We start from the raw sequence: 144179 nt of genomic DNA on the forward strand, positions 1-144179 counted from the left end.
TGCTCAAGCTGTGGAGTCCATCAAGGAACGAGAGTGAAGGGAGAGACTTGGATGACTATTGTATTCCATTTGAGTAATGACTCTCCATGGTGTGACAGCTTCTAATCCACTTGCCCAAATACCTCCAATCTTCTGTGCGGAGTTGGCAGGTTCTCCTGTCATTGTGCGGGCTTCCTCTAGGCACCCTGGTTTCCCCCATATCACAGACATGTGAGGGTTGGGGAGTTAATTGAGCACAATAAGTTGCCCCAAGTCTACGGGTGAGTGGAACAATCTGAGGAGAATTGATGAGAGTGAGGGAGAACTAACATTGATCTTTCAAAGGGCCAGCTTCTGTTAATGGTAGCGGTCCATGGCATAAAAACCCCTGCTCTATGAGGGACACAAGAGGCACGGCAGGTGTTGGAAATCTAGAGCAACATAGACAATACACTGAAGGAACTCAGCAGGTCAGGCAGCATCTATGGATGGGAGTGAATTGTCGACACGTTTTGGATGAAACTCTTCACTGGGACTGGAATGGCGCGGGGAGCAGTCAGAATAAGGTGGGAGGGAGGGGAGGAAGAAGTACAAGGTAGCAGGTGATTGGTGAAACCAGGAGGGGAGGGTGAAGTAAAGAGCTGGGAAGTTGGTGGGTGGAAGAGGTAAAAGGCTGGAGAAGGGGGAATCTGGTAGGAGAGGACAGAAGACCATGGAAGAAATGGAATGGGGAGGAGCACCAGAGGGAGGTGATGGGCAGGTAAGGAGAGAAGGTGTGTGAAGGAAACAAGAATGGGATATGTAGAAGGAGAGGAGGGGGGACCAATTACTAGAAGTTCAAGAAACCGATGTTAATGCCATCACGTTGGAGGCTACCCAGATGGAATATAAGGTGTTGCTCCTCTAACCTGAGTGTGGCCTCATCGTGATGGTGGAAGAGGCCGTGGCCTGTCGTATCGGAATGGGAATAGGAAGTAAAATTGAAATGGGTGGCCACTGGGAAATCTCACTTTTTGTGGTGGATGGAGTGAATATGCTTGATGAAGCGGTCTCCCCCCCCCCACAAAATGTTCCTGAGTGTGTTATCTCTTTAGATGCTGAGAAAGCTTTTGATAGAGTAGAATGGCCTTATTTATTTAAGGTGCTTGAAATGTTTAATTTTAGCTCGAAATTTATATCCTGGATTAAATTGTTATATCATTCTCCTGTGGCCTCGGTCTGTACTAGCTCTTTAAGCTCACCTTTTTTCCCTCTTTTTCGAGGTACTCGACAAGGGTGTCCTCTTAGTCCTTTATTATTTGATATTGCCTTAGAACCTCTTGCAATTGCCATTCGAGAATCTCCAAATATTACTGGGATAACTTGGGGTTTAAAGTCCCATAAAATATCACTCTATGCTGATGACTTACTTTTATATATTTCTAATCCCCAAAAATCCATCCCTGCTGTTTTAGAGCTATTAGCACAATTTGGTCTTTTTTCAGGTTATAAATTAAATCTTAGTAAGAGTGAACTTTTCCCGATTAATAAACAATTTCCCTTATATCATAACTTTCCTTTTAAATTGATTAATAATTATTTTTCATATCTTGGGATTAAAATTACTTGTAAATACAAAGATTTATTTAAGATTAACTTTTTACCCTTAATTGATCATATTATTCAACTTTCATCTAAATGGTTTCCTTTATATTTAACTTTGATTGGTCGTATTAATGCAGTTAAGATGTTTTTTTTGCCAAAATTTTTATATATATTTCAGGCATTACCAATTTTTGTTCCAAAATCTTTTTTTGATAAAGTTGACTCCAAAATTTCTTCATTTATTTGGCAAAATAAAAACCCGAGACTGAGTAAAATACATTTACAGAAAGCTAAGAGAGATGGAGGCTTAGCATTACCTAATTTTAGATTTTATTATTGGGCAATTAATATTCGACATATGAAATTTTGGTTACTTGACCAGGATATACTATCCATTCCTAAATGGGTAGCATTAGAATTACAATCTGTTCAGGGCTATACACTTGGCTCTATTTTAGGTTCCTTTCTTCCTTTTGATTTGAAACGCCTTAAACAGGTGTCTAACCCGATAGTTAAATATACCTTACGTATTTGGTTTCAATTCAGAAAATTTTTTGATCTTAACCAGTTTGGGCTAGCGATTCCTATTTTAGGTAACATATTTTTTCCTCCCTCTTTTACGGATCGTGCTTTTCAAATTTGGAAGACTAAGGGTATTTCACGATTTTTGGATTTATTTTTAGATGGTTCCCTTATGTCTTTTGAACAATTATCTAATAAATATAATTTATCAAGAATACATTTTTTTAGATACCTACAAGTTAGAAATTTCCTAAGTATCATACTTTCTTCCTTTCCAATGCTTCCCCCTACATATATTTTAGATATTATAATTAACCTTAATCCATGTCAGAAAGGTGCATCGGCTATTATTTATAATATTATTATGAAACTTAGGAAAGCTCCATTTGATAAGATTAGGTCAGATTGGGAACAAGAATTGGGATGTATTATTTCCGTGGATGACTGGGGGCAGATTTTACAATTAGTCAATACTTCCTCTATCTGTGCTAAACATTCCCTAATTCAATTTAAAGTTGTTCATAGAGCACATATGTCCAAAGATAAATTAGCTCGCTTTTATTCTCATATTAATCCTTTTTATGATAGATGTCCGGGGCAGATAGCTTCTTTAACTCATATGATTTGGTCTTGTCCTACTCTGGAAACTTTTTGGAGAGACATTTTAAATATTATTTCCAAGGTATTGAATATAGATATCTCTCCCCACCCTATTACTGCTATCTTTGGACTACCTAAAATTTCCAGTAATCTCTCTCCTTCAGCCCGTAGAATGATTGCATTTCTTACTTTAATGGCGAAAAGATGTATTTTACAACATTGGAAAGAGCTTAATGCTCCAACCACCTTTTTTTGGTTTTCTCAGACGATATTATGCTTGAATTTGGAGAAAATTAGAAGCAATCTTTATGACTCTTCATTTAAATTTGAACAGACCTGAGATCTTTTATTCAATATTTTCATTTAATGTAATATATACCCTTCTTGGTTTTTTTTACTGTTTTTAATGGAGGTCGGGATTGAGGACGTGATTTTAAGTTTTTTAACTTGGTTTGGTTTCAAGTTAGCCCATTGCTTTGCTTTACTTTTAGTTAGTTGCACGGTGGGTTTTTTTGGGGTTTTTTTTTCCTTTTCTCTATTGATATATATATATAAAAATTAGTATACTATTATGTTACCTTGGTATGTTATGTTTAAATTACATTGTTTGTATTTTTTTTTGTATTAATATCTCCTGTAATTTTATTATATTCTAACAGTGTATTAGTGCCTATATGGCTTACCTTTTTGTATACTTATTCAATAAAAAGATTTAAAAAGAAAAGAAGCGGTCTCCCGATCTACGTTGGGTCTCACTGATATAGAGGAGGCTCACACTTCCTCTCCTTACCTGCCAGTCACCTCCCCCGGTGCTCCTCCTTCTTCCCTTTCTTCCATGGTCTTCTGTCCTCTCCTGTCATGTTTCTCCTTCTCCAGTCCTTTATCTCTTCCACCAATTAACTCCTCGGCTTTTTACTTCACCCTTCCCCTCTCCCAGTTTCACCCATCACCTACTATTTTGTACTTCTTCCTCCCCTCCCTCCACCTTGTCATTCTGACTTCATCCCCCATCCTTTCCAGTCCTGATGAAGGGTCTCAACCTGAAATATCAGCTGTTTACTCCCGTCCATAGAATCAGAATTGGGTTTAATATGTTGTGAAATTTGTTAACTTTGTGGCAGCAGTACAATGCAATAGGTACAATATAGAGAAAAAAAATTAAAAAGTAAATCAATTACAGTAAGTTCAAAATTCAAGGTTCAAAGGTTCATTTATTATCAAAGCATGTATCCATATACAACTGTGAAACTTGTCTTCTCCAGATAGCCATGAAACAAGGAAAGAACATGAAAGTCGTTCAGAGAGAAACATCAAACCCAGCCCCCTCCCCATACAAAAAAGAATGGCATCCCGATCATCAACACCTAAAACACCCCTCCCCCCGCACCAAAATGGAACAGGAATTTGGACCCCCCTCCACCAAAAAAAAACAACCCCTCCCCCACACAAAAAAACTGAAAGAACATCAACCCCCAAACACCCTCCCCTTGCACAATAAAACAGAAAATGAATGTGCAATAAAATAACACAGAATATAAAAACCATAAGACTGAAAAAGTCTACAGTCCATAAACACAGATCCACGATACCATCCTCCGATATCACCAACATTCATTGAGAGGGACACCACTCGAGGCAGAGAGGCCTACCCGCCTGCCACAGTGAGCCACACAGTGATAGGCCACTCACAGACAGTGATCAAAAGGAAGGCAGTCAGTGCTGAAACACTCGTTCACCTTCCGCATGTATCAGTGTTCCTCGACACTTTAATTGGCGATTAATAGACACTTTAAACTATGAAATGGAGTCGAACAGCGGATCACACCCTGTCTCTAAGTTTCTTCACATCGAGGCTATCGGATACGGACTTGCTTCCAGGAATCTTCTCGGAGCCAGCAAGGTACTGGATCACACAAACGATCTCCAACTGTAAATCGCTGGCTCCAACAGTCCCAAAAACACAGTTAAACTGAAAAAGAGACATTAAAGAAGTCAAAAAGTCATTCTCATTTGCTATCTGGAAGATGTCAACCGAGGGAGTGTTGCAGGCTGGCACCATCTTGATAGTTATTATTATTAATAGGCATCCATTAGTCTTGTGGGACCATGGATTTGCGCCTTGGAAGGCTTCCAGGGCGCAGGCCTGGGCAAGGTTGTAAGGAAGACCAGCAGTTGCCCATGCCGCAACTCTCCCTTCTCCACACCACCGAGGTTGTCTAAGGGAAGGGCATTAGGACTCATACAGCTTGGCACCGGTGTCCTCGCAGAGCAATGTGTGGTTAAGTGCCTTGCTCAAGGACACACACGCGGCCCCAGCCAAGGCTCGAACTAGCGACTTTCAAATCACTAGATGAACACCTTAACCACTTGGCCACGTGCCAACTTGATAGTTTTATATATATGTGTATTATTAAAGAGTTAAATTAAAAATCGTGCAAAACCAAAAATAATTTTTAAAAGTGAGGTAGTGTTCATGGGTTCAATGTCCATTTAGGAATCGGATGGCAGAGGGGAAGAAGCTGTTCCTGAATCATTGAGTGTGTGCCTTTAGGCTTCTGTACCTCCTCCCTGATGGTAGCAGTGGGAAGAGGGCAAGCCCTGGGTTCTGGGGTCCTTTATGATGGATGCTGCCTGGCCTACTGAGCTACTCCAGCTCTGAGATCCTTGACTGCCATTCATTCATTTCTAATTTAATTAGTCTCAAACAATGCGCAGCAACGATGAGAACAAAGAGTTGTTCTGCGTCTGTCTATTTTTCATTACTTGCGGGCCACACTCGGGGCTGGTTAATGCAAAGGTGATAAGAGATTCTGTTTCAATATTGTGTCAGTATTGTTTGTGAAACCTCGTGGAGCGAGTGAGTAAACATTGGTAGAAAGTGTGGCAGCTGGTGGTGAGTTTTTATTTTTATAGCCATCTGTGCATCCTTGCATGTCTTGCTTTTTACAGGTCATCACCCTCAGCGAGCTTTTGACACTTGTGTGCTCAGAGGAATGAATGGATCAACTTTCCACATGAGAAACAGTATGATTTACATCTCATACCTGTAAAAAATATCTGTAATCACATTGTTCAAAAGATAGGAGAAAAGTTAGAAATAAGTATCAGTTAGGAATTGCCCTCTGCATAAGACTTTTCACGTGGGGGTGGGTTTGATGTTAGACCATAAGGTATAGGAGCAGAATTAGGCCATTTGGCCCATCAAGTCTGCTCTGTCATTTCATCATGGCTGATCCATTTTCTTCTCAACCCAGTCTCTTGCTTTCTCCTCGTATCCCTTTGCTCCCAGACTAATCAAGAATCTATCAACCTCTGCCTTAAATATATATGCAGACATGGCCTCCGCAGCTGCCCGTGGCAACGAATTCCACAGATTCACCACTCTCTGGCTAAAGAAATTCCTCCTCACCTCCGTTGATGTTCATATCGCTGTCTGCATGATTTGTGGGTTTTTTTGCGCTTGGGGATGGTTGCTGTTTTTCTGTGAATGGGTTCTATGGTTTTCTTTGTTTTGTGGTTGTCCGGAGAAGTTGAATCTCAGAGTTGTATACTGCATACATAACTTTGATAATAAATGGACTTGAATCTTAACAAAATGGATAAATATAAGGATCATTGAAGTAAACGTACATAAATAGGCTGCCTTCGAAGGGACCCTGGAATATGGTTACAGGGGTTAAGCATTTCACCCACACTAGACTATTGCTGATAGGCTGATGCCCACACTCATGATGTACCAATATAATTTTGTTCCACTTCTGCAACCAAATTATTAAATCTGTTGAAATAAAGAGAAATATTCTTGAAACATTCAGCAGAAATTAGGAAGAGACAGAATTTTTGGGTGGAACTGTGGATCTGATCAAGTACCTCTACTTGCTCTCTCCACAGATGCTTCCTGTCTGTCTGACTAATTGGGTCATAATTGGCATTACATCAAGGCAAATATTTTTCAATAAGGGAACTTTGGCAAACCTCCCCCCCCCCCACCTACACCTGCACTGTTTCATTTTGTAGCTGCTAATAGAACACAGAGAGCAGTCAGAGATTCAAACAGAGGCTCATGCCACTTAATAAGTATCATCTGCTGTGTTTTGTAACTTCAAAACATTAAACTAATACAAAGGAAAACACGAGAGTCCGGGAATGCGGGTCTGGCTTTGCGAGGGGTGCATGTATCACGTGGTAGCGTGATGACATATGCATTTAACATATTTTATATACAACCCGTAATTAATAATTTAAACAAACAAGAATAGTTAATTTAACAAATATAAACACAAGATTACTCAAATATAACTAAAATGTTAAATACACAACATCACCAGGTCATTTCACTTCCTTCTTTGACCCGTTGTGGGGCCACACCATTGATCCTGCAGCTCTTTCTACCTCGCGTTTCAACAGCTCAAACCAGTGACATGGTAATCCATGGGGAAACACATTCAATCCTGAAAACATTCTGCAAATTTGTCACTCTTTAGGCTTTCAATCCTTTACATTATCATGGAGTAATATAGCATGAAAATGGGCCTTTCTGCCCATTATATTTGTGCTGACCCTAAGCACCCATTTAGATTAATCCTACAATCATCCCATCATGTTCCCGCCTACCTGCCTCCTTCTACTTCCTCCACTTCCTACACAATGAAGCAACTCATAGTAGATAATTAACCTACCATGTATTTGGGATGTGGGAGGAAGCTTAAGTGCCCAGGAGACACCCACGTGGTCACAGGCAGAATATTCCGACTCCATACAGACAGTGCGTGTGAACGCGGATGCATGCCAGGATGCTGTTCATCGACTTCAGGCAGCTTTATCCCTCGGAGGATGGTGGGTAAACTGTCCTCATTGGGACTCAATACCCCACTCTGTAACTGGATCTTGACGGAAAGACCCCTGTCAGTCCAAGCTGGCAGCAACATCTCATGCTCCACCACACTGAGCACTGGTGTGCCACAGGGCTGTGTGCTCAGTCCACTGCAGACCCATGGCTGCACTGCCAGATCCAGCCCAAACCTCATCATCAGGTTCACTGAAAGATACAACAGTGGTTGGCCTTATCACCAACAATGATGAGTCAGCATACAGAGAGGCTTGTCAAATGGTGCGAGAACAACAAGTTGAGTCTCAATGTGGACAAGACAAAAGAGATCACTGTGGACTTCAGGAAGGCACAGGTTGACCTCTCACTATTAGGTTAATGGCTCTGCTGGGAGAGAGTAAATGGCACAAAGTTCCTTGGTGTGCACATAACGGACTACCTAACCTGAACCCACAACACCTCACTAGATCAAGAAGGCCCAGCAGCATCTACACTTTCAGGAAAACAACTTTCTACAGGAGCACAATCAAGAGTGTCCTTTCTGGCTACATCATTGAGTGGCACTGAAGGTGCAAGGCATCGGACCACAAGACCCTACAGAGGACAGTGAAAACCACCAGGAGGATCACCAGGGTCTCCCTTCTGTGCATTTGTGACATTTACCAGGAATGTTGCAGACAAAGGACCTGGAGTATTGTTGAGGATCCCTACCACCCATCCCACAATCTCTCTGACCCATTACCGTCAGGAAAGAGGTAGAGGAGCATCATGACTAGGGCTACCTGACTGGGTAACAGCTTCTTCCCTCAGGCTGTGAGACTAACAAACACCTTGTCACCACCGAGGTCTCATCACTAGGAAAGCAAACTGTTTGTTTTTTACTGTTTACCTGTATTGCACTTAACTACATTAATTTTGAATTATATTTTGTTAACTTATTTGTAGTATAAGATTTTGGTTTACTGTATGCGCTGTGTGTGATTTATGTTTTGTAGGTGCACCATGGCCTGGAGGAATGTTGTTTCGTTTGGTTGTATATTTGTACAGTCAGATGACAATAAACTTGAATTTGAAACTCCTGCATAATCCTCAATTGTTCTATTATCTATGTCCCTATTTAAGACTTTCTTAAATACCCATAATGTTTCTGCCTCTACCACACTCCTGGACAGGGCATTCCACACACCCACCAGGCTCTGATATCCCGCCTATACACTCCTCCAATCTCCTTAAAATTATGCCCCGGTATTAGACATTTCTGCCCTGGGGAAAAGCCTCTGGCAATGCCCTACTGAGTGTGGAGTGTAAAAGTGGCCCATTTTCTATTCAATGCAATTTATTTCCCCTTCCATTTGTAGCTGGCAACCTGTAATCTGATTAGCAGTTAACAACAAACAAATCCTGCAATCTGGTTCCCTAGGACATGTGCCATTCCCCGGAAACCCACCCTGTTTATGGTTCCATTCACTTCTTATTTGGTCAGCTGTCGATAGATCAATCTGTTAGTTAAAAATTACAGATGGAACTGTGGGGAGAATAAAAAAAGGGATGAATGTAGGATTGGTGTAAATGTGATAGTGTAAAGTAGTGTAATAGTGTAATGAGGACTCTGGGCTGAAAGGCCTGGGTTTATTTTGTGACCCTTTGTTGCGAGAGTTGCTGCGTTCCATGTTCTGTGTTTCACAGAGACACACAGGATTTGGCAATCACATCCAAGGGCTTCTTGTTTCACAGGATGGACTGGAATGATCTCCGGAAAGCCATCTCACATGTGAAGTTGCAATTCCAGCCCAAACTAGAATTACTGATGGATGTTCGACAGCCGCAGCTGGGCTTGAATGCTATTTATGTCCTAATGCAGTGGAACCAATCAGCGTGGGTAAGAATGCTTCACTGCCAGATCAGCTCAACACCTTTTCTGTTTGCTTTGACCATCAAAACATGGGGGCATCTTCACAGACTCGCACAGCTCCCAATGACCCTGTGATTTCAGTCTCTAAGGCCATGTGAGAGCATCCTTCAGGAGGGTGAACTCACGGAAAGCATTTGGCTCAGATGGGGTACCTGGCCGAGTACTAAAGATCTGTGCTGATCAACTGGCTGGGAGTGTTAGCCAATACCTTTAACCCCTTTCAGCAGTCTGAGATTCCCACCTGCTTCAAGAAGGCTTCGGTTATACCGGTGCCTAAGAAGAACACGGTAACCTGCCTCAATGACTATCATCCCGTGGCACTTGGATCAACTGTGATGAAGTGCTTTGAGAAGTAAAACTTCTGGACAGTGAAGATGCATATCTCAGAATGCTCTTTATCGACTATGGCTTGGCATCCAAAGCTATCATCCCCTCAAAACTAATCAATAAGCTTCAGGACTTCAGCCTCAATACCTCCTTGTGCAACTGGATTTTTGATTTCCTCTCATGCAGACCACAGGCAGATCGGATTAGCAACAACATCCCCTCCACTATCTTCATCAGCACAGGTACACCACAAGGCTGTCTGCATAGCCCCCTGCTATACACGCTTTATAATTTTGACTGTGTGGCTAAGCACAGCTCCAATGCCTTGTCTAAGTTTATTGATGACACCATTGTCAATGGCCAAATCGAAGGTGGTGATGACTCAGCATAAACGAGGGAGATTGAAAATCAGGCTGGGTGGTGCCACAACAACAGTCTCCCACTCAATGTCAGCAAGACCAAAGAGCTTCAGGAGGAGGAAACCAGAGGCCCATGAGCCAGTCCTCATTGGGGTATCAGAGATGGAGAAGGTCAGCGACGTTCAATTCCTCAATATTATCATTTCAGAGGACCTGTCCTGGGCCCAGAACATACGTACAAATTACAAAGAAGGCATGGTAGCACCTCTGCTTCCTTAAAAGCTTGACAAACTTCTATAGATGTGCGACAGAGTGTATATTGACTGGCTGCATCACAGCCTGGAAGGGAAACACCAATGCCCTTGAATGGAAAATCCTACAAAAACAGTGGTCATGGCCCAATCCATCACGGGTAAAGCCCACCCCACCATTGAGCACATCTACATGGAGCACTGTCACAGGAAAGCAGCGTCCATCATCAAAGACCCCCACCATCTCGACCATGCTCTCTCCTCACTGCTGCCATCAGGACTCACACCACCACATCCAGGAGCATTTATTACCCCTCACCCATCAGGCTCTTGAAACAGAGGGGGTAGCTTCACTCAACTTCACTTGCCCCATCACTGAAATGTTCCGACAACCTATGGACTCACTTTCAAGGATTCTTCATCTCATGTTCTCGATATTTATTTATTATTATTATTATTAATATTATTTCTTTATTTTCTTTCTTTTGGTATTTGCACAGTTTGTTGTCTTTTGCACATTGGTTGTTTGTCCATCCTGTTGGGTGCAGTCTTTCATTGAATCTATTATGTTCTATGTATTTACTGTGAATGCCTGCAATAAAATGAATCTCAGGGTTGTATATTGTGACATATATAGTGACATATATTAATTTGATAATAAAATTACTTTGAACTTTATGGGTCCTTCACTTTGAAAAATATTACTGAGCACTAATCTAATGTATCCCTTTCATAATGTTTTCATTGGATTCTCAAGAATGCATACTTTATAAAAGTCATTATTCATTAATATATCATGAAGTTATTGTAAATTAACTGTATTGCCACATTTATATTTTATGAAGGCATTGTACGATTGAAAACGTACATTACACAGCAGTTGTCAGAATTAGTGACCCCCTTTCAAGACTTTAATTTCGGCAGTCTGCTCCGTGCCTGGTTTGCCAGTCACTGGATAGGAGGACCTTCAGTCCTTTCAATCTGTGCTAGCTCCCTGCGAAAGTTGTGCTGCTAGTACCATTTCTAGCTTCTTCCCTGAGGACTCTGTTGCTATTCACATTTGTATGGTGTGACGGAACCAACCCAACCATCGCCATCCCATCAAGTGACACATACTTGGTGTGAACTCCATCCTCTGCGTGGAGGGAAGATAGTTTCTGCTACCTTTGATCCTTTTGCAAACCATCCTGATCAATGTTGTCTTGCCCTTGAACTTTCCTCCAGTGAGAAGTTTCTCTCATCCCTGTCTGACACCATCAGTATTTTGAGCCTCTCCAACAAGTCTCCTGCAGGAGCCATGCACCTGTTCTCTATTTGCATTGTGTTCTATGTTGTGAGTTTAGTCACATGAGTGGGGGCATAATAAAATTGAAGGGAATAAGTCACATATCTGTATTTTGTTTGTAGTAGCTGGTGACTGGCAGATGTCATATCATTAGCTGACCACTCAATTACACGTAGCTTGTACTTGGGCACACTTAAGTTTCATCGCTTCAAGATTACTAATAAAGGACGGAATACATATCCTTGACTTTTGAAGTCATCATTATTGGAGTTAGGGCAGGTCATGCAAGTATAACAAGTCCATAGGGTTGCTGGCAGCAGCAATTATTTTCGTTTGGTTTGGCCACTACATCTTCTTTCAACTTGTTCTGCTTCATGGGGAACAACTCCAGCTTCTCAAGTCTTTTCTTGTAACATCTCATTGGCATCTGTCCATATCAAGGCTGTCACGTTATTATTAAGTGTGGTGATATGAGCTGAATATCTTACTTCCAGCACCATAACTTCCCTGTGGATTTTAGCCATAGAGTCGTGGGAGATGAAGCGCAGGATCAGGCCCCTTGTTCCATCAAGTCCGTTCTCCCATTACCTACACATTTACACTAATCTTACATTCATCAGTTTTTATTCCACCCACATTCCCATCACTTCTTCCCAGATTTTATCACTCAGTTCCATACGGGGGGCAATCTACAGTGGACTAACAATCTACAATTTACTAAGCCATGGAAACAAAGGACTGCTGATGACAGGATCAGGAGCAAAGAAAAACTGCCTGCTGGACCAACTGCCCATTGACCATGATTTTGTGAGACGGCTGGAAGCTACAGGTCTGTCCTGAGATTGGAGGCTTGTTTGTGTGAGTGAGTGGGAGGGAGGGAGAAAAGGGGCTTGTAGTTTTGTGTGTTATGTTCTGGGTTCTTCTGCCGAGCATCGTGTGCACACACAGTTTTATTTATTTATTGGGACACAGCGTGCAATAGGCCCTTCTGGCCCTTCGAGCCGCAGCACCCAGCAGTCCCCTGGCTTAATCTGAGCCTGATCACCGGACAATTTACCACGACCAATCGACCTTACTACTGGAATGCTTTTGGACTGTGGAAGGAAGTTGGAGCCCTGTGTTCATTGGGAGAAGGTACAAACTCTTTACAGACAGCGTTGGGAATTGAACCTCCGTCGACTGAATTGTAAAGTGTTGTGCTATCCACCACATTACCATGCTGCCCCAATCCAAGTAAACAAAGTTATTTGGCACGGGAATGTGTGGCAATACTTGTGGGCTGCCCCCTGCACATGCCTCAGTGGGTTAGTTGTTACTGCAAAAAAGACATGCCACTGTATGCTTCAATGTACATGTGATAAATAAACAAACCTGAATCTGAGCTCAGCATCCGTGAAGGCAAAGAGGTAGCTAATGTTTCAGGTTGATATCCTGCCTCAGGACGGGGTTGAAATGGGACATACTCAGTATAAAAGGGAGGAGGATAAGGCAGGAGCTGGTAAACGGTAGGTGGATCCAAGTGAGGAATCTGCCAACCTGCATGTCTTTAAAATGTGTTAAGAAACCGGAGCACCTGGGAAAACCCACATGGGAACGGGAGAACTTGCAAACTCCACATAGACAGCAACTGATGTTATAATTGAACCATCGTCTCCAGTGCCATGAGGCAACAGCTCTGCTGGCTGTTCTGCCAATAGCAAATTTTGCACTCCTTGGTTCTATTTCTGAAGCTTCTATATAAATATATTTTAAAATTGCATTGCTCAGACACTGCTCTGTGTTAAGTTTCATCTGCCACACATATTCCCATGCCAGCAGTCTATCTGTCTTGGTGTCATACAGCATGGGAAAAGGCCCTTTGGCCCATTGGGTCAATGCTGATACTCAGACATCTACTTACACTAATCTAATTGTATTCCGCTCACACTCCCATCAATTCCCCCAGTCAATCAGACCACTAGATGAAAACTCACAATGGGTAATTAACCTGCTAGTCAACACGCCTTTGCATATGGAGTGAAACCGGAGCACCGAGAGGAAACCCACATGATCACAGTGAGAACATATAGACTCCACCAAGATATTGCCAGGGGTCAGGATTGAACCCAGGCCACTGGAACCGTGACACTCTCTTTCTGGAGAAGACTGCATGCTGGTAATTCTCCTGTCCTTGGTATTGGTTGGTTAAATAATGACATTAAGGAAATTTATGTTTTATACTCCTAGTAACTCCTAGTTAAAAGCCTTGCAAGATAACCTCACTGTCTTGAGTTTTGCAAAAACCTATTGAGTACTGACCAGCCTGGACAGGGTGAACATGGAGACGATATTTCCATTAGTAGGAGAGTCTAGGAGCTGAGGGGCACATCCTCGGGCAAAGGGATGTCCCTTTAGAACTGAGATGAGGAGGAATTTCTTCATTAGTACAGTGGTGAGTCTGTGGAATTCTTTGTCACAAAGAGTGGTGGATGTCAAGCCATTGGGTGTATTTAAGGCCAAGCTTGATAAATCCTTGTTTGGTAAGAAAGGGTTAAGAGTTACAGGGAAAATATGGGAGAATGGTTAAAAAAAATCATCCATTATTGAATGACAGAGCAGATTTGATGGGCTGAATGGCCTAATCCAGCTTCTATGTCTTATGGTATTATTATTATGGACCAAAGGAGAAAATATTAAGCAATTCCAAAGGTACCCGTTTACACTATGTGATGCCACTTCGAGGTTCAGTTGTGATTTATTTCTTCTGCAGGTAAGCATTTAACATTAACAATGAGATACTGATTCATTTAAATACATTTCTCATCTATTTTTAAAGGTGGCTCTTACCTGAAGTTTGCTAGGCACAGGACACCCTCTGTTGAGTGAGCTTGTGCAATGTCAACATGATGTTCAACAGTGGAAATAATCACAGTTGCACTTCCCATGGGATCTACGTAGACACCAGAAAACCAAACACTGTCCAGCAGGACATTCCTTATCTAAATAGCCCACCGTGTAAGTTGCTTGATTTTGTCTTCCAGTTTGCCATGAAGTTTGATTTAGTTTTAAAAATGAATAACTGCCAGTGTTCATTCGTAAAGAAGACAACATTGAAAAGCAGTCAACCCATCAACATACAGGAGATTGGGGCTGAGAGGGAAACGGATTAGCCATGATGAAATGGTGGAGCAATTTAATAGCCAAATGGCCTAATTCTGCTCTTCTATCTTATAACGTAGGTGTCCTTCTCAGCTTCAACATGGACTAGTCAATGTCTCCTGTATAAGATGTGCTGTCTTCTGAACTGGATGAATGGGGAGTCTGGAGGTCACAGCCCCATCAGAGGAGGCAGGTGAAACACAAAGAGGAGGAACTCTTTGTTAGTAAGGAATCCCTCATTATTGTAAGGCTCCATTGGTGTGCCCCAGCTGTTAATGACAAGCCAAAGCCATGTTTTCCACTCCTTCCCAAGCTCCTGCAAGACAAGCAGGCATCACCATCATGGTGCTGCCATTACTCAGTGTCATTTCATCCCTCCTTATATCAGACAAGTGAACAAGTCACTTGCTTGGCAACAAGCAGCAATGGTCAAGGTACGTAAAACAATCTCGAGCAACTCTGCTCCATCTGCCACAGGCTGGACTTTCCAGTGGCCGACATCTTAATTCTGACGTGTGGGTCCATGGCCTCCTCTTGTGCCAAGATGAGGCCATCATCATGGTGCAGAAGCAGCACCTTATATTCCATCTGGGTACCCTCCAACCTGATGACATGAACATCGATTTCTCCTTCCCCCCCTCTTCCTCAATTCTCCACTCTGACCCTTTACCTCTTCTCACCTGCCTATTAATTCCCCCTGAGTCCCCTCCTCCTTCCCTTTCTCCTGTGGTCCACTCTCCTCTCCTATCAGATTCCTTCTCCTCCAGCCCTTGAACCTTTCCCACCCACCTGGCTTCACCAGTCACCTTACAGCTACCCTCCTTCCCCTCCCCACCTTTTTATTCTGGGGGCATGTTCCCCCTTCTCAGTCTTGAAGAAGAGTCTTGGCCTGAAATGTTTACTCTCTATTCCACTCCACAGATACTGTCTGACCTGCAGAGTTCCTTCAGCATTTAGATTACATTAGATTAGATTATGAGAACACCCAGTCCTCTTTTATTGTCATTTAGAAATGCATACATGCATTTTGTTTGTAAATCAATAAATTCTATGTGTCTCAGTATTCCTGTTGGTTGAGTAACTCACACACATACACACCACTGAGCAACCAGAAACCTTCACTGCCTTTTACTTCTATTTCTTTGATCCCTGCCCAGCAGATGAGATATCATAGAGTGAACTCCTTTGACTGTTGGAAGCTCTAAGGTTCCTCCACGAAGACCTTTCCGCAGCCTGGGACATTGGGACATGTGTAGTGTTCATTTCCACATCCCCCCAAGAAGCCAGTTGGACTTCACTGGATTGGAAATACATAGGCAGCCACTGTAATCCTGATATAACATGGAGAGCTAAAGCAATGTTGCTTGAGTTGTCACCTAGAATACATGGTGTGACCAGGACACTGTCAACACATCAGGCAGCCTCTGCTACTGAACTCTCCTTCTCTATGGTCTCCAGGGTATAGCTATCATATCCAGATGTGAACTTTGTAAAGCAATACCCTCAATAATACTTCCACTCTTTAGTGAGTCACCATGGTAACGTGTGATAATGGCTTTTGGAAAAAGTAACAATAGCGCAGACTATTATCTAAATGGGGAGAAGGTCCAAAAATTAGAGGTGCAGAGGGACAGGAGTCCTCACGTAAGACTCCCAGAAGGTTAATTTACAGGTTGAGTCTGTGGTAAAGAAGGTAAATGCAATACTGGCATTATAAAAGCAAGAAGATGGTGCTGAGGCTTTATAAGACATTGGTCAGGCTGCACTTGGAGTATTGTCAACAGTTTTGTGCCCCATACTTCAGAAAGGATGCGTTGTATTTGGAGAGAGTCCAGAGGAGGTTCACAAGGATGATTCTGAGCATGAAGGGATTAACATATGAGGAGTGTCTGGCAGCTTTGGACCTGTCCTCACTGGAGTTTTGATGAATGCATGGGGATCTCATTGAAACCTACTGAATGTTGAAAGGACTAGATAGGGTGGATGTTAAGAGGATGTTTCCTATGGTGTGGGTATCCAGAATTAGAGGGCACAGCCTCAAAATTGAGGGGTGAACTTTTAGAACAGAGGTAGGGGGGAATTTTTTTAGCCAGAGAATAGTGAATCTGTGGAATGCTCTGCCATAGACTGTAGTGGAGGCCAAGCCCATGGGTATATTTAAGGCGGAAGTTGATCGTTTTCTGATTGGTCAGGGCATCAAAGGATATGGCGAGAAGGCAGGTGTATGGGGTTGAATGGGATCCGGGATCAGCCATGATAGAGTAGCGGAGCAGACTCGATGGGCTGAATGGCCTAATTCTGCTCCTTTGTCTTATGGTCTTATGTGAAAACTCGGTCATCTCTTTGCTCTCACTAAATTGTGCATCCCATGGTTTTATCTCAGAGGCAGTGATCTCCAGCTCTGAAGAAGTGTGGTTGTCTTCCTGCTGGACCCCATCCTTGAAGTTCTCTAACTTGGTAAATCAGCATTCCAGGGCCAACTTCCCTTTCTTCCTTAAAGTCTTTGAATGTGCCATCACCTTTCAAATCCTTGCCCGACTTCCCACCAATTCCATATTTATTCATGTTGGTGGCCCTGCCATATTACTAAAACAATAGCGGAGGTATAACTGATATTCTCTGGAATCACGACCGTGATACCTGGTGACACCTGGTCCATCTAGGTGACATCTGGGACGGCACGATAGCATAACAGTTGGCACGATGCTCTACAGTACAGGTGACCTGGGTTCAATTCCCACCACTGTCTGTAAGGAGTTTGTACGCTCTCCCCGTGACTGCATGGGTTTCCTCCGAGTGCTCTGGTCTCCTCCCACAGCCCAAAGGCATATCAGTTGATAGGTTAATTGGTCATTGTCAATTGTCCTCTGATCAGGCTGGTTTTAAATTGGGGGATTGCTAGCCGGCTCGGCTTGAAGGGATGAAAGAGCCTATTCCACACTGTATCTCAATAAATAAATAAATATATAAGCTTTTACCCTTTCTGAATTGTACCTTTGATATGGTTGACATGACATGGCAGGGCATCATCCTCCAACCCTCTCTGCCGGCTAGCTGCCTGGAATTCCATTACCTGGTTCCATGGTTGATGATAAAGAAATTCATTCAATCGTTCAGTGATAAATCCTCCATAATTCAATCCAATCCCTCATAATTACATCATGAATTCCCAGAATTTGTTTCTGTCTGCTTCTCTTACACATGCTAACCCTTGCTGATCTCATCCAAAATCACGTCCAAGTAGGAGAGAAACATTCCAGAGAATTTGACATTGGAAGGAATTAATTGGTTAGTTGATGTACAGTTAAAAATTATGGAGCAGCTTTTCAGATTGATGTTGTTTGCAAGGCATGATGATGAATCTTGCCTGTGGGCCTTGTGACAATTCTGACAATAATGGAACTTTCATAACTTTAGGCATCCAGAAGGAATGGTAACCATAACTCTTCCCCTAACATGTGTGCCCAGCAGATTTACTTCTTAACCCCTTCACTCTCAGATTGTGGACACGTTGGCAACTGTCATCCAACAAGTACATCCGGCTCCTGTTGTGTGAGTGAGGGTTTCTTCATTTATGTTACTGCTAAGGGGAATAAAATGGCTTCCCTGTACTGTTAACTGCTGAGACAGTGGTTCTCTATAGCAGTTAGTGATAACGGGACTTGTATTCATTTGCTAACCAATTGGGATAGATGTTATTCTCCCTGTCTGTGTGAAAGCTGTTTGTTTGTGTGGGCTTGGGGAAGAAGGCGGGAGGAGGATGAAGAGAGATGACATGGCTTGAGGAGATGGTTGCTGGACCCGCTGAGCTTGGGCTCGGGGCGGGAGCCCAGGGGTCGACGACGAGCGGAGGATCAGCGAAAGGGAAATCCGTGAGCTCCAACGTTGTGCACTGGACATGTTGATGAGATTATTGGCGCCTTTTATTTGTTTTCCTTTTCTTTTGTTTTTCTACTAACCCCATACTTAAATATAAAATCTTAATCATTTAACCACACATTGCAGCTGAATGTTATTTCGGGGTACTGATGTTACACGGGGGACACAACACGCAGCATCCACCCAAACCAGAGTGCTAAGGTTTGGCAGGGCAGGGGGTTCTCACCCCGAGATCATGCCAATTGGCAAAGCGAGTGTTACATGTGCATTGTGTTGCATCATAACTAGTCAGTGCACTTCATGAACATGAAGGAAAATCGGAATGGAAAAGTGGCTCTTCACCTTCCCATCTCCATCATATCTACTACTCGCCTAAAGCCTGCCTACAGCTGATTCAGCCTTACCCCCCACAGCCCATGCACAATCCACAGTACCCACCTGTGTTGTCTTGTGGGATTCCTCATAATTTGTTCATTGGTTTTTGACATAAATTCACAGAGTTTGTGAACTAAGGATAAAAAAGGGGAATAGAAACCTTCAATTTCTGATGATATCTTTCTGTGCACAGTCTGCAATCAATGTCAGCTCTGTGCTTCAGTGTCTGTCTAGCTAACATTGTGTCCCATGCATATGTGTGTACACATGTACACACGCCTGGCTCTGGACCAGCCTGTACTCAAGTAGGATGTGTGTAAACAGCCCTGTGACACTGCAATGGTGCCTACGTGTCAGCATGCCATGGAATGCATTACTGTCACTGAGCCTGAAATAGGCTTTAATTAACCCAGTGGCAATACATTATGCTGGGATTAGCTAATGAACCAGTAATAGAAACCAATAATTTCTGATGATCTCAGAGCTCGTAAAGGCAGTCACGTGAGAAAGTCAGTGTTCACTCGGTGGATTAACTGTGGAGATTTCAGTTCAGGTACGTAGACTACTGTGTCTTATTTCTGTCTCATACAGATTAACCCCCATCCTTATCAATGCACTGCCTGGCGTGATCAGACCTCAAATGTCCCAACAATTCAAGTATCCAGGAGACGTGGTAATAAATATAAGCACAACAAAGTAACTTAATCCTAATTTATTAAAGAAACATAGAAAACCTACAGCACAATACAGGCCCTTCGGCCCACAAAGCTGTGCCGAACATGTCCCTACCTTAGAACTACCTAGGCTTTACCCATAGCCCTCTATTTTTCTAAGTTCCATGTAGCCATCCAGGAGTCTCTTAAAAGACCCTATCGTTTCTGCCGCCAGCAGCCCGTTCCACACACTCACCACTCTCTGCGTAAAAAACTTACCCCTGACATCTCCTCTGTACCTACTTCCAAGCACCTTAAAACTATGCCCTCTAGTGCTAGCCATTTCAGCCCTGGGGAAAAGCCTCTGACTATCCACATGATCAATGCCTCTCATTATCTTGTACACCTTTATCAGGTCACCTCTCATCCTCCGTCACTCCAAGGAGAAAAGGCCGAGTTCACGCAACCTATTCTCATAAGGCATGCTTATGCTTATTATCATAAAACGGAAAGCACAAATATCCACACAAAAGATTACGTAGTAAGTTACAAAGGTTTCCATAAAGACTTCACGGCTCATGATTCTTAGTCTCCACTTGATTGTTGCAATAGTCAAGAGACTTGATTGTCACAGTTGTCAGGGGACTTGCTTGGCGCTGTTGTTGGGGGACTTGGTTTTCATTGTTGTCGAAGGATCTCTTACTTGCAAAATCACCCTGGGTCTGGGCCCTAGGCACCAATTAATCATGATTCCTCAATCAAGGTGAAGTCCCAAGAACTGAGGGAAAGGTCCCCACAATAAATAGAGGTTGCACAAAACACATAGAGACTGACAAGTTCTTTGATCTTTTGTTCTGGTGCCACTAACTCAGTATGGTTTCTTTCATTCAAACAACCCATGTGTTCACCAACAGCCACCCTCACCGACTGGTGCCTGATGCCAAACGAGCATCCAGTCCCAACGGTCTGTTCTCATGTTATTGGTGCCTAATGCCAGGCAGGAATCGAGCCACCATCAGCAAACATCAGATGTTAACAAACCTACAGTGTTTAACTTGTTCAGACACCTTACACGTTGTAAACTCACAAAGAGTTAAAGTGTCACTTACAAATGTTCAGACTTTCATCCAATATATTTTAAAATGTAATACACCACAAAACACTACCCCACATCAACTTCCACAGGAACAATAAGGTGGTAGCACCACCTCCCACCTGCATTGACAGAAGGGCAGTTAAATAAATTAGAGCCAACTGCTGTCAATTTTTATGTGGGGTTTTCAGGTCCAACAATCCAACTGACCTTTCAGTGTTGGCAAGCTCTAAAGTATAGAGGGCACATTCTGAAGACATCACAGATGATAAACCATGATTTTCACTCTGACCGCGTAAGGGCACAGTGTGGCCGAGACTAATCTGAGCTTCTCTTTACCTTCTCCTTTAGGGAGACCTGCCCAGTAACCACGGTCTCTGGGAGACTCTGCTCCAACCTCCTTTGTGGGGGGAGGGTGTTTTCGACCTGGAATGATATGATAACCCCGTGTATCTCTCTGCAGATGCTGCTTCACCTGTTGAGTGTTTCCAGCATCTTCTGCTTTCGAGCCTGATATTCAGGAGGTGCCCAGTCACTGTGTGTGTACGACAAGGTCGTTCCATGTGTAGGCACGTGCCACTCACCATCTCAGAGAATGCAAGGGTGCCAGCTCCTGTCCGTCTCTCTCAATCACCTCACTCACCTCAGCTCCCCTTGCTCCCTCACCTCGCTCACTCACTCGCTCAATCCTAACTCTGAAATCTACAGGACATCTAGAAGATGATAACAAGAGCAGGAAGAGAAAACATGATTTTGTGAAAGAAGGATTATGTTTAGCTTTTGAGTGTGTACTCAGCAGGTAAATAACACCTGGATTTTTGAAGGGGATTTACCATGATGCTGCACAAGTAGTTGCCACAGAGTAAGGGCTGAAGGATTTGAGAAGGAGTATTATTAGAGACATATTACTGTACAGAAATTAGCAGGTAAGAGTTAAAAGGGTAACTTACATTTTATGGGTGGCTTCTCGTGGGGTACCACCAAGATCAATGTTGGGGGCTCATTAGTTAATCAAGGCCAGATGGGAAAGTGATCTGAAGTGATCAGCTAATACTACACTCTGTAATCTTCTGGTTCTAACTTTTTCTTCTGCTCACCTACAAGTAGCACCTTCTCCCTTGGCATAGCAGGTGGCACCTTCCTTCAACTGCTGGGAAGAATGGGAGGGGATTTTACAGAAACATATAAAATTATGAAAGGGATAGATAAGACAGAGGCAGGAAAGCTGTTTCCACTGGTAGGAGAGACTAGAAGTAAGGGATACAGCCTCAAGATGAGGAGGAACTGTTTTTCCCAGAGAGTAGTGAATCTGCGGATTCTTTGCCCAGGGAAACAGTAGGGACTATCTCATTAAGTATATTTTCATTTATTTTAATTGATCTGTTTAGAGATACAGGGTGGAACAGACCATTCCTGCCCAATGAGTCACACTGGCCAGCAACCCACCGATTTAACCACAGGACAATTAGCAATGACCAATTCACCTACCAACCAGTTTGTCTTTAGACTGTGCAAGGAAACCGGAGCACCCGGTGGAAACCCATGCACTCATGGGAAGGATGTACAAACTTCTTACAGAGGACAGTGGAATTGAACTCCAAACTCTGCCTCCCAGAGCTGTAATAGAGCCACGCCAACTTCTATGCTACTGTGGCACGCTATTTATGTCACCCGTACAAAGATATTTGCATAGCAGGGTAATTAAGAATTATGAGAGTAAACGCGTTGTAAGGTTTCACTGCTAATGTAATGGTTTCTCTGTCGCAGCAATGGTTGGGTTATGACGAGAGGTAACGGGGCTTTGAAATGTGGGCTATCGAATCAGAGGGATTTCTTGTGGGTCTGGGGGCAGGGATTTTGCGGTCTTTTGCCGAGGAAAGAAGACGCGAATGGAGAGAGTTGGTAGACCCTCGGACGGAGTGAACTTGGAGTGAGGGTCCGAGGTCGGCTACACTTGGAGGAGGTTGATGGGGAACCAGTGGACTGAATAGTGATCTCCAACGTGGCACATTAGAGTGTTTCATGAGAATGGTCCCTTTTCTTTATCTGTTTCTTTACCAACCATACAGTCAAATTAAGAATAATAATGCTCAATTGTTTAATCACCTATTGTGTACTGTTTGTTATTTCGTGGTACTGATTTGAAACAGGGGACACATGGCGCAGCATCCACCCAAACAAGATTTCTAAAGTTTGGCCGGGCCAAGGGCTGTCTTCCCCTAGACTAAGCCGCTAGCCGAACCGAGAGTTACGTGGGGAAAAGGCAGATTGGTGTATCTGACCCATGATCTTATTGAATGTTAGAGCAGGTTTTAAATCATCTCTGAATGCACAACATGTCAAACCTTGAAGTGGAGGAGCTACAACAGCAAACATCCACCCAGCAGCCATTTTATAGGAGGTACCTAATAAAGTGGCCACTGAGTGTAAGTGGGCAATTACTGTGCCAGAGAGCCTCATATACAATTAGTAACTCAGCTTAGAGACAAGGATGTCACTAAGCTAATGATAAGGCTGGTTCAGTCTGATCTAGTGGCTGAATGGGGAATAAATCAGTGAGAAAGGCAGAAGCTGAAGATATTGTTTTAGTCTTCCCAATATATAACAACAGCAAGTAATGATTGGCAAACTTTGGATGTTTGACAAGCTTTTTAGCATGACAAAGCAGTTGATGGACTAAATTAAGTGATGGAGTAGTTGTGTTGGGTTTCAGAACAAAAAGCATTCTGCTTACCAGTCTGCTCTGCTGTGCGCTTTCTTTCCTTGCTTCTAGAGGGCAGCTTTGCCTGTGTCAAAACCATCTGCTCAGATGAGGCCAATGCAGGAAAATCAATAAGCTGTGAAGAAAACATGATCTTGCCTGCCACCGACCTGCTCCAATGTGAGAAGTTAGGGCCCAGATACAGCACATCCATCTTCCTGCATCGTTCCCAGCCTCGCTCTGAGGCAGGCGAGGACGGCTGGCCAGGGTCAGGTAAGTCATCTCCTTGGCCAGGGGAAGCAATACTCCACAGAATAATCTTCAATCGATGAGCCCGGGCCATCATGGAAGTTACAACGCCACTGTATAATCACTCCTTTCAGAGAAAAGACCTATGTGCTCAGAGTAAGAACATTGCACCACTACCGTGCCCAATACCAAGTTGATTTATCCCCACTGCCTCTGAAATAAAGTCCCTTTAATCTGTGTATTGTGTGACTGCTGTAATGTTATAGTGTCTGAAAATGAATGAGACTGTGTATAATAAACACGAAGGTTCTGAATACAATACCATGAATGCCGTACTCAATACGTGTTACCCTCCGCGTGCAGGACGACTGCTGGAATCACAGAGAATATACAACATGGATTCACAATGATATACAGAGCTTCGAGGAGTATCTTGGTGACCGCAGGCTGCTTTCACTGTAAAGCAGGGAGACTGATTTGAAGAAAACATACTACACTACGAAAGGGGAACGACTGAATCAGGAGGTAAACTATACATTGGTACTATCACCAAAGCAAGAATGTTTCCTATACTTATCAGTAGATTGTAGAATGCATATTGAAGGGGTGGAGAGAATTAGATGCAAAAAGACCAGGAGTATAGGTGTTATTCTCCCAGAGCCTGTAAGGCATTATAGACATATACCCATCCATTACCCTTACCCCTGGATACCAACGTTAAGGAGCACAAGGAACAAATGAGTACTGGAGCGGAAGAGGCGCTTTAATAAGATATGGATGTGCCATTGGTAGGACAGGTTGAGATAGCCCCTTTATGTGTAGAAATACTGATCATAAAATAGATTGCACATTGTGCAAAATGAGCCGAGATAATAGAAAGTTATTAGCATGCTTGTAATGAAAAGAGCTTGTGAGACCTTTTAAAATGAACCTATTACAGTAGAAGTTGGCATGGTTTCAACATTTGTGATTTCTGCTTCCAGGCAAAGGTCCTTGCAGTGACTTTCACTGTGGCAGCTAACATGAAAACCCCCCTGTAAGTATTCCGTAAGCTGACTTGTGAGATTCCTTGAATATGAGATCAATGATGAAATTGCACATCCCCCTAGTGTGCCCGTGCAGAGTTCAGCTGAAGGTTCTACGATGGGAGCAACTGGAGACCTGGTAAAAGTAGCAGAAGAAAGGCATAACATCTCAAGATGCCCACCAGGCTCACAGTCCATCAGTGATCCTGCCCTCCAGCACACTTCAAAAGTAAGGACAGCCTATAGTAGGCACCTCCACCTGGAAGATTGAGAGGAAGTTAAGACATACAAAATTATGAAGAGTATAGATAGGGTAAATGCAAACAGGCTTTTTCCACTGAGGTTGAGTGGGACTACAACCAGAGGTCATGGGTTAAGGGTGAAAGGTGAAAAGTTTAAGGGGAACACGAGGGGAAACTTCTTCACCCAGAAGCTCATGAAAGCGTGGGATGAGCTGCCTGCACAAGTAGAGCATGCAAGTTCGATTTCTGCTTTTAAGAGAAGTTTGGATAGGAGAGGTATGAAGGGCTATGGTCCCAGTGCAGGTCATTGGGAAGAAGCAGTTTAAATGTTTCAGCATAGACTAGATGGGCAGAAAGACTTGTTTCTGTGCTGTACTTTTCTGTGACTCTAAAACACTGGAGGAGTTTCAATAATTCTACCTCCACTCGATTGGCATGATACGTGAACAATTGCTCTCTTCCAGTTTAACATCAAACGGTTTAGTGGAAGTTAGAAGAGCTGCAGTCTCACAGCTCTGGTGACCTGGGTCCAGTTTTGACCTTGGGTGCTATCTGTGTGGAGTTTGCACGTTTTCCATGACTTTCCTCCCAAAAACATGTGGGTCAGTGGGTTCATTGGTCACTTCAACTTCCCCCTAGGTAGAAAGTACGGGGAGTTGGCAAAAGAGTGGAGAGATTAAAATGGGATTTGCACTAAATGGGTCTTTAATGGGTCTATATTTCCCCCTTATAGCAATCTATCCCCAGCACTGAGGTTCTGGTTACACTCAACTATCCGCAAAGAACAATTGACTTCTAAAACAAGCCTCTACATGAACTCATGTCCAGGCAAGAAACTTCCAGGAATACAAAGATGTTCACAAAGTTTTCCTGAAAGGGTGTTGTAACACTCTCACCAGCCTCTGGGCTATGATCTGGGATTCCCATCAGTTAAAACGGCGGGGCTCTACCATGGTGAAGTGGCAGGAGCACACCGCATCTCCAGCTACCACCTACCTGCTCCATGAAGCATCAGTGGGGGTGTCTGCAGAGGCAACATCGGTCTTCTCAGGAGCCACAGAACTGGAGTGGAAAAGAACGAGACTAGCTCAGGAAGGCGGCTTGCATGGGCAAGTCAGGCCAAAAGCCCTATCTCTGTGCTATATCACTCATCCCGGACCCGAAGAACATAGAACAACAGCACTGGTTCACAATGTTGCACAGAACTAATTGAACTGATGATGCCTAATCCCTTCTGCCAGCTGGTGGTCCATATCCCTCCATTCTCAGGACATTCGTTTATTTATCTACAGTCTTTCAACACCTCTGTGGTTTGCCCCTCCAGGGAGCGCGTTCCAGGCGCACACCACTCTCTCTGTAAGAAACTTGCTCCACACATTTCCTTTGAACTTACCCCCGTCTCCTTAAATGCATTCCCTATAGTAATAGAGGACAATCTTAGAGTGTTTGTATAGTGGGTCTGCGTCTGAGTGTGTGGTACAGATACAGGTGGGATTTCCGCAAAGTGTGTGTGTGTGTGTATGGTGTGTGTGTGTGTGTATGTGTATGGTGTGTGTGTGTGTGTGTATGGTGTGTGTGTATGTGTGTGTATGGTGTGTGTGTGTGTGTATGGTGTGTGTGTATGTGTGTGTGTGTGTGTGTGTGTGTGTATGTAAGGGGTGTGTGTATGTGTGTGTGTATGTGTATGGTGTGTGTGTGTGTGTGTGTATGGTGTGTGTGCGTGTGTATGGTGTGTGTGTGTATGTGTGTGTGTGTATGGTGTGTGTGTGTGTGTGTGGTGTGTGTGTGTGTGTGTGTGTGTGTGTGTGTGTGTGTGTGTGTATGTGTATGGTGTGTGTGTGTGGGGGGGGGGGCGTGTGTGTATGGTGACCGAGAGCGCTGGGTGGGGACTCAGCTACCTGCTCTAAGAATGTCAATGTAGTGGATCTGCGTCTAAGTGTGCAGTGCAGGTAAGTATATTGGCAGCTCGGGGTGTGTGTGTGTGTGTGTGTGTGTGTGTGTGTGTGTGTGTGTGTGTGTGTGTGTGTGTGTGTGTGTGTGTGTATGGTGTGTGTGTGTGTGTGTGTGTGTGTGTGTGTGTGTGTGTGTGTGAGAGAGAGAGAGAGAGAGAGAGAGAGAGAGAGAGAGAGAGAGAGAGTGAGTGACCGTGTGACCGGCTCCTCTGGGTGGAGACGCCGACACCTGCTCTAACGCAGTCACTGGTTGAGTATCGCTGTCTCCTCGACACGTGGGTGGGTGTGATATTGTAGCAATCCAGCGGTGACCGGCGACACAAAGAGAAAGGAGGGAGAGTGTTGGGGACGCGGGCGGAGACGGGCTGTTCCCAAGCACCGAGGAATCGGACCGGCAAAGTGGAGAGGCAAGATTATCAGCTCTCGGTGACCTGTGTGTGTGCGCGCGCATGGCGTTCGCCTCAAGATGAGAAGTTGGGAAAATATTTACAACTGGAAGGAGATGTTTTGACCCAACATCAGACGGCAGAGACTCTCCTGCTCCGCAGGCTGTCTGGTGAAGTTTGAGTGTGAATGTGCTGCTCGGGCAACGGGAAGGTGAAGCCGACCCGAGTGTGAGAGCCGATAGCGAGCGGCGGAGATCGGCCAGCTCCACAATGATGGTCCCAGGAGTGTCCCTACTCCTTGCCCTGGTCGGTGAGTACAGCACCGCTTCAAGCCGGCACCTCCCAGTACGGTTAACAAACCCCGAGGCTCACTACTGTTCGCGGAATCAATTTTATACAGAACATCAAATTCAGTTTTAGACGCTTCTCTTGTAGAATTGCTTTCTCTTTTGTTTTGTTTTGTGCTTTTCTCTTTTCGGCTGTTAGTCCAGTTTGAGAAACAGCTGAGATCTGTGTTATTAGATTGGGAAACGGTTTCACAATTTCTAGACGAGTAAATCGAGGCAGACCCTTTGACACATTCTTTTATCTCGTCCCACGGCCCTTCACAGGGTTGGTGTTAATAAACCGGCAGGGCACACAGGAAGATGTGAACGCAGACAAATATTAGGGACGCCTGAAAGCAGGAAGAATTAGAGAGCGGGAGAGTTCCATAGATCCGGTACTTGGCAGCTGCCAACGCAGAAGTGCGGTAGATCGGGTTTGGCGTCTCCGGAATTGGAAAAACAAGAACTATTCTGCCTTTCGTTTACGAAAGTCAGAATCAGAATCATATGTCATATGCCAAGATAATCAAGGACACCACCCACCCAGCCAACACACTTTTCGTCCCTCTTCCCTCCGGGAGAAGGCTCAGGAGCTTGAAGACTCGTACGGCCAGATTTGGGAACAGCTTCTTTCCAACTGTGATAAGACTGCTGAACAGATCCTGACCCGGATCTGGGTCGTACCCTCCAAATATCCGGACCTCCCTCTCGGTGTTTTTGCACTACCTTACTTTCCATTTTCCATTTTCTCTTTATGATTTATAATTTAAATTTTTAATATTTACTATCGATTTGTAATCCAGGGAGCGGGAAGAGCAGAATCAAATATCGCTGTGATGATTGTACGCTCTCGTATCAATTGTTTGGCGACAATAAAGTATAAAGTATGTCGTGAAATTTGGTGTTTTGCGGTAGCAGAAACAGTGCCAGACATAAGAATTTCTGTAAGTTACAAAGGTAGATTAAAAAATGAACGCGAAGAAGAATAAGGAGATAGTATTCACGGGTTCATGGACAGTTCTGAAATCTGCTGGCGCAGGGAAAGAAGCTGTCCTAAAATGCTGAGTGCGGGTCTTTGGGCTCCAATACCTCCTCCCCGACGGTAGTAAGAAGAATAGGGCATATCCTTATTGATGGATGCTGCTTTCTTGAGTTACCGCCTCTTGAAGGTGGGGAGGGTTGTGCCCGTGAGTATATAGCCCTGCGCAACCTCCATCTGACTTGTGCACTGGAGCCCCCGTACAACCAGTCAGAAACGTGTAAGAGTCTTTTTTTGACATACCAAGTCTCAAACTCCTCATGAAATTAGAGCATCTGGCATGCCTTCTTCATGATGGCCCAGGATAGATGCTACCAGATGCTAACATTCAGGAACTTGAAGTTCATTGCCTTTCTCCTGCTGACTCTCAATGAGATCTGGTGTGTGTTTTCCCTAGTCCACAATCAATTCCTTGGTCTTGCTGACTTTGAGTGCTAGGTTATTGTTGCAACACCACTCAACCAGCTGATTTGTCTCACTTCCAACAGACGGAATTAATAGTGACTATAGTCTGGCATTAATACCTACACTATAAACTCCGCTGGAGGGTGTATGTATAATACCAATGACCATGTTTCATTTTTAAAATCATACCTGTATGTAACAACCCAGCTGGTGGCGTAGTGGCATCAGTGCCGGACTTTGGGACGAAAGGTTCCAAGTTCGAATCCAGCCGGCTCCTCTGCACACTTTCCATCCATGCTGGGTTACGAGCTGGTGATCTCATTGGAAACTCACCCGGCAGAAGGCAATGGCAAACCACTGCTGTAACTTGCCTCGTACGCGGTTCCCCACTACATCAGAGAGGTGTGGAGGGAAATCGTCCGCTAACCAGAGAAACTCCGAATGCCACGTACCTTCTCTTTCTGTATGTAACAAGTATTATGTCACCTGTTTAAAATGGCACTACTGAAGATGTGCAACAGCTTACTGGTAGATCAAAAGCAAAGGAATTTTATTAAAAATGTTATTAATGACACTTTTTTTTGAAGTAACTTGCGGTAAACTATCACCGCAAACAATGAAGAGACGTGCGAAGGCAAAGAGAACCCGAGAGATGTGCGCTGCAAAATTGGCACACCTGGAGTTGGAGTCACGCTGGCTGGAGTGAACGACTCGGAGGGGAAAAGACTCGGAGGAGTTCCAATGCCTGTCCAGCTGGCCCGGGTGCAAGGGTGGATCATTCTAAGTGCCGAGCCGATGTGGAGAGGTCGAGAGCAGCTTCTTCGACGGCGAATGCAGGTCTGAAGCGAATCCCTGGGTGGCGTGTTCTAGGCCCGGAGTGATTCGCCACAGCGACCCCTGGGTTCTAATGCGAGGTGTTTGGACAGTCTGAACGTCAGCCTGGATAGGCTGGAAGGCAAGGTGTCGGGTGAGGTTGGATTGCTCTGGGTGCTGAGCCGATCTGGAGAGGTAGAGAACAGCTTCTCCGGCTGCAAAATCTATCCCCAGAGCAATTCACCGTGGCGGGGCCAGGTCCTAGTGTGAGGATCAGACAATTTAAACACCCACCCAGGTAATCTGGGGGCTCCTCTATCACAGCTAAGGCTGTGAGACTGCCCCTGACAGCAGTGCTTCGTGTCTGTGAACTTTGCAGCAATTTCCCCATTATAAGTGCTTGGAAGTAGGTACAGAGGAGATGTCAGGGGCAATTTTTTTATGCAGAGAGTGGTGAGTGCGTGGAATGGGCTGCTGCCAGCGGTGGTGGAGGCAGAAACGATAGGGTCTTTTAAGAGACTCCTGGATGGCTACATGGAGCTTAAGAAAATAGAGGGCTATGGGTAAAGCCTAGGTAGTTCTAAGGTAGGGACATGTTTGGCACAGCTTTGTGGGCTGAAGGGCCTGTATTGTGCTGTATGTTTTCTATGCGTCTGTTACGATGAACTGAATACTGAAGCTTTGGGCCTTCTCCAGGCTGCTCTTGGGATTTGGATCTAAGGACTCAATTTGGTTCGAAATGCTGTTATTGTTGCTTGCTTCTACTGTTTACATGATTAGTTTTGTGTTTTTTTTTCTCTCTTTCTCTGTGGGTACTGGGGCCTTGGTCTTAACTTGGCTCTTCAAGGTTCCTTGCTTTGTGACTGCCTGTAAGCAAACAAATGTAACTTATGTATTCTTTGATAATAAATGCACTTTGAATTGAATAGTACCACAGCACCAGCACAGTAATGTCTGCACAACACCCAAGGCACACCTCCTTCATAATAATGTCTTGTATTGAATCATCCATACCATATTCCTACCCAATCATACCTGTGCAATATAAGATATACCAGTACAGTCCCTAATAGTTTCTGAGTGATCTCATCTGTTCCATTCCATGTCCTCAATACTATCTGACAATATGCCCTATATGATACCATCTGTAGCCCCGGCATGAATTGTGCCAATGATCTAATCAAAGCAATCAGTTAGATGCAATATGCAGGAAACCACCTACATGCCACACACACACACACACACATCACTAACCCAATAGTAGCGTTTGTACAATATCACCAGTATTAAGCTGGAGTGTTTGCACATTGCCACCTTGTACATTTACAGAACAATATTGGTGGAATGCCAACAGGTTCATGCTATCTGTACAGTACACTGCTATATCACCAGTGCAATTCACATGTTACAAAGATTCTGTTAGACCCAAATAATATGTATGAGGCTATTAAAGGGTTAGTTAGAGTGAATAAGCAGGCCATTGATAAGCTGACAGGTGTTTCGTCCCAATCTAAGCACCTGGCAGCAGTCCGCAAGGATCAAACTTCAACACTGCGACGTTGTAAGGAGTTGTGCTCCAGCCTTGACTTGTGTGCACGTAAGGCAACAGACAGAAGGTTTTGTTGGGTTGGACTTGTTATTTTCATGTCTAAAATGGAAATAAAACACAGGAGAATGCGAAAATCATATTTCTCCTTCATAGCAACAATTGTGTGTGGATTGACGCTTTATATAAAGAAATCTCCCTTGTAAGTGCAATGGTACTTGAGTTATTTGTAGGATAGAGTACAATATTTTGTAACATGGTGTGTCCCTCTAGGTCCTCCCAGTTGCCTCCCATATTAGCCTTTCACTTGTTTTGACATAACAGACTGCTTTCTGTCAGCTTTTGTAGTCGTATCAGCCTTTTTATCAAGAGAGAATGAATTCCTCCAAAGTTCCCCAATGAGTGAGCAGCCAATCAGCTCCCTGCTAGTCGTTAGCTTCCCCTCTGCTCCAGAAATAGATTTTGAGAGTATAATAGCACAAAATGGTGGTACCAGATATGGCAATGGGTGATGTTTGTTGCTGACTGTGAAATACTACAGAGAGGTATCAGGCACAACAGTGCTCAGTAGAGCATTAAGGTTGTCCACCTGAACCCTTGAATTCTGCTGTGGAACTCGAATGGGTGCACAAAGGATGATACCAGTACTAGGGGGCTTTAGCTGTAAGGAAATGCTGGATCAGCTGGGTCTGGGGTGTAGGAGGCTGATATGTGACATTAGAAGTTTATAACATCATGAAGGGTATTAATTAGGTGATTGGTCAGCATCTTTTCCCCAGGGTAGGGGAGTCCAGACCAAGAGGGCATAGATTTAAATTGAGAACGGGGAGATCTATAAGGGACCTGAGGGGCAACCTTTTCACACAGAGTTTGGTGATTATGTGGAACGAGCTCCCTGAGGAGCTGGGAGAGGTGGATACAATTATGAAATCTAAAAGTTATCTGGATGGGAAAGGTTTAGAAGGATATGGGCCAAAGTCAAGCAAATGGGCTGACTTAGGCAACTTGGCTAGCACAGACGAGTTGGGCTGAAGGGCCTGGTAGGGCACTCAGAAGCTGTACCAACTAACTGGTGGGAGTGTTCAAGGACACCTTCAATCTCTCACTGCTGCAGTTGGAGATTCCCACCTGCTTCAAAAGGGCAACAATCGTGCCAGTGCCCTAGAAGAGCAGGGAGGGCTGCCTCAATGACTATCACCCAGTTGCACTCACAGCCACTGTGATGAAGAGCTTTGAGAGGTTGGTCACGGCCAGAATCAACTCCTGCCTTATCAAGGGCCTGGACCCTCTGCACAATAGGTCCCTGTCGCCACAGTGGATCCAATCTCACTGGCTGCCCAGTCAGCCTTGGGTCACCTTGATAATGGCAAGACCGACTTCAGGCTGCTGTTTATTGATTACAGCTCAGCGTTCAACATCATCATCCCCTCAGTACAAATCAACAAGCTCCAACACCTGGGCCTCTGTACATTCCTCTGCAGTCATCTACTTCGACAGGAGACCACAGTCTGTGCGGACCAGAGCTAACATGTTCTCACTGACAAACAACACCGGTGCACCTGAAGGACGTTGGCTTAGCCCACTGCTCTACTCTCTCCACACCCAGGACTGTGTGGCGAGGCACAGTTCAAGTGCAATCTATAAATTTGCTGATGACACAACTATCGTTGGCAGAATTTCAGATAGTGACAAGGAGGCGTACAGGAGTGAGATAGATCAGCTAGTTGAGTGGTCTTGCAGCAGCAACCTTGCACTCAACGTCAGTAAGACCAAGGAATTGATTGTGGACTTCAGGAAGGGGAAGTTGAGGGAACACACATTGAGGGATCAGCAGTGGAAAGGGTGAGCAGTTTCAAGCTCCTGGGTGTCAACATCTCTGAAGATCCATCCTGGGCCCAACATATTGATGCAATTACAAAGAAGGCATGTCAGCGGCTATATTTCATTAGGTGTTTGAGGAAACTTGGTTTGTCGCCACAGACTCTTGCAAATTTCTGCAGATGTACAACTAACTGGTTCTATGTTAGATGTACAACTAACTGGTTCTATGTTAGATGTACAACTAACTGGTTCTATGTTAGATGTGCAACTAACTGGTTCTATGTTAGATGCGCAACTAACTATTCTAACTGTTTGCATCACCATCTGGTATGGAGGGGCCACTGCATCGGACTGAAAAAGACTACAGAGAGTTGCAAACTCAGCCAGTACCATCATGGGCACTAGCCTTCCCAGTATCAAGGACATCTTCAAAAGTCAGTGCCTCAGAAAGAGCTCATCTATCACCCAGGACATGCCCTCTTCTCATTGCTACCAACGAGGAGGAGCTACAGAAGCCTGAAGACGCAAACCCAATGTTTTAGGAGCAGCTTCTTCCCCGCCACAATCAGATTTCTGAGTGGACAATGAGCCCATGTACACTACATCATTTTTTCTTTATTTTTTAAATTCTTTGCACTATTTATTTTATTAAAAATATACATTTCTTATCGGAATTGATAGTTTGTTTTGTATGTATTGCAATGTACTGCTGTGCAAAGACAACACATTTCACAACATATGCAGTGATCTTAAACCTGATTGTGATTGTGATTCCATGCTGTGTAACGATGATCATAACATGTCGGAAGGATACTTGCATGGATAGAGCATTGGCTGATTGAGTGGAAGAGGCAAAGGAAGCCTTCTTTGGTTGGCTGCCAGAGACTACTGGTGTTCCCCAGGGGTCTGTATTGGAACCACTTCTTTTTACGTTACATGTCAACAATTTGGATGACGGGATTGATGGCTTTGAGGCCAAGTTTGCAGACAATATGAATATAGGTGGAGGGTCAGGTAGTTGTGAGGAAGCAGGGAAACAAGGGCTTAGACAGGTTAGGAGAATGGACAAAGAAGTGGCAGATGGAATATTGTGTCATACACTTTGATAGATGGAACAAAAGTGTTGACTATTTTCTAAACAGGCAGAAAATTTAAAAAAAATTGAGTTGCAAAGGGTCTTGCGAGTCCTCATGCAGGTTCCCCTAACTTGCAGGTTAAGTTTGTGGAGAGGAAGGCAAATTCATTTTGAGAGGACTAGAATACTAGATTTAATGCTGTGGCTTTATAAGGCATTTGGACTATTGTGAGCAGTTTTGGGGCCCTTTTCTAAGAAAGGATGTACTGATATTCAGGAGGGTTTGGGTTATGGTCTTTATGGTCTTGTGGGCTACAATCCCTCAATCACCCTGTACTTTACTCTCAGTAGTCCATTGTGTATAAAAATTGCCTGAAGCTCCCAATTAAATTTCAGCCCATTACTGATTCTCAAGGCTTGATTATTCTGTGCATTACCCACTTGAAATCCTTGATCAGATTTCATTCTATGACTTGCTTCCCAGGTTTCCATTACACTAAATAATAGTGTTTATTTTTAGTTTTATTTGGAATGTAAAATTTTGAATTGCATTTATTCATCATAGCTCCCCTAAAACATTCTTACAATATTTTGATTATTCTTTAAAGTTGCTCCCCACACGTGTCATGTGCTGTCAAGGCCAATATTTACTGTTGATTGTCCAGAGAGGGAAGTCTTGGTCTTCCTTTTGACTTGTTGCAATATATTTGCTTACAGCTACTAGCTGGATTACTTCAAGTCAGGGTGTCATACAGTATGGAAACAGGGCCTTTGGCCTAACCGGTCGATGCTAGCCAATGTTCCCATTTGTCCATATTCCTAAACCTTTTCTATCCATGCATCAGTCAATTTAGTGTATCAAGGAAATAATGTGGACTTGGTGGAACTTCAAAGAAATAATGTTATGTGATCTGCAAACTTTGATAGTGGTTCACAGTGCCAGAGGCCTGGGTTCAGGCCTGACCTTGGGTGCTGTTTGTGTGGAGTTTGCACACTCTCCCTGTGACTATGTCGGTTTTCTCCAGGTGAAAAGATTTCTTTGCACATTCCAGAGGCTTATAGGTTGGTAAGTTAATTGGCCATTGTGGAGGCGACTGGTGGAATATGGGAATAATAAAAATGGAATTAATGTATACTGTTTGTTTATTATGTGCCATATCGTATGACGTGGGCGATCATGGTCTTTCCATGATGTGATTGTTTTTGGCACATTTTTCTGCAGAAGTGGTTTGCCACTGCCTTCTTCTGTGCAGTGTCTTTACGAGATGGATGACCCCAGCCATTATCAATACTCCTCAGAGATTGTCTACCTGGTGTCAGTGGTCGCATAGCCAGGATCTGTGATCTGCTCCAGCTGATCCCATGGCTTCACATGACCCTGATCAAGAGTCTAACCAGGTGCTACACGTTGCCCAAGGGTGACCTGCAGGCTACTGGAGGGAAGGAGTGCCTTACACCTCCTTTGGTAGAGACATAGTTAGCATGAACTTAGTAAGCGAAAGATGTTTCCCTGATGTACTCTCCATGGCTTTGAATTCCCACATAGGTGAGTCTTTAAAACAAAGTTAGTTTTAAATTGATAGGATAATTCATATTCAACTAAGTAAGGTTTACAAGCTTCTGGGCTATTGTAGTGTCAAATGAACCGGAGTATCATTGATCAAGAAAATGGATAGTAGCACGACAGTTCTGTTAGCATAGTTGTTTCTTCATTTCTCCTATGACCTGAGCTCAATCCTGACCTTGGGTGTTGAGTTACCAATTTTAAAAAAGTTATTTAAAAATACAGCACAGTAACAAGCCCTTCCAACCCAATGAGCCCGCACCACTCAGTTACACGCATGTGACCAGGTAACCTAGTATCTTGTATATCTTTGGAATGTGGGAGGAAACCCACGTTGTCACGGGGACAACGTAAAAACTCTTTACGAGCAGCGGCGGAATTTAACCTGGGTCTGGAGTATGCACTTGCCGGCTGGTAGCGCAGTGGCATCAGCGCCGGACTTCGGAGCGAAGGCTCCTGAGTTCGAATCCAGCCGGCTCCCTTGCACTCTTTCCAACTGTGCTGGGTTGTGTGTCCAGCTAGCAACTCGGTCTCGTAAAAATAAGAAAGCCTGCTAAAAAAAAAAATGCCGTTATGACAGCGTCCCGATGACCCCACCAGGAGTTAAGGGCTTTCTTCTTCTTCTTCTGGAGTATGCACGTCCCTCCCACATCCCAAAGACATTCGAGTTGGTAGGTCACTGTAAATTGCCCTGGTGTGTTGAATCTGGTGGGAGGAGATTAGTACTGGGATTAGTATCTGATTTGTGTAAATCGGTGTTTGATGGTGGCCATGGACTGGATGGGTAGAAGGGTCTGTTTGCTCACTGTATGACTGTGTGACACCATGACATTCTAATAAAATGGTAGATAAGTCAAGGGAGCAATAGCTGTGCACACTGGTACGTGTCTAGTGTCATGAGCTATAGTCAGCTCCAGACTTCAATGTGTAACCATAGTTGCAGTTTGCTGTGGAGGGGAAGTAGAATGACTCTAACGTAGTGATGGTCATCGGGCTAGCAGGCTAATGACCCTGGGTAGCTAATTCCAAAAGATGGGGGTGGGTATTTTTTGTGGCAGGGAGAACTCGGCTTTGTGGTTCTGAAATGAACAAGCACATCATTCTGAAGCAGCCTCCTCTGGTCCCTTTTAAGAATCACTGCTTTGCCTGCTCAATATCTGGGTCAACTAGATGGAACTGGAGCTGTGAAAATCACCTTTACTTGCACCTGAATTTCCCGTTTGGGTCCAATAATGGACTTTATTTTTACAATAATTCATTGTCTGATTCCACCTCCTCTCTCCAACTCACGTCCCAATCCTTACTCGGAATCTTTTTCAATTCCTACCTCAGTTTTACTCTTGGATCCGCTGGTCAGTAAATCCCAGAAATTCTGTTGAGCTCGAGAAACAATTATTAGCTTGCCACACAGCAAGTTACTGTGTAAAATAACACCTCAATTCTTAATCAGAGGAGCTTATTTCCTGTTTCAGGAAGGTACCTTGGGCAGCGAAAAATCATCCAAGCCAACATGGCAAGCACTGGTTCAGAATGTAGAGACCCCCCCAGTTTACATCTGAACAATAGGTTCAAAGTTGAAAGTAAATTTATTATCAAAGTACATATATGTCACCATATACAACCCTGAGATTCATTTCCTTGTAGGCAATCACAGTAAATACAAAAGATACAATAGAATCAATGAAAGACCACACACAACAGGATGGACAAAAACCAATGTACAAATAAAAAACAGCAAGCTGTGTCCATACAAAAAGAAGGAGAAGAAAAAGAAATAATAATAATAATTATTTTTTCATAATAAAAGTAAAAATAATCAAGAATAAATAATAAAAGACCAACAAATTGATGATGATAAATTCAGAAAATACCGAAAAACCAGAAACAATCCAACACATTACAGGCTCCTGCAGCAGTTTAACCCAATCTGATTACGTACACAGGAACAATCAAATAGCAAGCATTATTCACTAAAATCTTGCTTTAAAATACAATCTCATAAATGACACGTTGCCTTACTATGATTAGAAGCCTGATCCAGTTTTAGAGTCAGTCGCCTACAAATTATATTATGACCAATCCATTATTATGATAGGACAATCCATAATAGCCGTCCACATATAATATTACTGGATAAACAAGCAAGGACAACTTACTTAATAGATGTACTGTTACCATTCCAAATACACATAGCATACAGAAATCAATAGGTGAAAAACAGCAGAAATATGCTGAATTAAAAGCAGAAATTGAAAGACTGGAACATGAACGGGATATACACTGGCCCAATAGTAATATCTACAACTGGTATCATCCCACAGTCACCACAGAATAGTATTAAACAATTAGAGCTACACAGAAATATCTGTGAAAATCTCCAGAAAGCCATAATACTAAACACCACTAGAATGGTCCAAAAGTTCCTAGCAGGACTGAAGGGTTTCTGCTCGAAACATCGACTGTACATTTTCCCACAGATAGATAGATATACTTTATTAATCCCGAGGGAAATTTGGTTTCGTTACAGCCGCACCAACCAAGAATAGAGCTGCTTGGCCTGCTGAGCCCCTCCAGCATTTTGTGTGTGTTGCTCGGATTTGCAGCGCTGTAGATTTTTCTCTCGTTTGTGGTTTGATTATTCACCATAATCTTGCTTTAAAATATAAACTCTTATAAGACACCATACCTTACTATAAATATAGATCTGATCCAATTTTAGAGTCAGGGACCTTCAAATTATGTTACAACAAATCTATTATTACTGATAGGATAATGTATAATAACCATCTGGTTATAATATTACAGGATAAACAAGCAAGAACAACTTACATGGAACATAGAACACAGAAACCTACAGCACATTACAGGCCCTTCGGCCCACAATGTTGTGCCGACCATGTAATCTACATTAGAGGCTGTCTAGAATTTCCCTACTGCATATCCCTCTAATTTTCTGAGCTCCATGTACCTATCTAAGAGGCTCTTAAAAGACCCTATTGTATCCGCTTCTGCCACTGGCAGTGCAATCCACGCATCCACCACTCTGTGTGTGAAAAACCTACCCCTGACACCTCCTCGGTACCTATTCCCAAGCACCTTAAAACTATGCCCCCTTATGTTAGCCATTTCAGCCCTGGGAAAAAGCCTCTGGCTATCCACAAGATCAATGCCTCTCATCGTTCGAGATACCTCAATCAGGTCACCTCTCATCCTCCATCGCTCCGAGCAGAAAAGGCCAAGTTCACTCAACCTATTCTCATAAGGCATGCTCTCCAACCCAGGCAACATTCTTGTAAATCTCCTCTGCACTCTCTTACAGTATCCACATCCTTCCTGCAGTGAGGTGACCAGAAATGAACACAGTAATCCAAGTAGGGTTCTGACCAAGATCGTATACAGCTGTAACATTACCTCACAGCTCTTGAGCTCAATCCCACAGATGATGAATGCCAACACACCATACGCCTTCTTAACAACACTGTTAACCTGCGCAGCTGCTTTGAGTGTCCTATCAACATGGACCCCAAGAATGCTCAGATCCTCCACACTGCCAAGAGTCTTACTATTAATATTATATTCTGTCTTCAAACTTGACCTACCAAAATGAACTACTTCACACTTATCTGAGTTGAAGTCCATCTGCCACTTCTCAGCCCAGATCTGCATCCTATCGATGTCCCACTGTAACCTCTGACAACACTCCAGACTATCCACAACTCCCCCAACCTTTGTGTCATTAGCAAACTTACTAACCCACCCTTCTACTTCTTCATCCAGGTCATATATAAAAATCGCAAAGAGGAAGGGTCCCAGAATAGATCCCTGCAGAACACCACTGATCACTGACATCCATGCAGAATATAACCATCTACAACCACCCTTTGCTTTCTGTGGGCAAGTCAATTCTGGATCCACAAAGCAAGGTCTCCTTGGATCCCATGCCTCCTTACTTTCTGAAGGAGCCTTGCACGGGAAACCTTATCAAATGCCTTACTGAAATCCATATACACTACATCCACTGCTCTACCTTCATCAATGTGTTTTGTTACATCCTCAAAGAATTCATTCAGGCTCGTAAGGCATGACCTGCCATTGACAAAGCCATGCTGACTATCCCTAATCAGATTATGTCTCTCCAAACGCTCATAAATCCTGCCTCTCAGCATCTTTAACAACTTGCCCACCACTGAAGTCAGACTCACCGGTCTATAATTTCCTGGGTTATCTCTACTCCCTTTATTGAAAAAGGGAACAACATTTGCAACCCTTCAATCGTCTGGGACCTCTCCCATCCCTATTGATGATGCAAAGATCATCGCAAGAGGCTCAGCAATCTCCTCCCTCACTTCCCACAGTAGCCTGGGGTACATCTCATCCGGTCCCGGTGACTTATCCAACTTAATGCTTTTCAAAAGCTCTAGCACGTCCTCTTTCTAAAGGCTGATTTATACTTGTGCGTACGGGCTATGCCATAGCTTATGCCGTAGCCTATGCAAGTGGCCTACGTCGTTGTGAGCATTTATACTTGTGCGTTGGTGTGTCTGTGTCGCTCTGCAATTCACCGCCAAAACATTAGTTGGCGGTGGGGTTTTTATGCCACTGTGTTGAGTTTCTTCCTGCACTTCAAACAATGGCAATTGAAACTGAACGCATCATGTTGGAGTTGGAGCTCATGTTGAGCTAAGAATGCTCAGCTCACGTTCTTCTTCTCTCTTCTCTCTCAATTGTTAAATGGCGGAGATGAAGAAGCAACTGGGAATGCGTAAGAGGAAATGAGATGCTACCAAGTGGACCAATCACAGTTGTTGCAGTCTGCGTCGCCGTGACGCGTAGTTACATTTTGGGAGAGGTGTGCATTAGGCTATGGCATAGGGTTCAGCGTAGAGTACAGCGTAAGGTACGCAGCTATGCCATAACTACGGCGTACATTTGACGCAGAAGTATAAATTGGGCTTTAATGTCTATACATTCAAGCATTTCAGTCCACTGTAAGTCATCCCCACAATTGCCAAGGTCTTTTTCCCTGGTGAATACTGAAGCAAAGTATTCATTAAGTACCTCTGCTACCTTCTCCGACTCCATGCACACGTTTCCTCTATCACACCTGATTGGTCCTATTCTCACACAGCTTATCCTTTTGCTCTTCATATACTTGTAGAATGCCTTGGGGTTTTTCTTAATCCTGCTCACCAAGGCCTTCTCTTAGCCCTTTCTTGCTCTCTTAATTCTGTTCTTAAGTTCCTTCCTAGCAACCTTGTAATTTTCTAAAGCTCTAACAGTACCTAGTTTCTTGAACCTTTTGTCAACTTTTCTTCTTAACTAGATTTCATGCATCCTTTGTACACCATGGTTCTTTAACTCTACCATCATTTCCCTGTCTCAATGGAACATACCTATGCAGAACTCCATGCAAATGTTCCCTGAATATTTGCCATATTTCTGCCATGCATTTCCTTTAGAACATCTGCTCCTAATTTATGTCCCCAAGTTCCTACCTAATGGCATCATATTTCTCCTTAACACAAATAAATGTTTCCCAAATTACTGCTCCTATCCCTCTCCAGTGCTACAGTGAAGGAGATAAAGTTGTGGTCACTACCACCAAAATGCTCTCTCACCAAGAGATCTGATACCTGACCAGGTTCAATTCCCAATATCAGATCAAGTACAGCATCTCCTCTAGTTGGCTTATCTACACATTGCATCAGGAAATCTTCCTGAACACGCCTAATAAACTCCATCCTATCTAAACCCCTTGCGCTAAGGAAATGCCAATCAATATTAAGAAAATTAAAATCTCCCATCACAAGGATCCTATTGCACTGTTCCAGAATCTGCCTCCCTATCTGCTCCTCGATATCAATGTTACTGTTGGGGGGGTCTATAAAAAACACCCAGTAGAGTTATTGTCCCTTTCTTGTTTCTGACTTCCACCCACACTGACTCAGTAGACAATTCCTCCATGACTTCCTTCTTTTCTGCAGCCGTGACACTATCCCTAATTAGCAATGCCACGCCCCACCTCTTTTTCCTCCCTGTCTGTTCTTTTTGAAACATCTAAAGTCTGGCACACTCAGCAGCCGTTCCTGCTCCTGAGTCATCCAAGTCTCTGTAATGGCCACAACGTCATAGTTCCACGTATTGATCCACGCTCTAAGTTCATCCACCTTGTTTATGATACTCCTTGCATTAAAATAGACACATCTCAAACCATCAGGCTGAGTGCATCTTTGCTCTAACATCTGCCTATCCTTCTTCACAAACTCCCTACAAACTGTCCCTACTTGTGCTCCAACCTCCCCATCCTCTGCCTCTTCACTTCCATTCCCAACCCCCTGCAAATCTAGTTTAAACTCTCCCCAATAGCATTAGCAAACCTTCCTGCCAGAATATTTGTTCCCCTCGGATTCAAGTGCAACCAGTCCTTTTTCTACAGGCACGCTGCTCCCGGAGGAAGGTGTCTGAGTGTGAATATTCCATCTCCCCTCACCCGCTTCTCCCAGAGGAAGGTGTCTGAGTGGGAATATTCCATCTCCCCTCACCCGCTGCTCCTGGAGGAAGGTGTCTGAGTGGGAATATTCCATCTCCCCTCGCCCGCTGCTCCTGGAGGAAGGTGTCTGAGTGTGAATAGTCCATCTCCCATCGCCCGCTGCTCCCGGAGGAAGGTGTCTGAGTGTGACCAGTCTCACTCTCCCCATCGTCCACTGCTCCCGGAGGAAGGTGTCTGAGTGTGAATATTCCATCTCCCCTCACCCGCTGCTCCCGGAGGAACGTGTCTGAGTGTGAATAGTCGATCTCTCCCTCGCCTGCTGCTCCCAGAGGAAGGTGTCTGAGTGTGACCAGTCTCACCCTCCCCCTTGCCCGCTGCTCCCGGAGGAAGGTGTCTGAGTTTGACCAGTCTTACTCTCCCCCTCGTCCACTGTTCCCGGAGGAAGGTGTCTGAGTGTCAATATTCCATCTCCCCTCACCTGCTGCTCCCGGAGGAATGTGTCTCAGTGTGAATAGTCCATCTCTCCCTCGCCCGCTGCTCCCGGAGGAAGGTGTCTGAGTGTGACTAGTCTCACGCTCCCCCTCGCCCGCTGCTCCCGGAGAAACGTGTCTGTGTGTGAATATTCTACCTCCCCATCGCCCGCTGCTCCCAGAGGAAGGTGTCTGAGTGTGAATAGTCCATCTCCCCTCAGCTGCTGCTCCCGGAGAAACGTGTCTGAGTGTGAATAGTCCATCTCTCCCACTTGCCCGCTGCTCCCGGAGGAACGTGTCTGAGGGTGAATTTTCCATCTCCCCTCTCCCGCTGCTCCCGGAGGAAGTTGTCTGAGTGTGAATAGTCCATCTCTCCCTCGCCCACTGCTCCCGGTGGAAGGTGTCTGAGTGTGAATAGTCCATCTCTCCCTCGCCCGCTGCTCCCAGAAGAAGGTGTCTGAGTGTGACCAGTCTCACTCTCCCCATTGCCCGCTGCTCCCGGAGGAAGGTGTCTGAGTGTGACCAGTCTTACTCTCCCCCTCGTCCACTGCTCCCGGAGGAAGGTGTCTGAGTGCGAATAGTCCATCTCTCCCCCTTGCCCGCTGCTCCCGGAGGAAGCCGTCTGAGTGTGAATATTCTATCTCCCCCTCTCCCGCTGCTCCCAGAGGAAGGTGTCTGAGTGTGAATAGTCCATCTCTTCCCCTTGCCCGCTGCTCCGGAGGAACGTGTCTGAGTGTGAATAGTCCATCTCTCCCCCTCACCCGCTGCTCCAGGAGGAAGGTGTCTAGTGTGACCAGTCTCACTCTCCCCCTCGCCCGCTGCTCCCGGAGGAAGGTGTCTGAGTGTGAATAGTCCATCTCTCCCGCGCCCGCTGCTCCCGGAGGAATGCGTCTGAGTGTGAATAGTCCATCTCTCCCTCTCCCGCTGCTCCCATAGCAAGGTGTCTGAGTGTGACAAGTCTCACCCTCGCCCTCGTCCACTGCTCCCCGAGGAAGGTGTCTGAGTGTGAATATTCCATCTCCCCTCACCCGCTGCTCCCGGAGGAAGGTGTCTGAGTGTGAATATTCCATCTCCCCTCACCCGCTGCTCCTGGAAGAAGGTGTCTGAGTGTGAATATTCCATCTCTCCTCGCCCGCTGCTCCCGGAGGCAGGTGCCTGAGTGTGACCTGTCTCACTCTCCCCCTCGTCCACTGCTCCCGGAGGAAGGTGTCTGAGTGTGAATATTCCATCTCCCCTTGTCCGCCGCTCCCAGAGGAAGGTGTCTGAGTGTGAATAGTCCATCTCCCCTCGCCCGCTGCTCCCGGAGGAAGGTGTCTGAGTGTGAATAGTCCATCTCCCCTCGCCCGCTGCTCCCGGAGGAAGGTGTCTGAGTGTGACCAGTCTCACTCTCCCCCTCGTCCACTGCTCCCGGAGGAAGGTGTCTGAGTGTGAATAGTCCATCTCTTCCCCTTGCCCGCTGCTCCGGAGGAACGTGTCTGAGTGTGAATAGTCCATCTCTCCCCCTCACCCGCTGCTCCAGGAGGAAGGTGTCCAGTGTGACCAGTCTCACTCTCCCCCTCGCCCGCTGCTCCCGGAGGAAGGTTTCTGACTGTGAATATTCCATCTCCCCTCGCCCGCTGCTCCCAGAGGAAGGTGTCTGAGTGTGAATAGTCCATCTCTTCCCCTCTCCCGCTGCTCCCGGAGGAAGTTGTCTGAGTGTGAATAGTCCATCTCTCCCGCGCCTGCTGCTCCCGGAGGAATGCGTCTGAGTGTGAATAGTCCATCTCTCCCTCTCCCGCTGCTCCCATAGCAAGGTGTCTGAGTGTGACAAGTCTCACCCTCGCCCTCGTCCACTGCTCCCCGAGGAAGGTGTCTGAGTGTGAATATTCCATCTCCCCTCACCCGCTGCTCCCGGAGGAAGGTGTCTGAGTGTGAATAGTCCATCTCTCTCTATCACGCTGCTCCCGGAGGAAGGTGTCTGTGTGTGACCAGTCTCACCCTCCCCCTCGTCCACTGCTCCCGGATGAAGGTGTCTGAGTGTGAATATTCCATCTCCCCTCACCCGCTGCTCCCGGAGGAAGGTGTCTGAGTGTGAATATTCTATCTCCTCCTCGCCCGCTGCTCCCGGAGGAAGGTGTCTAAGTGTGAATATTCCATCTCCTCTCGCCCGCTGCTCCCGGAGGAAGAGGTCTGAGTGTGACCAGTCTTACTCTCCCCCTCGTCCACTGCTCCCGGAGGAAGGTGTCTGAGTGTGAATATTCCATCTCCCCGTCTCCCGCTGCTCCCGGAGGAAGGTGTCTGAGTGTGACCAGTCTCACTCTCCCCCTCTTCCAGTGCTCCCAGAGGAAGGTGTCTGAGTGTGAATAGTCCATCTCTCCCTCGCCCGCTGCTCCCAGAGGAAGGTGCCTGAGTGTGAATATTCTATCTCCCCTTGCCCGCTGCTCCTGGAAGAAGGTGTCTGAGTGTGACCAGTCTCACTCTCCCTGTCATCCACTGCTCCCGGAGGAAGGTGTCTGAGTGTGAATATTCCACCTCCCCTCGCCCGCTGCTCCCGGAGGAAGGTGTCTGAGTGGGAATAGTCCATCTCCCCTCGCCCGCTGCTCCCGGAGGAACTTGTCTGAGTGTGAATAGTCACTCCCCCTCGCCCGCTGCTCCCGGAGGAACGTGTCTGAGTGTGAATAGTCCATCTCCCCCTCACCCACTGCTCCCGGAGCAAGGTGTCTGAGTGTGAATATTCTACCTCCCCCTCGCCCGCTGCTCCCGGAGGAAGGTGTCTGAGTGTGAATAGTCCATCTCCCCCTCGCCCGCCGCTCCCAGAGGAAGGTGCCGGGGTCTTGGGTCCTGCTCAAGGTTTAATCGATGTGGTTTGTGGTTTGGACTCTGTGGTTCACATTGTGATGTGGTTCTGGTTTCCAGTCGCTCCTTTTTTGCTTTTTGTTTTTTGGAGGAACAACACCTTATATTCCGTCTGGGTAGCCTCCAACCCGATGGCATGAACATTGACTTCTCAAACTTCCGCTAATGCCCCACCTCCCCCTCGTACCCCATCGGTTATTCATTTATTTATATACACACTTCCTTTTTCTCCCTCTATCCCTCTCACTGTTCCCCTTGCCCATCCTCTGAGCTTCCCCTCTTTTGTGTTTTATATTCTGTTTTCTCACTTTTCTCATCATTTGCATGATTTGTTCTTTTGTCGCTTTGGGAGTTTAATGTTTCTCTTTGAATGAGATCCATGGTTTTCGTTGTTTCTTGGCAGTCTGTGGGGAAGACGAATCTCAGGGTTGTGTACTGCACTCATACTTTGATAACAAAAGCATTTTGAATCACTGGATCTTTGAATTGAGAAATGAGTGTGTTTAGCTATGCCCATACCTCAGGTTTTACCAGCCTGAGCTGAGAAAAATTAAAAATACAACAACAGTAAATAAATAGATAAATGAATAAGCAATACATACAGAGAACATGACAGGACTAGAGATTGAAAGTGAGTCCATAGGTTGTGGGAACAGTTCAGTGATAGGACAAGTGAAGTTGAGTAAAGTTACCCCGTCTGGTTCAAGGACCTGATGGTTGAGGGGTAATAACTGGCGGTGTGGCTCCTGAGGCTCCTGTACCTTCTTCCTGATGGCTGTAACGAGAGGAGAGCATGCCCTTGGTGGTAGAGGTCCCTGATGATGGATGCTGCTTTCCTGTGAAAGCCCTCCGTGTACATGTGCTTAATGGTGGGGAGGGCTTTACCCGTGATAGACTGGGCTGTATTCACTACATTTAGTAAGTTTTCTGTTGTTGTAGTGTTTTGGGTGTGAGCTGAGAGTTATTACTGATTGTGTGAGTTAAGAATCATTGATTCAAGGTGTGGAGTGAATGCAAAGATAACTTGGACTTTTTGCTCGCTGCCTCTTGAGTTAACAATGCTGCCAAGTTCTTGCTGTAACAATACTGCTTAAAGTGAAAAACGCAACCTTGGTCACAGTGGAATCACATGACTGGTAATACTCCAGATCACAATAATTTGACCAGCTGACCAACCACTGTAAGCTGTGGAATTTGCTGGTGAGGGTCACCGACATGTTGACCTGCTTCCTTTGCATCCGCTCAGTCTCTGTGGTGTAACTTGCTAGAAGCTGGCAGCAATGAGAAAGGACAGCAATCTCAGTGAAAGAGGGGCAGAACAGCTTTAGCTCAGAGACTGAATGACTGAGAAACAAACAAAAGAAAGAGTGAATTAGTAGGCAAATTAAAAATCAAAAGAGAAATAAAGTAAAGGACCAAAAGATTGGATTATGAGAGAGAGAGAGAGAGAGAGAAAGAAATGAAAAATATAAGCTATGAAATCTGAGAACGATTCTCTCCTGAAACTTCAGCTCAATATATCCAAATACGGTTTGATTACAGTTGTCGTACTGTTACAAAGGCAGCAAAATGTTTAAATATAAGAATCAATTCTGTGCAATTCTAGCAATTTTTTAAAGTTATGGTGAGGCTAAAGGTGGGCTGCTGCATGTTTTGGCGGTCTGCATCGATCAGTAGATTCTGGTGTTTCAAAACTTGTAACATACCTTTCAATTTGTTGCTCAATTTGAACTTTAATAATGACATAGATTTCTGCTCGCAGATTGATATTTTTGATCAATATCCATTTTACAATAGCTAATATGAAACATGTCATCTACAACCTATCACATTCTTAATGCAATGCTCAATTTATAACATAGAGTAAGCAACAAGCCACTTACACAATGAAAGCGAATATTTAAATGCATTCCATACAATGTAATAATGAAATTCAATCCAACATATAATATTCATTTTTAAATTTGTAATCAGTGAACATAATATTCACAATTCAGTTTATTAATTCATTCATATGACCACCATTTACTACCCATTCCCAGTTGCTCTTATAGAGGGAGTTTTCCTGGGCTAACTCAAGGGGACAGTTAAACAACAGGCAAAATGCCAGAGTATAGCCCAGGCTGCATAAGATGTTACGTTTCCTTCCCTAAAGCTCATTAGTAGACCAGATGTCTTTACATTGCAATCCAGTAGGTTCATAGCTACCATTACATTACAGACCTAGCTTTTTAATTCCAAAATATATTTAATTAACTCAGCTTCAATTCGTCATTTCCTCTGGGATTTGAATTTTGAATTTGGATCATCAGTCTGCCTGCATTAATTGAAGTCCATTAACTTACTGCACTCAATAACCAAACCTTCTGATATACAGTCTCCACTATTTAATAGCCATTGTGTACAAACTAATTCCACTGTAGAATAGAAAATAATTTGAAAATGTACAATATATGAAAGAGATAGTATTCAATGGCACTATAATAATGAAATCACAATGTACACAAAATATAACATGCAAATATGCAAACTATATCACATAATATTCAGTGCAGAACAATATTGAATTTACTTATTGTAGACACCATTTGAATTTTACATAGAGATCTATAAGGGGTTCCTCAAGCCAAGGCAATTTACAGATAGTGAAGTCCTGAGCTGTGAGTGATGTAATCCGGTGAAGTGAATGGGCCAGGCAAGCTCCTTTTGCAGCCCCATTCTCAGATTTAATACCCAATATTTAAAATCCTTTAAAAGTTAGAAATGAAGCAAATAATCAAGCAACTTTAAACATTATTATAGATTTTAAATAGAAATTTAAATTGAAATGTAATTACTTAAGATTTTAAAGCAAATGCATTAACTACAAATAAAGTATTATCCTTAAATTAGTTCCCTTCAGCTCTCTCAAATGACTTGGATCCAGCTTTGGATCTAATCTGGTCAGAATCTGAGAGAAGTTCCCCGGCATAAACATCATGTAAAACTGCTGGCATTTCTCAGCAAACTCTGATCCAATGTACTGTTTCTGTAACAGTTTTGTTTTACCAGTCAGAGTTGTTAGCTCTGAACTGAACCCCTGAACTTGGAGGACCTGTCTCGCTACTACCCTTTGACCTGTTTGGCGTGGGTGACCCTACCAACATAAGGCCTTGATTCCAGTCAACACAGCTCCCTAGGTCATTGAGGCATGCAAGCCTCCAAACCCTATGGCTAGGTTGTGGTCCTCCAGGAGAAATATTTACACAGCAGGTACATAAATGGAGGTACTCATGAAGGGTCTTTATTACAATAATCCATTGTATTGGCAATATGGTTTGCAGTTACTAAACCAATTAAAATACTGGAGTGCATAGTATATCTTAGGAACGGTTGATGAAAGTCCTCTTAAGACTACAGAGAGATTTGCAATGTAAGTTACCCAAATTGATTTTACAGTAGCCTGACGTTAATAATCATTCAGACCAAAATTGATCCCAAGAGTGAGTTGTTTCGGTTCATTTTCTATCGCAACATATTCTGTATTCACTTGTTTGTTATCAGCTGTGCTGAATGTTATTGCTATTCATAAAACATGTTTTATTCCAGGGTCGGATTTTTTTTAGTCTGTTTTGGTGTTGATACGGACTCTATGTTAAAAGTAATTTTTCCCCATTTTCTAAATAGTCCCACCAGTTGGAGACTATGGTAAGTGAGGTATCCAGGCAATTCATCACCCTGCCATGGGGATAGATGTATTCCTGTCATCTGGTACCCTCAGTATTAATTAATTATATGGTAAACCTATCACTCAAATTAATTGATATTTAAAACTGCAGAAAGACAAACTGGACAGGGAAATTACAGATGGTAATGAAGATAGTTCCAACTTTAAATATTGGTGCATAGCATAAGATAAAGAATCAGCTATTAAAATCTTCCTTGATGTTTATTTGTATTGCCATTGAAATCAATAACAAGCAGCTGATCTGATACTGCCAATGTGTGGTCAGCATTTCTCCTGCAGTGTTTGGCCATTTGTGGTGTGAGAACACCACTCAGTTGATTAAAGTACCTACTCCTATTGTTTACTAGAATTAAGAGTCCAAGAACATGGTAACACTCCTGGGAAGAGGATGTGAAAGAGGGGATTGGTTCAGAAGTCTGATAGTGATGGAAAAGAAGCTGTTCCTGAGTCTGGTTGTCCAGGCTTTCAACCTCCTGTATCCTATCCTAGATGCCAGAATTGAGAAACTTGTAACCTTTGCATCTTTCCTCAAATACATTCCCCGGAATTGGATGCATAATTCCATTTGTGGTTGAATCAGGTTCATCAAAATGTCCAAGAAACTGCATGTTTTTTAACTACTTTTCCAACCAGCTCAATTACGTCAATGAACCAAGTATACACATCCCTTTTATATCCACATAGAAATCTCTTGTACATTGTGCACGCTACATTATATTGCATCTTTTTGGAAGCTAGAAAGTTAGCTTTGCCACATGTACACTAAAACATCAAAACATACAGTGAAATGTGTCGTTTGCATCAACAATCAACACAGTCCTTCCAGAATTTAAAATTGATCTGCAAAGACAGTTGGAAGAAGTTTCCAATTCTCCTCTATTTCTAATTTTTCTAAACCATTCCACATTCCTAAACACCATAGAACCAGAGAACACTACAGCACAGAAAACAGGCCATTCAGCCCTTCTAGTCTATGCCAAAACTTTATTCTGCTAGTCCCATTGACCAGCACCCAGCCCATAACCCTCCAGCCCTCTCCCATCCACGTACCTATCCAATTTATTCTTAAAACTTAAGAGTGAGCCCGCATTTACCACATCAGATGGCAGCTCGTTCCACACTCCCACCACTCTTTGAGTGAAGATGTTCCCCCTAAACCTTTCCCCTTTCACCCTAAAGCCATGTCCTCTCATATTTATCTCTCCTATTCTAAGTGGAAGGAGCCTACTCGCACTTACTCTGTCTAAACCCCTCATAATTTTGTAAACCTTTATCAAATCCCCCCTCATTCTTCTACGCTCCAAGGAATAAAGTCTTAACCTGTTCAACCTTTCCCTGTAACTCAACTCCTGAAGACCCGGCAACATCCTAGTAAATCTTCTCTGTACTCTTTCAAACTTACTGATATCCTTCCTATAGTTAGGTGACCAGAACTGCACACAATAAAATTCTACCCCCTTCTCATCATCATTATGTGCCGTGTCGTATGACATCGGCGATCATGATCTATGGCCATGATTCTTCTTGGCATTTTTTTTCCTACAGAAGTGGTTTGCTATTGCCTTCTTCTGGGCAGCGTCTTTACAAGACGGATGACCCCAGACATTATTAATACTCTTCAACAATTTCAAGATTTTAAAGTACTTTCTTGTTGTGTCTGACCATAGCTGATTATTTAAAGTTTCGAATAAATTTATTACCGAATTACGTTATGTCACCATATACTACCTTGAGATTCATTTTCTTGCAGGCATTCAGAGTAGACAGAGAAATACAATAGAATCAATGAAAAGCTACACATAAAGACTGACAACCAACCAATATGCAAATACAATCAATCAATTAACCAATCAATAAACAAACAACTAAGAGCATGAGTGTAGAATCCTTGAAAGTGAAAGGTTACGGAATCAGTTTGGTGTTGATGTGAATGAGGTTATCCACACTGGTGGCTGTTGTTTGAAGGGTAGTAACTGTTATAAGATCCAGCTCTAAGACTAAACTCACATGACTAGACTTTCCTCATGTATTACTGTGAGCATACTACACTCATGCAGTTAGACCATTTCATCACGGCTAAAATTGTCACACATCCAGGTGTACACACGTGCACAGAGAAACATCCCCATTGGAGCAGGCAGAAATGAAGGCACATAAGATGAGCTGGTCAGCCATTAGATGTGCTCAGAAGATGCAAATTAACACACCCATTTGCTTAGACACAGATGGAAGCGCACTGGCTGCATGATGCACAGGCAAATTTTTGTTTCACTAATGTCATGTATTGTTTTTGTTTGATTTTTTTTTTAAAAGCAACTTTCTCCCACAGATCATGTCCTGGTAGATGACACCATGACACCGGTCACCTGCCTGTCAGCAGCCACGCAATGCACCTTGGATCCCGACTGCAACGGCAGGTTCCACACGCTGAAGCGGTGTGCGGCTGACAGTGTGGCAGGCTCCCTGCAGCCGGCAGCCAGCAATGAGTGCATGATTGCTGCATTCGCTCTTCAGTCCCACCAGCTCTTCACTTGCAAGTGCAAAAGAGGAATGAAGAGGGAGAAGAACTGCCTGCGAATATTCTGGACCATGCACCAGAGCCACGTTCCAGGTACATTGGAAGGCCCAAGTATAGTGATCAGCGGAGATAACAAGACAGATAAATGGAAGAGAGAGAGAGTGGAGGGGGGAATATTGTGATCAAAGCTGGAGAGATGTAAGAGTGAAATGAGAGGGAGAAAGTAGTGCTTGCTTAAATTGCACAGTGGTTTGGACGAGAACTGGTCTAACAACACACACATGTTATACAGGATCAAAAAGACAGCCATTGCATTTATATAGTATCTGCTAAGGAGATGCAACCCAAATGTTAGTGAGCCATGTAGTTCAGGAGACGGACAGGTTAGGAGAATGAGCAAAGAAGTGGCAGGTGGAATACAGCAGCGGTCCCCAACCACCAGGCCGCAAAGCATGTGCTGCCAGCCTGCGGGGAAACGATATGAGTCAGCTGCACCTTTTCCTCATTCCCTGTCACACACTGTTGAACTTGAACACAGGGTTGCCAGCTGTCCCGTATTAGCCGGGACATCCCGTATATTGGGCTAAATTGGTTTGTCCCATACGGGACTGCCCTTTGTCCCGTATTTCCCCCGCTAAGGTACAGCGTTCCTATGAAACCTTTTGTGCCAAAATGGCGTAAAGTGAAGAAGCAATTACCATTAATTTACATGGGAAAATTTTTGAGCATTCCCTGACCCAAAAAATAACCTACCAAATCGTACCAAATAACACATAAAACCGAAAATAATACGAACATATAGTAAAAGCAGGAATGATATGATAAATACACAGCGTATATAAAGTAGAAATAATGTATGTACAGTGTAGTCGGGAAGATTAACCCAAAACCGATTTGTGGAAAAAAATAGTCACGTACCCGCATGCGCACGTCACATATGCGCACGTACACGCATGCGCACACAGGTGCCCGCGCAAGGCTTCATGGTCATGGTAGTCTTCCCTGGGGTAAACACAAGTGTACCAGGATTTGACTGCTACTTTTGTCCCTTATTTGGGAGTGAGAAAGTTGGCAACCCTAACTGTAGAAAACATGTTGAGATGAGTTTAACCTACTTGAACAGCCCCCCCACCCTCCTGTCAGCCAGTCCGCAAGAATAATGTCAATATTAAACCGGTCCGCGGTGCAAAAAAGGTTGGGGACCCCTGGAATACAGTGTTGCAAAGTGTATGGTCATGCATTTTGTTAGAAGGAGCAAAATCATAGACTATTTTTAAAATGGGCAGAAAATTCAAAAATCTGAGGTGCAAAGGGGCTTGGGAGTCCTCGTGCAGGATGCCCTACAGATTAACTTGTAGGTTGAGTCAGTGGTGATGAAGGCAAATGCAATGTTGCCCATTAATTTCGAGAGGACTAGAATATAAAAGCACAGTTGTAAGGCTGAGGCTCTATAAGGCACTGGTGAGGCCTTACTTGGTGTATTGTGAGCAGATTTGGGCCCCTTATCTAAGAAAGAATGTGCGGACATTGGAGCAGGTTCAGAGGAGGTTCACCAAAATGATTCTGGGAATGTAAGTATTATTGTATGAGGAGTGTTTGATAGCTCTGGGCCTGTACTCACTGGAATTTAGATGAATTGGGATTTCTTTGAAACCTATGGAATATTGAAAGGCTTTGATAGAGTGGATGTGGGGAGGCTGTTTCCTGTAGAGGGGGAGTCTAGAACCAGAGGACACGACCTCAGAATAAAAGGATGTTCATTTAGAATGGAGTTGAGGAGGATTTTTTTTTTAGCCAGAGGGTGGTGAATCTGTGGAATTTATTACCACAGGCAGCTGTGGAGGCCAGGTCTTTGGATATATTTGAGGCGGAGGTTGATAGGTTTTTGATTAGTCAGGGCATGACAGGTTATGGGGAGAATGCAGGGAAGTGAGTTTGAGAAGGGAAATGGATCAGCCATGATGAAATGGAGGAGCAGATTAGATGGACCGAATGGCCTAATTGTGTTCCTATCTCTTATGGTCTTATGATCTTTTATTTGTTGGGTAAATGTTGGGTAAAATGATTGAGGGTTTTATACTGTACAATAAACTAAAACAGGGCCTGGGACTTGGGGATCCACAGATGATTTTCCTTCCCCATTACTGGCTGAAATAAAATGCATCGAGTAAGAAAAGAACTTGGCTGAAAACCAAGGCAAATGGAAAGGAGGAACAATGGGTCAGCACATTTCCAGCCAAAGGTTGGAATGTAAACAAATGCAGGTGCTCCAGATCTGAAACAAAACCAGAAGAAAATGCCAAGGACCCTCAGCAAGTCAGTCAGCATTATAGAAACAAGAGAGAGTTAATGTCTCAGGATAATAACCTTTCATTGGATAACATGAAGCATTAATGTTCCTCTCTCCAGAGCTTTTGCTGATGTTATGAGTGTCACCCACATTTTTTGGCTTAATTACAGCCAAAGGTTGTTGTTTTGACACAGAGATGAAATGTTCTTGTCAAATATTTGAGAGCTTTTGTGACACTGAGTGAAATAATTGGAGCAGTCACAGTCACTGTGACTGAATTGTACTCCGGTCCAAACTATGGAATAAAGATTGAGCATTAGCAATGTTCCAAGCTACATCACCAGATATCACCCTCTGTAAACATATTATAAGTGAATATGTGTATTTTTTTTGGAGGGGTGAGACAAACCTTGAGGGTGTTGACAGGACAATGTGGAGAGGCTGTTTTCTTTCAGAAGAATCTGGAGCTAGGGTTCACTGCTTAAAAACAGAATATCTCTCATCTAAGAGAAAGATGAGGCAATTTTATTCTTTAGGAACTCTCTTCCTCAAAGGTTGGTGGAAGAAAAGACTCCAAATATTCTAAAAGCAAATGTAGTTAGATCTTTGATAAGAAAGGGCTTGTAAAAGCACCTTGCTTAGACACAAATGTGGAATTGAGATTAGAATGAGGTAAACCTCGATCAAATCTGCAGAGAGATAGCAGACAACTGCAGGAAATATAAAGTTGAGATAGTAGGGGATTTTAATTTTCCACATATTGATTGGGATTCCCATACTGTTAAAGGTCTAGACAGATTAGAGTTTGTAAAATGTGTTCAGGAAAGTTTTCTAAATCAATATATAGAGGTACCAACTAGAGAGGATACAATATTAGATCTCCTATTAGGAAACGAGTTAGGACAGGTGACGGAAGTGTGTGTAGGGGACCACTTTGGTTCCAGTGATCATAACGCCATTAGTTTCAACTTGATCATGTATAAAGATAGATCTGGTCCTCGGGTTGAGGTTCCAAACTGGAAAAAGGCCAAATTTAAAGAAATGAGAAAGGATCTAAAAAGCGTGGATTGGGGCAGGTTGTTCTCTGGCAAGGATGTGATTGGAAAGTGGGAGGCCTTCAAAGGAGAAATTTTGAGAGTGTAGAGTTTGTATGTTCCTGTCAGGATTAAAGGCAAAGTGAATAAGAATAAGGAACCTTGGTTCTCAAGGGATATTGGAACTCTGATAAAGAAGAAGAGAGAGATGTATGACATGTATAGGAAACAGGGAGCAAATAAGGTGCTTGAGGAGTATAAAAAGTGCAAAAAAGTACTTAAGAAAGAAATCAGGAGGGCTAAAAGAAGACATGAGGTTGCTTTGGCAGTCAATGTGAAGGATAATCCAAAGAGCTTCTACAGGTATATTAAGAGCAAAAGGATAGTAAGGGATAAAATTGGTCCTCTTGAAGATCAGAGTGGTTGGCTATGTATGGAACCAAAAGAAATGGGGGAGATCTTAAATGGGTTTTTCGCGTCTGTATTTACAAAAGAAACTGGCATGGGATCAATGGAAATAAGGCAAACAAGTAGTGAGGTCATGGAACCTGTACAGATTGAGGAGGAGGAGGTGCTTGCTATCTTGAGGCAAGTCAGAGTAGATAAATCCCCAGGACCTTGAAGGAGACTAGTGTTGAAATTGCAGGGGCCCTGGCAGATATATTTAAAATGTCAGTATCTACAGGTGAGGTGCCGGAGGATTGGAGAGTGGCTTATGTTCTTCTGTTACTTAAAAAAGGCTCTAAAAGTAATCCGGGAAATTATAGGTTGGTAAGTTTGACGTTGGTAGTAGGTAAATTATTGGAAGGAGTACTGAGAGATAGAATCTACAAGTATTTGGATAGACAGGGACTCATTAGGGAGAGTCAACATGGCTTTGTGTGTGGTAGGTCATGTTTGACCAATCTATTGGAGTTTTTTGAGGAGATTACCAGGAAAGTGGATGAAGGGAAGGCAGTGGATGTTGTCTACACGGACTTCAGTAAGGCCTTTGACAAGGTCCCGCATGGGAGCTTAGTTAGGAAGATTCAGTCGCTAGGTATACATGGAGAGGTAGTAAATTGGATTAGACATTGGCTCAATGGAAGAAGCCAGAAAGTGGTAGTGGAGGATTGCTTCTCCGGGTGGAGGCCTGTGACTAGTGGTGTGCCACAGGGATCAGTGCTGGGTCCATTGTTATTTGCCATCTATATCAATGATCTGGATGATAATGTGGTAAATTGGATCAGCAAATTTGCTGATGATACAAAGATTGGAGGTATAGTGGACAGTGAGGAAGATTTTCAAAGCTTGCAGAGGGATTTGGACCAGCTGGAAAAATGGGCTGAAAAATGGCAGATGGAGTTTGATACAGACAAGTCTGAGATATTGCACTTTGGAAGGACAAACCAAGGTAGAACATACAAGGTAAATGGTAGGGCACTGAGGAGTGCAGTAGAACAGAGGGATCTAGGAATACAGATACAAAATTCCCTAAAAGTGGAGTCACAGGTAGATAGGGTCGTAAAGAGAGCTTTTGGTACATAGGCCTTTATAAATCAAAGTATTGAGTATAAGAGTTGGAATGTTATGGTGGGTGAGGTTGTAAAAGGCATTGGTGAGGCCGAATTTGGAGTATTGTGTGCAGTTTTGGTCACCAAATTACAGGAAGGATATTAATAAGGTGGAAAGAGTGCAGAGGTTTACAAGGATGTTGCTGGGACTTGAGAAACTGAGTTACAGAGAAAGGTTGAGTAAGTTAGGACTTTATTCCCTGGAGCATAGAAGAATGAGGGGAGATTTGATAGAGGTATATAAAATTATGATGGGTATAGATAGACTGAACGCAAACAGGCTTTTTCCACTGAGGCTAGGGGAGGAAAAAACCAGAGGACATGGGTTAAGAGTGAAGGGGGAAAAGTTTAAAGGAAACATTATGGGGGGCTTCTTCACACAGAGAGTGGTGGGAGTGTGGAATGAGTTGCCAGATGAAGTGGTAAATGCGGGCTCACTTTTAACATTTAAGAAAAACTTGGACAGGTACATGGGTGAGAGGGATATGGAGGGATATGGCCCAGGTGCAGGCCTGTGGGACTAGGCAGAAAAATGGTTCGGCACAGCCAAGGAGGGCCAAAAGGCCTGTTTCTGTGCTGTAATGTTCTATGGTTCTATAATGAATGCAAAAGCAAGCCTGAGATCTGAGGGGCTTACCGTGCAGCTGTCTGGTTTTCAGAGATTTGTACAGAAGCAGAAGATGGTAGAGCTGAAGGTACAATCTTTTTTTGAGTGAACTGTGACGAGTTGAATAACCTGCCTTATCTTTCTTTTCCTAGATTACAATGAGTTTGACACATCACCGTATGTGTATTCAATGCCGGGTTCATCATGGGATTTGGACGATGGTAGACTTGCTTCTCTAGTTTCAGGTACTGCCATCTGTAAAAATAGATTATATGGATAAAATACTCGGTTGGGAAGTTGTGCATCCTTTTGAGGGGGAGACAAAGTAGACTTCCACAAAGCATCATCAAATTTTCAGTTAATCAGATGCAGAATATTTACTGACAAAGAATATAACAACTTTCAAATAAAGGATACCAACATGATTTATGTGTGCATAAACTGCGAACAGTTCTTGCTTGACCAAAAGGCTATGGAATTGTATCAGATTGTAAACTGGATAATGCTGTGTCATAAAATTGACATTACTCTAGAATTAATAACACCACTCATTGTGCCTTTTGCCGTTGATTTTTATGTATTTTCAATCCTTGATTAGACCCCACTTAATCAAATACAAACATTTGTAGTAGCCCGAGACATATTTTTTAACCATCCATTACTCAGTGTACAAATCCCACCCTCATTCCCCTCCCCCAATCCCAGCTAGTCTTCAGAATACCTGAAGGTCATTGTAGCCAGTGGTAAAACTGCATCAAGAGACAAATAGGAAGCAAGTTGTGTAAAATATTGAACCTGACACCATTTTATTAATGCAGGATTTCTGGGCACAATGGCCTAGCTTTATGTTGAAGCCTTTATTAAGGCACCAGAGAAAGATGTTTTGGCCCCACAGAAATGTGCATTTATAGTTGAGACAAGTAACATTGTTTGAAAGCTAAGCTAGATGATCACATGAGAAATGAAGGAATGAAGTTAAGTTTAATGACATAGTGTCTGATGGGCTGAAAGAACCTTTTAAATGTATCAATTTTATTCCTACATGTTGGCCTTAACTATGTTATTTGCTATGTGGTAGAAATCCTGAAATTTCTCCTGAAATCCTTCTCAGATTTATTGGTGATATCAATGATCCATTTTTTGTACTCACCTCCAAGAGGACCACAGACTTGTCTAGGGTTTTGGAGGCGTGCGTGCCTCAATGACCCAGAGAGCTATGTTGGCTAGAATCAGGGTCTTGTGCTTTGCCTCTTGGTAGGGTTACCCATTACAAGAAGCTAGAGGCCAGACTAAGAGTGGTCCACCGGCCCTCCCAAGTCAGGGGTTCAACGCAGGGTTAAAAACTCTGAATGGTTAAAAAAAATTGTAACAAAAACAGCAATGAAGAATCCTTCTATATCTGTGTGCAACAGTATGGACGGACAGAGATGGAGGACCTTCATTGCTGCCCTAAACACCAGCAGTGTAATGGGCAGTGACTAAGTAAGTTTTTTTTCTCACTAAAATTTTAAGTATTTCTTTCATATCGACCCTACCTCTCTTCCAGAATAAACCATTCCAGACATCCCACCCTGCAAAAACTCATTTCAAGGAGGTAGCACCATCAATTTGTGGGAGACTCCCGGAACTTCCAGGAGAGGTGGGATGTCTGCAATAGAGTAGCTCCTTAGCAGCTAGCCAGCTAGTTTAAATAATATTAGCTATGCTAATGAACAAATGACACCTGTTAACTCACCTCAACATGTCTTTTACAGTCTTAACCCACCATAGGCAATAGAAAAGTCACTGGTGCAAACAGTGCAGTGAGCAACACTGTCATTATTTTTGACCCCTATTAGGCAGGGGTACACTTTAGGGTAGTCTGGGGTGACGTATGTTTTATATTTTCTTTTTTTGAAACACTCTGCCATGGCGTGCTCTCTCTCTCTCTCTCTCTCTCGCACTCTCTCTCTCTCGTGGTCGCTCTTGCGCTCGCTCTCATGCTCTCTCTCTCTCGCTCACTCGCTCTCAAAAAAATTGATTTCCAGGATGTTGTATATAATTTGCAGGCATCAGGGAGCCACTATTAATATGCGGGAGACTCCTGGAACTTCCAGGAGAGGTGAGGTGTCTGCCATTCAGTCTCCTCAGCATTCCCAATATGTACAGGCTCTATTCCTGACTCATGTTCTCAATCTAATTTATACCTTCTCCACCATCTTGTAGCTTTTACTAAAACAGAAACCACAATTATTTGCCAATGTAATTTGTAACAAGGTTAACTTGCTAAGCAAGAATGAAATTGATAACAAGCATTTTTGGGAATGAACCGAAGTAGTAAGTGATGCATTCCCTAAGTCCTCACCAACTTTAGTAGAATTTAAAAACTGGTCTAACCAAGACTAATTTACCAGAATTCACATCACACCATTCGTAACTTATGATGTTTCAAAGATCATTGCAGCCAATGGTATTTTTGAAATATTTACCTCATGGAAATGCAGGAACTCTTAAACAAACAGATAATCAGCAATAGTGTACTATGAGGACATCAGGGAAAACTCCCCTGCCCATTTTTCAAAATCTAATCTTTGTGTTGGCCTGAGAGAGCTCCACTTAAGATTTCAACAGATCGCACTTGCTCTGAATTTTGCTGCACTGTGAAGGTGTGTCAGTTGGGTTATCTGCTCGGAAGTCTGCTGTAAGGTTTGAACCTATAACCCTTTTAATTTAGAGGTAAATAAGTATTTAAAATGCAAGGAGATTCACATATTGGCTCCAAGAAAGCCACATGAAGCTTACTGTGTGTTTACATAGTTGAGTAAACATGGAGTGGCTGAACTAGAGTTATCTACAGGCTGCTGAATTTCATTGATGTCGCATGCCATTGACTGACCCAAATGGATTTCAGCTTTCTTCTGTATTGTTCTCTTTTTCCAGAAGGGACCAAAGTTCAGCCCCCAGTCAGTGTTAACCACTGCTTAGATGCTGCCAAAGCCTGCAATGTGGTTGAGAATTGTAGACAGTTCCGCACCGACTATGCCAAGAGCTGCACCAAATCTGTCTCCAAGTTCGGTTGCAACAGACATCAGTGTCACAGGAGCCTCCGTCGCTTTTTTGACCACGTGCCAGAGGAATACAAATACCCTGTCCTTTTTTGTCCCTGTGAGGACAGCACATGTGCTGAACGCCGACGAAAGACCATTGTTCCTGCTTGTTCCTTTGAGGAATCTGAGAAGCAGAACTGCCTGAAGCTGCAAGGCATGTGCAAGGAAGACATCATTTGCAAGTAAGAATACCAATTAAGATGAAATTAAAGGAGTTGCTCTTGGTGGAAGGTGATCAATACTGTAAGATAGTTAGTTTTAAATTATTACTGTTGACACCCATTGCATAGAATTCCAGTGAACCAAACCCCTTCCTCATTATTTTCCCTTGATGTGATTTCCATGGAATGAGCCCTTTTCCAGTTTTTCCCAGTGCATACAATTTCGGCAGATCATACAGTTCTCCGTGATGTTGCTTATAAGGATTTCAAATGCACTAGACATTTTTCAACCAGCCAATGCATAAACAAGCATACCTGTGGATGCAAGTGCACACCAACATTCCTACACTGTTACGCCTTTCATGGGCCAAATGTGGGCGCAAACATGGTTTTCTCAGAAGCACACCCTGGTTTGGCATAGATGAGTTGAACTGAAGGGCCTGTTTTCGTGCTGTATTTATCTATCTCTATCCCTTCTGCCAACCCGCCCCCCCCCGCACCAGCTTCTCACACTTGTCCAAATAAATAACTTACTTCTTCTTGACCTAGTTATTGGCCAGTCAAGAAAAACTCATGTAACCAATTTGTTACTAAGCTGTCATACTAAAAGTAGACTATTGATCCTTCTGTTGTATCACACGCTGTAGTTATGTGTGTCCCAGATATAACATCTTGCTTTTGTATTTGTGGCAGGTCCCGCCTGGTGGATTTTCAGACCAATTGCCAACCATCCAAGAAGTCTTCTAGCTACTGTTTCCGGGAAAACTATAATGCCTGCCTTCAGTCGTACACTGGCCTCATCGGTAAAAAAATCCCTAATCTTTATTTAGCTGGAGTCTTTCTGTAGTTTTAATATTGAGGAACAAATTGTGGCAAATATCCTCTTGAAGCTGTGCAAGCACGTTGGAAGGTTTCTGTTGTGTACTTAATATTTCAGTAGTATTTGAGTAATATTGTAAATATATTTCCATCCCTCTCCCTTCTGTCTTCTCCTATCATTTCGGATCCATCCCTCCCCCTCCTGTCTTCACCTATCATTTCGGATCTCCCCCTTCCCCTCCCACTTTCAAATCTCTTACTATCTCTTCTTTCAGTTAGTCCTGATGAAGGGTCTCAGCCCGAAACGTCAACTGTACCTCTTTCTATAGCTGCTGCCTGGCCTGCTGTGTTCCACCAGCATTTTGTGTGTGTTGCTTGAATTTCCAGCATCTGCAGATTTCCTCGTGTTTGCGATTGTAAATATATTGTTTGATTAAGCATTCTTGTTCCTTTAAATAACTTATTATGGGTAATATGTAAAAATACATAAAATGCATATGTCATCACGTGATACGTATGCGTCTCGTTTAAAGTAAAGATCAAATTTAAGACTTGCATCTCTCAGCTCTTTTGTTTTCCTTTGAATTAGTTTAATGTTTTGGAGTTACAGAATTTAACAGTAGTGACAAGGTATTGTTTAAACGAACCTAAGACAGCTACTGACCGTGTTGAAATGCAGCAAGGAACTGTGAGTAAAAAAAAACAGCGCAGCACATGCAAGAGGCAGCCAAGTGAAAAAAAAAGCAGTAAAAGGAAGTGTCCTGGGTAATAATAATCATAAAAAAGAGCTGAAATGGCTGGCTACATCAGAATGATTAATGTGTTTGATTGCTCAGTGGGTAACTGGCTCATATAGACTGAGCTAATTGAACAGTACTTTGAAGCAAATGAAATGGCCTACTCCTGCACCTATTTTCTATGTTTCTATGTTTCTATGAAATGGACAATGAGAAACGAGTACCAATTTAGCTGACTGCATTGGGTTTAAAGTACACAGTTTGCTGAGAAGTTTAACTGCTCCAACCAAGCCAGTCAAAATGAGCTTTGTTGATATTGTGAAAGGAAAGCAGCAACATTTAGAACCAAAACTATTGCTGATTGCAGAATGCTTTATATTTCATAAGCGGAATCAAAAGGAAGGAGTGTCCATTTCTGTGAACGTGGATGAATTGAAGAAATTGAGCATTGTCAGTTCATCACTGAAAGATCATTTAGTTTGTGGAATCTTACAAGAAAGCATTCAAAAACAGCTCCTAACTAAAGCACAGCTTACATTTAAAACAGCAGTTGAAATTGCTGTATCAATGGAAATACCAATCAGACGCAACTGAGTTGTAGTCAGGAATGAAAGTGAGTATGAACAAAATTGCAATATTTAAACAGAAACTGACCTGACCAAACCAATTGTGTTACCGTTGTGGCAGGGTCTCACGTACACCAGACCAATGCAGATTCAAAGGCGAAACTTGTAGAAAATAGGGCACATACAAGGTGTATGTCGAGCAGACAAAAATAATAGGACTGCACAGAGAAAAGAAAAAGATAAAAGCCAAGTTGTAGTTTCAAAAAGAGCCCTAATCTGCATGCTGTTGATCACAAATCTGATAATGGTGAGAGAGACACAGGACTAGGGAGCCTTAAGATTTACAGTGTGAAAACTAGCAATAGACAAGAAATATAGCTTACTCCAGAAGTGAACAGCAAATTAATTAAAATGGAATTGGACACTGGTTCAGCTGTTTCAGTCATTCCACAAAATGAGTTTGAATGGCATTTCAAAGATATTAAACTGAAGCCTGCAGATATCCAACTAAGGACTCATACTGGAGAAAAGGTAACTCCTGTGGGAATGACCTTCGTAACAGTGGGATACCTCAATCGACAAGCCACATTGAGCTTGTAAAGACAGGAGGACCAGCATTATGGGGGTGTGATTGGCTGAGACAATTGCAACTTGTTTGAAGATCCATCTACCGTTTGCCTGCCACAGCAGTGTTCAAGGATGGCACTGGAAAACTCAAGCATATCAAAAGCAAAATATTGTTAAATGAAAATGCCGTGCCCAAGTTTTGCAAAGCCCATCTGATTCCTTATACCATCCATGATAACGTAACCTGCGAGTTAGAGTGCACAGAAGCTGAAGGAATTCTTTCCAGGCTTGAGTGGAACCCATGGGCAATCCCAATGGTCCTAGTAGAGAAGAAGAATGCATCTGTCAGGATCTGTGGTGATTTTAAGGTCACCATCAATCAAATACTGAAAGAAGATTAATATCCTCTGCCCAGCATAGAGGAAATCTTTGCAAACCTTTCTGGCAGGAAACACTTTATCGTAGTTTACTTAGCTGAGGCCTACCTACAGATGGAGATGGAAGACGAGTCCAAAGTATTTCTCACTGTAAATGCTGACAAAGGGCTCTATCACTATAATGGGCTTATATATAGGCTTATTTTTGGAGTGGTATCTTCACCTGCACTCTGGCAGGAAGCTATGGACCAGGTGCTGTATGGCTGCCCAGGAACTCAGTGTTATCTGGATGACATCATTGTTACCTGTAAAGATGAGAAGGAACATCTTCAAAACCTCAAGGCAGTGTTAAAAAGTTTAGAAGATTATGGGCTCAGAGCACAATGCAACAAGTGTGAATTCTTTAAACCAAGCATCGCTTACTGTGGTCACACCATTGACGAACAAAATTGCTGAGAAAATTCAAGCAGTGGTGGATGCCCCAAGGCCAAAGGATGTGTCACAGTTGTGGTCGTTTTTAGACTTGGTCAATTGCTAGAACAGGTTCCTGCCCAACCTGGCTACTGTCCTCCACCCCTTGAATTCATTACCGCAGATCAGGAAGAGAAGGCAATGGACAAAGCAGTGTGAGGTGGCTTTCCAAAACAAAGGAAATGGTGACGTCAGACACTGTACTCACACATTATGATCCACATTGTTCAGTGAAGCTTGCCTGTGACACCTGCCTTATGGCACAGGTGCAGTCATGTCACACGTTATGAGTGATGAAAATGAACACCCCATCACCTTACCTTACCGCTGCACATAAAAGATACACACAGATTGACAGAGAGGCCTTCAGTCTGGTTTGGGGTGTAAAACATTTCAGCCCATTCTTGTATGGGAGAGAGTGATCATCAGCCACTGGTGGGCGTTTTCAATCCACAGAAGGGTGTTCCACCAACAGCAGCAGCACAAATGCAGGGATGAGCTCCGTTTCTTGGATGCTGCAATTACAAAACTTATTTCCAGAGAAGGACTAATGAATAAAGGATTGTCCTGTTTACCCTTGGTAAAGGAAATATCAGAAAAAATTACAAACGAGGACACTCATCTTGACATGTTCTTCCTAATACAAATTGAAAGTCTACCTATTACGGCAGAGGTGATCAAAGGGAAACCAGGAAAGACCTCACACTTTCTCAGGTCTACATGGACCTAGCAGCTAGAATGTGCAGCAGAAACTCCAGTTCTCCTATTTTTCCCAGCGCCAAGATGAACAGGGATTGCCTTGTGTGGGAATTGAGAGTTGTTGTACCATCCAAGCTGACAGCTAAAATTGGAGGAGCTACATGCGTCATCTAGCCATGGTCAAAATGGAAGTGTTGGCTCGAAGCTTTCTGTGGTGGCCTGGAATGGATCAGCAGATCAAGCAGCTTGTCGTGCACCGTGCGGGATCCCAACACGTCCAGGAGGTGCCAACAGCAGTGCTTCTCCCTCCCTGGGAATGGTCTGTATTGCCTTGGCAGAGGATTCATGCGGATTTTTCTGGACCATTCATGGGCAAAAAATACTCGGGAGTAGTGGATGCAGCTACAAAGTGGTCAGAAATGGTCCCAATAACCTCAGCAACAGACTCGCACACTGCTGATGTGTTGGGAAGCCTCTTCTGAAGGACTGGTGTTCCAGAATACATGTGACAATGGACCACAGTTTGTGGGGAAACATCTTCAGTCACTCCTAAAAATGAATGGAATAAGACATATTAAATCTACACCGTTCCATCCAGCTACAAAAGGCTTGGCGGAAAGGTTTATCCCGAGTCTAAGCAATGTCAGTGGAAACACTCTACTCTGACAATGGATCAGGGGCTCGCCAGTTTCCTCCTTGCATATTGCAGTGCAGCATACTCCACAACCTACACCAGTGATACTGTTCCCAGGCCATCACCTGCATTCATGCTTGGACCTCCTCAAACCCGAACTCAGAAGGAGCATGCTGGACAAAAAAGCTGAGATAAATTGAGGGCTCCTCAAGCAAGAAGCTTCGATGTTGCAGTCTTTGTGAGGAGCTTCAGTGGTGATCAAAAGGGGGCAATTGGCAAGATTAAGGACAGAAGCGGACTTACACAGTGGGGATTACATTCGAAAACATCTGGAGGCAACACATCGATCAGTTGAGGAGAGCAGAGTCAATTGTTAGAGAAGAAAAGTGACTACCACTGTCAAAATCAATTCCTGCAGTTTCAGAGTCAACTACAACCACCATGAAGGAGGTCTCAGAACATAAGATTGTTACACAGTCACAGGTCTCATCTGCCAAACAGAGTGATCCCACTCACCAGGCAAATTGTTATCCCCATAAAGTAAATAATCCTTCACAGCGATTAAACTTTTAGGCCCAAATGGAACTATTTAAAATTTACTCTGCTGTGCATGTCTGCATAGTAGTTGTATTACAAAGGGTAATTTATAAGTTCGTGGCCTGAGGTAGGAGGAGTCAATTTTAGAAAACCTAGCACATTTATTTTTCAACATAGTCCCCTCCTACATGTACACACTTAGTCCAGCGGTCGTGGAGCATACGGATCTTGGACCTCCAGAAGGTGTCCACAGCAGGGGTGATTGATAAGTTCGTGGCCTAAGGTAGAAGGAGATGAGTTATACTGCTCTCGTTGTGGGCACATGGCCAAGTGGTTAAGGCATTCGACTAGCGACCTGAAGGTAATGAGTTCGAGCCCCAGCCAAGGCAGCGTGTTTTGTCCTTGAACAAGGCACTTAATCACACATTGCTCTACGACGACACTGGTGCCAAGCTGTATCGACCCTTGCCCTTCCCTTGGACAACATCAGTGTCATGGAGAGGGGAGACTTGCAGCATGGGCAACTGCCGGTCTTCCATACAACCTTGCCAAGGCCTGCGCCCTGGAGAGTGAAGACTTTCCAGGCACAGATCCATGGTCTCGCAAGACTAACGGATGCCTTACATATGGCTTTCGTTACATGAACAAGCAGGTCAACTCCTTGAGTGATTATGCAGAAAGTTTGAAGTTAATAACTCATCAGGTGTGATTGATAAGTTCATGGCCTAAGGTAGAAGGAGATGAGTTATTAACTTCAAACCTTCTGCATGATCACTCAAAGAGTTGAACTGCACGTGCATATAACGAGAGCCGTATAACTCATCTCCTTCTACCTTAGGCCATGAACTTATCAATTACCCCTGCTGTGGACACTTTCTGGAGGTCCAAGATCCGTATGCTCCATGACTGCTGGACTAAGTGTGTACATGTAGGAGGGGACAAAGTTGAAAAATAAATGTGCTAGGTTTTCTAAAATTGACTCCTCCTATCTTAGGCCATGAACGTATCAATCACCCCTTGTATATGTACTTTACATATGATTGGAATGCATTCTATATTGAGTTGGAGTTTACAGTCAAGCAGGGTGGAGTGTTGTGTATTTAACATTTCAGTAGTATTTGAGTGATATTGTAAATATATTGTTTAGTTAAGAATTCTTGTTTAAACAAACCATTCATTACAGGTTATATGTAAAAATACTTGAATTGCATATGTCATCACACTACCATGTGACACGTACGTGCCTTGCTTAAAATTAAGAACGAGCATCTCTCAGCTCTATTGTTTTCCTTTGAGTTAGTTTAATGTTTTGGAGTTACAAAACATAACAGTTTCTACTAGTGTGTTGACAACTTTGCAGCTACAAACGCTCCAGTGTTCCTATGTCTGGAGGAAAGTGGACATATCCTAGAACCATTTGTTCACAGGGTTGCTAGCTGAGGAAGTAGAGAAATTGAAAAACAATTTAGGAAGTTTCCAGATATTTATTGTACCCACTACAGAGAATTTTGCTTTCTTCTGGGCCTATCCCCTTTCTCCACTCTGACTATACATATTGAATAGAATCTGTTCATTTGAATAATTATGTCCTTCTACTAATGTTACAAACAATTCCCTCAAGGGACAAAGGGGATGGGTATTGTAGGCTGAGAACATAAATGTCCATCCATTTTTGCTGTCCAGCATCCTGTTAGTCACTTGACACAGAAATAATGAAGTTGTTGGTTAACAATGGCAGTCTATGTTGTTCTACAACACATCTGGGAAAGATATGAATGGAAAATATTGCAGCTCCTTTGAAATATTCAAACTAAGTGGATAGGGTGGTAAAGAAGACATAGCCTTCATTGTTTAGCATTTTGAGTTTTAAAGTTGAGAAGTTATGTTGCAGCTATTTAAGACATTGGTTGGGCGATATATAGAGTATTGTATGCAGTTTTGACTGCTGCATTACAGGAAGGAGGTGAAGGCTTTTCTGAGGGTACAGAAGAGATTCATCAGGATATTGCTGAGAATGGAGACTACAGTCTGTGCAGATTGGATATATTCTGTCCTCCCCGCGTGCAATCAACACTGGGGCACCTCAAAGATGCTTGCTTCGCCCATTCCTCTACTCTCTCTACACCCATGACTGTGTGGCTGGGCACAGTTCAAACCCCATCTATAAACTTGCTGCTGACACAACTACAGTTGGCAGAATTTTAGATGGTGATGAGGGGGCATGCAGGAGTGAGATAAATCAACTGGTTGAGTGTTGTGTGGCAGCAACAACCTTGCACTCAACATCAGTAAGACCAAGGAATTGATTGTGGACTTCAGGAAGGGGAAGCTGAGGGAACACACACCAGTCATCGAGGGATCAGCAGTGGGAAGGGGGAACGTGTTCAAGTTCCTGGGTGTCATCATCTTTGGTGATCTATCCTGGGCCCGTACATGTTGGCCCCAGGGCAACTGCTTATTTCATTGGGAGTGTGAGGAGAATTGCATCTCAGCAAAGACACTGGCAAATTTCTACGGGTGTACTGTGGAGAGCATCCTAACTGGTTGCATCATCGTCTGGTATGGAGAGGCCACTGCACAGGATTGGGAAAAGCTGCAGAAAATTGTAAATTCAGCCAGCTCCATCACGGGCACCTTCAAAAGGAGATGCCTCATTAAGGACTCCCAGCACCCAGGACATGCCCCCTTCTCATTGCTACCATTAAGGGGGAGGTTCAGGAGCCTGAAGACACACACTCAACGTTTCAGTAACAGCCTCTTCCCCTCTGCTGTCAGATTTATGAGTGGACAGTGAACCCATGAACACCACCTAACTATTTCTCTCTCTCTTTCTGCACTACTTCTTTAATTTATAGGTTTTATTATTATTTATTGCAATGTACCGCTGCTGGAAAACCACACATTTATGAGGTATGCCAGTAATATTAAACCTGATTCTGAATCTGAAGGAAAGATCGGACAGACTTTGGATTGTTTTCGCTGGAGGGCTGAGGTGCAACAGGAGAGAAGAATGTAAAATCATGAGTGGCATAGACAAGGTAGCTTGTCAGAGTCTTTCCCCAGGCTGAAAATGCCAAACACCAGAGGGCATGAATTTAAAATGAGAGGCGGAAACTTAAAGATATGTGAAGCACATTTTTTACTTGGAAGGTGGCAGGTGGCTGGAACGTGATCCCATTGGAAGTGGTAGGAGCAGATATGATAGTATTTAGACAGACACATAACCAGACAAATACTGGAGGGATGAGGACCTTATGCAAACAGATAGTATTAGTTGAGATTGGTACGATGGTCAGTTCAGACACGGTGGGCCAAAGACCCTGTTCCTGTACTATGTTCCATGTTTCCAGTGTCATAGTCATGAGAGATAGTGTCTCGGTGTGTTTCCTCAGTAAATGCGTCACAGTTTAATTAAGTTAAAGTTGAACTTAATTCAGTCATCTCTACTTTTATTAACAAGATGAAACAAAGTATACATTATTTTGTTGAGTTAATGATATTGTACACTCAGACCCCGCTTAACGCTGAGAATGCATTCCTTTGAGTTGCGGTGCTATGTAAACTAGCGCTATGCAGGGTCATTATAACATTACGTAAATGAACGTGTGCTTGATTTTTAAAAAATCACACCTGTGATATATGATATCATATTTTATGTATACACAGTAATTCATGGAGTAACAAACACGCCGAGAGGCCTGACCTGTACATTAGTGGAGCAGTAACACATCGCAGCAGCAGCCGAGGGAAGCGGGTGGTGGGTACTTCTTTGAGAAGGGACCAGGCTCAGGGTCCTCCTCTGACTTCAGCTTCTTCTTCAAGTAGGCGTTGATATTTGACTGCCTTTTCTTAAGTTTCCTCTCATGAAGCCATTCTTGGTAGTGGGAAATCACGTCGAGAACACCTCTCTTTGCTTATTGCTTCGCTCCCTGTCAGGGTCATTATCGATGAATTGGTCCATGACTTGTGTGATTGTGGTGATGTCAGTGCTGAGGTATTTTGTGGTGAGGTTTCATGCTGGAGTTTCCTCATCTCCATCTGTGTCCTCAGATTCACCCAGGATGCGTTTTCCTGCCAGTTCTCGAAGCTCTTCGCTATTAGGCTCTCAGCATGAGAACGCAGTAACTCTTCAACATTGCCATCATTAACATCCTGATGCCATATCACTTGCAGTTTCACATCCATGCTAATGCCTTTCCTAGACATCTGAGATGTGCTACCCTCAGCGGAAGCTGCAGGCCATTTTCCAGACATTGCGGGTGAAAAAAATGGAATAAATTGGCAACAGAGCAAGAATGTTTACAAACGCAGGGGAGGCAGGGCACGAACTAACACGTGATTGGCTGAGAGAGGCTCAGAGCGCTCTCATTGGCTGCTTGAATGTTTACTGTAATGGCGGCCACTCTTGAGAAGTTTTAAGAGTTGTTTAGAATGAATTTTTGTCATTTTCAGTAAAGAATTGAATAACCGCGTTGTAACGAATCAGCGACATGCGGGGTCTGAGTGTATATTGATGACTCAGGTGATCAGTAACATATATCCTTTATTTTTGAGGAAAAAAGGACATTCCTGGCGGTATACCCTTTGTAGTTAAGTGTTCAATAATCTATTCTGGCTGCAGGAGTACTCAACAAGGAGGCTGAAGACGTTCCCCAATCCATTACTCTCAGGGCAGGTACATTGACTGAATGTTTGGGCAGTACATTAGGGATCAGGAGCTCACCCTAATATTCCCTCGTATCCCATTCTGGGACGGTGCTGCAACACACATCATTGTTACCAAGACCAAGAAAGTTCTTCTCTGTATCTCACCTACTGTACACTCTCACATCGTTTTAATGTTACTGAAACCAGTCATAATAAACTCAACCAGCTTCTGGGGTGAAGGTGTCACTAGGAAGCCAACCATATCTATTTGGTCTGAAGGTATATAAAAATACACACACTTAACCCCCACACACAGACTGCTGGAGGAACGCAGCAGGTCAGGGAGCATCAATGAAAAAGAGTAAACGGTCGACATTTTGGGCTGAGAAGGAAGGGCAAAGATGCCAGAAACAAAAGGGTGGGGTGAGGGGAAGAAGGTGTTATGTGGAGCCATGTGGGTGGGAAAGGTCAAGGGCTGGAGAAAGAAGAGTCTGACAGGAGAGAAGAGTGAACCATAGGAGAAAGGGAAGGAGGAGAGGACCCAGGGGGAAGTAATGGGCAGACGAGAAGAAGTGAAAGATTAAGGTGAGGAATAGAGGGGGTGGAATTTGTTCACAGGAAGGAGAAATTGATAATCATGCCATCAGGTTGGAGGGTACCCAGATGGAATATAAGGTGTTGCTCCTCCACACTGAGGGTGGCCTCATCTTGGCACAAGAGGTGGCCATGGATCGACACGTCAGAATGAGAATGGGAATTGGAATTAAAATGTTTGGCCACCGTGAGGTCCCATTTGTGGTGGTTGGAGCAGAGGTGCTTAGCCACATGATGTGTGATTGGACTTGCATCTGCAAGAGGTCATGATAGGTTAGCCATGCATCTGGGACATTAACATTAACAAAACAGTTAAATATTATTACGAGCCAAATCCAGGTCATTTCACAGTTCTCATCAATGTAAAGGAGGCCACACCAGGAGCACCAAGTACAATAAATAACACTGATGGATTTGTGTGTGATGTGTTGCCTCACCTGGAAGGACTGCGTATGGCCCTGAATGGAGGTGAGGAAGAAGGTGTGAGGGCAGGGGTAGTACTTGGACCAGATGCAGGGATAAGTGCTGGATAAGGATCAGTGGGGAGGGATGAGGGAATCGTGGAGAGCACAATCCCTGCAGAAAATCGAGAGGGGAGGTGAGGGTGGTGGTTTTTGATGTCCATAGAACATCCTGTATAAGTCATTGGTTCAAGTGGAAGGGAGAGAAAACAAGAATAAACCTCTCTAATGCAGCAAGATTAAGTGATTGGAATGAATCCCAGCTAAGGTGACTGCATCATGGTATAGCACAAATAATCTAGAAACAAGTGTTTCTCCTGCGAATTTTATTTCGGATCTAAGTAAAGATGTAGAATTTTTGCCTGAGGATTATTGGATTTGTGAGTTTCCTGTGCTTACTGCATTCTAACTTGGATGTTAAGAGGATGTATTTTAGAGCATTGTGCCTGTGATTTGTTTCCTATTAGGTACCATTCTGACACCGAACTATGTGAGCAACAGCAGCTCGGATGTCTCCATTTGGTGTACGTGTGCCAACAGTGGCAACCAGCATGAAGAGTGTGAGAACCTCCTGAGTCTTTTCACAAGCAACAACTGCCTCGGTAAGCGTTGACAGATTATGTAATCTACCCTCAGGACCGCTAGCCTGGGTGACAAAAACTGTTCAGAATCCGGAATGGTTTACCCCTGTCTGTGAGACAAACCAGTCCCTCAAAGTTATGGGAAGTTAGAAAGGCATCTCCTACACCGAAATAGCTAGATAAATAACTTACTGCCTGGGTGAACTGTTCCATGATTAAGAGTCTAGTATCTAATGGAAACTACTATATTGTTACAATCATTTTCAGTTTCTTGTTTGGTGTGGGTGGTGGTTGTGAAATCTCTCAAAGAGCTGATCCTGCCCTTTGTAATCCCCAGCTTCTGACTATGAAAAATACATTTCACATCATTAAATGGGAACAAGTTCTTTTCTCTGATTTTAGACCCCCTTAATAACCAGTGATTTTCTCATTGGGGAAAAGGATTCATTTGGTTTTAATCACTCAATGGTGAAGGTGACAAAACAGCTCAGGTATTTATGTACCTTTCCTGGAAGGACAGGCAACGTGACAAAAATGTATTAGCTGCAAATGAGGAGCTCAGATGTTTGGATATTAATCTATCTGATGAATTATTTTCCATTGTATAACTTATAAGATCATAAGACATAGGAGCAGAATTAGGCCATTGGCCCATTGAGCCTGCTCTGCCAATCCATCATGGCTGACCCTTTTCTCCCGTCCTCAGCTCCACTCCCTGGATTTCTCCCTGTAACCATTGATGCCATGGCCAATCAAGAACCTATCAATCTCTGCCTTAAATACACGCAACAACCTGGGACTTAGTTGAGTTGGTGGTGAGGAAGCATTTGCCTTCCTCACCACCAACTCAACCAAGTCCCTTTGCATTTCAGATTTTTGGGTTTTCTCTCTGTTTAGGAAATAGTCTGTACACTTATTTCTTCTACCAAAGTGCATGACCATGCATTTTCCAGCATTGTATTTTATTTGCTGCTTTCTTGCCCACTCTCATAATCTGTCTAAATCCTTCTACAGCCTTCCCGTTTCCTCAACACTACCTGCTCCTCCACCAATCTACATATCATCTGCAAACTTGGCAACAAAGCCATCTAGTCCATCATCTAAGTCATTTATAAACAGCATAAATAGAAGTGTTGCCAACACCAACCCCTGCGGAACACCATTAGTCACTTGCAGCCAACCAGAAAAGGATCCTAATCATTGCCTCCTACCAATCAGCTAATGTTCTAACCATGCCAATAACGTTCCTGTAATAGCATGGGCTCTTAATTTGGTAAGCAGCCTCGTGTGTGGCACCTTGACAAAGGCCTTCTGAAAGTCCAATTATACAACATCCAGTGCATCCCCTTTATCTATCCTACTTGTAATCTCCTCAAAGAATTCCAACAGGTTCATCAGGCAAGATTTTCCCTTAAGGAAACCTTGTTGACTTTGCCCTATCTTGTCCTATGTCACCAAGTACTCCATCACCTCACCCTTGATAATTGAAGCCAACATCTTCCCAACCACTGAGGTCAGAAAACTGGTCTATCATTTCGCAAACACGAGGAAATCTGCAGATGCTGGAATTTCAAGCAACACACATAAAAGTTGCTGGTGAACACAGCAGGCCAGGCAGCATCTCTAGGAAGAGGTACAGTCGATGTTTCGGGCCGAGACCCTTCGTCAGGCCCGAAACATCAACAATACCTCTTCCTAGAGATGCTGCTTGGCCTGCTGCATTCACCAGCAACTTTTATGTGTGTTGCTGGTCTATAATTTCCTTTCTGCTGCCTCCCTTCTTTCATAAAGAGTAGAGTGACATATGCAATTTTCCAGTCCTCTGGAACCATGCCAGAGTCCAATGATGTTTGAAAGATCATTACTAATGCCCTCACAATCTCTACCACTACATGTTTCAGAACCCTAGGGTGCAGTTCCCCTGGTCCGGGTAACTTATGTAACGTTAGGTCTTTCAGCTTTTTGAGCATGTTCTCCCTTGTAATTGTAACTGCAATCACTTCTCTTCTCTCACACCCTTCAACACCTGGCACATTGCTAGTGTCTTCCACAGTGAAGACTGATGCAAAATACTCATTTAGTTTATCTGACATCACCTTGTCCCCCATTATTGTTTCTCTGGCCTCATTTTTTAGCGGTCCCATATCCATTCTCATCTCTCTTTTATTGTCACATACTTGAAAAAGCTTTTTCTACGCACCTTGATATTGTTTGCTAGCTCACTTGCATATTTCATCTTTCCCTCCTAATGATCCTTTTAGTTGCTTTCTGTAGGTTTTTAAAAGCTTCCCAATCCTCTATCTCCCACTGATTTTTACTTTGTTGTATGCCCTCTCTTTGCTTTTACATTAGCTGTGACTTCCCTTGTCAGCCACAGTTGTAGTGTTTTGCCATTTGAGTATTTCTTTGTTTTTGGAACACATCTATCCTGCACCTTCCTCATTTTTTCCAGAAACTCAAATCCCTTCCAGCATCTCCTGCCAATTTACTTTGGCCAACTCCTTTCTCATCCCACTGTAATTTCCTTTACTCCATTGAAATACTGCTACATCAGACTTTATCTTCTCCCTATCAAATTTCAAGTTGAACACAATCATATTGCGATCACTGTTTCCTAAGGGTTCCTTTACCTTAAGCTTTCTAATCGCCTCCAGTTCACTAAATAACACCCAATCCACTATAGCTAATCTCTTTGTAGACTCCACAACAAACTGCTCTAAGAAGCCATCTCATAGGCATTCATCTAATTCATTCTCTTGGGATCTACTACCAACATGATTTTCCCATGTTCAAATCTCCTATGACTATCATAACACTGCCCTTCTGACATGTCTTTTCTATTTCCCATTGTAATCTGTGGTCCACATCCCAGCTACTGTTTGAAGGCTTTTAAAGAACTGTCATCAGGGTCCTTTTACCCTTACAGTTTTCTAACTCAACCCACAAGGATTCAACATTTTCTGATCGAATATAACATCATTCTAATGACTTGATGCCATTTTTTACCAGCAGATCCATGCCACCCCCTCTGCCTATCTTCCTATCCCTCCAATGCAATGTGTTACCTTGGTCATTCAGCTCCCAACTACAACCATCCTTCAGCCATGATTCAGAGTTGGCCACAACAATCTAATAGTGCAACAAGATCATCCACCTTATTTCTTATACTCAATGCATTGAGATATAACACTTTCAAGTACTATATTTACTACCTTTCTTGATTTTGCATCCTTAATGCACTGATACTCACCCTGCTGGCTACAATTTTGTCCTGTCATCTGCCTGTCCTTCCTGAAAGTCTGACTGCATGCTATCTTTGCTTTTTTACCATTGTTCCTATCCTGAGTGCCTTCACTCTAGTTCCCACCCTCCTGCCAAATTAGTTTAAACCCTCCCTAACAGCTCTAACAAATAGTTGACGTTTCGGGCCTAGACCTTTCATCAGGTCCTGAAGAAGGGTCTCAGTATAAAACATGGACAGTTTATTCTTTTCTACAGATGCTGCCTGACCTGCTGAGTTCCTCCAACATTTTGTGTATATTACTTTGATTCCAGCATCTGCAGATTTTCTCTTGACTGTGAATAGAATGCTGCTCTTTTCAACATAAGACCGTAAGACACAGAAGCAAAATTGAGCAATTTGGCACAACGAGTCTAATCCTCCATTCAGTCATGGCTGATTTATTTTCCCTTTCAACCCCATCCACCTGCCTCTCCTTGTAACCTTTGATGCCTTTCTGATCAAGACCCTATCAACCTCCACTCTGAGTACATCCAATGACTTGGCCATCTGCCGCATGGGCAATTATTCTACTTACTTTGAAACCAGCACATCGAAATGACCCTAAGCCTCATGATGATTGCTGAGATGGGCATGCAGAGAATGCTTTGGATCATTCAAGTTAAGCTGTTTTAAAAATGCTGTTTAAGTTTCAAATGGGAGCCAGTGACCAAATTCAATGATACCTAATGAACATGCAAACAAAAAATATACTCACTTGGTAAGGGAGCATCAGTGAAAAGATAAACAAGAGTTATCATTACTGTAACAGTAACTCTTATATTCCTCTCCCTGAATGCTGCTTGACCATTTTCCAGGATTTTTGGTGTTTTGTTTTCAGATTTTCATTATCTGCATTTAAAAAAAAATTCAATCAGTGTTATTCTTCTTGCCTTCTGTAGTTTGGCAGCATATTTATCTCCAAATCTGGTATCAAATGATAGACAGCTCAACATTCACTGCTTGAAAAGACCAATTTCCGGCTGATTTCCAGCCTGGCGTTTGACATGATTTGTTCTCTTGCAGAAAATTCTATCAGATGGTACATCAGTTCTGCACTGTTTCGCACATGGAATAATGAACACTCTGCAGTAACAACAATTCAACAACTATTGTTCAGCTTCCCTGAGAAGGTCCGGCCAAGCAGTGATGCCAGTCCATTGGTCAAACTGGTCCCAAATAAGGTAAAGCCCCTTCTGATCTTCTATTCAGGCACTTCCAATATTTAAAACATTGAAAGCAACAGATAATGAAGATATAAATGGTTTATCTCTTAAATCTTGGCTTGGTATTATTAGTTAATTGGATACTTTTAGGATAGTATAGACTCAATGCATTTCTATATTGTTCCATAATCACGTAGAAAACCTACAGCACAATACAGGCCCTTTGGCCCACAAAGTTGTGCCCAACATGTCCCTGCCTTAGTAATTACTAGGCTTACCCATAGCCCTCTATTTTTCTAAGCTCCATGTGCCTATCTAAAGGTCCCTTAAAGGACCCTGTCGTATCCGCCTCCACCACCGTTGCCGGCAGCCCATTTCATACACTCACCACTCTGAGTAAAAAACTTACCCCTGACATCACCTCTGTACCTACTCCCCAGCACCTTAAACCTGTGTCCTCTTGTGGCAACCATTTCAGCCCTGGGAAAAAGCCTCTGACTCCATCATGTCCTCATGACAACCTTGGACTGCAGTCTTATGGTAGATCTCATATTCTCATTTCTCATGACATCAAAAGAGACCATTTGGCCCATTGACCAATGCCAGCCCCTAGAGCAATCTTATTAATTTCATTACCCTATTTCTTTTACATTCTCTCACATATGCTCTTCACATTGTCACAAGCACTCCCACCACCTTCCTACACCAGGGACAATTTATAGTGGCCAATTAACCTAACAACTTGTATATCTTGGGGATGTGGAAGGAAATAGGAACACCTGGGAGAAACCCATGGGGACACAGAGAGGACGGGATTGAACTGGGCAGCTGGGGTTCTGAGACTGCAGTACGACTACCAAAAGTGCTTCCCACATCTGCACAGGTAGAGCATGGGTCTTCAGTTTGCCCGTTCTGATTGAGGAATATTCATTTGAGGACAACTCCTTTGTAGACAAACCATAAACACATGAGATTCTACACAAATCATAAACACACGAGATTCTACACAAATCATAAACACACAAGATTCTATAGATGCTGAAAATCCACAGTAATGTACACAAAATGCTGGAGGAATTCAGCGGGTCAGGCAGCATCTATGGAAAGGAATAAATAGCCACCGTTTTGGGCTGAGACCCTTCATTGGAGCTGGAAAGGACTGGGGAAGGGCCAGAATAAGAAGTTGGGAGGGGTTGCGGGGATGTAAGGAGTACAAGCTAGAAGATGATTGGTGAAGCCAGGTGATGGGGGAGAGAAGATGAAGTGAGAAGCTGGGAGATGATAGGTGGATAAAGGTAAAGGACTGAAGAAGAAGGAATCTGATAGGAAAGGGGAAAGGACCATAGGAGAAAAGGAGGGAGGAGGGGCTCCAGGGGGAGGTGATAGGCAGATGAGGAGAAGAAAAGAAGTAAGAGGAGAGCCAGAGTGGGGAATGGAAGAAGAGGGATGGGGGAGGGAGAAAACTAACACTTTTTAGAGGGAGTGCCATCAGATTGGAAGCTATCCAGACAGAATATGAGGTTTAGCTCCTCCGCTCTGAGGGTGGCCTGGTCATGGCAGTAGACCAAGGCATGAACTGACATGTCTGAATGGGAGTGACGATTGGAATAAAATCCTTCATAGACAACTCGGTTACCTACACAATTAGAACAGTTTGGGAAATGAATATATCCATACGTCATGCTATGCTCCACCTAATTTGCTTCAAGATAGCTATCGCTTTCTGTACTGGAGTGCCTCATCACTACCAACTATTTCATCTAAACAACATGATTTTAAAAGCTGAATCCGTGTGTACGGTGAAGGCCAATGTTTTGGGTGCAATTCTCTGACGGTAGAAATATTTTGCATTATCAGGTGCATGTTGCTTCCATTCATTTTTAACCTTTCAGAAGATAGATAATTACCTTGTCTGATTTAGTTAAACATGAATCCTTAGCTGAAGTGACATGGTTGTATTTCATTGCACTACACAGTGGTCTGAGAGTTTGATATGTCTAAGACGGTATCTGTTTGTCTTTCCACTGCAGGATTGTGATCATGGTGGCAAGCTGAAGGCTTCTCAAGAAAAGTTCATGTCTGAGAAACTAAATGACTGTAATTCCAATTCAGGGACCGACACCCAGAATCTCTCTCCAATAATATCCCATGCCATCACATCACTCTACGTCTTCATAGCAATTGTCGAAAATGCCATTTGAAAGGACGTTTTATGAAGACAGGAGAGTCTGTTTTTTTTTTTATCATGCCTTGTCTCTAAATGTGTTTGCTTTTAAAACAACAACCAAATGCCTGAAGCATAGCTTGAACCGAGAAAATAGTTTGTGAAGATAGCCAATCGATTTAACATTGCTAAGGTATCAATCAGAAATGTAATCGGGCTTATTCCATACCAGTTTAACTTTCATTATAGCATAATTCACTAAAGTTATAAAAGCCAAAATTTCTTTATGCAATTTCCAGCATAGCCAATATGAGTGCGTAACTGATGTCTTACTAACATTAAATGCTTAACAATTCCTTCTTAATGTCTTTCTGGGAAGAATAGCATTATATCCAGACACTCTGTCAGTTGAAGTTATCCATTTAGGTATTTTTTAACTGAACCACATCTTTATGGGACTGTAGATGTTCTCGAACTGATAATATATTTATTTTTCAGAAGGGAGTTAAGTGGCAGAGACCATTTACTAACATTTAAAATAAAAGACTATAGAAGCTGTACAGTACTGCAGACCACCTAGCCAGGTAAACCTTCATTTTGGAATGTCACTGTATCAAAATGAGGTCTGAATCTCATATCCTGCAGATGTGAGGTGTGACCACGCTTCCTCCAGTTCTTGCTCAGTGACTTGGGATCAGGAGATAATTGCTTCCGCTCTGCCTTCTGTGGGAAATGAGACACTTCCACAAACCGGGCAAGAGGTAGCTGATGGCATGGGTGGTGGGGTAGTTTGTGAGATGGGCTTCAGTGAACACCCCATGGACTTGAAGTTCTCAGTATAAACCCCATATATTTCTTCTCCATTCTGAGTAGTCGTGGGCAAGGATTCCCTGGAATTAGTATCATTGTTGCCTTTCTTCAAGAAGTCTTTGGGCACATTATTACGGCTTTTTACAGATGTCTCATCAATGGAATGACACCACGAAAGGTGAATCTGAAAGGACAACGGTAGAAACGAAGTATTAATTGTGCTGCAGTAGGCAGCTGGAACCGTCTCTGGATTATCAAACGAATGAGAGGATAACCAAATGAGGGCAAAGCACTGAATACCACTTCTTAAAAGGCAGTTTCCACCGTAACTGGTGTGTCCTGCGGTTAAAGTACTGGTACTCATCTACTCACTGTGATCAAGGGTGCAATGCTTTCCATGGCACAGGTCAAAGAAGTGTTTTTAAAAAGTAATCACCATTGTAAATAAGAAAACTGGTATAGTGATTTTGGGAAGTGCAAGCTCACACAAACTGCAATCACCAGATAATCTCTTTTCATGGTACCTAGTGAGGGATAGCTCCTTCTCTTCCAATAGTGTCACAGCATAGTTACCCTGTACCAATGTCTCCCAAGTGTCACGTTGCACCTCTATCTTATACTATACATTGTTTGTAAATAAGTCTGATGCTTTAATTGTTATAATGAATGAAATTGTGGCATAATCTGCTGAGTCTTGTTTAAGAAGTAACCTTTGAAATCTATTATTAGTAATCTAACAGCACTGTCATTTTGTGTAGTAAATGTTTTTGTAATGTGACATACGACAGCTGCTGTCATCTTCGGATGGTGTTGGAAAATGACTGTGAAAGCATAGACAGCTGGACCGCATGACTGTGGTGAAAAAATCAATTTGAAAAGTAAATTTACTGTCACATTATATATATTTTATCAGTGATAACAGATTAGATGATTGTAAAGTGCTGGTCTAATCTTTGGATTCAAAAGTAATTCATAAACTACTTGAAAATGACTACTTTTAGTATCTGCTACTGAGGATTTTTCAGAGGATTGGAGTCCTACAATTTACTGAGAGTTATCTGGCATCTTCTACAAATATATTCTATCTATGCCATTGTCTATGCTTCAGTGTATGCTGTTGCTGAATATCTCGACTATACATTCAGCACTGAGCCAGGTAGTCTGACGGTTAAGTTCCTTATCTCTGCTGAGTTAGTTGTCCTCATATGTGTTTTTAGAGATTTTGAGGGTTTACTTGTGACTTGTTCACTAATAAAACACAAGTCAAGCTACACTGTGATAATGAAATTAGAAGATTGTTCACTTTTTACAGCAGAGTTATTATTGGGGAGGTTATTGAAATTGTCAACATGATAAGCCATAAAAACCTAAGGAGCTATCTTTAAACCATTGTCTGGAATTTCCTGTCCAATGTTTAACACCAGTTTCAACAGTAGATCTGCTGACACTTTCATTGCTAAAGCATATGAGCCAAATTGGAATAAGGAACCATATACAAATCACATTATACATGATGGAGTTTTTATGGAGACAATTCATAACAACCCAGGTGAAAATTCAAAATTCTGTGAGTTCTGTGACCTCCTGTGACCTCCAAAGGCTGATTTACAAACATGCCCGAATTGTTGTCGCAATTAAAATATGGTCACAGGCACTTTCAGCTTCGTTCCAGGTCACTGCAACTAATCAATACCAACTCTTGTTGTTTGCTGCTCTCCGCTACATGGTGGTGGTGGGGGGAATACTCAAGTTCTATACTCAAGAGGAGAATGCCTTATCTACTTCAGGATAAGGATTTATCAATATTTAATATAAAAATATAGAACAAGCAGAAGAGCATTAGACATAACAGCTGAATTAGGCCATTCAGCCCATCAAATCTGCTCTGACAGTCCATCATGGCTGATTTATTATCTCTCTCTATCCCGTTCTCCTGCCTTATCCCTGTAACCTTTGATACCCTCACGAATTAAGAAAGTAACAAGCTCCGCCTTAAATATACTCAATGTCTTGGCCTCCACAGCCGTCTGTGGCAATGAATTCCACAGATTCACTACCCTCTGGCTGAAAAAATACCTCCTTATCTCCATTCTAAAAGGACGTCCCTCTATTCTGAGGCTGTGCCCTCTGGTCCTAGATTCACCCACTGTAGGAAACATCCTCCCCCAACCACTCCATCTAGTCCTTTCAATATTCGTTAGGTTTCAATGAGATCTCATCATTTTTCTAAACTCCAGGGAGTACAGGACCAGAGCCATCAAACAGTCCTCATATGTTAACCCTTTCGTTTCCAGAATCATTCACATAGACCTCCTCTGAGCCCTCTTCAATGCCAGCACGTCTTTTCTTAGAGAAGGGACTCAAAACTGTTCACAATACTGCAAGTGCAGTCTGTCAATGCCTTATAATGCCTCTGCTAATACATCCTTGCTCTTAAACCCTAGTCCTCTCAAAATGAATGCTAACTTTCCACCTGCCTCCCTCACCACTCACTCAACCTGCAAGGTAACCTTTATGGAATCGGGCACAAGGACTCCCAAATCCCTTTGAAACTCTGATTTTTGAATTTTCTCCCTGTTTAGAAAATAGCCCACACTTATATTCCTCTACCAAGGTGCATGTCCATACACTTTCCTACACTATATTCCATCTGCCACTTCTTTGCCTATTCTCCCTATCTATCTAAGTTCTTCTGCAGACTGACTGTTTCCTCAACACTACGTGCTCCTTCATCTATCTTCGCAAACGTGGCCTCAAAGCTATCAAATCCATCATCAAAATCATTGGTATATAATGTGAAACGAAGAGATCCCAACACTGTTCCCTGCTGAACACCAGTAGTCACCTGCAGCCAACCAGAAAAGGTCCCCTTTATTTTCACTCTTTGCCTCCCACCAGTCAGCCAATCTTCTATCCATGCTGGCATCATTCCTGTAATACCATGCACTCTTGTCAAGCAGCCTCAGGTGCGGCACCGTGTCAAAGGCCTTCTGAAAATCTAAGTGAGCAACATCCTTATCCTGCCTGTTATTTCCTCAAACAATTCCAACAGATGTGTCAGGCAAGATTTCCCCTTTAGAAAACCATGCCTACTTTGGCCTATTATGTGCCTCCAGATACCCCAAGCCGCATCCTGAATAATGGACTCCAACATCTTTCCAAACACTGAAGCTAGGCCAAATGGCCTATGATTTCCTTTCTTCTGCCTCCCTATTTCTTAATGAGTGCAATGAGTGAATGGTTCCTCTGGAACCATTCCAGAATCTAGTTAATCTTGAAAGATCATTGCTAATGCATCCACAATCTCTTCAGCCACCTCTTTCAGAACCCTGAGGTGTAGTCCATCAGGTCCAGGTGACCTATCTACCCTCAGACTTTTCAGTTTCCCAAGCACTTTCTCTTTAGTAATAGCACCTTCACTCACATCTTGCTCCTGACACTCTCAATTTTCCAGCATACTGCTAGTATCTTCCACAGTGAAGACTGATGCAAAATACTTATTAAGTTCATCCGCCATTTCATTGCCCCCAATTACTACTTCTCCTGTGGTCCAATATCCACTCTCGCCTCATTTTACACTTTAAATATCTGTAAAAGCATTTACCATATAACCATATAACAATTACAGCACGGAAACAGGCCATCTCGGCCCTCCTAGTCCGTGCCGAACACTTACTCCCACCTAGTCCCACCAACCTGCACTCAGCCCATAACCCTCCATTCCTTTTCTGTCCATATAGCTATCCAATTTAACTTTAAGTGACAACATCGAACCTGCCTCAACCATTTCTGCTGGAAGCTTGTTCCACACAGCTACCACTCTCAGAGTAAAGAAGTTCCCCCTCATGTTACCTCTAAGCTTTTGCCCTCCTCTCAACTCATGTCCTCTTGTTTGAATCTCCCCTACTCTCGATGGAAAAAGCCTATCCACGTCAACTCTATCTATCCCCCTCATAATTTTAAATACCTCTATCAAGTCCCCCCTCAACCTTCTACACTCCAAAGAATAATGACCCAACTTGTCAACCTTTCTCTGTAACTTAAGTGATGAAACCCTGGTAACATTCTAGTAAATCTCCTCTGTACTCTCTCTATTTTGTTGACATCTTTCCTATAATTCAGTGACCAGAACTGTACACAATACTCCAAATTTGGCCTTACCAATGCCTTGTACAATTTCAACATTACATCCCAACTCCTGTATTCAATGCTCTAATTTATAAAGGCCAGCAAACAAAAAAGCTTTTTCACCACCCTATCCACATGAGATTCCACCTTCAGGGAACTATGCACAATTATTCCTAGATCCCTCTGTTCTACAGCATTCTTCAATGCCCTACCATTTACCATGTATGTCCTATTTTGATTAGTCCTACCAAAATGTAGCACCTCACATTTATCAGCATTAAACTCCATCTGCCATCTTTCAGCCCACTCTTCTAACTGACCTAAATCTCTCTGCAAACTTTGAAAACCTACTACATTATCCACAACTCCACCTATCTTAGTATCATCTTAGTATCATTTGTTATACTCTTTGATATTATTGGCTACTTTCCCTTCATATTTCATCTTTTCATTCCTTACTGCTTTTTTAGTTCCCTTCTATTAGATTTTAAAAGCTTCCCAATCCTCCAACCTCCCATTAATTTTTGCTATATTATATGCCTTCCTGTTTGCTTTTATGATGTCTTTGACTTTCCTTGTCAGTCACAGTGCCTCCACCTCCCTTTAGAATACTTCTTCATCTTTGGGATGTATCTATCCTGCATCTTCTGATTTGCCCCCAGAAACTCCAGCCATTGCTGTTCTGCTGTCAACCCTGATAGTGTCCCCTTCCAATCAACTTTGGCCAGCTCCTCTCTCATGCCTCTGTAATTCCTTTTACTCCACTGAAATACTGGACTTTATCTACTCCCTCTCAAACTGCAGCGTGAATTCTATCTTATTATATTCACAGGCTCCTAATGGTTCCTTTACCTTAAGCTCCCCAATCTAATGTTGTTCATTAAACAACACCTAATCCAAATTGCCTTTCCCCCAGTGGGCTCAACCACAAGCTGCTCTAGAAAGCCATCGCATAGGCACTCTACAAATAGGCAATACAGCACCAATTTGATTTTCCCAATCTACTTGTATATGAAATTCCCCTATCATTATCATAACATTGCCCTTTTTACATGCCTTTTTAAAAATCTCCTATTGTAATTTGTATTCCACATCCTGGCTATTATTCAAAGGCCTGTAGGTAACTCCTACCAGGGTGTTTTTACCCTTGCAATTTCTTAACTCTACCCCAAAAGGATTAGGCCATAAGATCACAAGATATAGGAGCAGAATTAGGCAATTTAGCCCATCAATTCTGCTCTGTCATTTCATCATGACTGATCCAATTTCTCTCTAAGCTCCAATCTCCTGCCTTCTCCCCATATCCCTTTATGCCCTGACCAGTCAAGAATCTATCAATCTCTACCTTAAATATGCATAAAGACTTGGCCTTCACACCTGCCTATGGCAAAGAATTTCTCAGATTCACCACTCTCTGGCTAAAGAAATTCCCCCTCATCTCAGTTCTAAAAGGACGCCCCTCTAATCTGAGGCTGTATCCTCGGGTCTTAGACTCTCCCACCATAAGACACATCCTCTCCACATCCACTCTATCAAGACCTTTCACCATTCGATAGGTTTCAATGAGGTTACCCCTCATTCTTCTGAATTCCAGTGAATACAGGCCCAGAGCCATCAAACACTCTTCATATGACAAGCCATTCAATTCTGGAATCATTTTTGTACATCAAATTCTATATCTTCTGATCCTATGTCATCTCTTTCTAAGGATTTGATTTCATTTTTTACCAACAGAGCAATGCCACCCACTCCGTCTTCCTGCCTGTCCTTTCGATACAATGTGTATCCTTGGATGTTAAGTTCCCAATTATGGTTTTCTTTTAGCCACAACTCAGTGATGCCCACAACATTGTACCTGCCAATCTCTTAACTGTACTACAATATCGTCTGCCTTATTCTGTGTACTGTTTCCATTCAAATGTAACACCTGCAGACCTGCTTTCATCCTGCTTTTTGAATTTGTATTATACTTCAGCTCATCCCACTGATTGCGTTTGCTCTGTCGTCTGCCTGTCCTTCATAGTCTCACGACACACTGCATCTATTTGTATACCAGTTGTCCCATCCTTCGCCCTGCCATTCCAGTTACCATCCCTTTGCTAGATCAGAATAAACCCTGCTCAACAGCTCTGAAAACCGACATGCAAGAATATCCGTTCCCCTCGGGGTCAGGTGTAACCCATCCAGCAGAGACCAGAGAGATCAGATCTGAAACCCTACCCCTGCACCAACTTCTCAGCCACACATTCACCTGCCAAATCATCCTATTCTCACCCTCAGGGGCACATGGCACAGCGAGCAATCCAGCGATTACTACCCTGGAGGTCCTGCTTTTTAGCTTCCTACCTAACACCCAACATCTACCACATCTTCTGGCTGCTGACACTCCCCGTTTAGAACAGTGAGGACCCAGTCCGAGACATCCCTGACCCTGGCACCTATGAGGCAAAATACCATTCGGGTTTCTTTTTATCATCAACAGAATCTCCTATCTGTTCCTCTGACTATAGAATCCATTACTAGTGCATTACTCCCTTCCCTTCTGAGCCTCAGAGCGGATGCTGTGCCAGAGTCCTGGTCACTGCGGCTTCTCCCCGGTAGGTCACTCCCAGCAGTATCCAAAGTGGTATACTTGTCATTGACGAGAACGGCCACGGGGTGCTTCGCACTGGCTGCCTATTCCCTTCCCCTTTCCTGACAGTCACACAGGTATCTGCTTCCTGCAACTTAGGGGTGACTACTTCCCTGCAGATCCTATCTGTCACCTCCTCATTCTCCTGAATAGGCTGAAGGCCAGCCAGCTTCATCTCCAGTTCCTTGACATGGTCTCTAAGGAGCTGCAGCTCTACGCACTTTGTGCAGATGTAGTTATCAGAGAGACTGAAATAGGAACTTCATTCCTGATGGAGGTCTCCTAAGAAACCTCCTACAGTTAGTGTCTGACTGAAGCATTGAAGGGCTCTGGTTATTCCTTTCCACGCTGTCTACCTTTCCTCTTTCGCCTTCCGGTAAGATGGCAGTGCATTCGAATGCAGCGGCCTCTCGGGGGCCTACCAATGGTGCACTTTTTTAAAAAATGTGTTTTCTATGATTGTAAGACTATACTGGACTCCAGGAACAACAGATACAACAGCTGTACCACGTCAGTGATCTTGGTTGTTCAGAGCCGCCGGCCACGGTGTCGAAGGAGCCGGTGGATGAGTTGGAGAAGGAGAAGTTGGCACTGGGCTGGGAGGAGGAGAAGCCAGCACTTGGTCAGAGGAGAGACAGTGCTCAGCTGGGAGAAGGAGAAGCCGGCGCACGGCCAGGAGAAGCAGAATTGGCGGACAGCCTGGAGAAGGAGAAGCTGGCATTCAGCCAGAAGAAGGAGAAGCTGCTAGTTGGCTGAGAGAAGGTTTGGATGAACTGACTTGGGTGCAGACCATGCTGCTGCCGGCTACTCGAAGACTTCAGAGTTGGTGCACAAAAGCAGCATGGGCTGTTACTATGAGTGACTGTCTTGAGCATTTCCCTTGTGATCACAGGACTCTGTTGGACATTGATAATGTGAGATGCCGCAGGCTTGTTTCCCCTTTTCCTCTCTCACTATTTTGAACGTATGTTGTGTACCTTGGCCCCAGAGGAGAACTGCCTTATTCGACTGTATCCATGCATAGTCTGAATGATAATTAAACTTGATTTGATTTAACTGTTCCAAGAGCCTCTCCATATCCCTCTCAGTGAAACTTGGAGTATGCTTCAGAGGCCATTACTTCAGTGAAAGTCCTCCTATCAGGAAAATAGAGCAGACACTTCTGGATATTATTTAGCTTAATACAGCTGACATTTATCCAATGTATTTCAGACCTGTGATGGCATCATCAAGGTATACAATGCTCATTTCTTCTTTGCTGACAAAAATTGGAGAAATCATTGCAACCTAGCTTATAAATCCCAGTAAAATAAGGAGTAAACTCCTGCAGCAAGTTGGCTAGGTGACGTGAATTATCAGGCCCCAAATATCATCTCACGTGATTGCCTTGGTTGTTAGTACAGTGCATATTTGTCACCTCATTGCTGGCTTATTGAAGACTTTCAGTACCTGAATAATGATGCACTTGTAGCACAAGATTCAATCTATGAGGATGATTGCAGAAGTGGTGGGAAGCACATATCCCCTTTTCTCCTGCATTTTCTCACCTCCATGACAACCTTTTGAACTGCCAGACTGCCACATCCCATGATTCCCAGCTGCACTGATGCAACGTCTGCTGTATCTGCAAGGCAGCTACCATTAGGAATTGCACTGTCACATTTTAACTGAGCAATCAATTGAACCAATTGTTGAAGGAACATTTTCCCAATCTTCCAAATTTGGGAGACTGTGATTAATGTTCATCACAACATCCATTTAGAGAGCTAGATAGGGAGAAATCCAATTCCTAGACAATAATAGAAACATAGGAACATAGAAAATAGGTGCAGGAGTAGGCCATTCGGCCCTTGGAGCCTGCACCGCCATTTATTATGATCATGGTTGATCATCCAACTCAGAACCCTGCACCAGTCTTCCCTCCATACCCCCTGATCCCCGTAGCCACAAGGGCCATATCTAACTCCCTCTTAAATATAGCCAATGAACCGGCCTCAACTGTTTCCTGTGGCAGAGAATTCCACAGATTCACCACTCTCTGTGTGAAGAAGTTTTTCCTAATCTCAGTCCTAAAAGGCTTCCCCTTTATCCTCAAACTGTGACCCCTCGTTCTGGACTTCCCCAACATCGGGAACAATCTTCCTGCATCTAGCCTGTCCAATCCCTTTAGGATTTTATATGTTTCAATCAGATCCCCCCCTCAATCTTCTAAATTCCAACGAGTACAAGCCTAGTTCATCCAGTCTTTCTTCATATGAAAGTCCTGCCATCCCAGGAATCAATCTGGTGAACCTTCTTTGTACTCCCTCTATGGCAAGGATGTCCTTCCTCAGATTAGGGGACCAAAACTGCACACAATACTCCAGGTGTGGTCTCACCAAGGCCTTGTACAACTGCAGTAGTACCTCCCTGCTCCTGTACTCGAATCCTCTCGCTATAAATGCCAGCATGCCATTCGCCTTTTTCACCGCCTGCTGTACCTGCATGCCCACTTTCAATGACTAGTGTATAATGACACCCAGGTCTCGTTGCACCTCCCCTTTTCCTAATCGGCCACCATTCAGATAATAATCTGTTTTCCTATTTTTGCCACCAAAGTGGATAACTTCACATTTATCCACATTAAATTGCATCTGCCATGAATTTGCCCACTCACCTAACCTATCCAAGTCACTCTGCATCCTCTTAGCATCCTCCTCACAGCTAACACTGTCGCCCAGCTTCGTGTCATCTGCAAACTTGGAGATGCTGCATTTAATTTCCTCATCCAAGTCATTAATATATAGTGTAAACAACTGGGGTCCCAGCACTGAGCCTTGCGGTACCCCACTAGTCACTGCCTACCATTCTGAAAAGGTCCCGTTTATTCCCACTCTTTGCTTCCTGTGTGCCAACCAATTCTCTATCCACATCAATACCTTACCCCCAATACCGTGTGCTTCGGTTGCAGCTCATATTTTGCTGTGCCTCATTTCTGAATTTTCTGAATGTACTGGAATTTCAGCCCTTTACCTCATTCCTATATCCATTGTACTCTCAGTTTGAGAGAATTTTAATGTTCTGTGCAGCTGTGGATCAAATTGTCCTTCACCTCAGCACAATGTCCACTTTCAAACCCAGTTGCCGTATAACATCTCAACTGGATGCAAAGAAGGGCTGCTGGTGTCACGTGATTCATTGAGACTTAAAATGCATTTGTGTAATGACTGTAGCATTGGTTCCACAGATTAGAACTCTTTCCCTTCAAAATACACTCAGTATTGTAGTCGATAAAAAATTGCTTCACTCAAAGTTTTAATGCTGCATATACTGTACTATGCAAAAGTTTTTGGCATATATATAGCAAGGGTGCCTAAGACTTCTGCACTGTACTGTAGTAATTTTATGTATTGCACTGTACTCTGCCACAAGAAAAAACAAATTTCGTGTCATATGTGAGTGATGATAAACCTGATTCTGATATGGGTCTCTATTGTGGACTGAGAGTGGGAAGGAGGCAGGGAGAGGGGAATCATGGTTGGGAAAAGGGGAAGGGGAAATGGAGGGAGCAGGAAGCTTCTGAGAGACATTCTGTAATGATCAATAAACAAATTGTTTGGAATCAAATGACCTTGTCTGGTGATTCAGGGGTGGGTGTGCCTGCACCCGACCCAACCCCCCAACCCTGGCACTCTTCTCTCACCCCTTCCCTCACCCGTTCCGCGGCGCTCCACCCTCACCATTCCCAACATCCTTTGCTCCCGCCAGAGTTACAAGCTCGCTCTCCGCTGCCACACCATATTGACAGATACAGTACTGTGCAAAAGTCTCAGGCACCCTAGCTATAATTATGTGCCTAAGACTTTTGCACGATACTGTATCTACAGTAACTTTAAAGACTCGCCTGTAGCAAACAAAGTTTAGGAAGTAATGATTGATGGATTTTGAAAAATGTCATTGTTGATTCCAAAAATGGACAAATGCAATGGATCGCATTTATCCTTTAAACCTTTTAACTCAATGTCCATTTATTGCAGGAGAGGGTGTCGTGGCAGCCAATGCATTTTTGGTTCATATTCTTTATAGTCAAGTAAACTCAAGTGCTAAGCTCTGCAGTACTCTTCCTGTCAGCATCTTCAGAATCAGAATCACGTTTATTATCACCGGCATGTGACGTGTAATTTGTTAACTTAGCAGCAGCAGTTCATAATCCATCAGAGAGAGAAAAAAATAGTAATAATAAAAAAATAAAACAATAATAATAAATAAACAAGCAAATCAATTAAGTATTTTGAATAGATTATTAATAAATATGCAAAAACAGAAATATGCATATTAAGAAGGTGAGGTAGTGTCCAAAGCTTCAAAGTCCATTCAGGAATCAGATGGCAAATGGGAAGAAGCTGTTCCTGAATCGCTGAGTGTGTGCCTTCAGCCTTCTGTATTTCCTACCTGATGGTAACAGTGAGAAAAGGACATGCCCTGGGTGCTGAGGTCTTTAATAATGGACGCTGCCTTTCTGAGACACCGTTCCCTAAAGGTGTCCTGGGTATTTTGTAGGCTAGTGCCCAAGATGGAGCTGACTAGATTTACAACCTTCTGCAGCTTCTTTTGGTCCTGTGTAGTAGCCCCTCCACATCAGACAGTGATGCAGCCTGTCAGAATGCTCTCCACGATACAACTATAGAAGTTTTTGAGTGTATTTGGTGACGTGCCAAATCTCTTCAAACTCCTAATAAAGTATAGCCACTGTCTTGCCTTCTTTATGACTATATCAATATGTTGGGATCAGGTTAGATCCTCAGAGATCTTGACACCCAGGAACTTGAAGCTGCTCAGACTCTCCACTTCTGATCCCTTTATGAGGATTGGTTCATAATGTTAACGCAGACAAAGGTCCAGTATGATTGGTTGGTCCTTTTAAGTCTCTCTACTTTTTGGTGCATTGATACAAAAAAAGGTAAGTTCTAAGATAAGGAAGAGGTTAAAAAGCAGGACGTCAAAATGGCAATTTCAAGCCTGCTGGTGAGCACAGGAGGATGGTACCAATGAAAATGTGGCTGGGGTGATGGTGCAGGAAACCGGGCTTTAGATTTCCAAGGCCTTGTGAACAGTTCTGCTCGAGATAGGGCCTGTACAGTTCTGACATCAACAGAGCTGGGATCATGCTCTTGCAGAAACGTTCGTGCTGCTGTTCAGGAACTTCTGATGGTGTATGCGTGTAGTTTATGAGGAGTGGTAAGGGTAAGTTCAGACGGTGCGGAAAAAATAGGAATGCTAGGCTAAGCGTTATTTATTTATTGAGATACAGTGCAGAATAGGTCCTTCAGGCCCCTCGAACGGCGCCACCCAGCAATCCCCCGATTTAATCCAAGCCTGATCACAGAACAATTAACAATTAACAGAACAAAGACCAATTAACTTGCCATCTAGTAGATTTTTGGACTGTGGGAGGAATCCAGAGTACCCAGAGGAAACCCATGTGGTCACAGGGACAGCGTACAAACTCTTTACAGACAGCGGCTGGAATGGAACCCGGGTTGCTGGTGCTGTAAGGTGTTGTGCTAACCATTACACTACTTTATGTACAGGATGAACTTTATAAGACAGCAGTTTGCCCGTCACTGGACATATGAACATAGAAATTAGGAGAAAGAGTAAGCACTTAATTTCTTGGACCTGATTCACCCTGTAATAGGATCATTGCCATTTGGAAAGGAACCTCGACTCCGCACACCCATATTTGCAATGCTATCTTCTGCCTATCTACCTCCACCTCAAATATATTTATAACTCAGCTTTCATTGTAAATTGGGCTTTGAACATAATCCACTGACTCCTGGGAAGACCTAGATATGATTGCTCAAAGTTGGAGAAGGAATATTTGCAATGGCATTTTGAAACTTGCACCCACAGATTGGGAAGCAGTGTATCACTTCATAAGCTACCCACCTGTCCAGAGCCTGATGTTCACGTGTATACCTACCAATCATCTCAGTACCTGCTAAACTGGGGTGGAGCAGGTCCTCCCAGGTCATGAGGGACGGTGCAAGAGGAAGATACAGCTTACCTAGCAAACTTGTCTTCCACTTGTTCCATCATCGCTGCACTTTTCATAATGGCTTCATAGGATTAGCCATCTGCTCTCAACTGTAATAGGCATAACTTAATCTAGGGTTTATTTACACAGAGCTATTGAATGCTCTTTTGCAATGAATGTGTCATGTTTTTTATTAGATGTGTGTTCAGAATAAAGACAGTAAACCTTGAACTTTAGCTGTGTCTGGCTGCGGGTAAAGAAAGAACTTGCTGCACTGTGCAAGTTTCAGAAACCTTTAGAAAATATGCCAGCAAGTGGGATTTAAGTTAAGACACTGAAGTCAATTAAGAAATCAGTAGATATTCTATTGGGAAATGATACAGATTTATATTCAGGAAGGATGAGTTTGAGAGAGAACAAAATGAGCTTCATTTCAATCATGCATTTAATCTTTCCTAGCAGTCTTATAATGAAGAAATTTGTATCAGATCATATTCAGTCATGGTATAATGGATAGTGGTTAGTAGACTTCCAAACCTTGGTTAAGTATTCCCCTCCCTATCTCTTTTCTTTATATACCTCCCATCTTTATTTGCCTTGCTGCATCTTTTGTGTCATTTTACTTGGTGAAGTAAGTTATTAAGCTAGTTAAGAATTGCGCCCTGCATCATGTCAATAGACTGTGATATTGTCGGGTAATGTAATGGGTGGAAACATATGCATAATTCACAACCGCAGAATTAAGTTGGAGTTCACTTTAAGAAGCTGGTTTGATGTGATGATGTGAAGTTTTTACTGCGCTTTATATTCTGTGCTCGGTTGACAATAAAGGAGTTGTTACAATTTCCCTTAAATATAAAATGCCCCTGCCATTTTACTTACAAAAACCTACAAAATTGGACAAATTGAAATCCAGCATTCACCCCGTTCCTATGGTGTTTCCAACCTGCAAGCTAAGCTACAAGTTGTTTCAAGTGACAAGCTAAGGAGAGCTTTACTCTCAAACATACTGTACAGCAGGGTACCAATTGTGCAGGATTTGTAACACCCTGTGTTTTCAATGGATTCCTGTCAAGTGTCTGTTCTTATGACCATAGGTCAAGCTTAACAACAGCAACAGCTTCCTCAAGAGTTCTCCAGTACTGAAGAGGAACTTCCATCGATCCTCTGCCAGTTATAGAGCCTAACTGAGAGAAAAATAAATTCCCGATGCATGGTTCTCACCTGGAGCTGAGTAAGCATTAGCTGCAGGATCTGCTGTGCAGGAGGAAAGGAGGAGATGATTTGAACCTTACTGTATTGAGGATGACTGAAGCATTGATACTGTTGTTATTCATCATCACCATTATGTGCTGTTTCATATGACGTAGGTGATCATGGTCTCATGACCATGATTGTTCTTGGCAAATTTTTCTACAGCAGTGGTTTGCCATTGCCTTCTCCTGGGAAGTGTCTTTACAAGACGGGTGACCCCGGCCATTATCAATACTCTTCAGAGACTGTCTGCCTGGTGGTCACATAACCAGGACTTGTGATGTGCACCAGCTGCTCACACAACCATTCGCCACCTGCTCCCATTGTGACGAGAGGCCGAGGCGAGGATGATAAAGACCCATTGCTGGAGTATCCGAGACCAGACGTGAGACACCTTTTCAAGACTGAGATGAGAACGGGGTTCTAAATGCTGGACAAGACTCCAAATCAGACAAAAATTTTAAACACAATCGCAGGCTGAACTAAAGTCGAGCTGCAGATTGAGCACCAAACCCATATTCAGGTGCTCTTTAAATATTAAAGTCCTGGTGCCAAGAAATAGCTGGCAATTAGTGGAGTGGGCCTGAATCTTTAAAGGAGCTGTGCCAGCTATCTGGAGAATGGGAGTGTCTAAACCTCAGAATCTGTCACCGTCAGGTATGTACCGTAACACCCATGACTTCACATAACCCTGATTGGGGGACTAAGCAGGTGCTACACCTAGCCCAAGGGTGATCTGCAGGCCAGCGAAGGGAAGGAGTGGATTACACCTCCTTTGGTAGAGACGTATCTCCACCCCGCCATCCATGTTGTCAATATTACCTTGTGAATATTTAACAAACCCATATCAGATTGCTTCTTTCCTTCTTGCAGCAATTTTAATTCATTTAAAGTAAACTGGTTATTTCCCCTTCAAAAGACAGAGAGAAATTTGATATGAGCCCACTAGGCACTGCTAATCACTTAGGGTCAGGGTCATAGGCAAGCGGGAGGATAAATACCCATCTCCCCCTCCCCCATTTTTCTGCATATCAAAGATATGTACCTGAATTATCTGCATTGCATATTTGGGATTAATGTTTGCCTTCAATGGCAGTCAGATTTGAATTTCTGCACACTCGCATAAAGTAATCTCAAGCCCTTACTGATGTAAATCTAGCTTTCCCACTACACTGTTTCCCTATTCCTACTATTCCATCTGTTTCACTAACCCTGTCCAAACAGTTTACTGCATTATTGTCTCTGCTGAAATGAGTCCTGCTCCTTCACCGTATCAAGGCGAGTAACTCTTCCTAGTTGCTACACGTCGTTACTGATCGTATCACTATTGATGTTGCTAGAGCTCTCTCTCACTATCGGTTTCAGTAATTCATCTCAGAGAACATCCAGCATTAGTAGCTGTCACCCCGCTGTTGTTACTAATCCGCCTCCCTCACCCCGTCAGGGCTCGACACTAGAGTCTGGGTCAGTGATTCTTGCTCAGTTGTCATTCACTCAGTTCTTTGTACCATTAGAATTAACTCAAATACAACAAAGAAACTCATAAAATTATATAGTGCTTGCAGTGTGTACTGTGCGGTCATTTAATTGAGGGGTTCAGCTGGTATCATAAACCATAAGTGGAAAGTATGAGTGGTTTATCAGTGTGATCTGCAACCTGAGATGACATTTCTATCAATTTTATCATATATACTGTGGACTCTATAATACCACGGACAGCTAATAGCAACTAATATTACTCAAAACACACTGTTGAATTAACTAAGTGTCTTATGATTGACAGAATGGACTATTAAAATGATACTTACAGCCAAAGGCAACATTTACCAAATACAATTATTGCCTACTTAAACAGCCTCCGTAATTTAGGGATCTGAGAGCAAGAGTCTCATCAGGACTGGATGAAGGGTCTTGGCCCAAAACGTCGACTGTTTATTGATTTCCATCAATGCTGCCGGACCTGCTGAGTCCTCCTGCATATTGTGTGTGTTGCTCTGGACTTTCAGCATCTGAAGAATATCTTGTGTTTATCTCTCTGTAAAATGGAGACGACTGTGTTCAGCAGATTTTGAAATGCTCTCTGAGGATCAGCCAAGAGCACAGGGATTCATACAGTAAGTGGATGGAGAAGCACCCTTTGAAAAAGAACCTTGAGAATAAAATCTTTAGCTATTTAAGACATCCTGTCAGTAAGGGTTCACTTTAACATGAACCTCCTGGCAAACTTTTGTTACAGAGATCTTCCATTTGCTTACTTTAGGTTAGGGGATTAGTTTATGGTTTAACATAGAACAATATAACACAGTACAGGCCCTTCCCACAATGCTTTGGCAACCCTTTAATCTACTCTAAGATCAATCTAACCCTTCCCTTCTTTTGTTGGTTTTAATTGTAGAAATGATCTGACAAAACTGACCTCCATAGCAGAGTGAGAACACACTACTCTGTTTCATGCACCAATGTTAAGCCATTTTCTGTCACAATTTAATGTCACTTTTTGAGGGAATGCCCTCCCCCCACCACCTAAACACCCAACACCACATGGCATGACAGGATTTGTCACTCTCCACAAGGGTGGGTTGGGGAAAATGTTTTGTGCTTTGGATGCCTAATTTATTTTGTTCTATTTTTTCTATTCTCTCTGAAGAAAGTAACAGTTGGACCAAGTTACTGTGCTAAGCCCCACGTAATTCATGTAGATCTGTGCTGTTGTCAGGTGTGGTCACAGTATTTCCCCTTAAATTCCTCCTCAGCATAACCATAAAAATGGTTATATAATGCTTTTAGGAAAGAGAAGGACATTGCAAGGGGGAAAACTTAATAGTAATTAGAATTGGGTTGGATGTGTGCCCAACATTGGGTTGAGAACCTACTGGCTTTGGACCAGTTCAGTAGTACATTTCCAAAAGCAGTTAGGGAAGGGCAATAAAGGAAATGAAACCACATGCGATTAAGATGGGTCATTATTGAAGCCCTTAGCTGAAAACTATGCTTTCTCTGCCACTGAGATTTTGACCACATCTACAGGATTCCATGGGACAATCACTTGATAGCATATGTAAAGGAGAGAAATTGTGCAGTCCATCTGAACCATCAGACTCCCCTCCCCCCCAATCAAGAGCTCTACCCTCTCTGCCTCACACCAGGCAAATCCAACAAATCGAATGGTCTTTAATCCCCAGTCATCTTCCACAACTGATATTGATCCTGTTCCTCTACAAGAATATGAATATATCCAGAATTAAAGACGCTTTCTGGTAACCTGCTCTATATGCCAAGGCCAGTGAATTAGTAACCACATTCACTCTGCAGGACAAGGATACTGTCAGACAATTGCTGATCTCCTTGCTGCACTCTCAACATTAACAACATTCTCCCATGCTACACACTCCTTCCATGATAACTTGTGTCCCATTGAATGTCTGTTTTGTTTTCCAGTCTTATCCATAGTTTTAACTTGTTTTTTAACCTTGTCCATAGTCATGATCATCTAAGTTTAAAGTACATTTATTTTAAAAATATTTATACTTTATACAACCTTGAGATTCGTCACCTTACAGGTAGCGGTGAAACAAAGAACCCCAATAGAACCCATTAAAAACAAAAGGAGTCTGTCGAACACCCAATGTGCAGAGAGAGGGAAAAAACAAATCGTATGTGGTAAACCATATATATGTTGTAACTGGGTTAACTGTCTGGACACGCCCCTCTGCTGACTGCCCCTGTGGCTCCTCCCACAGAATCCTGTATAAAGGTGTTCGCCTTGCCCCTCCCCCTCAGTCCGGGGGCAGACACTCACCGTGGAGGTCGTATTGTACAGCGAATAAAAGCCTTTCAGTATTTTACCAAACCTCAGTCTTTTGGAGTTATTGAAGGTGCTTCAATTTTATTCGCTGTACTTTTTAAAACATGGAACACGCACTGACACCCGACAAATTAGACCTCGATCCGCAAATGCCAGAAGCTGGAAACACTTTCGAACTCTGGCTGGCCTGCTTCGAAGCGTACCTAGAGGAGATTAAAGCGACCGACCCCATAGCGAAGCGTAGAGTTCTACTCTCCAGGGTCAGTCCATGGGTCTATTCGCTGATTAGAGACCAGCCGAGCTATGACGGCATGATGAGTGCCCTCAAAAGACAATACCTGTGGCTGATAAACAGCGTCTATGCTCGGCACTGTTTAGCGACATGGCAACAACGCCCCGGGGAATCAAGTGCTGAGTTTGTCCAGGCCCTACGGACGCTCGTGCGAGCCTGCAATTGCCAGGAGCTGACGGCGGCACAGCATGCAGAACTCCTAGTGAGAGACGCCTTCGTCACGGGGACCAGGTCAGTGTATGTGCACCAGCGGCTGTTGGAAAAAGCCGCTTACCTTAAGTTTGGCGATCGAGCTGGCTGACATGCTGGAGGCCGCTCTGCATAACTCTGAGGCTCTTCAGACACGCGATCCCCCGATTTCCTCGTGGGCGCTGCAGACCCCGCAACCCGCCGGCGAATTGACCTCGGCTGCCACCAGTCGTAAGTCTCCGCAACCCGCCGGCGAATCGACCTTGGCTGCCGCCAGTCGCAAGTCCGTGAAGTGCTACTTCTGTGGACTGGAGAAGCACCCCCGGAAACGCTGCCCGGCCCAAGAAGCTACCTGCTCCAGCTGCGGAAAGAAGGGCCACTTTGCGAAAGTTCTGTAAGTCCAAACCGCCAGCGGAATCGAGGAGCGCTGCGTGCGAAACATGGGGGTCGCCATCTTGCCTGCCGCCATCTTCCCTGCACGCCGCCACAACATACGAGACATGGGGGCGGCCATCTTGGTCAGCGCCACCTCCCACCGCCTACTTCCAACAGGTGCTCACGGGACACCCCTCCGCGCTGGACCAAGACAGCAACCCCACCCTGGCCTCCGTGACCCTCGACCAAAGCGCTCCCCACCGGCTCGCAAGGTCAATGATGGACATCCTGGTGGAGGGGCGCAGGACAAGCTGCCTGTTCGACACAGGCAGCACAGAGAGTTTTAGCCACCCGGACACGGTGCAGCATTGCGGACTCGCAACACGGCCGGTAAGTCAGAGGGTCACCATGGCTTCCGGGTCGCATACAACAGACATCCGGGGGCGGGGGGGTGGTTGTGTAGCGACACTAGTGGTGCAGGGCACAGAATATCAAGACTTTACGTTACTGGTTATGCCTCATCTGTGTGCCCCTGTGTTATTGGGGCTCGACTTCCAGAGCCACCTGAAAAGCGTGACAATGAAGTATGATGGGCCCCTCCCGCCAATTACTGTCGTAAATCCCCAGTTTTGTAGGGATACGTCACGTACCCCGCTACTGAGCACACACACACACCGACCCACACATCCCACCCAACATCATGCCAACTGCCGCACAACCGACCCCACTTGCGGCCTCTCCACCCTCAGGATCCCTCCCCCACCGCTGTTTGCCAACCTGACCCCCGACTGTAAACCTCTGGCAACTAAAAGCAAGAGGTACAGCGCGGGGGACAGAGCTTTCATTAAGTCGGAGGTGCAGCGGCTGCTCAGGGAGGGGGTCATTGAGGCAAGCACAAGTCCTTGGAGGGCGCAGGTGGTCGTTGTTCGGAACGGGGAGAAGAATAGGATGGTCGTGGACTATAGCCAGACCATCAATGGGTTCAGGCAGCTCGACACGTACCCTCTATCCTGCATCGCGGATATGGTCAATCAGATAGCACAGTACAAGGTGTACTTGACCATAGACCTAAAATCCGCTTACCACCAGCTCCCCAGCCACCGGGAGGACCGCCCTTACACCGCCTTGGAGGTGGTCGGCAGACTTTATCACTTCCGCGCATCCACTTCGGTGTCACGAATGGTGTATCTGTCTTCCAGAGGGAAGTGGACCGGATGGTGGACCAGTGTCAACTGAAGGCCACGTTCCCATATCTGGATAACATCACCATCTGCGGTCACGACCGGCAGGATCACGACAACAACCTCCAAGAATTTCTCCAAGCGGCCAAAGCTTTCAATCTCACCTATAACAAGGACAACTTGCTATCCTTGGGTGTGTCGTGGAGAATGGAGTCATTGGCCCTGACCCTGACTGTATGCGCCCCCTGTTGGAACTCCCTCTTCCCAACACCCTCAGAGCCCTCAAAAGGTGCTTGGGCTTCTTTTCATATTACCCCCAATGGGTCTCCAACTACGCAGACAAGGCCCGCCCCCGGTCAAGTCCACCACATTCCCCCTCTCAGCCGAGGCCCACGCGGCCTTCAGCCGCATAAAAGGGGACATTGCCAAAGCAGCAATGCATGTGGTGGATGTGTCCTTTCCCTTCCAAGTACAGAGTGACGCCTCTGACTTTGCGCTGACTGCTACCCTCAACCAGGTGGGAAGACTGGTGGCGTTCTTCTCCCGTACCCTTCAAGGCCCTGAATTTCGGGACTCCGCAGTGGAGAAAGAGGCCCAGGCCATAGGGGAAGCTATTAGGCACTGGAGGCACTGTCTCGCCGGCAAAATGCTCACCCTGCTCAGGAAGGGGTCAATAACTCTACTGGGTGTTTTTTATAGACCACCCAATAGTAACAGGGACATCGAGGAGCAGATAGGGAGACAGATTCTGTAAAGGAGTAATAATGACAGGGTTGTTGTGGTGGGAGATTTTAATTTCCTAAATATTGATTAGCATCTCCCTAGAGTGAGGAAAACCCCAAGGCATTCTGCAAGTATGTGAAGAGCAAGAGGATAAGACCTAAGAGAATAGGATCAATCAAGCGTGACAGTGGAAAAGTGTGTATGGAACCGGAGGAAATAGTGGAGGTACTTAATGAATGCTTTGCTTCAGTATTCACTACAGAAAAAGATCTTGGCGATTGTAGGGATGACTTACAGTGGACTGAAAAGCTTGAGAATGTAGATAATAAGAAAGAGGATGTGCTGGAGCTTTTGGAAAGCATCAAGTTGGATAAGTCACCGTTAGCGGATGGGATGTACCCTAGGCTACTGTGGGAAGCGAGGGAGGAGATTGCTGATCCTCTAGCAATGATCTTTGCATCATCAATGAGGAGGGGAAAGGCTCTGGAGGATTGGAGGGTTGCGGATGTTGTAGGGATAGCTCAGGAAGTTATAGGCCAGTTAGTCTTACTTCAGTGGTTGGTAAGTTGATGGAGAAGATCCTGAGAGGCAGGATTTATGAACATTTGGAAAGGCATAATATGATTAGGAATAGTCAGCATGGCTTTGTGAAAGGCAGGTCGTGCCTTACAAGTCTGATTGAATTTTCTGCAGATGTGACTAAACAGATTGGTGAAGGTAGAGTTGTAGATGTAGTGTATACGGATTTTAGCAAGGCATTTGATAAGGTACCCCATGCAAGGCTTGAGAAAGTAAGGAGGCATGGGATCCAAGGGGACATTGCTTCATGGATCCAAAACTGGCTTGCCCACAGAAGGCAAAGAGTGGTTGTAGACGAGTCATATTCTGCATGGAGGCCGGTGACCAGTGGTGTACCTCAGGGATCTGTTCTGGGACCCCTACTCTTTGTGATGAGGAAGTGGAGGGATGGGTTAGTAAATTTGCTGATGACATGAAGGTTGGGGGTGTTGTGGATAGTGTGGAGGGCTGTCAGAGGTTACAACGAGACATTGATAGGATGCAAAACTGGGCTGAGAAGTGGCAGATGGAGTTCAACCCAGATAAATGTAAGGTGGTTCATTTTGGTAGGTCAAATATGATGGCAGAATATAGCATTAATAGTAAGTCTCTTGGCAGTGTAGAGGATCAGAGGGATCTTGGGGTTCGAGTCCATAGGACACTCAAAGCTTCTGTGCAGGTTGACAGTGTGGTTAAGAAGGCATACGGTGCATTGGCCTTCACGAATCGTGGGATTGAGTTTAAGAGCCACGAGAAAATGTTGCAGATATATAGGACCCTGGTCAGACCTCACTTGGAGTACTGTGCTCAATTCTGGTCGTCTCACTACAGGAAGGATGTGGAAACCATAGAAAGGGTGCAGAGGAGATTTACAAAGATGTTGCCTGGATTGGAGAGCATGCCTTATGAGAATAGGTTGAGTGAACTCGACCTTTTCTCCTTGGAGCGATGGAGGATGAGAGGTGACTTGACAGAAATGTACAAGATAGTGAGAAGCATTGATCGTGGTGATAGTCAGAGGCTTTTTCCCAGGGCTGAAATGGCTAGCATGAGAGGGCATAGTTTTAAGATGCTTGGAAGTAGGTACAGAGGAGATGTCAGGGGTAAGTTTTTTACGCAGAGAGTGGTGAGTGTGTGGAATGGGCTGCCAGCGGCAGTGGTGGAGACAGAAATGATAGGGTCTTTTAAGAGACTTCTAGATGGCTACATGGAGCTTAGAAAAATAGAGTGCTATGGGAAAAGCCTAGATAGTTCTAAGGTAGGGATATGTTCGGCACAGCTTTGAGGGCCAAAGGGCCTGTATTGTGCTGTATGTTTTCTATGTTTCTATGTTTGTAATTTACCAACCACTGAAGTAAGACTCACTGCTCTATATTTTCCTTGGTTATTTCTACTCCCTTTCTTACATAAGGGAACAACATCTGCAATCCTCCATTTCTCCAGAACCCCTCCCATCCCTATTGATGATGCAAAGATCATTACCAGAGTATAGATGTCCTTGGTCTCTTCATAGGAATGTTAACAAGCAGTTTTTCATCAAGTCATGTAAGGGGAGTCAAAAGGTAGACAGCAAGTTAGTGTTAAGAGACAAATGTTATGTTGGTTAGAGAGCCAGAGGGGTTTGAGGGTTTGGAAGGTTAGTGGAGGGAGGAGTTATTCCAGAACTTACAGCATAGGCAGATGATATTTGGGCTGCCAGCAATGTAGTAATGAAAACCTGGATGTGTAAAGTCCAGAATTGAAGGAATGCAAAGATCTCATAGGATAGTGGAGGTTGAGGAAGTTGTGGACATTGAGAGAGGCAAAAGCATGGAACTTTTATTTGATGTGACGCCACTACTCTCCATAGATGTCCCTTGATCAGCTGAGTATTTCCATGTTTCGTGCTTTTAGTTCAAACCTCCATTGCAATCATCAATGATTTCAGTTCTAAATGTGCTTACATTACTATCACAATATCAGCTGGTTTGGTTGAAGCAGTTAAATTTCTAATCAAACTGTATGCCTTCAACCCCAATGCATTCAGCAAAACTGCTTTTTGTTTCTCATTGGCTATTCCATTTGCTTCTAACTACTGATCAATTAGCTCTGTATATGCAAGCCAGTTATCTGTTGAGTAATCAAATGCATCTATCTTTTGATGTAGCAAGCAATTTCTGCTTTTTTAATATTAATGATCATTATCACTCCAGTAGTCATTGTTTATGAACCCATGAATTCTTCTGTATTCTGCCGTTTTTAAAACTCAGTGGTCTCTCTCTTCCCCTTCCAAAGAGACAAGTGTTACACTGCTTTTTTTTACTCAAATATCTTGTAGTGCTTTTTTTAAAACTCTGGCATCTTGCTGCACTTCAACAAGTAGGTAGTTCATTGCTACTGTTATGTTTTGTAACTTAAAAACATAAAACCAATTGAAAGGGAAACAAGGGAGCCAAGAGATGCATGTAAAGTTCAGTTTTACTTTAAGAGAGGCATGCATATATGACTTGGTGTGATGATGTATGCCATTTATGTACTTTTACATATAACCCATAATGAAGTATTTAAATGAACAAGAATTCTGAAATCAAACAATATATTTACAATATTACTGAAGTATTAAATCCACAACACACTCCTCCAGCTACACACCATCGACCACATCTCCTTCTCCACATATTTGGTGGGAGTTTATGGAAAAAAATCTTTGTGATTATACCATCCACACATAATGCTTTGATCATAGTGTATGGCATGATGATATTTACTGTAACCTATTCTAAAGTCCTAAATGTAAGCTAAGACCTTAAGTCTAATAATTATCGGTGTCTATGAGTACCTTCTGTTTAGGGAGATTACACTGTATCAGCCTATAGTTCAAAGATTGATTTACTTAATTACTTTAGTCTCTTTTCTGAAAGAGTTTGCTGTCAATAATTACCATTTCAAGCGATGAGACCCCTTCCTAAACAAGGAGCAGATTTTTACAGCTAACAAAACATTTGTTATTTTATTTTGTTTTATTTTAAATGAACACATTTATTTTAAGGAATAATTCTAACAGAGATTGTAATCCTAGGAAGGATTTCCAACCACAAGTACAGTTCATACAGATGAGAAAACCATACAAGTGAGTTGCAGATGAACAGCTTGTCTGTTGCAAAAAGAAGGCTCTGGGAAGAAATCCTTCTTAGATCAAAGCTAAGGAGTGGACTCTCTGTCACTCATCCCTACCCTTACTGCCTTCTAATATTTGCACTCAGGGGCCACTTTCTTACAGGCTCATTTATGCAAATATCTGATCAGCCAATCATGTGGCAGCAACTCGATGCACAATAGCATGCAGACATGGTCAATAGGTTCACTTGTTCAGACCAAACATCAGAATGGGGAAGAGATCTGATCGAAGTGACTTTGATCGTGGAATGATTGTCGATGCCAGATGGAGTGGGTTTGAGTATCTCAGAAACTGCTGATCTCCTGGGATTTTCAAGCACAACTGTCTTTAGAATTAACAGAGAGTGGTGCAAAAAACAAAAAAAAAAGCATTCAGTGAGCAACGGTTCAGTGGGCGAAAATGCTTCAGTGACAGAGATCGGAGGAGAATGGCCAGACTGGTTCAAGGTGACGGGAAAGCAACAGTATCTCAACCCCTTGAAGTGGATAGACTACAGCAGTAGAAGGCCATTAACATACACTATACACTCACTGGCCACTTGTTCAGGTACGAGGTACCTAATAAAGTGGTGATTGAGTGTATTTATTATCTTTTGTCCCTCATCTGAATGTGATGTTTCCACAACTGCATTAATCAGTCAGGTGGCAGGAGCCTTAGTTTAACAGGTGTTTCTTCTGAGCATAATACAATCACATTTAAATGAACCATAGGCTTCCTGAGCCTGGACAGTTTTTTACCTCAATAATACTAGTTAAAAAATAACATTAAACATCTTGTTATGGCCATAACCACATAACCCAAGATGTGGTCAGGTTATATCTTCTCCACATCGTGGGATCCACCAGGAGGCAAAAGAGCATCAGACTGGAAAGTGGTCCCAATGAAGGCCTTTCACATCCAGGCATTCTGTTTCTCCACGTTTCTCCACGCAGTCCAGAAGTTGTCAGACATTCTTTATAAAGAACCATTGTTTACCTCAAGACGTGCTGAATCACTGGAGAAATTTGAAATATAGTCACTCGTTTTGTTTAGGGGAATGTAGCGCAATTTAGTGTTCAGCAAATTTGCAATAGACAGAAGCAGCAAGGTAATATCTGTGTGCAGCTGACTTTAAAAGAAGGTTAAATGTTGACAAGAGGGTTATGAAAGGGGAAGAGAAGTGGGCTGAGGTGGAGGAGTGTAGAGCTCTAAGAAGTTTAGAGTACTGAAGTAAACTATTAATATAGGACTGAGTGAGAGTATTCAAGGATCTTAAAACAAAAATAAAAAAAATTAATTTGAAGCATAGTGCATGAGAGGCAATATGCACTAGTGGACACAAATCTACGAAGCATGAGCATTAAGAGTAGGAGTAGGCCATCTGGCTCTTCAGTATTGTTCCACCATCCAGTAAAATCTTGGCTGATATTCCGCCTCAGCACAATTTCCCTTGACTATCCTCATATGCTGTGATTGCGTTAATATCCAAAAATTGAACAGAATCAGAATCAGGTTTATTATCACCGGCACGTGCCCTGAAGTTTGTTAGCTTTGCAGCAGCAGTACAATGCAATACATAATAACAGAGAAAAAAAATCCTGTGAGTTACTGTAAGCGTATACATATTAAATAGTTAAACTAAATACTTTTTTTTACCAAAATATACTTTATTCAAAAATAAAATTATGTACAATAAACCATTCAATGTCTGTCAATCCTTTACATACGTTTCCATTATGGTCTCTAGATATTCACACTTTTGGCCACCCACGTGGCACTCTGTTGGTTCATCTTTCCACACCATTGTTGAGGGGTATACTCCCTGCCACCCAACCCCTCCCATTCCCGCGGGAGAAGAACCCTAAACTGTGGTCCTTCCCCACCAGGCCCTTGCGGTGGCTGCACCGAGTTTCAGCGCGTCCCTCAGCACGTACTCCTGCAGCCGAGAATGTGCCAGTCGGCAGCATTCTCCCACGGACATCTCCATGTGCTGGTAGATCATCATGTTTTGGGCCGACCAAAGAGCGTTAAACTAAATAAGTAGTCTAACAATAGAAATAAACACAGTGAGTGAGGATTCACAGCCCTCTGGGATAGGCAATGCCAAAGATTCATTGCTCTAAGTGTTGAGATTTCTCCTCAGTGCTCTGTATTCTGAACCTGACTGCTGGTTCTATACTCCTCGGCTGCAGGGAAAGTATCCTTCCCACATCCAGAATGCCAAGGACTGTAAGAATTTTAGGCAAGGAATGCAAATATAAATAATACACCAGGTGCAGCCTCATCAAGGCCCTATATAACTGCAGCAGGACATCCTTTCTCCCAGTGGATGAAAGGGACTTGATAGAATTTTCAAGCTGGACAATAGAACTGTGAGGAAATGAATAAAAAGCATCAATATTGATTGCATTCCATGTAAGAAAACCGTTACCCCATTCCCCGTCCATCTCCAATGTCACAACTGAGTTTGGGAATACATAAAGTACAAATCATTTGATCTCTTTTGCTCTAAGTTTCAATGTCTACCTCAATGTGTCATTATGCTAAACTTGCACAATCACTTACACTCTTCAAAACCTCAGTTATAATGCAGAGTGAAGACCATCAGTTAAGACACTTAGATGTTTACAGAGATCACAAAGCTAATGCTCACTAGCTCTTATTCCCAGATTTCAAGAATTTGTTGACAAAATGTTCTCCGGTCTAAATGTGAACTCTGTAGTTGTAGCTCCTTAATAATCGGGCTGTTTAAGGACTATTTATTACACTGAGCTCTGCAGTTTCATGTGCTGCATCAAGGCTACAATTGGTGCATTTGTAGTCTGTAATAAGTCTTGGCTCCCAATTCCCGTATGTTCTGAAGGTTAAAATACTCACCTCCCAGTGTTCAGTGTTTTAACATTGGCTACTGTTTGTAATGTGGTCATGCAAGCTGATGAGCTCAAGACAAGCTCTGCACCGTAGCCATGTACTTCATCGCTCAATCTGGAAACTATGTGTGACCGAAACAGGACATTTACAGAGTCATAGAGAAGTACAGCACAGAGACTGGCCCTTCAGCCCATCTAGTCCATGCCAAAACCATTTAAGCTGCCCACTGCCATCGACCACAGCCCCCCATATCCCATTTTGTCAGCGTACTTGGTTTCTAAACATGAACTAACTCGATGTCTCCTATTGGAATGGACAGTGACGCCAGACGTAGCTGTGTTTAAAGCTTCAGTGTAAACCTCAAATATATTTACAACCATAGTAAAAGGCAGAAGCAAAGTACAGGAGAATATTTCTGTCTGCTCCAACATACAGCAGGAGAGCCTAGATTCTAATGTCATTCCTCATCCTCATTTCTATATTACTCAGCAAGGAGCCACACTGCTGTGCTTAACCACAATCCCTTCCCAATGACATTGATTAAAAAGGCTAGGGATCTATTGGAACCTAACCATAGTTAGTATGATGGATGATGGCCCTTGCTTAAACAAAAAGTTGCAGACTGAGGGACAGCACCTTAATTATGGTCTAACTTAATACAATTGTGGATTGGTTTGGGTCACCTAAAGGCATCACAGTGGAGTGCTCCTGATTCTAGCTCCAAGTGAAGCCTGGATTGTATCTATATTTAACAGGCTGTGTAGAAGTGGTGTGCCCCTTGTGATTTCCCAGTCTTCCCACCTCCTATCAAATTATCTGTCTGATAAGGAAACACTGAATGCTGATGGCAGTATTATGCATATTTGCAGAGAATGTATGTCGTGTGTGTGTGTGTGTGTGTGTGTGTGTGTGTGTGTGTGTGTGTGTGTGTGTGTCTGTGTGTGTGTGGTTGGTGGTGGATAAAACCAGCGATAGCAAGCTGGAAGCTCCATTTTAAACCTCTTGATTTCCCTTTCTGATGACCTCTAGTACTTTTCAGTCCGGGTTCTGTTGTGTGTTTTCTTTTACAAATCTGACTAACTGTATATGGCAAGTTGGGCAAAAGAATCTTCTCCACACAATCTTAGATGGGGAGCAACAAAGTTAGAACTACAGTATAGTGTGCAGGTTGGTTTTCCTTAACTCCTATGTTGTCTGAAAATCATACGTGTAAGGGGTAAGAGTTTTTATTTAAAAAGGGATGGAAATGGTCGGAGGCGAGAGACAGACTGGTTTGGCTCAGTGCTCCATGGGGTTTGCTGAACTCTGTGCTGGACTGAGGCCTTCTGAATCGGCTACTGTTGACTTCTAAATCAGCTGCAGTGATGCCTGGCATTGTGAACTTCAGTTCTGAATGCTGTTTGCTTGATTTATTGTTTGTACAATGAAGCACCTTCAATAACTCCAAAAGACTGAGATTGGGTAAAATACTGAAAGGCTTTTATTTGCTGTACAATATGACCTCCATGGTGAGTGTCTGCCCCCAGACTGAGGGGGAGGGGCAAGACGAAACACCTTTATTCAGGATTCTGTGGGAGAAGCCACAGGGGCAGTCAGCAGAGGGGCGTGTCCAGACAGGTAACCCAGTTACAACATATATATATATATATATATATATATATATATATATATATATGGTTTACCACATTCACCCCTCCGTTTTTTAAAAAGAGTTCCGTGGTGTGAAGTGACTGACAATATTTAAAACAAGTATATTTACAGGTCAAGTCTATCAGGCGGTCGAGTCCGTCGCTGTGATCTACGTAGCACCGGCGGTGATTGCACCGGCGATGGCGGTTGTGCTGGCTCCGGCCTGACTTGAGGTGCCAGCACGTTAGGCGTTGTTAATCCCTCGTGCATGTGCATTGCGCCTGGTATAGGAGTGTCATGTGGTGTCTGTGTACGGCTGGGAGTGCGCGGTGTCTCGTGGGTACATATATTGGTGGGTACGGGGTTAATGGTCACCATGGAGTGTTCAGGGTAGGGGCCCGGTGCTCCTGCGGATGCCAGGTCGCGAATAGAGACCGTGTCCTCTCGCCCATCAGGTAAAACCACATAGGCATACTGAGGGTTCGCATGAAGTAAGTGAACCCTCTCGACCATCGGGAAGTATTTATTGCTCCTCGCATGTTTCCGGAGCAGCACTGGCCCCGGGGACGTCAGCCAAGATGGTAGGGTGGTCCCAGTGGTCGACTTTCTGGGAAAAGAAAAGAGCCGCTCATGAGGGGTGGCATTGGTGGCTGTGCATAGCAGGGAGCGGATGGAATGGAGTGCCTCGGGAAGGATCTCCTGCCAGCGGGAGACCGGCAGTCCCTTTGACCTGAGGGCTAAGAGTGTGGCTTTCCACACTGTGCCATTCTCCTTCTCTACCTGTCCATTCCCCCGGGGATTATAGCCCATGGTCCTACTGGTTGCAATTCCCCTAGCCAGTAGATATTGGCGCAGCTCGTCACTCATAAACGAGGACCCTCTGCCACTGTGGATATAGCATGGGTATCCGAACAGAGTGAAGAGCTTGCGCAGGGCTTTTATGACTGACGTGGTAGTGGTGTCGGGGCAGGGGATGGTGAAGGGGAACCGCGAGTACTCGTCGGTAATGTTAAGAAAGTACACATTGCGGTTGGTGGAGGGAAACGGGCCCTTAAAGTCAACACTCAGTCGCTCAAAGGGGCGGGTGGCCTTGATGAGTTGTGCCTTTTTGGGTCGGTAGAAGTGCGGTTTGCACTCTGCGCAGACCTGGCAGTACCTGGTCATTGTCCTGATCTCCTCAAGGGAGTAAGGCAGGTTCTGGGCTTTCACGAAGTGGAAAAGCCGGGTCACCCCCCGGGTGGCAAAGATCTACATGTAGGGCGTATAGCCGGTCGATCTGCGCGCTGGCGCATGTTCCCCGGGATAGGGCATCGGGGGGCTCGTTGAGCTTCCCAGGCCTGTACATGACGTCATAGTTGTAGGTGGAGAGTTCGATTCTCCACCTCAGAATTTTATCATTTTTGATTTTTTCCCCGCTGTTGGTTATTAAACATGACTGAGCGCTGGTCAGTCTTCCACCCACAGAGATTCCGTAGACAACTCTTCCATGACTTCCTCCTTTCCTGCAGTCACGTCACTATCTCTGATCAACAGCGCCACGCCCCCACCTCTTTTGCCTCCCTCTCTGGCCTTTCTGAAACATCTAAAGCCTGGAATTTGAAATAGCCATTCCTGCTCCTGCACCATCCAAGTCTCTGTGATGGCCACAACATCATAGCTCCAAGTGCTGATCCATGCTCTAAGCTCACCCACTTTATTCATAATACTCCTCGCATTAAAATAGACACATCTCAAACCATCGGTCTGAGCGCGTCCCTTCTCTATCACCTGCCTATCCTCCCTTTCGCACTGTCTCCAAGCTTTCTCTATTTGTGAGCCAACCTCCCTTTCCTCCATCACTTCGCAGTTCAGTTCCCGCCCCCAGCAATTCCAGTTTAAACTCTCCCCAATAGCCATAGCAAACCTTTGTGCCAGGATATTGATCCCCCTCTAATTCAAGTACAGGTCACACCTGCCTCAGAAGAGGTCCCAATGTTCCAGAAATCTGAATCCCTGCCCCCTGCTTCAATCCCTCAGCCACACCTTTATCCTCCACCTCACTCTATTCCTATACTCACTGTCAAGTGACACAGGCAGTAATCCCAAGATTACTACCTTTGAGGTCCTGCTTCTCAACTTCTTTCCTAACTCCCTGTAGTCTGTTTTCAGGACCTCTTCCCTTTTCCTACCTATGTCATTGGTACCAATATGTACCACGACCTCTGGCTGTTCTCCTTCCCACTTCAAGACATCGTGGACGTGATCAGGAACATCCCGGACCCTGGCACCTGGGAGACAAACTACCATCCGCATTTCTTTCCTGCATCCACAGAATCGCCTGTCTGACCCCCTAACTATAGAGTCCCTTATCACTGCTGCCATCCTCTTCCTTTCCCTACCCTTCTGAGCTACAGGGCCAGACTCTGTGCCAGAGGCACGACCACTGTTCCTTCCCTCAGGTAGGCCGTCCCACCCCCAACAGTACTCAAGCAGGAATACTTATTGTTAAGGGGGACAGCCACAGGGGTACTCTCTAGCATCTGCTTCTTGCCCTTCCTTCTCCTGAATGTTACCCACTTATCTGTCTCCTAAAGTCCTGTGCCTATAGCTCCTCTCTATCACCTCCTCAAGAGGCCTATAAGAGGAGGAGAAGATGGCAGCACGACACAGCGCGCGCGGCCTCTCCGGTGATGAGTATCTGTAACCTGTCAAGTAGGAGGCCGTGCACAATTCTGATTTGATGGAGACAGACATGAGAGCACAGAGGAACATCAGGTGAAACTTCTGAAATGCCTGTTTTGCTGCCGCTGCTACTGTGTGATCCAGAATCTCCGGAAGAGAAGGCCCCGAGTCCTCGGCTTTGCTTGTTGCTCAGTGGCCGGGGCGGGGTCGAAGCGCTTGGCAGAGATGGTGCTCGGTGCTCGGTGTCGGAGGGCTGGTCGGAGGCTCGAAGTTTTCGGACGGACTCAGAGTCAAACTGTGGTCGGGTGCTTCCAGGATGCTGCATCGGCAAGTTTGCAGAGCTGGAAGCTCATGGCAGGGAGAGTTTCTCCCTTCTACTGCCTGCGTGAGATGTTGGGGCTATCGGGACTTTGAGACTTTTTTTACCGTGCCCATGGTCTGCTCTTATCAAATTACGGTATTGCTTTGCACTGTTGTAACTATATGTTATAATTATGTAGTTTTTGTCAGTTTTAGTCTTGGTCTCTCTTGTGTTTCTGTGATATCATACCAGAGGAACATTGTATCATTTTTTAATGCATGCATTTCTAAATGACAATAAACGAGGACTGAGTGTCCTCATAATCTAATCTAATCTTCTTGACCAGACGAAGGTCATTGAGCTGCATCTCCAGTTCCCTAACGCCGTCTCTAAGGAGTTGCAGCTCGAATCACCTGGTGCTGGTGTGGTCATCCTGCAGGCTGGGAGTCTCCATGTCCTCCCACATCTGACACTGAGCACAGAAAACCACTCTGTTGATGAAGATGATCCTGAGAGGCAGAATTTATGAACATTTGGAGGGGCATAATTGTCATGGTCCGGTCCATGAAGTCCATATTCCGGTTCACAGTCCGGTCCATCGACCCTTGCTCCAGGTTTTCCTATCTACCCTGTTTCTGTCCTTGTTGAGCTAATTAAGGCAGCTGATGCTCGTTGGGGCTGGCTGCATAAATACCTCCAGAGAGCAGGGCTTGGCTGCTGGATTGTTCTTGTCCTTACTCCTTGTATCCCTTCCCCTGCATTCTGTTTCCTTGCCTGACGCCTCGCCTCGCCTTGCCTCGCCTCGCCTCGCCTCGCCTCGCCCTGCCCTGCCCTGCCCCACCCCACCCCACCCTGCCTGAAGCCCTGCCATGTCTTGCTGGTAACCCTTGCCTCACCTGAAGCCCTGCCAAGTCTTGCCGGTAACTCTCGCCTCACCTGAAGCCCTGCCATGTCTTGCCGGTAACTCTCGCCTCACCTGAAGCCCTGCCATGTCTTGCCGATAACTCTCGCCTCACCTGAAGTTCTTGTCTTGCCTTGCTTTGCCAGTAGCCTTACCTTGTCTTGCTGTCTGGTCCTGGAGCCACCCTGTACCTAGCTCCTTTCCTGCCCCTTGCCTCCGCCCAGGTAAGCCAGGCCGTCTTGCCATTACCTGGGGTTGGTTCTGTCCCTTCCTGTCCCTTGCCTCTGTCGGGTGGTGAACCGTGCCCTTCCTAGGAGGAGCCTCCTGCCAGGCCTCGCATCAAGTCTCCTGTCTCCAGCCTCCTGCCAGGCCTCGCCTCAAGTCTCCTGCCTCCAGCCTCCTGCCAGGCCTCGCCTCAAGTCTCCTGCCTCCAGCCTCAGCCTCGAGCCTGTAGACTCTAGCCTCGTCCTTGCCTAGTTCTGGGGTCCGAGCCAGAGGCAAGACCCAGGTACTGGGTCCTTGTCCAGTCTCTGGCTTGGAGTCCAAGCCCGGGCTCCCAGCTCTCTTGTTCAGTCCCATTCCAGGTTCCTGGTATTCCTGTCCATGTCCTTGCCATCACCCTGTATCTTAGTCCTGTCCCTGTACTTCAGTGTCTGTGTCTTGCACTTGGGTCCATTCCCAGCCACCCACCTTATGACAATAATATGATTAGGAATAGTCATCATGGCTTTGTCAAAGGCAGGTCGTGCCTTATGAGCCTGATTGAATTTTTAAAGATGTGACTAAACACATTGATGAAGGTAGAGCCATAGACGTAGTGTATATGGATTTCAGCAAGACATTTGATAAGGTACCTCATGCATGGCTTATTGAGAAAGTAAGGAGGCATGGGATCCAAGGGAACATTGCTCTGTGGATCCAGAACTGGCTTGCCCACAGAAGGCAAAGAGTGGTTGTAGATGGGTCATATACTGCATGGAGATTGGTGACCAGTGGTATGCCTCAGGGATCTGTTCTGGGACCCTTTCTCTTTGTGATTTTTATAAATGACCTAAATAAGGAAGTGGAGGGATGGGTTAGTAAATTTGCTGATGATATGAAGGTTGGGGGTGTTGTCGATAGTGTGGAGGGCTGTTAGAGGTTACAATGGGACATTGATAGGATGCAAAACTAGGCAGAGAAGTGACAGATGGAGTTCAACCCAGATAAGTGTAAGGTGGTTCATTTTGGTAGGTCAAATATGATGGCAGAATATAGCATTAATGGTAAGTCTCTTGGCAGTGTAGAGATCAGAGGGATCTTGGGGACCAAGTCCATAGACACTCAAAACTTCTGCGCAGGTTGACAGTGTGGTTAAGGAGGCATACGGTACATTGGCCTTCAATGACCATGGATTGAGTTTAAGAGCCAAGAGGTAATTTTACAGCTGTAAAGGACCCTGGTCAGACCCCACATGGAGTACTGTGCTCAGTTCTGGTCACCTCACTACAGGAAGGATATGGAAACTATAGAGGGTGCAGAGGAGATTTACAAGGATGTTGCCTGGATTGGGGAGTATACCTTTCAAGAATAGGTTGAGTGAACTTGGCCTTCCCTCCTTGGAGGGACAGAGGATGAGAGGTGACCTGATAGAGGTGTATAAGATGATGAGAGGCATTGATCGTGTGGATAGTCAGAGGCTTTTTCCCAGGGCTGAAATGGCTAACAAGCAAGGGCAGTTTTGAAGTACTTGGAAGTAGGTACAGAGGAGATGTCAGGGGTAAGTTTTTTACACAGTGGTGAGTGCGTGGACTGGGCTGCCAGCAACGGTGGTGAAGGCAGATACAATAGGGTCTTTTTAGAGACTCCAGGACAGGTACATGGAGCTTAGGAAAATAGAGGGCTATGGGTAACCCTTGGTAATTTATTAAGTAGGTACATGTTCAGCACAGTATTGTGGGCCAAAGGACCTGTATTGTGCTGTAGGTTTTCTATGTTTCTACGTTTCTAAATTAAAATTGTAGTAGTAGGTCCACTCAGCATAAAGTTGTGATTTATTTGGATAACTAAAATAAAATGATACTCTGTAAAGTTTCAGAGAATAATCTAAAAATTATAAGAATAAATATTAATTGTGGTGGGCAAAAGTTTGGGTTAGGATTAGAGGAGAGAGATCTCCAGACTACAGGGTATCCAACATCCTATTCTGCAGAACAATTTTCATTCCAATGTAGTTCCTTCAAATAGCAATGTGAAAGTGATCAGATAATCTGTTCCTTAATGATGTTGTGTGAGAAATAGACTAGCCAAGGCACAAGGGAGAACATCTCATAACATATTTCAAAATAATGATCGGGGAGTTCATTTTATACCTGGGAGAATATGAGGACTTTGTGTTAGCATCTCAATTGGAAGAGGACACTTAAATTTGCAACAGTGTTACACTAGTGTTAGGTTGGATGTTCAATTCTCGGAGTAATGGCTGAGATGAGTTATCCTTGGCAATTTACATGCAAACATTGTCTCACCATACGAGGAGACATCATCAATATGCTGTTGATTATGATGTGTCCTCCGAATGCTTGGCCTTTATTCAGCTGATTGGACACCATTTCAGAAACTCAGTTGTGACGTGGGGAAGAAAGCTCATCGCTAATTAGCTGTGTAGCAAATTTCATGCCCTGTGATCAGGAATTTTGCCCATATTGACTCAAAAGTAGGATTGAGGTCTACGTGTTTGTTTGCAGAACTGTTTGTGGAAAACCACGCTTCTAGAAACTCTCTTGCATGCTGAGTGTTTGCTTGCACCCTGACTTTTATTGGTGCCCAGTCGAGTTTGTGCCCCTCTCGATCTTCATGGGTAGAGACGAGGGAGAGTTGGTCATGCTGCTTCACAGCCAGTTGATGTTTGTGAATCCTTGTGGATAGTTTTCTCCTAGTTTAGCTGACGTAATATTTGCTGCAGTCCCTGCATTGGTTTTTATAGACCACATTGGTCTTGTCTAATAGCTCTTAACTAATTACTCGGAGTAATGTTTGAACTTCAAAATGACAGTCAAGAATTGCAGACTTTAAGTTATAACGGAAGCCTGCAGGAGTATAAAGAATGAGAAGAAAACTAATTAGGGCAGTATCTTTAAACTTTCCAAACCCAAACCCAGTGTCTTCTGTTTGAAGGAACCTATCTTGGAATAATGATTTTTGTGGAGATGAATTCGGAGGAAAGAAGATTTGGAGAGCAAAGTAAATACCAGAGATACTTGTCTGATTTAAGCATTATTTGGGTAATAGTTTGAACAGGTAGGAGATTGTTATCCATGAAAACATGGGCAGATTAACTGGTGGAGATGCTGTTAAATGCTGTTGCTGTTTGCTTATTTTTGAAGGACCAAGAAAAAATTATGAAGCATTTGGTTTTAAGATTTAATAGCAAGTGCTCTTTGGGTATAGTGTGTGAAGAGAAAGATGCCAGTGAGTAGATTGCCCATTTCTAATCTGTGTTCACTTTAAAATCTGCTGAACAGAATTTTTTTTATATCATCAGTGAGATAGTCTCTTTAGGAAATTTTTTGGCAAACACCAGGAGCTGGATTGAAACTGCACTGCTCATTAAATAGTGAACCTTTGTAGCTCACAAAGAGACATTTCTTTTCTCAGTTTATCATGACTGAGGTCTGCAATAAAAAAAAAAGTATGTAGCATATTGAACCATTTGGCTCTTATCCAAAGTTTATAAATTATCCACCATTCTGAACTGTTTCATCCAGAATTGCTACTTCTTTTCAAATATTTTGATTGCCTTGGTGTTTCTCAGCATTTCCCATGGCATCTCCTCAATCCATCGAGGACTGAGGTATTCCACTGCGGCTCTCCATGCTCCCTGTCCATATGCCTTGTTTGCTAAGAGGCCATCAGGAAACTTCTCCAATTATCCTGTGATGACACATGGATGTTGACAGATAACTACACTGGCTTGTTCAAATGCACTAAAAAGAGATCCGGGGTTGTAATTTGTATGTTATGGAATTTGATTCAAAATAAGGAATGTCATAAGTTGGTCAAAATTCCTAATGCATGGCCTGAATAGTAAATGCAGTGTATATGTGCACAAAGGTGAATTTCTAGGCTTGCAAGGAGGATAGCACCAGGTTAGAAAGTCCCTGCTGTCTTGTCACCAGCAAGATTTTGATTCAAATTAAACCAAACTCTCACTGTGTTAAGTGGCATTGTATTGAAAACTGGTAAAATATACAATCTTGAGCTGTCAGAGAGGAGCTTGGTCTGAAGGCAGCCCAGTGTGCTGAAGTATTAAAGGCCTATTTCTGAAACACGTCAACCTCACATATTGACTTTTGACTAACTTTGCTGAATTTATTCATGATGATTGAGTTTAGACAGTCAAACAAACACTGAGGATGGACAGAGCACTACCCCACCCCTTTATTTCCCACCAAGTAACAGGGTGGCACTGTAGTGTAGTGGTTAGTACAATGCTTTACAATAACAGCAACACGGGTTCAATTCTCGCCACTGCCTATATGTTCTCCCTTTGACCATGTGGGTTTCCTCCGGGTGCTCCTGTTTCCTCCCACAGTCCAAAGATGTACCAGTTGGTAGGTTAATTGGTCATTGTAAATTTCCCAGTGATTAGGCTAGGGTTAAATCAGAGGATTACTGGGCAGCATGGCTTGAAGGATGAAAGGGCCTATTCAGTGCTGTATTAAATAAAATAAGTAAATACGTCATAAATAATCCCTAATTTACACTAATTTGTGGTCCAAATATAAATTGGCAATGTCCTGAGAGAGAGCAACAGGGTGATCGCCAGAAAGGGATGTTGTCTGAGATGGGACAGGGGGCACATTGCAAGATGTTCGTTAACAGCAAAACCAGCATTCATATCCCAGTCTCCTGATTGTCCTTGAGAAAGTGATAGTGAACTGCCTACTTGAACTGCTGCAGTCTAGGAGTGAAATGTATGTAGTCTGGTGATGTATTTCATTACACGAGCCCATCACCTTTAGGCAAGCTTGCTGCGTGCTTTGCTAGAGTTTTGCTCAGGCTTGATGGTAATAGAATGAGAGTTAAGTTGTATTGCGATGCAGTGAGGGTTATGCTCTCTGACTATTGCTGATGACCCAGACTGCCTTATGAGCGGTCAGTTGTGAGCGGTTTCACCTATTGTTGATCAAGCTCATTTTGTGGGCCTCTAGTTCCACAATGTCAGCGTGAAAGCAAGACTTGAGCGAACACCACGGGTGAGACAGAGGGTATAGCAGTCCCAATTCTGCCACAGGCTGATAAATGCAGAGTACAGTAAGATTTCCCTTGTACAGATACTCATATTTGGCACAAGCTCCTCCTAGAAGCTAATGTAATGTTTTGTAACTTCAAAACATTCAGCTAATTCAAAGAATACATGGGAGACAGAAGAATGCTGGTGTAATTTTGTCTTTAAGCGAGATGCACACTTATCATTTGGTAGTGTGATGATGTATGCAATTAATGTAATTAAACGACCAAAAATGCTTAATCTATATATGTATATACTGTACATACACACACATATACAAACACATACATATACACAAATGCTCATAGTCATACTTTATTGATCCCGGGGGAAATTGGTTTTTGTGATGTTGCACCATAAATAATGAATAGTAATAAAACCATAAATAGTTAAATAGTAATATGTAAATTATGCCAGGAAATAAGTCCAGGACCAGCCTATTGGCTCAGGGTGTCTGACCCTCCAAGGGAGGAGTTGTGAAGTTTAATGGCCACAGGCAGGAATGACTTCCTACGATGCTCTGTGTTGCATCTCGGTGGAATGAGTCTCTGGCTGAATGCACTCCTGTGCCCAACCAGTACATTATGTAGTGGATGGGAGATATTGACCAAGATGGCATACAACTTAGACAGCATCCTCTTTTCAGACACCACCGTGAGAGAGTCCAGTTCCATCCCCAAAACATCACTGGCCTTACGAATGAGTTTGTTGATTCTGTTGGTGTCTGCTGCCCTCAGCCTGCTGCCCCAGCACACAACAGCAAACATGATAGCACTGGCCACCACAGACTCGTAGAACGTCCTCAGCATTGTCCGGCAGATGTTAAAGGACCTCAGTCTCCTCAGGAAATAGGGACGGCTCTGAGCCTTCTTGTAGACAGCCTCAGTGTTCTTTGACCAGTCCAGTTTATTGTCAATTCATATCCCCAGGTATTTGTAATCCTGTCCACACTGACCCCCTGGATGGAAACAGGGGTCACCGGTACCTTAGCTCCCCTCAGGTCTACCACCAGCACCTTAGTCTTTTTCACATTAAGCTGCAGATAATTCTGCTCACACCATGTGACAAAGTTTCCTACCGTAGCCCTGTACTCAACCTCATCTCCCTTGCTGATGCATCCAACCATGGCAGAGTCATCTGAAAATTTCTGAAGATGACAAGACTCTGTGCAGTAGTTGAAGTCCGAGGTGTAAATGGTGAAGAGAAAGGGAGACAAGACAGTCCCCTGTGGAGCCCCAGTGCTGCTGATCACTCTGTCGGACACACAGTGTTGCAAGCACATGTACTGTGGTCTGCCAGTCAGGTAATCAAGAATCCATGACACCAGGGAAGCATCCAGCTGCATCTCTGTCAGCTTCTCCCCCAGCAGAGCAGGACGGATGGTGTTGAACGCACTAGAGAAGTCAAAAAACATGACCCTCACAGTGCTCGCTGGCTTATCCAGGTGGGCGTAGACACGGTTCAGCAGGTAGACGATGGCATGCACATGTACACATATACACATACTGTATACACATACATACATATACACATACTGTACACACATACACACAAAAATACACATGTACACATATACACATACACACACGTACAAAAAAATTACTCAAACGAGGAGGAGGAGAAGATGGCGATGCGACGGCAGCACGCGCGGCCACTTCGGTGGTGACGTCAGTAATCTGTCAAGTAGGGGACTGTGCACAATTCTGATTTGATGGAGACGGACGTGAGAGTATGGAGGAACATCTGGAAAACTTCTGAAATGCCCGCTTCGCTGCTACTGTGTGGTGACCGGAATCTCCAGAGCTGAAGGCCCCGAAATCCTCAGCTTTGCGTGTTTCAGGGACCGGAGAGGTGTCAAAGGCACTCGGCAGAGGATGGCATTTGGGAGCTGTATTGGAGAGACTGGTCAGAAGCTCGAAGTTTTTGGATGGACGGACTCAGTGTCGGCTGTGCTCGGCTGCTTCCAAGGCATCGGCAAGTTGACAGTGCCTGGAGGTTTATAGCAGGGAGTTTCTCCCTTTTGCCGCCTGTTATCGGGGGCTCAGGAGTCGATCGACTCAGGGACTTTTGAGACTTTATTTACAGTCTCCTGGGTTTGTTTTTCATCAAATTATGGTATTACTTTGCACTGCTGTAACTATGTTATAATAACGTGGTTCTGTCAGTGTTAGTCTTTGGTCTGTCCTGTTTTCTGTGATATCACTGCGGAGAAACATTCTATCATTTCTTAATGCATGTATGCATTTCTAAATGACAATAAAAGAGGACTGAGTGTTCTCATAATCCAAATATTAAATACACACAGCTACAACGTTCTGGATTCCAGCAGCATAGTCAGTAGTGCCTCCAGCAGGCACTCTTAGGGATGGTTGCTGAAGTCCCATGTTTCTCCTGAGTGGTCAGTGTGGAAAGATACTGGTTTATCTGCTGGAGAGATGAGTTGATGACTAGCTGAAATGAGTAATTCTATGAGAATGACTACGCTCAGATATGGCTAACTCTGACCCCTGCTATCTTTTTGAGAGGATATGAAATATTAGCGGGATTTACACATTCTCCCTGCAACCATGTTGGGACTTGCCTGGGTTCTCCAGTTTTTCCCACATCTCAAAGGTGCTAGTTGGTACCTGTTTTAGTTCTTGTAAATTGCCCCAGGTGTGTAAATGGGTGGCAAAAATCTCATCTGGGAGTTAATGGGCATATCCAAGGCACGAGGCTAAGTTTAAAGTAAGTTCATTATCAAAGTACACATATGTCACCATATACAACCCTGTAGGCATTCCTTTGGGGTGATGTGTAGCATGGATGAGGATTGGTTAATCAATAGAAAGCAGAGAGTTGGGATACATGAGCACTTCTCTGGCTGGCAATCAGTAGTGAGCGGTGTGCCACAGGGGTCGGTGTTGGGCCCGCAACTGTTCACGATATACATTAGCAAAGAGGGGACCAAGTGTAGTGTGTCTAAGCTTGCTGATGCTACTAAATTGAGTGAGAAGCAAATTGTGCAGAGGATACAGAGTCCGTAGAGAGATATAGATAGGTTAAGTGAGTGGGCAAGGGTCTGGAAAGTGAAGTACAATATTGGAAAATTCAAGGTCATCCACTTTGGAAGGCAAAATGGAAGATCACATTATTATTTAAATGGTAAAAGGTTGCAGCATGTGCAAAGGGACTTGAGGGTGCTTGTGCATGAATCACAAAAGATTGGATTCCAGGTGTAGCAGGTTATCAAGAAGGTACATGGAATGTTGGCCTTCATTGCTAGAGGGATTGAATTTGGTTGTGGTTCTGTGGAATGCTCTGCCTCAGAAGGCAGTGAGGGTCAATTCTCTGGACTCTTTCAAGAAAGAGTTAGATAGAGCTCTTAAAGATAGCAGAGTAAAGGGATATGGGGAGAAGGCAGGAAAAAGGTACTGATTGTGGATGATCAGCCATGATCATAGTGAATGGCCGTGCTGGCTCGAAGGGCTGAATGGCCTAATCCTGCACCTATTGTCTATTAACTACCTAGGCTTTACCTATAGCCCTCTATTTTGCTAAACTCCATGTAGCCATCCAGGAATCTCTTAAAAGACCCTATCGTAATCTCCTTGAAAAACCCTCATGTCACCAGCCCTGACTTCGTCCCTAATAAGAGATCTAGTATTGCACTTTCTCTAGCTGGGACCTCTATACATTGATTAAGGAAAGTTTCTTGAATACATTTGACAAACTTTATTCCATATGGTCCTTTTATGGTATGGGAATCCTAGTCATTATGTGACAAGTTAGATTCCCTAATATCACAACTTATTTTTCTTGCAACTGTCTGCTATCTCTCTACAAATCTGTTCCTCTAAATCTTGCTGACTATTGGGAGGTCTGTAATATAATCCTATTAACATCCCTTCCTTATTCCACAGTTCCACCCAAATACGTAGCTTCAGTAGATGAACCCTCCAGTCTGACTGTGATAGGCACATGGAGGAGGGAAGAGTGGAAATAGCAACAAAGGCTGGGAGGTGAGAGGTGGCGGTAACATAGGCTTGCAGATGATGGAATGAATTTGCTTACTTAAATGAAGTTTGTTAGGATCACGTATCAGGTATTTGAGTCATAGCACTGACAATCTCCTAACCACGTGATAAAATTTAATGAATGCACAACAACTATATCTCTGCAGCACTCTGACGCAAACAGCAAGCTCACTGGATCTCTGAAGCAGTTATTTAATTGCCATATTAATCTGATTTAATTGAAGTGATCTTTAGTAGGCAATTGGGCAATTGGAACCCCCCCCCCTTTGGCGCTGGTATGTTTTCCAATTATAACAAATCACTCGGTAAGTCATGATAGATGCAACAACTTGCCTTTAATTGAAGCATCAAAACACAGAAGGTGAGAAAATAAATGGTGACCTCCTACGGCAGCTGGGAAGTCTGGCTTTGATCACAAGGTAAATTGTTTCCCTTCTGGTGGACCGCACTGGCTGTGGTGACTGGTGGGATTAGAACTTTCAACGTAGAACAGTACAGCTCAGGAAAAGGCCATTCAGCCCACAATGGCGTGCCAAACCATCCAAAGAGCAAATTGAAAACACCCACACACAAACCCCTCCTACCTACACCATGTCCATATCACTCCATCTTCCTTGCATCCATGTGCCTATCCAAATATCTCTTAAGACCCTCCAATGTATTTGCCTCTACCACCATACCAGGCAGCACATTCCAGGCATCCACCACTTTCTGAGTAAAATTCTTACCCCTCACATTCCCTCTCACCTTCCATGCATGTCCTATGGCATTAGACATTCAACCCTGGGAAACAGATGCTCTCTGTCCACTTTTTCTATGCTCCTCATAATCTTGTAAACCTCAGTCAGATACCCCTTTGGCCTCCGGTGCTCCGGAGAAAACAAACAGTTTATCCAGCCTCTCATGATTACACATGCTCTCTAAACCAGGCAGCATCCTGGTAAACCTCTCCTGCACCCTCTCCAAAGTCTCAATGTTCTCCCGATAGTGGGGCAACCAGAACTGTATGCAATACTCCAGATGTGTTCTAAGCAGAGTTTTATAAAGTTGTGACATAACCTCTTGACTTTTGAACTCAATGCTTCAACTAATAATAGCAAGTATTCCATAAGCCTTCTTAACCACCTTATTGACTGTGTAACCACTTTCAAGGACTATGAACTTGGACCCCAAGATCTCTCTACTCAGCAACACTGTTACACTGTCTTGCCCTTAACAGTGTACTGTCTTCTTGCATTTGCCCTGTCAAGGTGCAAAACTTCACATTTATCTGGGTTAAACTCCATCTGCCATTTCTCAGCCCATACCTGCAACAGAGCTGTACGTGCTGTATTCTTTGCCGGTCTTCTACACTATCCACAATTCCACTGATCTTGGTATCATCTGCAGACTTACTAACCCACCCATCTACATTTTCATCCAGGTCATTTATATAGAAACAGCAAAGGTCCAAGAGCAGATCCCTGTGGAACACCACTAATTACAGACCTCTATATTGAAAAATCACTTCAACTACTACTCTCTATCTTCCAAACAGCCAATTTGCTGCGGACTCCATGCATCTTAATCTTCTGGATTAGTCTCCCATGAGGGACTTCGTCAAATGCCTTAATGAAATCCATGTAGGCAACATCCTTACTCTGTGCAATTGATCTTTAAACACCCTCCACATGTCTGAAGCAAACTTGCCAGAGAAAAGGTGTTCCCAATTAACGTTTCTCAGTTGCTGGCTAATGCGGTCATAATTTGCCCTGCAACAATTTAAATCTCTCCCACAAGGACTATACCTATCTTTATCTATATTCATCCTGAAATTCCTTGGGAGAGTTCAGATAGGTACTATTAACAAGGTAAAATCTGCAGGACTATTGTCCTTGAGAATCTAGCCAGTAATAAAAATCCTTCTCGGCTATTAAACACACTGACGTACGATATCCTTACAAAGGCCCCTAAGTTTGCCAAAAGCTCAAGAAAGCAAGCGTCCTAATGTTCTGCCATTTTGTGTAAAACATTGTGCTAACCTAACTTTGTATGGTGCCATGGTAAAGGTTTCCAAACCATGGCCCAGGCTATCCTCCGCCTGCCAATCCTGCAGTTCCTAAGAAATCGATAACACTGTGCCCCTCAATGGAAGGATCCATAACTTTGGTAAATGGCCATGAGGAAAGCCATTGTTGACACAATTAATAGAACCGTTGTCTCACACCTGACCTTGGATTTTGCTTGCACTCCCTGGGACCATGAGACATATGGATTTCATCTTGGTGCTGCATTTTCCTCCCACATCCCAAAGATGTGCAAACAGTAGATTAACTGGTCACTGTAAAATTCCCCTCCTGCATAAAGGAGTAGTTGAATTTGGCAGGGGTTAATGAGAATGTGAAGGATAAAAAATAGGATTAATGTAAAATTGGTGTGAATAGGTGATTGTGGATGTGATAGGCCATGTCTCCATGTTAATATCTTGCACGTAACTAACACCTTTTAACAAATATAAACATGTACTTCTGTCCTGTTTCCCCAAGATAGAACCACTTACACTTAAATTGATGTTTAACCTTCAGTCAGAATAAATTAATTTCCCATCTTTTCTCATTCGTGTTGAGGAATTATTGGGACATATTTTAACTTTTTCAATTTTTATAATATGCTTATAATTTATAAAACAAAAAAGAGTAGTGGAAATAGGTAGTCTCGCTATAGCTAAAACCATCTAGACCAGCACCTGAATTGTTAAGGTATAATTGGGATAAATAGTATAGATAAGTGCAAGGATTAGCATGCATATGATGGGCTGATGGGTCTGCTTCTGTTTTGTATGACTCCATAAAAAGCAGCAATTTGGAATAAAGTATTGATGTGGATAAAAAGTATCTGCTGCTGACATATGGATGATCCCTGCTTGAAAATGTTTGACAAGCATTTTAATAATAATTTACTCTGAACCTTGGCAGTTTAGGTAGTGTTTCAGATTAATTAGACAGACGAACTTTGGCTTCGTGGAAGATGTAGGATTTAAGGATAGCCATCTTGGAGAAGGCAGAGCGAATTCCAAAGGTTATCTCCTTGGTAGCTGGAGGACTGTTAATTAAACTCACTGTTGAATTGATGCCAAGGCCTTCGCCTTGTCATTTACATTTCTCCATAGCACTGCCTTTCCACTCCTTTTATATCTGCTTATGTCTCATTTCTGTGCGCTGTCATAGTTCAGTTGTCTCTGAGGTAGAAAGCTGGATGGTTGTCCTTGTTCCACTTCTCGTGTGCAAATAGCTAGAGTTACGGCATATGCTTATCCTCTAATTGGCATCATTAAAGCAGAGAACCTTGCCATTAATACATTGCAGTTCATGGGAGATTGCTGTACTTGTATTGGCTGACGCATTTCCTATATTACAACATGACCACACTTCAAACGTAATCCATTAGTTGCATATAAATGAACTCTTTCATTCCCAGTGTGCTATGTTCCATTATCAACATCCAACATATTCCAACCTATTGAACTGACCCTCCTTTCACAAACTACCTTGCCTTTGGAAATGCAAGAGCTCGCAGAAGCTGGAATCCAGAGCAAAATTAAACCACTCAAGGAGCTCAGCCGGTCAAGGAGTTAATGTTTAACGGCAACACACACAAATTGCTGGAAGAACTCAGCAAGTCTGGCAGCATCTATGGAAGTGAATAGATTGTAGACATTTTGGGCCTAAACCCTTCTTCAGGACTGGAAAGGAAGGGGGAAGATGCCAGAATAAAAAGGTGAGGGGTGGGAGGGAGGCTAGCTGGAAGGTGATTGGTGAAGCCAGGTGGGTGGGGAAGGTAAAGGGCTGGAGAAGAAGGAATCTGGTAGTCCCCTGACCTTTTGTGAATATTTCTTCAAAATATGATAGAAGAGAAGAGTGGAGCATAGGAGAGAGGGAAAGAGGAGGGGACCCAGGGGGAAGTGATAGGCAGGTGAGAAGAGATAAAAGCTCAGAGTGGGGAATTGAGGAAGGGGAGGATTGTTTATCTGAAGGAGAAATCGATATTCATGCCATCAGGTTGGAGGCTACCTGGACGGAATATAAGGTGCTGCTCCTCCACCCTGAGGGTGGCCTCATCTTGGCACATTGTCTCCAGACCAATGAACGGTCACGATCTGAAACATTAACCATTCCTCTGCACCTGCAGGTGCTGATTAACCCACAGAGTCCCTCCAGCAGTTCGCTTTATGTTATGCCTTCGGAAACCAGGAGGAGAGAGAGCAGCGCGCCACGCGTGCGCAGCCCTCCGAAGAAAAATAATATCGTATCCATTAAATAGGGGCCGTGGACAATTCTGATTTGATGTAGATGGACATGAAAGCACAGAGAAACAACTGGAAAAATTTCTGAAACGCTCGTTTGCTGCTGTTGTTACTGCGCGGTTGTGAATCTTTCGGAGGGAAGGCCTCAAAATCCCTGGCTTTGCCTGCTGTTGGCAACCGAGAAGGAGGTCGAATCGTTCGGATAGTGATGGTGCTCAGTACTCAGTGTCGGAGAGCTGATCAGAGCTTGAAGTTTTTGGATGACTCAGAGTCGGACGGTGGTCGGGAATGGCAGGGACAGTTTTTCTTCCTTCTCCCGTCTGTGTGAGATGTGGGATATTTGAGAGACTTCGAACTTTACTGTGCTCATGGACTTCTTTATCAAGTTATGGTATTGTTGCACTGTTGTAACTATATGTTATAATTTTGTGGTTTTGTTAGTTTTTTTTCAGTCTTGGTCTGTCCTGTGTTTTGTGATATCACACCGGAGGATATTGTATCATTTCTTAACGCATGCATTACTAAATGACAATAAAAGAGGACTGCGTGTCTTCTTCATAATCTAACCTTGTGACTAAAGTTTACTCATCAGCCGTTGCCTCTGCAAAATACCTGCGACCATGTACTGTAAACTGTTCAGAGAGATGTGAGATACTGGTGTTGCAGATTAAGTGTCATGGGCCTGTTCTGTGCAGGAGCAGCACTCTGCATTTACATTGATTATAAATGTTCATTAGACCACAGTCTGCATTACAAAAATATATCAAAGTACCAGGTGGCTGATGCCAAGCGGCTACCATCCCTTCATTGCTGAGGACAGAGATTCTGGTAGCTTTGCACTGTATAAAAACACTATCATTAATCAGTATTACTATAGAAATATCTAATGCATACTGAGCTTGTTTATTAGGCAGAAATCTGTCTCATTCCTTGTCCCCTGACCTTCTGTGAATATCGCTTCAAAATATGATGTCATCAACCTAATGAAATCTCAGTGACCTACCTCTTGTGGTGAGAAAAAAACATGGGCACATTTTTAAACATCTCCTCAAACTAATAAATAATACTCCCATTGGGAGAGATTTTGCTGCTGAGCTAGAGTGGGGGGGCACTACATGAAGAGTGTTTATTCGTTTTTCAGATTAATCAAGCCCTCATAAATAACCCAGTGGGTCTCACATCAAGAGATTGTGCTATTTCAGAGAGCTTTATAATGAGGGCCTGCTGTACTTAAAAAATAAGATGACCTACGTCAGCGTTCCACGGTCAGACTGGGACTACATATCGCTGAAATCAAAGACTGCGCAATCTACAGGGACCCTGAGAAGATGTTCTGTATTTATACTTTAATATAATAAGTCCGGAGAGGGGGAGACAGAGACAGAGACAGAAAGAAAGATGTTAATTATCTATGTGGATGGAGGTTTAGAGAAAACTGTTTTCCTCAGGTTGTAGATTTCAGCTCATGAAAACCATGCATGTACTTTTATCTTTAACAAGTCACTGAGACTTCATTGGGTTAAGACAAACCAAGCTTTGCATTTCAGTTAAAAAAAGATTCATTCATGGGATGTGAATCTCGCTGACAACACCAGTTTTGTTGTCTAGCTCTTATTGCTCTTGAGCAGAGGTAGGACTGGACAATGTCGAGCTCAACTAGCTAAGTGGGGAGACAATGAACTAATTAGGTTTTTATCATAATTGAGCAGTTTTGGGGTACCTGTTTCTATTCTGCTTTATTCCTTCCCCCCCCCCCCCCCCCCATGCTAGCACTGGGCAAGCTCTGCAGGAGCTATGGGGTGCCATCTGCAATCTTGACGCAACTCGACCAGATGGCATCTTCATTGTTGCTGGTGATTGCAATCATGACAACTTAAAAACAGTTCTGCCAAAGTTCCACCAGCATGTTAAGCTCATAGCCAGAGGAGAGAGTATTTTAGACCTGGTATTTGTGGAGCCCACAAGGCTATCCCCCACCCTCACCATGGATACTCAGTCCACATACATATCCATTGTGCTAATCCCTGCATACAGACCACTGCCTAAATGAGTCAAACCAGTTCACAGGGAGATCAGGACCTGGCCAGAAGGTGCCACCTCAATGCTGTAGGACTGTGTCGAAAGCAGACTGCAGCATATATAGAGAGGTGACTACCTACGATGGTCACATCAACATTGATGAATATGTGGGATCGGTGACTCGCTGTGTGGGAAAGTGCACTGAGAACATTATTGTGATTAAACGCTACACAACGACGGCAAACCAGAAACCATGGCTGACTGCAGAGATTCGTGCACTGCTTCGGGATCGGGGCGCTGCCTTGGAGCTGGGGGCTTGTCACACATGTATAACAACCTGAAAGGTTGCAGGCAAGCGGCAATTGTTTTCGGTTTTGATTTTGGATTACTTTTGCCACTACAGGACTGTTTACTATTTACTTGTGCTGCTCTTTACGACATCCATTTTGAATTATATTTTACTAACTCCTATGTAATATTTTGGTTTATATGCTGTGTGTGATATTTGTTGTGTGCATACTCCAGAGGAACATTGCTTTGTTTGGTTGTATATACAGTGCCCATAAAGGTATTCGCCTCTCTTGGAAGTTTTCATGTTCCATTTTTTTACAACATTGATTTCCATGTAATTTGGCTTTTTTGACACTGATCAACAAAAAAAGACTCTTTTGCGTCAAAGTGAAAACTGATCTCTACAAAGTGATCTAATTTAATTACAAATGTAAAACACAAAATAATTGATTGCATAAGTATTCACTACATTCAAGTCAGTGTTTAGTAGATCCACCCTTGGCAGCACCTGTGTGGATAGGTTTCTATCAGCTTTGCACATCTGGACACGACAACTTTTCCCAATTCTTCTTTATAAAACTGCTCAAGCTCTGTCAGATTGCATGGGAATTGAGTGAACAGCCCTTTTTAAGTCTAGCCACAAATTTGCAATTGGATTGAGATCTGGACTCTGACTTGGTCACTCCAGGTTTTTAAGCCAATCCCGTGTAGTTTTGGCTTTATGCTCGGGGTCATTGTCTTGCTGGAAAGCAAATCTTCTCGCAAACCTGATGCAGTTCTATTACAGATGGCATTAGGTTTTCATCCAGGACTTCCCTGTATTTTGCTGCATTCATTTTACCCTGTACCTTCACAAACCTTCCAGGGCTTGCTGCAGTGAAGCATCCCCACAGCATGATACAGTCGCCACCATGCTTCACAGTAAGGATAGTGTGTTTTTGATGATATGTGGTGTTTGGTTTATGCTAAACAAAGCATTTCGTCTGATGGCCAAAGAGTTCACTTTTGGTTTCATCCGGCCATAGCGCTTCTTCCAGCTGACTTTAGAGTCTCTCGCATGTGTTCTCGCAAGCTCTAGCCAAGATTTCATGTGAATTGTTTTCAACAGTGGCTTTCTCTTTGCCTGTCTCTCATAAAGCTACAACTGGTGAAGCACCCGGGCAATAGTTGTTGTCTGTGCAGTCTCTCTCATCTCAGCCACTGAAGCTTGTAACTCCTCCAGAGTTGTCATAGGTCTCTTGGTGGCCTCCCTCACTAGTCCCCTTCTTGCATGGTCATTCAGTTTTTGAGGATGGGCTGCTCTAAGCTGTGCCATATTCTTTCCATTTATTGATGATTGACTTATCTGTACTCCAAGAGATATTCAGTAACTTAGAAATTTTCTTGTATCCATCTCCTGACTTGATCTTTTCAATAACCTTTCCGTGGAGTTGCTTGTAGTGTTCTTTTGTCTTCACTGTGTAGTTTTTTTTAAAACCAGGATATTGAGTCACTGGCTGTTGGACCTTCCAGATACAGGTCTATTTTTACTGCAATCAATTGAAACACCTTGACTGCACATGAGTCTCCAAAAACAGACATCCATTTGACTAAGTATGTGACTTCAAAAACCAATTGGTTGTACCAGTGATGATTTGGTGCCATATTAAAGGCGGAGGGGGGGGGGAGTGAATACTTATGCAATCAATTATTTTGTGTTTTATATTTGTAATTAATTTAGATCACTTTGTAAGGATCTGTTTTCACTTTAACATGAAAGAGTCCTTTTCTGTTGATCAGTGTCAAAAAAGCCAAATTAGATCCACTGTGATTCAATGCTGTAAAACAATAAAACATGAAAACTTCCAAGAGAGGTGAATATTTTATATAGGCACTGTATATATAGTCAGATGACATTGAATTTGAACTATCTAAGAGACTCTTAAATGCTCCAATGTATCTGCCTGTACCATCACCCTTAGCAATGCATTCAATGCACTTACTACTCCGTGCAAAATACCTATCTCTGACACCCCCGCCCGTTATACTTTCCTCCAATCATCTGACACATGCTCCTTCATATTCACTATATCCACCCTGGGAAAAAGTCTCTGGCTGCCCACTCTATCTATGCCTCTTATCATCTTGTACACCTCTATCAAGTCACCCCTAATCCTCCTTTGCTCCAAAGAGAAAAGCACAGCTCATTTAACATATCCCCATAAGGCATGCACTCAAATCTAGGAAGTATCCTAGTAAGTCTCCTCAGCGCCATCTCTAAAGCTTCCTCATCCTTCCTATGATGAGGTGACCGGAACTGAACACAATATTCCAAGTCTAACCAGAATTATATGGAGCTTCGTGGCACTTGAACTCAGTCGACGAATAATGAAGGGTAATGCACTATATGCATTTTGAAGGATCTATGGACTGTTCCTCCACACGTCTAAGAATCCTGCCATTAACCCTGTACTCTGCTTTCAAGTTTGACCTTCCAAAGCGTATCACTTCACACTGCTCTACCCTCATCAATTCATTTTGTTACTTTCTCGAAGAATTCAGTTAGCCTCATGAGGCGTTACCTGCTCCTCACAAAGCCATGCTGATCAGATAATGCTCCTGAATATGTATTTGTAAATCATCTCTTAATCCTCTCCAATATTTTTCCCACCACTGGCATAAGATTTTAGTTCTCAGAGTTATCCCTATTACATTTCGTGAACAAATTAATAACATTTGCCAGCCTTCAGTCTTCTGGTGCCATTCCTGAGGCCAGTAAGGATGCAAAGATTATTGCCAAAGACACAATCTCTTCCATTGCTTCCCGTTGCCACCTGTGATGTATCCCATCCGACCCCCACGGACTTATCTATCCCAATGTTTTTCAAAAGTTCCAGCACATCCACTTTCTTAACACTGACATGTTCCAACATATTAGTCTGTACTACACTGTGCTCACATTTGTCAATATCCCTTTCACTGGTAAATACTGAAGCAAAGTATTCATTGAGAACATCTCCTACCTTTTCCAACTCTAGGCATGTTTTCTCTTTTATCCTTGATCAGTCCTACTCTCACTCTAGTCATCTTCCTATTTTTTCACATACGTATAGAATGCCTTGGAGTTTTCCTTAATTCTACTGGCCAAGGCCCTTACATGATCCCCCCCACCACCCAACTCTCCTAAATCCCTTCTTCAGATGCTTTTTCCTTCCTCTTAACTAGTTATTCCACAACACTTGGTTTCTTCGCCCTACCATCCTTTCCCTGCCTCAACGAGACAAATCTATCCAGATCTCATGCTCCCTAGACAACCTCCACAATTCCATTTTTAATTTCCTGAGTACATCTGTTCTCAGTTTACACCCTCAAGTTCCTGTCTATTGCTATCATAATCTTTTCTCCCACAACTAAATACTCACCCACACTGACTGTTCATCTCCCTGTCCAAGGCTGTGCAAAACGTCAAGATGTTGTATTCACAGTCTGAGAAACGTTTACCCACCAAGAGATCTGTCACTGGCCAGACTTACTGCCTAGTATCAAGTCCAGTATGGCTGCTCCTCCACTCGACTTGTCTACATATTTTGTCAAGAATCCTTTCAGGGCGTACTTATTCTGTTCCCCTAAACATTAACTCTATGGAGGTGACTATCGGTGTAGCTAAGGAGGTGACCACTAGTTTAGGGAAGTTAAAGTTAACCATGTTAGTTTTGCACCTTTCCAAAATCTGCCACCTGATCTGCTCCTCTGTTGTTATTGGAGAGTCTAAAGAATACCCACATAGAGCGATTGCTTCCTTCCTGTTTCTGACTACAACCCACGCTGACTCAGTGGACAATCCCTCCACAACATCCTCCCTGTCTGTGGCTGTGATACTATTCCTGATTTTCAGTGCCACTCCACCACCTTCTTACCCCTTAACCTGTCCTTTTCGAAACATCTCAATATTTCTGGATTTCAGTGCTTTAAAAGGGATGGGGGGAGGGGGAGGGGAAGAGGGGTGGCATTACTGGTCAAGGATACTATTACAGATACAGAAAGGGTGGGTAATGTAGCAGGATCCTCTTTTGAGTCATTATGGGTGGAAGTCAGGAACAGGAAGGGAGCAGTTACTCTATTGGGGATATCCTATAGGCCCCCTGGTAACAGCAGAGATACAGAGGAGCAGGTTGGGAGGCAGATTTTGGAAATGTGCAAAAATAACAGGGTTGTTATCATGGGTGACTTTAACTTCCCTAATATTGATTGGCACCTGATTAGTTCCAAGGGTTCAGATGGGGCAGAGTTTGTTAAGTGTGTCCAGGACGGATTCCTGTCACAGTATGTGGACAGGCCGACTAGGGGGAATGCCATACTAGATCTAGTACTAGGTAATGAACCGGGTCAGGTTACAGATCTCTCAGTGGGTGAGCATCTGCGGGACAGTGACCACTGCTCCCTGGCCTTTAGCATTATCATGGAAAAGGATAGAATCAGAGAGGACAGGAAAATTTTTAATTGGGGAAGGGCAAATTATGAGGCTACAAGGCAAGAACTTGCGGGAGTGAATTGGGATGATGTTTTTGCAGGGAAATGTACTATGGACATGTGGTCGATGTTTAGAGATCTCTTGCAAGATGTTAGGGATAAATTTGTCCCAGTGAGGAAGATAAAGAATGGTAGGGTGAAGGAACCATGGGAGACAAGTGAAGTGGAAAATCTAGTCAGGTGGAAGAAGGCAACATACATGAGGTTTAGGAAGCAAGGATCAGATGGGTCTATTGAGGAATATAGGGAAGCAAGAAAGAAGCTTAAGAAGGGGCTGAGAAGAGCAAGAAGGGGGCATGAGAAGGCCTTGGCAAGTAGGGTAAGGGAAAACCCCAAGGCATTCTTCAATTATGTGAAGAAAAAAAGGATGACAGGAGTGAAGGTAGGGCCAATTAGAGATAAAGGTGGGAAAATGTGCCTGGAGGCTGTGGAAGTGAGTGAGGTCCTCAATGAATACTTCTCTTTGGTATTCACCAATGAGAGGGAACTTGATGATGGTGAGGACAATATGAGTGAGGTTGATGTTCTGGAGCATGTTGATATTAAGGGAGAGGAGGTGTTGGAGTTGTTAAAATACATTAGGATGGATAAGTCCCCGGGGCCTGATGGAATATTCCCCATGCTGCTCCACGAGGCGAGAGAAGAGATTGCTGAGCCTCTGGCTAGGATCTTTATGTCCTCGTTGTCCACGGGAATGGTACCGGAGGATTGGAGGGAGGCGAATGTTGTCCCCTTGTTCAAAAAAGGTAGTTGGGATAGTCCGGGTAATTATAGACCAGTAAGCCTTACGCCTGTGGTGGGAAAGCTGTTGGAAAAGATTCTTAGAGATAGGATCGATGGGCATTTAGAGAATCATGGTCTGATCAGGGACAGTCAGCATGACTTTGTGAAGGGCAGATCGTGTCTAACAAGCCTGATAGAGTTCTTTGAGGAGGTGACCAGGCATATAGATGACGATAGTGCAGTGGATGTGATCTATATGGATTTTAGTAAGGCATTTGACAAGGTTCCACATGGTAGGCCGATTCAGAAAGTCAGAAGGCATGGGATCCAGGGAAGTTTGGCCAGGTGGATTCAGAATTGGCTTGCTGCAGAAGGCAGAGGGTCGTGGTGGAGGGAGTACATTCAGATTGGAGGATTGTGACTAGTGGTGTCCCACAAGGATCTGCTCTGGGACCTCTACCTTTTATGATTTTTATTAATGACCTGGATGTGGGGGTAAAAGGGTGGGTTGGCAAGTTTGCAGACGACACAAAGGTTGGTGGTGTTGTAGATAGTGCAGAGGATTGTCGAAGATTGCAGAGGGACATTGATAGGATGCAGCAGTGGGCTGAGAAGTGGCAGATGGAGTTCAACCCGGAGAAATGTGAGGTCGTACACTTTGGAAGGACAAACTCCAAGGCAGAGTACAAAGTAAATGTCAGGATACTTGGTAGTGTGGAAGAGCAGAGGGATCTGGGGGTACATGTCCATGGATCCCTGAAAGTTGCCTCACAGGTAGATAGGGTAGTTCAGAAAGCTTATGGGGTGTTAGCTCTCATAAGTCGAGGGATAGAGTTTAAGAGTCGCGATGTAATGATGCAGCTCTATAAAACTCTGGTTAGGCCACACTTGGAATACTGTGTCCAGTTCTGGTCACCTCACTATAGGAAGGATGTGGAAGCATTAGAAATGGTACATAGGAGATTTGCCAGGATGCTGCCTGGTTTAGAGAGTATGCATTATGATCAGAGATTAAGGGAACTAGGGCTTTACTCTTTGGAGAGAAGGAGGATGAGAGGAGACATGATAGAGGTGTACAAGATAATAAGAGGAATAGATAGAGTGGATAGCCAGCACCTCTTCCCCAGGGCACCACTGCTCAATACAAGAGGACATGGCTTTAAGGTAAGGGGTGGGAAGTTCAAGGGGGATATTAGGGCAAGGTTTTTTACTCAGAGAGTGGTTGGTGGATGGAATGCACTGCCTGAGTCAGTGGTGGAGGCAGATAAACTAGTGAAGATTAAGAGACTACTAGACAGGTGTATGGAGGAATTTAAGGTGGGGGCTTATATGGGAGGCAGGGATTGAGGGTTGGCACAACATTATGGGCCGAACGGCCTGTCCTGTGCTGTACTATTCTATGTTCTATGTTCTATCTACACCCCAGAACATCCAATCCAGCAGCCATTCCTGCCCTTTGACAACCAAGTCTCTGTAATGGTCGCAATATCGTAGTTCCGTGTGCAGCTTCTTTTTTTTTCCCCCTTTGATCTTGATTGTGTTATTGATCAGCCTTTAGTGAGCTTGATGAAAGGAGGAATATTTGCCTGGGCGCTAGGAGAGAAATGTTCACATGGCGACAGGTGAAGCAGAGCCAACTGTGCAACATTGCATCAATAGTTCACTGCACAGCCAGCCTAATTGATGAGTTCCCATACTACAGCTCACCCAGTGAACATCAATAGAGTTAATTAGTAATGGCGAGCCGGCTGGAAGCAGCGAGCTCGCTTGATGGTGAAGTAAAACTGAAATAACACACAGTTGATGGTTATTGACTGCGTCATTGCTTATTGCTGGGGTTGGGTAATGTCACTAAGTAACTTTCCACTCATAATGCCAAGAGAGTTTAAACATTTCCAAAGATCAACGTAGATGGAAAAGGGCAACTAAAGTACGTTAATGATACTCTGTTTCAAATTTTTTCTCTTGAAATAGAATATTGCAGCTACAAATAGAACTGGCCGTATATATAAAAAAAGGAAATTGAGCAAAACTTGATTATTTGAAGGATACTGGAGTTTTAAATTATGTTATCCAGTCAGTTATTGAAATGGACAGGGAACAGAGACAAAGACTTGCTTTCAGAGAAAGAAAAGGTATGAGCTGTGACTGGGCAGTTTGATGAAAGTTGAGGAAAATTCAAGAACATGGTCTTTGAAAATACATAAGCTTACTGACATGAACTACGCCCAACAATTCTCGTGAAGTTAAGAGAATTCTTGGCAAGAAATCGGGAATGTTTTGAAGAATTTGAATGGATACTACCAATGATTGTTTTTGATTAATTAAAAGTTTACATTAGAAAGCTTCGACAGTATGACCTTGTATTTCATAATGTGGTTCTGATCAGTGAGGCTTTCTGCTAAATATGGAACAATCGGATAATAATGACGGGGGTTGGAATTACAATTTATGTCAATATTGGGCCAAGACCCTGTGAGTACGTTGGCCCCATTACTGAATTTTGGGGAAGTCTATCAGGAGATGATGCAACAGAGTTGAAACGCTGCCATTATTCCACCACCAGATATGTGGATCACAGCTTTCTAAATTAGACTTGGCTGAAAGATCAGGTACAAAATGTTCAATTTCTGTGTTATGTATTTGGAGATTTATTTTTAGGGTCACTCAGAACATTCACTGGACACCTCCTATTATGATATGTATTTGCAACTCCAATATGACTTCTGTGTAAGGCCATACATACTAATATTACTTTGCAGGAATTGTGGAGGGCCTGTTTCACTGGTTTGGCCTTCATCTGAATGACGTGCCTGCAGACCTCATCATTGCCTTCGTCTAAACATGGACAAAGAGCTGAATTCCAGTAGAAATAACTGCCCTTGATATTGAGTGCGGTATCAAGCAGCTTGTAAAACTGATGTCAATGAACACAAAGGGGGAAATAGTTGGAGCCATTTTTCATGAAAGGGAAGGTATTTGTGACTGCTAGAGGTCAATCATTCTAATCCCACAACATTACTATAGGAGCTCCATAGGACTGTGTCCTAGGCCTACCATCCTCAAGTATTTCATCAATAACTTCCCTGCAATCATATGTCAGAAGTGGAGATATGCACTGATGGTTGAACAATCTTCAGTTCCACCCTCAATTCCAAAACAAATGAAGAAGCCAATTACTACATGAAGCAATATTTGCAGACCATTTAGGCATTGGCTGATAAGTGCCAAGTAACATTCTCAACACAGAAGTGTTGGAACTGTTGGGCAAAGACTATCTAAGAGAGAGTCTATTCACCTACAAAGACATTCAGTAATACTATTTCAAACAAGAGAAAATCTGTAGATGTTGGAAATCAAAACAACACACAAAAATGATGGAGGAACTCAGCAGGCCAGGGAGTATCTATGGAAAAGAGTATTGGCCATCTTGTTGCTTGCTTCTCCAGGTTGAACCTTTAAGGCTTCAGCATTTTTTTTTGCCCCCAGTTTCTGGCTATCCAAAGTCAAATGGTGCAATAAAGGCTGGGGAGACAGTACACTTTAGTGTCCCAATATATCCCAGTTCTTCTGCCTCCTGTAAGTCATTGCTTTCAATGATGATTTACTTCACTTTACTTTATACTTTATTGTCGCCAAACAATTGATACTAGAACATACAATCATCATAGCGATATTTGATTCTGCGCTTCCTGCTCCCTGGATTACAAATCAATAGTAAATATTAAAAATTTAAATTATAAATCATAAATAGAAAATAGAAAATGAAAAGTAAGGTAGTGCAAAAAAACCGAGAGGCAGGTCCGGATATTTGGAGGGTACGGCCCAGATCCCAGTCAGGATCCGTTCAGCTGTCTTATCACAGTTGGAAAGAAGCTGTTCCCAAATCTGGCCGTACGAGTCTTCAAGCTCCTGAGCCTTCTCCCGGAGGGAAGAGGGACGAAAAGCGTGTTGGCTGGGTGGGTCGTGTCCTTGATTATCCTGGCAGCACTGCTCTGACAGCGTGCGGTGTAAAGTCAGTCCAAGGACGGAAGATTGGTTTGTGTGATGTGCTGCGCCATGTTCATGATCTTCTGCAGCTTCTTCTGGTCTTGGACAGGACAACTTCCATACCAGGTTGTGATGCACCCTAGAAGAATGCTTTTTACTGTGCATCTATAAAAATTAGTGAGGGTTTTAGGGGACAGGCCAAATTTCTTTAGTTTTCTCAAGAAGTAAAGGCGCTGGTGGGCCTTCTTGGCAGTGAACTCTGCTTGGTTGGACCAAGTCAAGTCATTTGTGATATTAACCCCGAGGAACCACCGATGTAAATTGGGTCGTGCGGTCCACTACTCCTTGTGAAGTCAACAACCAATTCCTTCGTCTTGCTGACGTTGAAGGATAGGTTATTGTCTTCGCACCATACGACCAGGTTCTTAATTTCCCCTCTATACTCAAACTCATCATTACCTGAGATACGGCCTACAATTGTTGTGACATCAGCAAACTTGTATATTGAGTTCGATGGAAACTTGGCTACACAATCATGGGTGTACAGTGAGTACAGCAGGGGGCTGAGTACACAGCCTTGTGGGGCACTGGTGCTCAGAGTGATTGTAGAGGAGAGCTTGTCCCCTATTTTTACAGCCTGGGTCCTGTCTGTGAGGAAGTTGAAGATCCAGCTGCTGATCTGAGTGCTAAGGCCCAGGTTCCAGAGCTTAGGAATTAGCTTATTTGGAATGATGGTATTAAAGGCAGAGCTGTAGTCAATGAAAAGGAACCTTACGTATGCGTCTTTATTCTCCAGGTGTTCTAAGGAGGAATGTAGGGCCAGAGAGATGGTATCTGCCGTTGACCTGTTGCTCCGGTAGGCTAATTGCAAAGTGTCGTGGTTGATCAGTAGGCTGTGGTTGATGTGTGCCATAACCAATCACTCGAAGCACTTCATAGCAATTGATGTCAGATTTCCAGCTGCATCTAAACTTAAGGGACCAATATCTTGTGACAGATCACTCCTCCTGAACAGTGAATCATTCTTTTTGGTTTGTGGCCCATTTGGAGTGCTTCATCATGGTTTTGTGGAAATATCACCATTGTCTCATCCACTCCACTAATTTCATGAATTTGCTGCATTTGTTATTAAATCTCCATTAAACATATCACAGTCAATAGTTTAGTAGTTACTAGAACTAATGATTAGTGATTTCTAATCAATCTTTCTCGACAAAAGTTCAAAGTTCAAAGTAAAATTTATTATCAGAGTATATACTGTACATGTTACCGTATACAACCCTGAGGTTCTTTTTTCTTCAGGCATACTTAGCAAATCTATGGAACAGTAACTGTAAACAAGGTCGATGAACAACAAACTGTACAAATGCAAATGTTAATAAGTAGTAATAAATAATGAGAATGAAGTAACAAGATAAAGAGTCCTTAAAGTGAGCCCATCAGTTGTGGGAACACCAGAAATAGAGTGAGTGTAGTTATCCCCTTTTGTTCAACAGCCTGATGGTTGAGAGGTTCTAACTGTTCTTGAACCTGGTGGGGCAAATCCTGAGGCACTAGTACTTTCTACCTGATGACAGCAGCGAGAAAAGAGCATGGCCTGAGTGGTGAGGATTTTTGATGATGGATATTGGGTTTCCATGACAATGTTTCATGTAGATGTGCTCAACGGTTGGGAGGGCTTTACCCATGATGTACTAGGCTGAATCCACTACTTTTTGTAGGATTTTCTGCTCAAAAGCTCTAGTGTTCCCATACCAGGCTGTAATGCAGCCTGTCAGTACACTTTCCACCACACTGCTATAGGTGTTTGCCAAAGTTTTTGATGACATGCCAAATCTTCACAGACTCCTGAGGAAATAGAGGCACTGTTATGCTTTCTTTGCTGTTATATTTATATGATGGGTCCAGGACAGGTATAGTGCTCTGATATTGTGACACCCAGGAATTTAAAGTTACTGACCCTCTCCACCTCTGATCCTCTGATGAGTACTGGCTCATGGACGTCTGGTTTCCCTCTCCTGAGGTTCCTTGGTCTTATTGACATTAAGTGAGAGTTTGTTGTTATTACACCATTTAGCCAAGTTTTCAATCTCCTTCCTCTATGCTGATTCACCACCACCTTTGACATGGCTTGCAACTGTGGTGTCATCAGCAATCTTGTATATGGTGTTGGAGCCACACAGTCATAGGTGTAAAGTGAGTAGAGCACAGCCCTGTGGTGCCCCTGTGCTGATGGAGATTGTGGAGGAGATGTATTTGCCAATCTGATCTGACTGGGGTCTGCAAGAGAAGAAATCCAGGATCCAATTGCACAATGGGGTATTGAGGCCCAGGTCTTGGAGTTTACTGATTAGTTTTGAAGAATGATGGTATTGAATGCCGAGCTGTAATCGATAAAGAGCTTCCTGATGTATGCACCTTTGCTGTCCAGATGTTCCAGGGTTGACTGAAGAGCCAATGAGATGGCATCTGCTGTGGACCTGTTGCTTCGGTAGGCAAACTGGAACGGATCCAAGTCGTCACTCAGACAGGAGCTGATATGCTTCAGCACCAGCCTTTCAAAACATGTCATCATTGTGGATATAAATGCCTCTGGGGGATAGTCGTTGAGACTAGGTTATCATGCTCTTCTTGGGCACCGGTATGATTGAAGCCTGCTTGAAACAGGTGGGTACCTCATACTGCCGGAGGCAGAGGGTGAAGATATCCGTGAGTACAGAAGCCAGTTGGTCAGCACAGTGCTCAGCCAAGTACTCTGCCTTTACCAGATCCTTGCTTTGGATTCATTCTCTTGCACATCATCTTCAGAAACTGAGACTGAAGAGTCATCAGGAGAAATGAACTGCACAATAGTTCTTCCCTGGTGGTCAGAGCGAGCATAGAAGGCATTGAGTTCATCTGGAAGCGAAGCTCTGCTGCCGCCTATGTTGCAAGATTTAACTTTGTAAGAGGTTATGGTATTCAAACACTGACACATCCCTCGCTGATTCCAGTCTAGTCCAGAATTTCCACTTTGCCCATGAGATGACTTTCCAGAGATCGTACCTGCACCTCTTATAACATTCTTGATCTCCAGACTGGAATGCCTCTGATCTGGCTCTCAGCAAATTCCAGGTTTCATGGTTCATTCAGTGCTTCCGACTGGGATAAACCTGAACGATTCCATGGGGACACACTCACCGATAGCCGTTTTAACAAAGTCTGTAACGACCCTGGTGTAGTCATACGGGTCCTCAGATGAGTTCTTGAACACGGCCCAGTCCACTGACTCAAGGTAATCCTGTAACTGTCCCTCTGCCTCCCGTGACCACCTCTTGATTGTCTTGATCTCTGGAGCTTTACTCTATAGGCTCTGTCTGTACGGAGGTAGCAGGAGTACAGCCAAATGATCCAACCTGCCAAAGTGCAGTCTCGGGAAGGAACGATAGGCATTCCTTATTGTAGTGTAGCAGTGGTCTTGTGTATTGGGGCCCCTGGTGAAACAGGTTACAGCAATTTTAAACAACTTTAAGCAAGAAATCTAATACTTATGATTGTAAATGTTTTAGAATTCTATGCTGTGCCACTCTGTGAATCCATTTCCCTCAGCTCTCCACTCCAATTTGTCCCATTGTCCACAAGGTCTGGATGTCTGCTTCTTTCCCGTACTTTTAGCAGCTTGCACTTCCACCATTTTCTAGGACCAAAAGACCATAAGACATGCGCTCAGAATTAGGCCATTTGGCCCATTGAGTCTGTTCCACCATTTCATCGCGTCTGATCCAGTTTCCTCTCAGTCCCAATCTCCTGCCTTTTCCCCGTATCACTTCATGCACTGACCAGTCAAGAACCTTAAATATGCATACAGACATGGCCTCCACAGCTGCCCATGGCAAAGAATTCCACAGATTGAACACTATCTGGCTAAAGACGTGCCTCATCTCTGTTCTAAAAGGATGCCCCTCTGGGCTTAGACTCTCCCACCATAAGACACATCCGCTCCACATCCACTCTATCAAGACCTTTCACCATTTGATAGGTTTCAACGTTGTCACCCCTCATTATTCAGAATTCTAGTGAATACAGGCCCAGAGCCATCAAACGCTCTTCATATGACAAGCCATTCAAACCTGGAATCATTTTTGTAAACCTCCTTTGAACCCTCTCCAGTTTCAGCACAAACTTTCTAAGATAAAGGGCCCAGAGCTGCTCACGATACTCCAAGTGAGGCCTCACCAGTGCTTTATAAAGTCTCAACATTACATCCTTATTTTTATATTCTAGTCCTCTTGAAATGAATGTTAGCATCTCATTTGGCTTCCTCACCACAGACTCAACCTGTAAGTTTACCTTTAGGGAATCCTGCAGAGGACTCCCAAGTCCCTTTGCACCTCAGTTTTTTTGTATTTTCTCCCCATTTAGAAAATAATCAACCCTTTCATTTCTTCTACCAAAGTGCATGACCATACATTTCCTGACACTGTATTCTACTGCCATTTCTTTGCCCTTTCTTCTAATCTGTCTAAGTTCTTCTGCAGCCTTCCTACCTCTTCAAAACTCCCTGCCTATTAACCTATCCTCGTATCATCTGCAAACTTTGCAACAAAGCCTTCAATTCCTTCATCCAATTCATGAATATATAACATAACAAAACTTCATATAATCTGAAACCCAAATTCCAAGATTATATAACAGCCTATAAACATCCCTGGATTATCAAAACCTGGCCTTTCCTGATTTCTGCATATAGGGAAGGAGCGGAACAAGGAAGCTCTGTGAGCTGGTGGGCGATGAACGGGCTTGTGTTCTACAGACTCTGCTTAATAAAGCAGCATAGACAGACAGTGAGGCTGCCTACGGGGCAAGTGGTGTATGCCTGGCAGGAGGATGGAAAAGGCTAAAGGACTAAAATTCCCAAGTCTGAAGTAGTAACTGTAATTAAAAATAAAAATCAATATTTTATATCAACTATTGAGGGTGGATTGCCTGATAGAATGGGAGCTAACTGCTACTAGTAACCAGAAATAACGAATTTATTTCCAGGAACTGGGGCATAAAGTAGGATTTTTTTCTCTCATTATTTTGTGAAAAGTTATCAGAGCTTCAAATGATAACAGTGCATTTTCTCTCTTTAAATGGAATACCCGGTCTAGGCAGCAGAGCGAAATATTGAGATGTCGGGGCTGATCCATTAGTGTAATGAGCTGTTGTCATTCCACAGCATTCTCGTGCAACTCACTGTTTCAGATTACCTTACATTGTCTCCTCCCCTCACCCTCCCGAGAAGGGAGGACTTAGTTACAGTTATCACCCCACTGGTCTCAAGGGACCAACCATCTGCTTCCTGTCAAGGCAAGGGGGCTGCCTTTGCCTGGCTCTGACACAAACTGCATGTATTGTCTCAGGTTCCCTCTTCTCCCAGTACTCTCTTGCTCTCTCACACACACTGATATTCTGCCCTGATTCAGAAAGAGCAGTAGGGATAAGCCAAGAAACTACAGGTCGGTGGGCCTTCCAACTGAAGCAGAGAAATAAATGAAATAAAAAGACTTTCTAAGAGACTGGATTTATGTTCAATTGGAAATACAGGAACTGATTAGGAAGAGTCAGCATGGTTTTGTGCAGACTAGTTTTTTTTTGAAAATTGGTGGAGGCGGCTGTGGTTGACTTGGATTTTAGCAAAGCTATTGATTGGTCAGTCTACGTAGAAGATCAAGGTGTGTTGAAAACAGTGACAGATGTGAATAGGGCAGTGAAGGAGGCTGTATTCCCGTTACAGATGCACCGTGGAGAGCATTCTGACAGGCTGCTTCAGCACCTGGTATGGAGGAAGGGGCTACTGCACAGGATTGAAAGAAGCTACAGAGAGTTGTAAACTTAGTCAGCTCCATCATGGGCACTAACCTCTGTCACATCCAGGATTCTTCAAGGAACGATGCCTCAAAGAGGTGGCATCCATCATAAAGGACCCCCACCACACAGGACATGCCCTCATCTCAATGCTACCATCAGTAAGAGGTACAAACTCAATGATTCACGAACAGCTTCTGCTCTTCTGCCATCCAATTTCTGAATGGCATTGAACCCATGATCACAACCTCACTTCTTTAATTGATTATTTAATTAAATTACTTATTTAATTTAACTATTTAATATATATGGAAAGGTACGTCGCATCCGGAGTTTCTCCGGTTAGCGGACGATTTCTCTCCACGCCTCTCTGATGTAGTGGGGAACCGCGTACGAGGCAAGTGACAGCAGTGGTTTGCCATTGCCTTCTGCCGGGTGAGTTTCCAACGAGATCACCAGCTCGTAACCCAGCACGGATGAAAAGCGTGCAGAGGCGCCAGCTGGCTGGATTCGAACCCAGGACCTTTCGTCCGAAGTCCAATGCTGATGTCACTACGCCACCAGCCGGGTCTTAATATATATATGTACTTACTGTAATTCACAGCTTTTTCTATTATTATGTATTACATTGTACTGCTGCCGCAAAGACAACAAATTCCACAACATATGTTGGTGATATTAAGCCTGATTCTGGTTCGGAAGGCATTTAACATGCTTACCCTCCTCAGCTAAGGCATTAAGTCTTGGAGTATTGTGCACTGTACTGGTTGACACACTACCAGA

General features: G+C 43.6%; 1 protein-coding gene across 1 annotated transcript; it reads left to right on the plus strand.

The window, feature by feature from the left end:
- The first annotated feature begins 27116 nt into the window (after positions 1-27116).
- LOC140200371 (GDNF family receptor alpha-4-like) lies at positions 27117-81196 on the plus strand. The gene is made up of 8 exons (XM_072263603.1): positions 27117-27650; positions 51781-52062; positions 57606-57698; positions 60373-60721; positions 61394-61503; positions 72277-72411; positions 76697-76854; positions 78867-81196. Exons 1-8 carry the CDS (start codon positions 27611-27613, stop codon positions 79035-79037), a joined length of 1338 nt encoding a protein of 445 aa, XP_072119704.1. The 5' UTR covers positions 27117-27610; the 3' UTR covers positions 79038-81196.
- Positions 81197-144179: the final 62983 nt, after the last annotated feature.

This window comes from Mobula birostris, chromosome 7 (genome assembly GCF_030028105.1).
Source record: "Mobula birostris isolate sMobBir1 chromosome 7, sMobBir1.hap1, whole genome shotgun sequence".
In the NCBI taxonomy this organism is placed as follows: Eukaryota; Metazoa; Chordata; class Chondrichthyes; order Myliobatiformes; family Myliobatidae; genus Mobula; species Mobula birostris.

Excerpts from the sequence above, each read along its gene's own strand:
- LOC140200371 (XM_072263603.1), top strand. The coding sequence starts at position 27,611 with ATGATGGTCCCAGGAGTGTCCCTACTCCTTGCCCTGGTCG. Across the intron at positions 57,699-60,372 it reads ACTTGCTTCTCTAGTTTCAG|AAGGGACCAAAGTTCAGCCC; the intron begins GTACTGCCATCT and ends CTCTTTTTCCAG. Across the intron at positions 60,722-61,393 it reads AAGGAAGACATCATTTGCAA|GTCCCGCCTGGTGGATTTTC; the intron begins GTAAGAATACCA and ends TATTTGTGGCAG.